The sequence below is a fragment of the Candoia aspera genome, chromosome 1 (genome assembly GCF_035149785.1).
Source record: "Candoia aspera isolate rCanAsp1 chromosome 1, rCanAsp1.hap2, whole genome shotgun sequence".
In the NCBI taxonomy this organism is placed as follows: domain Eukaryota; kingdom Metazoa; phylum Chordata; class Lepidosauria; order Squamata; family Boidae; genus Candoia; species Candoia aspera.
Window position 1 is genome coordinate 103,887,493 of NC_086153.1, and position 108,197 is coordinate 103,995,689.

Sequence of the window (108,197 nt, forward strand, 5' to 3'; positions counted from 1 at the left end):
TTCTCTACCACACCTTGGTTATTACAGAATAACTGTCCTTTCCTCAAGTAATGTTCAGGATATCTGTCTAGGTCTACATTAGGTGAAGAAGTAAGAGTATAAAAGAAAAAAATACAAGATATATTTAGTTTGGGGTGAATATTTTTACTGTGGAAATAGAACAGAGTTTTATTATGCAACCATTACGGAAGTATTGTAAAGCGAAATGTTCCATTTACCAGTGAAACTGATATACGAATTCTAAATTCCAATAATGGCTGCAGTCCGACGGTCGTTTTGCCAAGGGACAGCAAGATGACAAATGCATGGCATTTGACCCTTCCTAAGTTATATAAGGATTCTTGGTTACCATCCTACGTTAACTCCATGATGTATCCCGACTGAAAAAGCCATTTGTACAGGGACGCGTCGCTGCTTTGTTGTAGATATATTGAGCGCGCACACCCTCTCATAAAAAGTCGATCTGATTTGTCGCCCTGATTGGCAGGTTTCAGACAACCACCAGATCAGCGCACGCTCCAACAGCTGTACCGCCACCTGGCTAGCAGCCCTCGCCTAAGTCCCGCGCCACCGCAGAACAGCTGTCAGCGCAGAGCCTGCAGCAGGGGGAAGAAGCGGACGCTCGTTCCCCTTCCGCAGCACGAAGGCAAAGCCCCGCCCTCCCCGCGAGCCGCCCCTTCGCAGGCTGCGCTCCATTCATCTTTCTCTTCCCCGGCCAGGACAGTTAAAAAAGGGGGGCGGGGGAGGAAGAGAAGAAGCGCGCGCAGGAAACGTTGCCTTAGAAGGAGCTCAGCTCAGTCCGGTCTCACCCCCCGCTTCTGCTCATCACAGTTTCCCTCTAACGCCCTTCCAAGGCGCCCAAAGGACTCACCTTCCCTCTGAGCTAAGAGGCTCGACCTCTGAAATGGCGGCTAAATACGATCCCTTACCTTACCAGTCCAGTCCCTAACTATCCGCGACTGCGCTCTCCGTATAACTTTTCCCAGCCCCTGGAGTTCGAAAGCCGAGCTATCGATAGCACGCTTCCCTAAGCCAAGCGTGCGCGCGAGTGATTAAAGTCGTCCCGGAGCTAAGCTGCGATGCGGAGGAGAGACGCCAACCGTTCTCGCTCCCCAACCGCCCCCTCCTTTCATCCTCCAACTAAGGTGGCTGGCCCGTGACGTCATCATCATGGCAACAACAACTGCAGCCGGGAAGCTACTATTCAGGCGCTGTTCCGCGCCACCGACAAAGTGGGATTTGCTCACGGGCCGCGTGCGGTCCGCTTAGTTCTAAGGAGCCTTGTCTGGGTTGGTGCTCTTTCTCGGACAAGGGGGGGGGGGGAGAGTGGGAATCCGCGAGCGCGTGCGCGTCTCGCTCCCCTCCCAAGGACCGCCCGGCCGCTCGCTCGCCCCAGCGCGGGAGCGCGCGTGCGCGGAAAGAAGGCGGGGGCTGCGCTCGCGCTGCGGAGGGGTGCGCCGAGCCCCAGCCTCGGGGTGCGCCCAGCGGTCGCCCTCAGCGGCGCCTCTCTTCGTGGCGGCGAACATGTTCTCAGTGAGGGTCGTGACCGCCGATTACTACATGAGCAGCCCGCTGCCCGGCCTGGACCCCTGCCAGTCCTCCTTTAGGGAGGCCCCCATTAAGAAGGTGCCTGTGGTGAGAGTCTTCGGAGCCACCCCATCGGGTAAGGACGGGCGTCCGCTCCGGGCATGGCCGGGGCGAAGGGGGCTTTGTTGGCTGCTGGGATCCTGCCTTCCTTCTGCCCTTTCTTCTCGGGGGTAGCTCTGCTTTTCGGGACGGATGGACCAGGGTTGTCCGTCCTCCTCTCACTTCGCCTTCCGCCTCGCGACGTTGGCGCGCTGCAGCGGGAGTCTCCCCTACCTGCCGCCGCCGCCACCCCTGCGGCCGCTGCGGTTGAGGGAACTCGGCCGTGCCCGGGGCCCCGCCTGCGAGTCTCGGGGAAAGGAAAGGCAGCACACTGCACATCTGAGCATTGTGCCGGAGGTGGCTTGCGAGCCGCGCAGGGCGCGTTTCCCCTGATAGGGACTGCGCTGTGTGACCCTCACTTATGCAGCCGGGAGGTGGGTGGGGGATCTCGGCGTGTTTCTGTGTACTGTAGAGCCGAATCCGTCTGTAAGCGTTGTTGGAAGCGGGTGATCACCCTCCGCTCCCGCCCCCGCGTATTATAACCATAATGAAATGCAGCTGTATAAATACTGCTTTTGTCCTGGTGGCAGTGCTAAGCTATAACTCACCTTGGCTCTTTTCTTTTTTCCTTCTTTTCAAACATAACATTTGGAAGTGCAGTACAGTATAGTTTCTATAACTGATAAAGGAAGCTTTTAAGTGTGAATGTGTTTGAAAATGCGTTATTAATCCTACACAGGAAGGAGATTCTTAATCACTGACAAAACCCATCTTTAAATTGCTATCTTAAAAAGGTCATAAATTTATCAGGAATAGATTTGTCCACTCTAAGGATGATTCTGACACGCACAGAGGTTCTTTTAAAACATTTTGCTCATTTATAAATCCATATAAGACTCATATTATTTTGGTTAATATTCAGTTCTGCTTTTAGCAAACCAGGTTTAGCAAATGTCATGCAAACCTTTAAGAAACCCACACACGCACATATATATTTTTAATTACTGGTAGTCCAAATAACATGCATTGGAATATTCATGGCATAATGATAGATGGAAATTGTACAAAAAAGACACAGAAGAACTCAAAAAGACACTCAGCATAAATACAAAAAGTAACAGCATTGATAAACAGTGACAGATTTTCAATAGCATGTTGCCTTGTAAGTGGAGAATATTTGAATAGTATATAGTCCTCAGTGTATTTTTTTCATAATTCCTAACCTTACAAAATGATAATTCTGTGAAAGCAAGCTGGCATTTTTGTGTATAATCGTAATTTCTTACAAAGCATTTTTTTCCAGAGTGCTACAGTAAGTTCTAATATTTCCCTTTGGGTAATTACATTTGTCACAAATCCACTTAGCAATAGCAGCAAGTGTTGATTCCACGGCTGGTGATTGCTTACGTTTTGCTCGCCTAGTGCACAGAATGGGAGGTGGGGGGCAGGAGGACCAGAGGTCATTCTGCAAAATAACAACAGCCAGCATAAAGGCAGAGATAACATTGTCCATACAGTTCATGGACAGCTTTGGGGATGAAGAATTTTTCCCCCTTCTCTCACTCTTTTTTTAATATCATGGGGAAAAAGTATTTTAATGCTTTCTAGAAAAAAATAGTATAAAGGCAAAAGTACCCCTCCCTTTCAGTTCTCTGCAAAAGGTATAAATCTGTGTCATGTATGGAGTGGCCAGTAGCATAATTTTTGACAAGTAAGCCAAGATAAAATGATCGTTATCCTTATGGAGGTACTGTTTGTTGTTAAGTTATATTAGTAAGATTCTCAGTGTTTGGGGACGGGGGGGTTGTAATAAATTGCAGTCTGAAAAACAGTGGAATGTGAAACAAAGTGAAATAAATATAGTATCAAAAGCATTTAGATAAAATATACACAGAAAGTATTGTGGAATAAATTTTTAAATATCTTTCAGTGTAGTCCTATGCATGCTTACTTGCAGGAATGTTTAACTGTATTCAGCCAGATGTATGCCTAGGAATTTTTTTTTAAGTTTATAAGAACACAAAGGGCTTATACTGACAAGAATATGGTTTGCTTAAAACTGCACGCTGAAGGAATTTAGTAGATCATAGTTCCAAATAAATATATCTAAGGATTGTCATAAAGACAGTTACCTGGGCAGTATAATTTTCATGGGGGGGTATCACCCTGTATATGATGTGTAATCAGTATATCTCTTTTATATATTTTCACTGTTCAGGTGAATAGTTCAGGGAGTTGAAGTGGAGGAAATACTGATTTACAGTTTATGTGTTAGTATACATTTCAAATATTGTTAGTTCAGTAAGTACCATGGGGACCAAAAGAATTCTAACCAGATGCCTCCTAAGTTACCTGCCATATGTTATTAGTCCATATTTTTTCACTAACTAGCTTTCCAGCACATCCCCATGTTAATCACTATATGGCTAAAATGACTTATATGCATTCTAATTAATATGCTACTAATAATCCTGAGGCTTATGCGTTTCATTCATTGAAACTGATTTTATTTTATTTGGGCAGAAGAGAAAATGATCGATCAACCATGTTAATGGAAAATAATAAATGAAAACTGTATATGCTGACTTTGAGTAGTGCCTCTTTGTTGAATGTTACTCCCTGTTATCAATTCTTCAGTATGGTACTTAATCAAATAAAAACAGCATCAAATCATCATTTTTTAAAAGTTTACATAGTGGTCTTTAGAGACAGTCTATAAATGACCATTGAAATTACATTGCCTAGATGAGATTTAGCAATGATTTTTATATTTAAATGAAGGCCTAGAAATAAATTGGACCATATTTGAAAATTGAAAACTAGTTTACTGAGTTTTTACTGTGCCAGAAACTAGAATTGAGTTTGACTAAAACTAAGCCTTAGAAATAAATGTAACTCTTGCAGGTTTTTCTTCATTTTTTAAAAAATGTAGTTCAAATGTTATTGTATACTGTGTAGTGTTCTAACTATATTATAGTGCCTCTGGAAAATGTGGGGAGTTAGAACTTGAATTTCTATAAAAGTGTTTCTGGAACTTTAGAGGAGATAATCATCATGGTATACAGGAATAACCTGAACTTCTGGGGCCTTATCCTCACTATACTTGAGTACATTGAAAAAGGTGAAACAATAAATATTTGACATAGAGTTTCAAAGAAAAATTCAGTCCAACTTTGTAATTAGAACTTTTCTGGCAGCCTCCTCTCTTTGACCTACCCTTTGGTAGGAGAGCATTTACCTTGGCTAAATACAACATATTATCATCTGCACTCCTGGAAGACTGATTTAACAGCACTTTTCCCAGCCCCAAGCCTCAGTTTTTCCAAGGCAAGGGATGCTTTCAGGGGATCACTGACCCAGAAGAGGCTAACTTGTGTCTCCTGCCCCATGCAAAATGCCTCTGCTTCAACTGCCCCTGCCCCTTTGACTATTCCCCCTATCTCTGCCCTTTTGGCCACCCTGCACAGCGTGGCGGAGATGAAGACGCCACTGTATTCCGTCACTGCCCCCAGTAGATCTTCCTCCTTGTCCTCAGTGCTGTTGTCATCTTCCTCCTCCTCAGTGTTGCCACCCTTCCCCTCTGTACTGGACTCATGCTGGCCAGCCTCAAGCCCCATGGCATGGGGGCTCTGTTGGCGCCGATCTCAGAGGTGGCATTGAGGGGTGGGGCCAACTCACTTCTCCCCTGTGCAAACTGCCTCCACTTCAACTCACCTGACCTGCTGATCTCCCCCCCCCCCCATCTCTGCCCTTTTGGCCACCCTGCATAGCATGGCTGAGATAGATGTTTATTCTGCCACCACCTGCTCTTGCCTCCATGTCACCCCTTGCTGCTGCCTCTGAGCCTAGCACGAACACAGAACCCCCGCACTGTGGAGCCTGAGGCAGGCTGGCATCAGGGAGCCCAGTGGAAGGAAGGCAAGGTGACACTGAAGAGGAAGAAAACAGCAGTGCTAAGGACAGGGGGGAGGATCTGTTGGGGGTGGTGGCAGTAGAATACAGTGGTGTCCTCATCTCTGCCATGCTGTGCAGGGTGGCCAAAGGGTAGACTTGTGGGGGAGATAGACAGGTGGGAGTTGAAGTGGGCAGGGCAGGAAAATGTGACTGGGGGACACTGTGACAGTTGTAAATGCAGGCCAGTCGCCAATCACCCAAATTTCAATCGTGGCTGCGGGGGACACTGCAGTGGTTGTAAGTATGAGGACTGGTCATAAATCCATTTTTCAGCGCCATTGTAACTTTGAACGGTTGCTGAATGAATGGTTGTAACCTGAGGACTACCGGTACTTTACCATTTAAAACTGTAGCAATTGTTAAATCAGCATTTTAGTATCTTAGTAGCCTATTATATAGCAATATAGGATTGCATTCATTTAACAGTTAAGTATTTTTGCAAGTTTAGTTTTTATACTCCTTAGATCTATTCCTGTATTTCAGTCTTTTAACTCATTTTCTTTTAATTTGCAATTAGCTTAGCCACTTTTAATCTAATCCTTCCTTTTTTTATTTCTGTAACATTTGTCATGCAACTTAGTTCAGTTTTTGTCACCGACCATAACAAAGACTGTTGTTGTTTGAAGGAGATAGGGAATGTGTGTATTTTTGCTTTTGTTGCAACAATGAACTGTTACATAAGGTACCTGCTATAAAATATTGATAATTTCGTCTTCCACCAAAAAAAAAAATCTCCCATCCTCTTCCTTCCCAAGTTTTCTCATCACTAAATATTTTGCAGTCTTTTAAGGAAGATGATTATATTTTTGGAATTTTATCCTTCCCTTAAACATAACAGAGTGATCTGCTAATAGAAGTCAATAAGGTAAACGGCATATCCAGACCAGCCACACAAAAATAATATGAACAACAAAAGTGTTAAAGCTTGGAAAATTCACTTCAGTGTGTACTAGCCAGAACTGAGGTATTGTAAAAAGAATGTTCCAAAGTCAGGATACCACAATTGAAAATCATCTTTGTGATCTAAATGCATTTATGTGATCCTCTAACATGTTCTCAGTCTTTTAGTTCAATGTTCTCAGTTGAACATGAAGAAAACAAACCCAATTAGTGCTTTTGTAACTTTTAGAAATTTTGGGTTCAGAATTTCAAAAAATTGCTCAGATTGCAACTATTAGCCTGAATAGGGCAATCTATGCTAAGCAAACTAGTCTAATAGGCAGTGAGCAGAATAAGATTATTTTAACATGCAGTTTATTACTAATTCTTTTGGAGAAAACCTTTTAGACAGGGCTGTCAGTAGTGTAAAAGCATTCTTCTTCCAAATCCATGACATCTTCACAGATAGCATTTAAACAGAAGAGGGACAGTCATATGTCTGGGATATTGTAGATACTGTATTAAATTGAGATTTTCAGGAAAATAAATATTTTTGAGTCTAGCTTAACTCCTGGTGATTGTATCCCTGCACCTTTTTTGACAGTAATATACAAGTTGTCTGCCACTACTTCTTCCTGGGATTTTTTTTTTAATTTGACAGCTAAGAGTCTGGCATTCCAAGACAGCTCCCCATCCAAGCATTAGCCAAGGCCATCCCTGCCACATTCAGCCAGAGTCAGCAAGGAATTGTCATCTGCTGAGGCATGAATTCAAAAGCTACTCCATAAAGTTTTATATGGCTACTGTATCACTGTTAACAACAGTTTCAGGTTCTTATTTCATGTTCTCAGTCTTTGATTACATCATGCTAATTTCACTAAGATCTTTTCCATATTGTTCATCAGAGGTTCATCTTGTGTTTACTGTACTTCCTTTTCCTTCCTTTCTACTAGGCAGCTGTACCAGCCTTAGATCTTTTTTTTTTCTCAGTTCCTCATGGGAAAAATTGGATTATTTTCACTCTTTTTTTATAGGGCAAATGGACTATGATGCTTCTGTTTATTCATAGCATTACATCAGTGCTACTTCAGTAGAGTTCTAGTATTGTAGTAATTAAGCTGCCATAAATGAACAGAATAGTGTTATGGCCAGTTTTCAAGGTTGCTATTCCAGTATTTTTGTACCTACCCAGTGTTGGTATTCCATCAGAATTTTTCAAATAATGATACTGAAGCAGACCTATAAATGATGGAGAGAAGGTATTCTGGATTTGTCACTGGTAAAAAAAATGATTATATGCTGATGAGGTTGCACTAATCTTCATGAAGAAGGAACTTCTTTAGATGCCTCCTTCTAAATACATCATGATAGACTACCATGCAGACCCAGGATAAGCCTAGAAAGTAAAATAATTTCTGTTTTTTGTTTTGAAGAAAGTAAGTAGTAGCAGAGAGGAAAAAGCAGATTGTGGGAAAGTAGAAGACCAAGTTGTGATCTTTTCTTTATGATTTATCGCTACGGTAACTAAAAGGGATGTTCATTCTTTGCTAAAATGCAAGAAGTGCACTTCTGTTTTAGAGTTCTGTTAAACAGTTTTGAAGAGAATGGATACTGTCAATTAGGAGAGTGAGCTACAAAGACCAGAGGTGCAAAACCTGAGTTCATAGGACTGGATGTTGCCTCTGAAAGACTTAGGTGTGGTCTCCAAGTCCCTTTAAAAGTTGACCTCAACTTGCTCCCCTTATGTTTAATAATTTTTTGCTTCTGTCACATTAAATTAACAATTGCATTAATGGCATTTAATTTAGTTTTGGTCTTGATCCTACTTTTTTTTCTGTCCTCCTGGTTTTGGGCTGTATGGCCCCCTCCATGCCACTCCAAGGTACTTGGTTTTGGGACAAATGCAATCCTAGTGAAGACATATATCAGGGATAAGGTATAGAATTTGGCCCAGTGGGTGATTTCTGCTCCAGATGGGATAGGCCCCAAACCTAGCCTGTCCACCACTTCAGAAAAAACAGCGACATTTGCATGACCTCTGTTTCCCAATCAGGAATAGTCAACAAAAGTGCAGGATAGCCAATAAAAAGTAATCTTAACAAATACTCCAGTTGAGTACTTGCAAGAATGATTAACCTCACTTTTGGCCACTTTGTGGGAAGAGGAGTAGATGACTAAAACAATGACTTACTTGTAAATGTTAGAGATAACATCTGCAAGTGATGGAAAATATTGCTGAAGGAAACTGACTTTAAGTGGAGATAATACAGGAGTTTTGAGGAAAAGAATCTCTTGCTTGAGATTATTGACCAGGAAGTTCCACATCTCTGACATTCACAGTAAAGATTGTTGCAATTTGTACCACATAAAATACATATGCAGAGGTTACTGGGAGCTCTTTTAGTCTGAGTTACAAAAATATGTACTTATATGTTGAGAAAGGGAGAGAGAAAGATGAATATAGACATTGTATATTATTTTAAAATTGATTTCAGCTTTCTTAGAACCTGACTTTTCCCCTAGTAATATTAAAAAGCATCTACAATTAAAGGAAATGTATAAATTTTTAATAAAATGCTTAGGAATGCTATAGTTTTAATATTCTCAAGACATTTTTATATAACATCTTCCTTTCTGCATTACCTCACATTTCAAGTATCTGTTATTTTGAATGTTATCTAGATACAATGGAGTGGTAAAATAAAAAGAACAAGGAATTACACAGCATTCCCCAGCATGAGAAAGTGCTCCCCATATGTGTGGGTTTCACTTCCTAAAATTCCCTAAACAGCAATGGCCATTGCTGAATATACTGGAAGATGAAGTCCACACATCCAGTTGAGATGTAGGAACAAGCTGCTAAAATACTGGTGTACTTTATTGAGCTTTTTAATTTAAAGTTTAACAATATGTCCATGTGTTTGCAGTTGCCTTAATTTTGGGGAGAAAACGCTAATTTTTCTGTTTTTTCTTGAAGAGAATCAGAATTATTTCTAGATTTACTAACCTGTATCAAAGAGATAATAACAGAAATACTAATACCTTTTTCATAGCTATGTCTGTTATGTTTTTATTGTATGTATATAAAATACTTCACACATGTATATAGAAATGTATTAAGTTTGCAGCAAAGGTTTGTGCTGTGCAGCAATCCAGATTTGAAGGGCAGAATGTGATTCAGACTTCACACAAACATACATGTAGCATCCGTTGGGAACACTTTAAACCAAATGCATCTTTTTCCAGAAGGGCAGTTTTGCAAGCCCAGAAAGAGATGCAGATGTTTTAAGGTGTTTCTGACAGATGTTATAAGTGTGCCCATGCATATTCTGAATCATATTTTGCTCTTTGAATCCAAATCTCTACACACTTATAGCAGATGTTTGTTTTCCTTTGAGCCTATGATAAAGTAGTCAAAAAGTTGCTGGGATTGTTCTCAGCTGATTTCTTTCTCATCCTTGTATACCTATTTCTAAACCTATGTTTATTGTTAGATAGTATAAACACAGCACTTGAGGTTATGTTTACAGGTTTAGCATTCTTTCATAATAGAAAAAGAATATTTTTTCTCCCAAGTAACAGGTAGCAGAAGATTTTTGGATGTTTCAGTTTCTCCATATTGTTAATAGAAATGAACAAATAATTTATTATTCTATAATTTCTATGCTTTTGGCTTCATTTTATCTATCAGTAGAAAAGTGCCTGAATTAACAGCTAATGGCTGGACATGTCGAATATTAAAGCTCTAAACAGCCTTAGGCCAGATTACCTAAAGCAGAGTGAGGAACTTGTGAAACACTATTTGTGGCTGAATGTCCAGCAGCTGTATTCGTGAGGGATAGCCTTTCATTTATAACTATCCTGAGTTTAAAATCTTGTATGATAATCTTCTGCTTGTTTTATAAAGTATTTTGCATTTTGTAGTCTGAAATTTTGTGTGTCATTTCTAAGAATTGGGTGGGCGGCGGCATCATATTAATACAATAAACCCTCAACAGACCTCGGTTTAGGAGTCTTTGGGTACAGTGAATAATTTTTTGCCCTGATTCCACCTCCTTTGATGTTGTCATCTGAAGTCAGAAAGCACTGAAATTCAATCAAATAAATAAAATTAAAATGTATAGATATCCATTAAATAATGGGTTTTCCCATTAAATTAAAGTTTTGCTGCAAAATAAGCAAATAACAGAAATTGATAAGAATAATGTATATTTGGGTTTCCCCTGAATGGTTGATTAAATCTAAGTTTTACTGTCAGGAAGTAAAGATGGGCAAAACTTTGTGTCCTTGATTTTATCAAACTACAATCTATATTCCAAAGAAGCTATCTAGTATTATTTTGTCACTTTAATATCTTGCCTTACAATTAGAATCCTAAGTAGCTGTTTTAAATAGTTCAGATGGAATTACGAATCTAATGTTACATCACAAATTTCTTTATGTGATTAAGATACTTTTTTGAAAGTTATTGCAAATTTCATAATGTCAATTTTAATTTCCTTGCTTGGTTATATAAGTGCTTTAGAACAAAAGATTTAGAGATTCTTAGTGCATTATGGTTATGCATAAATGAAGTACTCTTGAATTGCACTCTAGAGGTAAATCAAAATTATCAGTATTTACTAGGAATTGTCTTCCATTTGGAATACAACTATAATTGTTGTTTGCTCAGGGGGAAAGAATGATCCCTTGATATTAAGAAAGAGACAACACAAGAAAATACAGTACTGTTTGGTTTAAAGTATCTTACCTTATGTATCTTAATATATAAATCTATTCAGATCTAATTTTCTCATTTTTAAAATATATACATGATAATCACATAGGTGTTTCACTTAAATTGAAAGTGATCTCTTTCAGGACAGAGAAGCTTATTATCAGTCATTTTATCCCCAGATTAGGCAAGAAGGCAAAAGTATAGCAGACAAAATACTTTCTATTGTAAATTGCAATAACTATTTTTCCCCAAACAGTATTGGCTATGTGACTACCACATATACTATACGGTAGTCCTTGCTTAACGATGGACTGGCAACTCCATTGCTAAGCGACCTAGTCATAAAGTGTGGTGTCACGTGACCATGCCAACTTGTTTGTTTGTTTAATTTCTATCCCTCCTTTATTATTTTTATGAATAACTCAAGGCAGCGAACATACCCTATACTCCTTCCTTCTCCTATTTTCCTTATTATCATGGTAGTTGCAGCAGTTCCAGTTGCTGCTGTTAAGCAAATTCTGAGCGGTCGTTAAGCATGATGTCACATGATCGCCATTTGCAACTTCCTGCCGGCTTCCCCATTGACTTCCCTTCTTGGAAGCCGGCTGTGAAGGTCGCAGTTGGCAGTCATGTGACTGCAGGATTCTGTGACTGTCATTCACAGAGGAACTGAGAGTTCCGAAGAGGATTAAGAGATGTCTAGAGCGCCACTGGAGGAAAGCAGCCAGGGAGGTGACATGTGGTTGGGTCCAAGCGATGGTTAATGCATCTTTGAGAGAGGGGGTGTTCCCAGCAGTCTTTAAGGAGACACTGGTGCACCCCCTTCTGAAAAAGCCATCACTCGACCCTACTGTTTCGGACAACTTTCGTCCAGTCTCTCGCCTCCCCTTTTTGGGGAAGGTGGTTGAGAAGGTGGTGGTGCTGCAGCTCCAGAGGCTTCTGGATGAAACAGATTATCTAGACCCCTTTTAGGTTTCAGGCCCGGATACAGAACCGAAATGGCATTGGTTGCTCTTACGGATGATCTCTGGCAGGAGCGGGATGGAGGCAGTGCATCCATCCTTGCTCTTCTTGACCTCTCAGCAGCTTTCTATACCATCGACCATGGTATCCTTTTGGGTCAGCTCAGGGAGTTGGGGGTGGACGGCATAGTTCTGCACTGGTTCACCTCCTTTCTCCAGGGCCGGTCCCAATTGGTGTTAATGGGGGAGGAGAGATCGGGCCCGCGGCCCCTCCTTTGTGGGGTGCCACACGGTTCAGTACTCTCTCCCCTTCTTTTTAACATCTACATGAAACTGCTGAGTGAGATCATCCCCATCTCCATGGGATGAGGTCTCATCAATGTGCTGATGATACTCAGCTATACATCTCCATCCCGGTGATGCTGTGACCCTCCTCTCCAAGTGCCTGGAGGCTGTGGGGGCCTGGATGGGGAACAACAGGCTTCAGCTGAACCCTGGTAAGACGGAATGGCTGTGGATGGCAGGCTCCTCAGTATCCGGGAATTTAGCATCTTTGGTTCTGGATGGGGTTGCACTTCCCCAGACAGACCTGGTAGAGAACTTGGGGGTCCTACTGGACTCACGACTCATGCTCAAAGAGCAGTGGCAGTTGTGGCCAGGAGGGCCTTTGCTAAACTTCATGCTGTGTGCCAGTTACGCCCTTTCCTGGACCAAGATGCCCTCCGAACAGTCACTCATGCCCTGGTCATCTCCCATATAGACTACTGCAATGCGCTCTACGTTGGGCTACCCCTGAAGAGTATCCAGAAGCTACAGCTGGTCCAAAATGCAGCCACGCAAGCAATTTTTGGTGCCCCTAGATTGGCACACATTATACCATTGCTTTGCGAGCTGCATTGGGTACCGGTCTGCTTCCGGGTGCAATTCAATTATTACCTTTAAAGCCCTTCATGGCATGGGGCCAGGGCAGCTGAGGGATCGCTCTTTGTATAGATGTTGCTTGCAGAACTAAAGCCCATTAGGTGCAGGAACTTTATAGTTCATTTTGTGCACAAAAACTGCATGGCAATGCCAACATGTATAGAATGTCCTTTTTTTCATAGAATATAATGCTCCTTCAAGCAGTAGTGGCCTTCCGAAAACCACTAAAAAATGGGATCTGCCACCTCGCTTGGGGCGGAAGGGGGAGTAAGCACCCAGGAGTGGACGTCCCAGCAAATTCACCCCAAGGTCAGACTGCAGTGCTCAGAGAAATTGCAAAAAATCCAGGAGCAAAACATCTCAGACTCTGCAGGCCTCAGTTAGCATGTTAGACTTCATTTTCAGTCCTTCCTCCCCTTTAAGGTGAGTGATCTTCCAAGAGGACACATGTGGCCCCTCTTCCTTTTTTGTAAGAATTTAATCTGATTTTCAGTTATTCTAGTCTGAGTTAATGCAATTTCAATAACGGGATATGGTTCAGTAAAACCTCAATTTCTGTTCAGTGGACTTTGGATGCAAGAGATAAAGTCTGACTTAGAAGTTCATCCCCAAATAGTGGAAAAGTCAGTTTGATGACGTGATCTGGACACTTCATACAAATCTATGTAACTTTTATAAAATTATGCAGATTGTATAATTATATAAATCACATTTTAAGTAAATTGTGTGAATTTGCATTTAATAAGCATCTGTGTTTAATGTTCATTATTTCTTCCCAGTTGGTCTGTTCAATTGAAATTTTATAGTGACAGGAAATTAGAACATAGTTTTTTACCTATGTTGCATACACAACAATAAAAAGAGTTTAGGCTGAAAAAAAAAAACAGAAAATCTTATTTTTTGCAAGCAGAGTAGATTAATGCAAAATTTAGACTTCTAATTTCTTTTCATATCACAATACTGATTTAAAGCTTCTGTGCTGATTACTTATAACAAATGGTTTTTCCATTTGGCATAAAAAGAGCATTATTCCTCTTGATAAATTTTTGCTGCCAAATTAAATATATTGACCTACTATGCTGATCTGTTCAGATGAATGACTGTATATTTTTTATTTTTAGAAATGTTTTAAAAATAAAGTTAAATTTTGTCTACTTTAATAATAATATAGTCAACATTTGTATATTTTATTGGGTGTGTGCGTGGGGGGGGGAGAGGTGCTGGTGGTTTGAGGGTTATTTTATCTGTTTACACTATTACCCAGAACCTATGGGAATAGGTGGCATGCAAGCATCATAAATAAAATACATTAAAACACACACACACACACACACACACATATACACTGTGTGTTTGTGTGTGTGTGTGTGTGTGTAGAGAGAGAGAAAGTGTGTTCTAGGAAACCGGCAGTTTAAACTATTTATTTATTTACTTTTATCCCGCCTTTCTTATTTTTATAAATAACTCAAGGCAGTAAACATACCTAACATTCCTTCCTCCTATTTTCCCCACAACAACAACCCTGTGAGGTGGGTTGAGCTGGGAGAGTGACTGGCTCTCATGTGGAAGCCTTAAAAAGAAAGGGACTGCTTAATAAATAGAGAGTTACTGTGCCTGTGTGAAGTCTTAAGCACTGGAATCATTTGCAAAGGGTAAACAGCTGCATTCTATAATGTACCATTAAATATATTTATCATGTAAATTGTACTTCCTTTTGGCATTTATTTGAAAGTGACGGCTTTCTGAACTCTTCAGAATTACTCTGAATAATTTGTTTCTTCTCCAGGTCAGAAGACTTGTCTCCATTTACATGGTATTTTCCCTTACTTGTATGTGCCATATGATGGGTATGGACATTTGCCAGATCATTATCTGCGTAGTTTGGCATTCAGCATTGACCGGGCACTCAATGTCACTTTAGGAAATCCATCTTCTTCTGTTCAGCATGTATTTAAGGTGTCACTAGTTTATGGAATGTAAGTATTCATTTATCTTTTAAACACTTTAAACCACAGTTAAATAATAAAATTACTTTTGAGAATCTTCAAGGGGTTAATATTTATTATTAGTATTTTATTCCCAAAACAGCCTCTCTCACTCTCCTCATAACATAACCTGATATCCTATTTACTGTATCTGTACCTGCCTTTTAATTTTCACAACGAACCAACCCGATATTTTTCTTTCTAACAAAAAGTTTGCTACAGAGGTTTTCAGTATAGGTTGGATTTTCAGCATCATTTAACATTTTAAAAAGCAGCATCTGAATAAACTATCATTATAATTACTTGTTCTTGCCCTTGTTTTTAAATGGAGGAATTTGGAGGTGGAGAGGGAGTGGGAAATGCAATAGCTGAAAGACTACAATTAAAGAACAGAGGAAAAATGGTGAACATCATTTCTGCATTTGTACACATACCAAATTTGAGCTTCTTGGATCATAGAAGAAAAGATGCAAACTAAGAAATACATCACTGCAAGATAGGTGGAAGTTTGAATGCATATCTCCCTTCTCTCTCTCTCTTTTTTTAATCCGTTCAATCATGTCCGATTCACAGAGACTGCCTGGACAAGTCCCTGCAGTTTTCTTGGCAAGGTTTTTCAGAACTGGTTTGCCATTGCCTGCTTCCTAGGGCTGAGAGAGAGAGTGCCTGGCCCAAGGTCACCCAGCTGGCTTTGTGCCTGAGTCAGGACTAGAAGTCACAGTCTCCCAGTTTCTAACCTGATGCCTTAACCACTACACCAGATTGGCTCTCCTGTTCTCTTACAACATGATAAATATTGAAGTAGTAATATGTGCATGCTTATAAGTGAAACTAACGTAGGACTTACTTCAGTTGATTCTGAAAAGATGTTTTGGAGTGCACACAGGCACAAATGTAGCTGCAGAGATCAGCCACACAATCCTGAGAAAAGATAGGTCTGCTTTCAAGAGTTGCAAACCAGTGCTATTTTCATGCTGTCATATGCTCCAAAGCATCTTTCCTGAATTATTTCTGAAGTGCCACACAGCCATAATATGTATTTAATAATTCAGCTGCTGTGTGATAGATATGCGCAAAACATTCCAGACTTGAAAGGCAGTTCCAAGATTTTTAACCTCACGGTAATGCACACATGTTCTGCAAGTTTGGCCTGATCTTGGAACAAGCACGTTGGTTTTGTTCCAAGATCACAACAAAACTGGGCTGCTTGAAGAGGTGTTTCAAATGTTCCAAGAGGCTCGAGTCCTGTCATCAGCATGGTTTTTAACCTTTTTCCAGCATTCCTAATAAAACAGGGCCTGATTCTACCCTTGATGCCTTGGGTCAAGACTAGAGAGGAAAGAAGTCACGGGACAGGTGTGAGGCTGAAGAAGCAGTTTTTTGTCATGTAGTTAGCTGTAGACTCTGTTTGCTGGGTCCTAGTCATCATCTTGCTTGGATTAGGCAGGGTGCTAAATTTGCATTCCAAATGGCTAATCCCAAACCTGAATTCTGGTAAAGACTGCTCTAAGCTTCCTGTCTCTTTATTGGATAGGTTTATTTTACTGATTGATTGATTATATTTATATGGCCGCCCATCTCACGTAGCATGACTCTGGGCAGCGTACAAAACAACCATAAAAGCAATTTTTAAAAGATTCAAAAAGTACAAAAAATAATATTATTATAAAAGGCTAAGAGAGAGCATCAGATTATAAACAATAAATTCACCTAATCAAACTATTGTTTACAGCTCCTCCCATCAAAAATGTTCACTATGAGTTGTGTTGTATTGTGTTCAGTGTGATTATGCAAATATAAACGTTGCTGCTATGCCCCATATGCATTATGGCAGTGTTGGTAATGATGCTGTTTAAATTTTCAGGTTGTAAGTCAAACCGCCCAGAGTCCCCCTTCTTGGGGGAGATGGGCGGTAATAGAACTTTGAAAAATAAATAAATAAAATAAAGTGCAAAGTTCACTTTGCTTTTGTTTGAGCTTTTAATGTGTGCAATTTGCATGTTCCTACTGATGCTAGCATTTTGCTAAATACAAAAACTGTTTTGCTTTTATTGAGTTTTGCCTTCAGGTTGCCAAATGTGCTGTGCATTAAGAAGAGAGAGAGGCTTCATGCCAATAGCCATAAAGTCTACATTTTGTTGTTGTTTATGCTTTGTGAATTATGTTGTGTATCGTTTTCTGCTGGGTTTCTAGAATTGATTGTTTAGAGACATGCTTAATTAATTGATTCTGTTGTTTCCTATGATAATTTTTAAAGTATTTTCTTTTTTTAAACAGTTCAACCCTTAATCATTCTTCTTAGGCAAATCATATGTAATAGGCAACATGAATTATCCCCTCTACCACTGCTACCCACTCTTGTAGCCCTAGGGTAAAAACAAGAGAGCAAGTGTTTTCTTTTGAGTTCTAATTGTTCCTTGCAGCAAAACATTTTAAATGTTTCAAGCTTTGTTCAGTCTGGAATATGGAGCACTCCAGACATTCTGAGTTTTCTTCTAACAGAATGTTCTGATTAAAGCTGTTTTGTCCTTTACTCAAAAAAACAAAGCAGCTTTTTCCATTTTGTGGACACTCCTTTTATGTGTTTTGATTTGTATCTTGACCCCTTCTCTCTTAGAGATTATGAGATGAAAACAGGATGGTTCAGCTCCTTTCTTGTGCATTTCTTGTGATACCAGGGTGTAAGAACGGCACAGTTGAAGAAAATTAAAGCCTCCTTGAAGTTGAGGCTCTCATTCCTGGTGATTTCATAAATAGATTTTCAGTTTTGCAATATTATAGAAATAGTTTGTCACTCCCTTCTTTCAGGATTTTCTTCAGCTTCCTGATGTAGCCAACAGTTCTTATATTCCTGCTTAGGTTCCAAGGTCAGTCAGGGGTTGGCACCTCTTAAGGCTGAGCAACTGAAAAAAAAATTGTGAAAAACCAATTTAAGGTGGGAATGAGTAGAACAAATATTCTTCATTTGTTTCAGCCAGGACATTATCGAAAGATCAGTGATGTGATTTTGCTTGGTGCTTCCTGCCTGTGTTAAAGGTAGCTGGTATTATAACCTTTTCCCTTCTACTTCGGTCCTCACGTCAGTGAAGCTATCTCATACCTCATATTGGAGGAATAAACTATGGTTCTTAACCTTTCCATGTAGCTTAATAGTGGTTCTAAAGTCGTACAGTAGTTATAGGTTACTTAACTCTTAAATGAAAGTGCACTATATACTTTCCACATTGTATCATTTCCATAGTTGGAGTAAAGGATACATTGTCTTTTTTGTCCCAGTTGTTGAACAGTTCAATTGGTTTAACTTTGGAAGCATGTTACTGAATTTATATATTTATGAAACAGCAGTATTTAAAACTAGAAAGATTTTTTTTTGTAGACATAGGGCAAGATAAACGTGGGTAGAAATTTCAAGTTGGGATTGTTCCAAATGTAGAAATTGCAGGACTGTCTTATTTATGGGGTTCCCATAATATGCTATATGATAATTTTGTTTCAATTGTTTTATTTGCATGTGAATATTCTTGGGAATTTGTAGATTTACTGTAAAAGTCTTAACTTATAATCAGGGATTCAAGTAAAAAAACTGTGGTTGCCAGTTCCCTACCCTACTATCAGAGCTACTGTGCAATTGCCCTTAGCTGCACAATAACCAGGTAAGTCTCCTGTCATCTGTATTTTTGGAAAGGCAGCAGAAAAGTGTGCTGATGTGGCAAAGTCATAGCCAACTAATCCATATTATCTCTCAAGCTTGGAGTTGGAAAGGGAACAGAGATCATTGTCTTAGGTGCTGGAATGATGTCTCCTCACCTGTGCAGCACTAAGAAAAGCTTTATTTCTGATCATCAGCTAGCTGCGCATGCTTGAGATTGAAAGATAATATACCAGCAGCCTGTCTTCTGAGAAATGGAGTAATAATTGATATTTCATTCTAAGCTACTTCATATATGACTTGCAATAAAGAAACCTCTCCTATAAGTAATATGTACAGGTGAATCCCAGTTCCAGAATGGGCTGTGATGGGCAGGGTTCCTGTTATTCTTCTGATGGTTATGTAAGGCACACATGGATCCACTTCATCAAAGTGACTATTTGGAGCAGGACAAACCAGGATATAATATACTGGATTTTTGTTTTCCAGGCCTTTCTATGGATATCATGAAAAAGAAAAGCAGTTTATGAAGATCTATCTTTACAATCCTGCTATGGTAAAAAGGTAACTATTTCTTTTATTAGTACTTTCATGGTGTATCATTTCTATACAGGTAGCCCTCGTTTAGCCTTGGACAGTGACCATTCACAGTTAGAGTGTTGATGAAAAAGTAACTTTGCAACCAATGCCCATATTTATTACCTTCACAGTGTCTCTCTCTCAGTCACATATTCAACATTACCGACAGTATATGTTATCCTGTGCTTGAGCCATTTCCCCCACCCCACCGCACCCCACCCCAGAGCAGAGAGATTGCCTAAACAAGCTATCTCTTCCTGTGCTGCTTTTCTCTGCAGTGTTAACTGCAAGCTAATAAGCTCAGCTCTATGGCTTTAATTAGTTGATTAGAACCCTTCAGATGGCTTGTACTGCTGTCTAAAACTGACCAGACTTTAATCAGTTTCACCCTGAAGGCTTTTGTTGGTTGTAAATGTGCACATTCCTTGGAAACTGAATCTTTTATTACTGTTTACTACCCTTGTATTTGTGAATGGTTGCTAACCGAGGTAGTCGTTAAACTAAGAGTGCTGCATGGTCTGTTTATTTATTTTCATTTATTTTTCAAATTTCTATTACTACCCATCTCTCCCAAAAGGGCGACTCTGGAGTCTCCCAAAAGGGGGGGGGGTTGATACAAGTCTCCAGAAGATTAATTCTGCTATATATTTCATAGTTTTTAAAATCTCTTTCCTTTATGGAGCAAGCTAGGATTAAAAAGAAAGAATGTAGGCAAAAAAGCTTGTAAAACATACTTATTGTATAGCGTGTCAATCATAGGGTGGAACAGTAGGTTATTTTTTCACAGTTTATAACAGATACAGATGTACTGTGGGCTATATATAGTCCAGATACCAAATTTTGTTGCCTCCATTTTACCTACCCTCACCCCCAGGCAGATGGCTTTTGCTAACATTCAGCAGCAAATCATGGGCAGGCTTAATTTGCTTAATAAAACATCTTAACCACCAAAAGGATAAACTCAGTGGAAAATTCTGCTTTCATTAATGTAGTAGCTTCATTGCTGTGCATCTTGCAACCCTTGGCCAGTGAAAAAATGATTTTAAGAAGTGCTATAATACTCAATGCTAGGTTATAACAATAACAGTAATCTGTGACTTATGATTAGGATGTAGACTATAGTGAAACTTGGCCTTATTTATTCTTTTCCCCCCTCCTAATCTTTGCCTCAAACACAAGGAAGGCATGTCTTCTTGTTTCTGCTTTTAATCAAACATGGCTTATTGCACTGAAACTTGGAAAAATTGTTAAGTCCTTGTAGTTAACTGAAAGAAACCTTGAATTCTGAATCTAACTTGATTAAACAAATCATAGTTAAAATTAGACACAGTTTAGGGTTTTAGATGTAATATTAACCTGCTAGTAGAAGATAAGTGAAGCCTGATCTCCAAGTTGTCACACATTTCCATAATGATAAACTAATTTATCATTGTATTGGAACGCAGCTTTTGTGAGCAAATAAGCTAAGGAAGTCAGCTAGGAAAATAATACAGGAAGAAATGAAAATGGCTTTGTGGAATTAGGAGGCTCTGAAAGAATTAGGAATTAAGAATAATATTTCATGACTTTTGGGAGGAACTGAATAGGAAGGTTCTATTTTTTCATATATGATTTGGTGAACTTGTATGATGATTGTAAAATAGTATTCATCCATAGATACAAGTATTTCTTAAGCATGTATCTGTGCTAAGTGTTCTCAAGTATTTGTTTCAAAAGTAATGAATATGATGCTTCTGAACAGAATTTGCCAAAAATGCTTTAACACTTGCATTATGTTGGTATTGTCTAGTGATAGTACTTATTTTCTTCGGCCTTTGCCTTCACATTATTAAGTTGTATCAGACAATATTATCATTAAATTGCCTTTGTTGAGACATATGATTTATTGATTTGACATTATCTTCATGTCAAATATATTAACTTCAATAAAGTTGTGTATCATTATGGCCAGTTTTTAAAAAAAGTGTGGGCAATGACTGGAAGGCAAAGAAGTTGTGAGATGGGGAACAGTAATTACATCTATTCATAAAATGGCAGGGTTTTTTTTCATATGTGATAAAATGGATTCATTCTGCCCTTTATTCATTTTTAAACTCTCTCCTTGTCTTATTGATGAAAGTAAATTTGTGGTATCAGAAATCCTGTATCATACTGTATCTAAGTGCCTCAAACACCATACACAGGGTATCTGGATAGGTTTTCAGTTTGTATTTATAGCACTTTTTCTTTTGTTTTGTTATTACAAATATGTTCAGATGCCTATGTTCATCTGTATTGTAACTAACTAATAACATTGATGGTAAACAAAAATGAAGAGGTTCAACCTAAATATAAAATTTCATTGTACCAGTTTCAAATCTTCAAAGTGGCTATTAAACCAAGAATAGAACATTCAGTCTCTGAGTTCTAGTCCTGCCTTAGGCATGAAAGCCGGCTGAGTGACCTTGGGCCAGTCACTCTCTCTCAGCCCAACTCACCTCACAGGGTTGTTGTTGTGGGGAAAATAGGAGGAGGAAGAAGTATGAGGTATGTTTGCCGCCTTGAGTTATTTATAAAAATAATAAAGGCGGGATAAAAAATAAATAAAATATCTTAAGCTGATGCTATTAAGACTATAGCAACTCAGAATCTTGAGATCTTTGTTAGAAAGCAATCTATCTTTTTGCAAACTAGTTAGTTCCATTTTCAGCAAGATTTAATTCTTTTTTTCAAATAATCACGTATGGTGCAAAATGAAAAGCATTATTAAATAGTTGAAAACTTTTACCTCTGAAAGAAATGTCTGAAATTTATCTAGTATACATATGTTTTGATACCAAGATTTTTCTCTCAGTGGACTAAAAGCCAATAGATACAAATAACATATATTTGCTAAATGATAATCTGATATCCCCTTGAGTTTTGCCCATAATTACATGTCTGGTTGTCACAGTCTAAGCCTGAGATCCCATCTGTGATAGGATATATCTGAAGCTCCCCAGAGTAGGCTGCAATTGGAACAGAATTTTAAGAACACAGTCTTCTGAAATTCGAAAAGCTTACATCTATGATCCATACAGTATTTGGGATTAAATTGAGGTAAGTAGACTTAGAAATAAAATATGAGTTGTTCTTGTTCTTTTCAGTTAAGCTAGCACTGGAAACTGCAAGTACAGCTTCAGTTGTATATTCAGTTCCCTTTTGCTTAAAACAAATATTTTGAACAGCTAGACATGCATATACGTTAAACGCATACATTTAGGTTGTGTTATCTTGTTTTGAGTATCTAAAATGTTACATGTATAGCTGTAATTCTTTGTAGAGATGCCGGAAAGCCTCTGTATCCAATTTATGTGCAATAATGATCCCATGTTTAACTATAGTTTCTTTTAAAATAAAGTTGAAATATTATTGATTTTTTTAAAATTTAATTATAGAGTATGCGAACTTCTACAAGGTGGAGCTATAATGAATAAAATTTATCAACCTCATGAAGCTCATATTCCCTACCTCCTTCAGCTCTTCATAGATTATAACTTATACGGAATGAACTTAATCAATCTGGCTGCAGTCAAGTTTAGAAAGATAAAGAAAAAAGGTATGGAAGTTATCTCAAAAATATTCAACTTTAGACAAACCAGTCTCTAGAATAAACAGTAAATTATGGATAGTAGTTTATAGAAAATGATGGTTCCTTTGTACTAATTGGCTAATAGTCCATATTATTTTTCATCATTAATATGCTGTATGCAGAACCTAAGAATCCCACTCTAGAATAAAAAGTTACAGCTAATGAGTAAAAAGTGTATATGTGTGGCTAGGTATTAACTTCTCCATGCTTTTTTGAACTTTCTGCTCATCTTGCTTCTCTGATGAATGACATATCAGCAGCAATTCCACATGGATATAAAATAGGCACCTGAGCCCATGAACTTAGTCATTGTGACTATTTAACCAGCCATGGTATACAATAGATGAATATAATAGATAAATACAATATATGAATCCAGTCCATGTGTACAATAGTTGTCCTTTCAAAGGAAAGGTAGAGAATTAATACTTTGGGTCATTTTCTTGGGATCTCATCACATATATCAGCCTTTCTCAACTTTTTGACCCTGGAGGAACCCTTGAAATATTTTTCAGGCCTTGGGGAACCCCTGCACATTCAGGCTCAAATAGGCCAGAAGTTACAAAATTATTATATTTGTTTCATGTGTAGGCCTGTATATATGCATTAACAGTGTTCTCAAACTGAAAATAAAGAAAAACTTACCTCTTTAATCTGAAGTTGCCTGAATTTGAAATATTTTTTTAAATAAATTGTGATCTCCCAGGGAATCCCTTGTGACCTCTTGCAGAACCCTAGGGTTCCATGGAACCCTGGTTGAGAAACTCTGATTTAGAAGGACTATATAGAAATTTATACAACACTGTCCTCTAATATGAGGAAAGAGTTAAGTCTTTCCTATAATTTCTTGTTTTATTTCCTCTTATTATTTTCTTCCTTTTGGGTCTGCAGTTTGCTTTTCTGTTACATGTATTTTAGGGTAGTTCTTCATCTGAGTGCCTATAATGACTAAAGCATTCTCTCATAGATGCTCCAGGTACAATAGTAAGCTTTCTCATACTATTCTATTCTCAGTATGTTTTGGGCTTAGACAACAGCCACATTTATTGTCAAGAGATTTCTCAAAATAATTTTTCTTTATGTCTCTAAGCATTGATGAAATGGGCATCTCATTCTACTGTCAGAAAGTAATACTCGGAAAAAATATTGAGAAGCTCTTAATAGGTCTCTGAAATTGACTGAAAAATGGATTTACAATCTGTTAGATCTTGCTTTAAAAGACATAAATATGTCCTCAAGTCATGCTGAACCTCTGGTGACTTCATGCATGTAATTTTCTTGGTAACATGAGAGAGGTGTTCTGCAGGTTCTGTAGTTTCCCAGTGTGCCATAATGGATATTACAGCTAGATTTAAGGCCTTGCAATTAAGATGTACATAATTCTAAGGGTGCTGAGGTGACGATGAAGGTGATTTCTTTGGAAGATAAATACTTTGCCTGAATATTGCCAACTTCTTAAAACCTATTTTCTGCCAGAACTTTCAAATAGGGTATATATAGGTTTGGGATTCAATCATAGCAGGGTTAGATAATTGCTTTGCTTTATGAAGAAATATATTAATTTTTCCAAAACACAGGAGATACACATATTTTTGAATTACGGGTAGTCCTTACTTAACTACCACAATTGGGACCAGCAACTCTGTCGGTAAGTGACATAGTCATCAAGAGAGATGTCATGTGACCGTACCAGATTTACGACGCCACTTCTGGTGCAGTCATTAAGCAGATCACCTCCAGTTGTTACGCGAGACATCATGTGACCATGACTTGCAGTTTTACTGCCGCCACCTCCATTGACTCTGCTTGTCAGAAGTTGGCTGTGAAGTGTGCAAATGTCGATCACATGACTGTGGGACACTACAACGGTTGTAAATGCCTGCTGGTTGCAAAGTGCCCAGATCTCAATCATGTGACCATAGGGATGCTGTGACAGTCATAAATGTGAGAACCGGTCGTAAAGTTACTTTTTGAGTGCCATCCTAACTTAGAGCAGTCACTAAACAGGGCAGTTGTTAAGTGAGGACTACCTGTACTAGCACATTTGCATATAAATATGCTAGTTGTTGGGTGTAGGAATAAGTTGCATAAAGCTTGTTCCTCTCTTGTAGGTCATCCTCATGTTTCTTCTTATGCTCATTCTGCCACAGTGATTATTCCCTTTGGGATCTTCTGTAACAACAGGAGGGCTGTTTTTCTGCTCTTATTTGGCTGTCAGTTGCTGCTTCTTTATAGAAGATAGGCATAATCGTGAATAAATATTATAACAGTCTTTTATGGTGGCCGCTATTTTATGCTGATAGGTATGTTGTTGCATATACTCTGTTCTGTAGACATTTTTTGTTAAGTAACAGAAGAACTCAAAAGCAGCTGCTAGCATGTGTCCAAAACCATGGAAGTTGAGAATCCATGACAAACTTTGTCTGAAAGTATGAGATACTTCACTAGATTTAACTTTTGCACTTCCAATGTTCTCTCAAAAGAGTTTTGGATAAAGTTACATTCAGCAAACAAAATGTGGATGGGGATTATCTCAAGCTCTACTTAATTTCATGCTTATTTTATTATTGGGTTTTGCATGTAAATGATCTGTATTAAAGTATTTGTTGAATAACAAGTCTTTCAGATTTGTAGTATATAAAGGATTCAAGTAAAATGAATATTTTCCAGTACTAGATATTGACTGTGTTTTATTTATAGGTGATGCATTTGAAGAAATTGGAAGTTGCAGAGATAATTGGTCAAGATCTTCTGCTACCAAACCCCTTCGATGGGAAGATAATCAGATTCCTAGGTTGGCATACCTGAAGACATACTTGTTTTAGCTAGTATTCCAATCCATGGGATATATTTCAAACATATATCAGTATTAAATGGAACTGCAGGTTTACTTAGTTTAATCAGATTAAACTTTTAGTTTGACTAATTAATTGGGTGCAAACCTAAATCAGTGGGCTACAGTCAAAGTTTTCCCTTTAATTTTGAATTTATTTAGTTGTATATATTAGGATAGAGATACCCTTCTGAAAACATGCTAGCACCCATGTATTCTTTCTTACTTTCAGAATGTGTTAATAGGAGAATGGTGCTGGCCATTGAGAATCTCTTAAATAATTGATATTATTTTGAAATGTTATGACATCAATCCAGCTATGTAACTGAAATATATGTCTGTCTCTAATATTTATAGCCAGTCTACACACACACACATTTTTAATAGTCTCCAAATGTTTGAAATTGCAACTTTAGTTCTTGACTCTCAGCCATGTTAGCAGGGATTTGGAGAAGTGTGATCCATAACATTTGAAGAGTTGTTGTTTATTCGTTTAGGCGCTTCCGACTCTTCGTGGCTTCGTGGACCAGCCCACGCCACAGCTTCCTGTCGGTCATCAACACCCCCAGCTCCCCCAGGGACAAGTCCATCACCTCTAGAATATCATCAATCCATCTTGCCTTGGTCGGCCCCTCTTCCTTTTGCCCTCCACTCTCCCTAGCATCAGCATCGTCTCCAGGGTGTCCTGTCTTCTCATTATGTGGCCAAAGTATTTCAGTTTTGCCTTTAATATGATTCCCTCAAGTGAGCAGTCTGGCTTTATTTCCTGGAGTATGGACTGGTTTGATCTTCTTGCAGTCCAAGGCACTCTCAGAATTTTCCTCCAACACCACAGTTCCAAAGCATCTATCTTCCTTCTCTCAGCCTTCCTTATGGTCCAGCTCTTGCAGCCATATGTTACTACAGGGAACACCATTGCTTTAACTATGCGGACCTTTGTTGTCAGTGTGATGTCTCTGCTCTTAACTATTTTATTGAGATTTGTCATTGCTCTTCTCCCAAGGATTAAGCGTCTTCTGCTTTCCTGACTGCAGTCAGCATCCGCAGTAATCTTCGCACCTAGAAATACAAAGTCTTTCACTGCTTCTACATTCTCTCCCTCTATTTGCCAGTTATCAATCAAGCTGGTTGCCATAATCTTGGCTTTTTTGAGGTTTAGCTGCAAGCCAGCTTTTGCACTTTCTTCTTTCACCATCATAAGGCTCCTCAGTTCCTCTTTGCTTTCAGCCATCAAAGTGGTATCATCTGCATATCTGAGATTGTTAATGTTTCTTCCAGCGATTTTAACTCCAGCCTTGGATTCCTCAAGGCCAGCTTGTCGCATGATGTGTTGTGCGTACAAGTTGAATAGGTAGGGTGAGAGTATACAGCCCTGCCGTACTCCTTTCCCAATCTTAAACTAGTCCGTTGTTCCGTGGTCTGTTCTTACTGTTGCTACTTGGTCGTTATACAGATTGTTCAGGAGGCAGACAAGATGACTTGGTATCCCCATACCACTAAGAACTTGCCACAATTTGTTATGGTCCACACAGTCAAAGGCTTTAGAATAGTCAATAAAACAGAAATAGATGTTTTTCTGAAACTCCCTGGCTCTTTCCGTTACCCAGCGGATATTGGCAATTTGGCCCCTAGTTCCTCTGCCTCTTCTAAACCCAGCTTGTACATCTAGCAATTCTCACTCCATGAATTGCTGAAGTCTACCTTGCAGGATCTTGAGCATTACCTTACTGGCATGTGAAATGAGTGCCACTGTTCGATAGTCTGAACATTCTTTAGTGTTTCCCTTTTTTGGTATGGGAATATAAGTTGATTTTTTTCCAATCTGATGGCCATTCTTGTGTTTTCCAAATTTGCTGGCATGTAGCATGCATGTAGCATGCAAAGGGGACGCGGTGGCGCTGCGGGTTAAACCGCTGAGCTGTCGATCGGAAGGTCGGCGGTTCGAAACCGCGCGGCGGGGTGAGCTCCCGTTGCTCGTCCCAGCTTCTGCACACCAAGCAGTTCGAAAACATGCAAATGTGAGTAGATTAATTGGTACCGCTTCGGCGGGAAGGTAACGGCGTTCCGTGAGTCATGCTGGCCACATGACCCGGAAGTGTCCTATGGACAACGCCGGCTCCAAGGCTTTGAAACGGAGATGAGCACCGCCCCCTAGAGTCGGACACGACTGGACTTTACGTCAAGGGAAACCTTTACCTTTACCTAGCATGCATTACCTTGACAGCATCATCTTGCAAGATTTTGAACAGTTCAGCTGGGATGCCGTCGTCTCCTGCTGCCTTGTTATTAGCAATGCTTGTTAAGGCCCATTCAACCTCACTCTTCAGGATGTCTGGCTCTAGCTCACTGACCACAACGTCAAAGCTATCCCCGATATTGTTATCCTTCCTATACAGGTCTTCTGTATATTCTTGCCACCTTTTCTTGATCTCTTCTTCTTCTGTTAGGTCCTTGCCATCTTTGTTTTTGATCATACCCATTTTTGCCTGGAATTTACCTCCGATGTTTCTAATTTTCTGGAAGAGGTCTCTTGTCCTTCCTATTCTATTGTCTTCTTCCACTTCCGCGCATTGCTTGTTTAAAAATAATTCCTTATCTCTTCTGGCTAACCTCTGGAATTTTGCATTTAATTGGGCATATCTCCCCCTATCACTGTTGCCTTTTGCTTTCCTTCTTTCTTGGGCTACTTCTAGTGTCTCAGCAGACAGCCATTTTGCCGTCTTGGTTTTCTCTTTCTTTGGGATGTATTTTGTTGCCGCCTCCTGAACAATGTTGCAAACTTCTGTCCAGAGTTCTTCCGGGACCCTATCTACTAAGTCCAGTCCCTTAAATCGATTCTTCACCTCCACTGTATATTTCTTAGGAATATTAGTGAGCTCATATCTAGCTGATCTGTGGGTCTTCCCTAATCTCTTTAGTCTGATCCTAAATTGTGCAAGAAGAAGTTCGTGATCTGAACTACAGTCAGCTCCAGGTCTTGTTTTTACCGACTGTATAGATGTGTGCCACCTTTGGCTGCAAAGGATGTAGTCAATCTGATTTCGGTGTTGTCCATCTGGTGAAGTCCATGTATAAAGCCGTCTCTTAGGTTGTTGGAAGATAGTGTTTGTGATGCAGAGTGAGTTGTCTTGGCAAAATTCTATCAGCCTATGTCCTGCTTCGTTTTGTTCTCCCAGGCCATGCTTACCTGTAATTCCAGGTGTCATTTGACTGCCCACCTTAGCATTCCAGTCTCCCGTGATGAAAATAACATCTGTTTTAGGCGTGTTGTCCAGTAGGTGCTGCAGATCCTCATAGAACTGCTCTACCTCAGCTTCTTCAGCATCTGTGGTTGGGGCGTATATTTGGATCACTGTGATGTTAGATGGCTTGCCCTGAATTCGAATTGAGATCATTCTATCATTTTTTGGATTGTATCCAAGCACTGCTTTAGCCACTTGACTATTAATTATGAAGGCTACTCCATTTCTTCTGTGGTCCTCTTGTCCACAGTAGTAGATCTGGTGGTCATTTGATGTGAAGTGGCCCATTCCAGTTCACTGACGCCCAAAATGTCTATCTTTAATCTTGACATCTCACCAATAACCACATCCAATTTGCCCTGGTTCATAGATCTTACGTTCCAGGTTCTAAGGTGTGTTGATCCTTAGAACATCGAATTTGCCGTTCACCACCAGCACCGTCGGCCGCTAGCCGTCCTTTCGGCTTTGAGCTAGCTGCGTCATCACGTCTGGGGCTAGTTGAACTCATCCTCTGTTCCTCCCCAGTAGCATTTTGACCATCTTCCGACCTGGGGGTCTCATCTTCCGATGGTATACCGACATATCTCTGGTTGTACTGATCCATTTAGTTTTCACGGCAAGAGTACTGGGGTGGGTTGCCATTACCTTCCCCAGGGATCGCATTTAGTCTGACCTCTCTGTCATGACCTTCCCGTCTTGGGTGGCCCTTCACGGTTTAGCTCATGGCATCATTGAGGTGCTCAAGCTCCAGCACCACGACAAGGTAACTATCCTTTGCTGAAGATTTGAAGAGTACCTACGTTGTAAATATAGAAATTGAAAAATACATTGAAAAATCCGTTCTCTAATCTTGTTCTTAGATTCCATTGACATGATTGTCACATAATGTTAGTGTAGTTTCTTGTATATCTTGCCCCCCAGGGCTTACAAATTGCTCTAGCCCCTGCTTTTCTTTGTGTTGTTATGCAAGATTGGGAGATGTTCACTTTTAGCACTGCTGGAATAGGAAGGAAATTATTATCTAGTGCTTCTCATTCTTTCATTTAACGGAAGTTAAAACCATTGTGAATTTGTGATTTTCCATTTGTGATTTTCTGTATTTTGATATAAAATTTTACATGTAATTTTTTCCTTATGTTTAAATATAATAATGTTTTAGAAAATACAATATATTAATATACTCTTTTCAACTTTAATTTAACTGCAGCTCTTTGATATTGGAAGGTATTGAACCACAGAGTACCTGTGAATTGGAAGTGGATGCAGTAGCTGCCGATATTTTAAATAGATTGGATATTGATGGTAAAGTATTTTTCTTTGTGTGATCACATAGCATATTTGCAGGTTTGTTGTTTGTACAGCTCAGTGTATGATTTCTTTATTTAAAACATTTGAGTTCCATTAAGCAGTAATGTATTTTATTAGAAAAGGTTAAATAACTTGTTAGAGAACCGGTGGGAAAGGTATTAGGCTGCATCCAGGTCAAGTCCACCTTCAGCCATTAAAGATCACAAAGTCATAGTGGATGACTTTGGGCCAGTGTCTTGAGCTTCTGGGTGAAAGGCAGAATATAAGTTGATAAATATGAGGGAGGGCAGGTTTTTGTCATACTGCTATTTAGGAAAACCTCTTGTGAAATTATGTTTTAGTGAGCTTGACACTGCCATTGATTCTGCTGCATCTTTTACTGTTCCAGCCCAGATTGGTCAGAACCCAGGGTTACAAGCAATATGGGAGGATGAGAAACAGCGGCGTAGAGTGAACAAAAAGTCATCTCAAATTAGTCCTCCTAACTCACAAGGTAGAGTTGGACCAAAGTGTTTAGTTTTGAGTGGATGCTGCCTTCTTGAGCACCTAAATGAAAGGCGGGATATAAACCTATAATATAATATCATGATATCATATGATATCATATAATATAATATGTTTTTGAATTTCTTCCCTCTATACCTGTATATGTTCTCATTGTGTTATATTTCATTTTATTTTAATCTTCATTGCCATTTTCTATTACCAGTGTAGCCTTAGGTCCAAGAAGCAAAGACAGTGAAGAAAAAGCATGTTAAATTTTTCTTTAACTTGCTCAAAGTTAGAACAATATATTATGAGTGCAGTGCCATAATTTGCAAAGTGTTGCATCTAAGAAATGATAACTTGAGGAAAGTGCATGTTTTTTAGCAAGAATTACTCTGAAGCTCCTAGCTAAAACTTGTGTAATTTGAACATATTTTGCTTCACTTCTTCACTTTTATATTACCTTCCTCAAAGAGTTCAAAATCTTGCACCATTTTGCGTCAGTATTATTGCTCCTGACAACCAGTTTAGTGTAACGGTTAAGGCCTCAGGCTAGAATCAGGGGACTGTGAGTTCTAGTTCCACCTAAGGCACAAAGACAGCTGGGTGACTTCGGGCCAGTCACTCTCTCTCAGCCCTAGGAAAAGTAATGGCAAACTACTTCTGAAGATCTTACCAAGAAAACTGCAGGGACTAGTCCAGTAACCACCAGGAGTCAACACTGACTTGAAGGCACAAATTGCCAAATGATTGATCCTAATACTTTTTTTTCTTTTTCTTCATGGACCAATATAACTCTTTCATTTTATCTGAAGTTGGGCTCACCTTTAATATATAGTGCTTTTATAGTAAGCTGGAAACAGCTGTAGTATAAAGTAACTTTCTGCTAGTGGTAAAGGTGTATTGAGATCTAACCCTATATAATATTTCTTGTTTTGTGGATATGTCAGAGAAGTTCTATTTTTTTTTCTGTTAATCCAGACCCCTTTTTTAGATGGGTATAGCAATTTACAAATGATATATTGCTTGATCTTCAGTTAAAAATAGTGGGGAAGAATTCTTAAGGGGAGAGGGTATTTATATAGTGACTCTGAATTCCTTACATGTTTTTATGAAAAAAAAGATCGTGGATTTGTGGCCACAACAGAAAGTGAAAGAATATTTCAGAAGAGACTTAAAGAAATCCTCAAAGAAAGTGATTTTTCTGTGTAAGTATTAATTTATATGTTAATATTTATCTCTTTACCTCTGGATTCAACAATCATCTTAAAAATCTTTTTTCCCCCCCCATTACTTAGGACATCTGGCTCAATCGACAGCAATAATGAATCACAAGAATTCCCTGCTGAGTTGACATTGCATTCTGAGATACCTAAAGTTTCATGTTCACCAGCAAATATGATAGAAGTACACAGTGATAAGGAGCTGCACAAAGGTTAGTGTTATTAGTGCAGCAGTTGTTTTTCTTCATTATATGACTTGGTCCTATTAGAACTTTATTCAGGACAGAAGAAGGTACTGAAATGAACACAAGGAATGAACTCTTCCTCTAAACAGACTGATTATCATTCCCATCTTTATTTTATTTTCATCCTTTATAAACAATTTGTTGATATTCTTTATGTGATTATTCATGAACATCTATAATCCTATTTAATGCTAATAAGATTTTTGTCTTTTTGATTATTGGTAAGTATCATTATGACTATTTAACTTGGAATTACAGTGAACTTTTAAGACAATGTATATACATGGCATGCTATAAATATTTTAACTGATGTAGTGACTTGTGTTCTTAGGAATATCAGTAATGTGAAAGAAATTAAGATGGGAAACTTTAACAGATTCTGGGATGGTTTGTATGTAAGATATATTGACAAATTGCTATCTGCTGAAGAAAGGAACAAATACACATTTAGGGATATATATATATATATATATATATATATATATAGCAAACATAATACCTATATTTGTATATAATATGTTCATGTATATACAAAAAGAACAAATCTTTATGGATCACTTTATTAAAATGGGGTATTTTAATAAGTACATGTTTTGAATCACAAACATAATAAAATAATGTTCCCAATATATTATATTTTTGGAAAATGTAACTTGCACATTTTAGTAAGTTGATAAACTTGTTATATTTATAAGAAAAAATGTTGATAGCTTACTCAGAATCCTTGTTCATTTTTTTAGAGGAGTCTGAAAGCAAATGTAAAGAGGATGCACTTATAAACGAAGAAGCCATTTTGAATATCATGGAAAATAGTCAATATTTCCAACCCTTATCTCAGAGATTTAATAATACTCCTGTGTTTAGTAAGTATAATCCACAAAGCTTTTCTAAGTAAGGATTAAGAATATTTAGGTATAGATATTACAGTGTTTTAATTACTTTGGTTATAATTAATTTGTGTGGCTTTATTATATTAATCACCTTGATTGTCTTGCTTGTTTGAAAGGCCAGGAAATCAGATAAATAAAAAATACAACTATTAGTGTGCTCCAGTTTTATTACTTATATCCATTGCATTTGGTTTGTTGGTTTGTTTTTTACACACCCATCACGTTATACACATACCTAAAGCATGGAAAAAGAGTAAGAATTATTAAGCAAAAGAAATTAAAGGCAGGAGGTAAGAGAAAAGGAAATCTATTTTTCACAACACTATGCGTCTCTATTCCTGTCTGTCCTTGCAACTTATTGCTTCTATCCCCCCTTACACATATTTACATGCTCCTATTCTTTAGACTTCTCATCAGTCCATCCAACCATGACTCTTTTTGTCTTCTCTTTCTTCTCCATCCATTCACTCTTCACTGATATATATTTGGTTTGTTTGTGTATGTGTGATTTGATCCTCTTTCGTTTTCTCTATGCTGGTGGTCTCCAAACTTATTTTATTATCAGTAAAATATTTTTGAGTATGTACCCTTAATACGTTTACTTGATTATAAATTGCATACATGTATTACTACATTAATGTATTATTTACATTATAAAATATACCCCAAAATAGAAATAGAAAAAGAGGAGAGAAATATATATAGATATTCTAATAATTCCTTCCCGCGTACAGTACCAATGGTTCATTTTGAACCCCCCATTTTGGAAATCACTTCTTTATATGACCAACAAAGTTACTTCATGCTGGTCACACTCTTTGAATTCACACAACATTTGTTCATCAACTATTCATTCATCAGCCAATCTCTTGTTGTTTCATCACAGACATTTCTTAAATAACCCATTCTCCCTGTATTTTACTTCTGATATATCCAACTCTCACATAACAAAGTGACGGAAGCATACTTTATCCGCTCTCATTTTTGCTTTCAAATTCGTTCCTCACAGTAAACCACATACCTAAGATTTTACCAGCATTTGTATATCTTAAAATTTCTCCATCCATTTTCTCATCTTTAATAAACAGTATGTTAAGGAACACAAATTCATCAACTTGATCTAATTTGTTGTCATTTATGTATAACTTCCAATGAGTCCATTTTCCCTGCCAAACATATATTTTGATACATAAAATTTCAGGCTTATACTTCTCATGGCATTGCATAATCTAACATTCGCTGCACATCATATGGATTGTCAGTGAACAACATGGCATTTTGTTTGTACAGAATATACCTTCCCAGTCAGTGCATCTTGACTCATCACAAGCTTTCCTTACATATTTATCCATAAATAGATTAAGCCAAGGATTCTTAGCCTTACCATTTTTCAACATTCTCACAGGATTTTCATCCACTTTTTTCCTGGACCCTGACATTTACAGCATTTGTTTCAATGCCACTCTTCAAGATATCACTATTGTTTCATTGGAAGTTGCTGAAATACTTCTTCCCCCATTCTTTCCCTTCAGTTTCCTCCCAAATAATTTCATCATTTTCATTCACTCTGCTTAAGGCTCTTTGTTTAGCCTTTTTCATCATTTCATGCACTCTGCTGAAGGCTCTTCGTTTAGCCTTTTTCATCATTTCATGCACTCTGCTGAAGGCTCTTTGTTTAGCCCTTTTCCCCCACTTCCAGTATTATTTTTATTTCCATCCATTTCATATTTTTCTTTCTCTCACCCTTTACCATTCCTTGTTCTCTTTGATAGTATTCTTTGAAGCTATCTTTTTTTTTTTTGTACATTATACAATATATTCCTCTTATCGTCCTTTTTCAACATTCTTTTATATGCATTTTCCTCATCCGTAGCATTATTCTCTTCATCTTCCATTTTCATATTTCCATTTAATATAATGTGTTAATTGTCATGTAAGTGGTACTCTGTAACATATTTTTAATGCTGATCCAAGTAGTCTCTACATCTTTTTCTTTATGTCCATTTTTCATTTATTCTGTTGGGAGTTTATTTTGTATATTTATCATACAGGTCATTCTTCTTTCACTTTAATTTCCTTCATTTATCTTCTTCCATGTCCATTTTCCCCCAAAGATCCGTTAGTAGCAATTACAGATATGGCTGGCCCACATTAAATAACTCTCTTCATCCTGGTATTCTTCGCTAATTCTCTCAATCCTTCATAACATATAATGCTTTAGATTCTTTTCTTTGAATAGACATGCTGAAACCAAATATTTGAAACAAATGGGCCTTTTTCTAAAAAGTACTTGCTAAATTACTTTTCTCCGTTTTCTTGTCTGGTTCCCATCAATCCATTCATGTCACCTAACTTATTTTCTTCCAAATTGCATTCATTCAGAAGGTTGCATAGTTTTTCCCCAAACTCATAGCTATTTCTTCCATTATCACCATTCATTCGTGCTCAACATGGAACTTGCAAACCAACATAATGTTGCCCATATCCCACCATTTAGGAAACACATGTCAGGATACATGAGAGAAATGATAATAAAAAATAAAAATCTTGGGTATTTTTGTTTATGTCATTGAGATCAGAAGGTTGTTAGGGCTGTGTGTGTGTGTGTGTGTAAATATATATATATAGACTGTGCTTTATTTTTGTTTTTCCTGTAGTGAATGATAGTGCTGATCAAGCCATGATACATCTTTTAGCTGGGTTGGAAGATGATGGATATGAGATTGTACAACAAAATACATTATCACAGCATTATTCTTCAGGAAACTATAGAAATCTCCAGAACAGTGATGATGAAGAAAATGAGCCACAGATTGAAAAAGAAGAAATGGAGCTCAGTTTGTTAATGTCCCAGCAATGGGATAGCAGCTCAAATGATGTCAGTGCAAAAAGAAGGTATATTCTTTTTTGTATAGCTGTGTATCTGATAAAAGTATTGATCAACCTGTAATGAAGTTCCCATACTACCAAAGAAAATCTATATAATTATCCATGATCTAACATAATATCAAGAAAATATTTGTAGGACAAGGAATAAGGAGAAATGTAAAGCCAGGTAACTGAATACGCAGATAGATACAACTTTAACCAAGGGAATCTAGAATCCCTAATTAAGTATGCCCAGATTATACTGGTTTTCTCTAAATATTATTTAGCCCTAATTACCATATTTTTGAAAGCCATAGGAAGGATGGAAGGGATTTTGATAGAGGAGAGATCAGGCATATCTATGGGGTGAAGAAATAAGAGCTATACAGTGCTTCAGAATTGATTCAGAAGAGGTGCTTCAGAAGCACATGTAGCACCTTTTGCAACTCACTAAAACAGCTACAGTTAAATTGTGTTTCTGGAACCTGGCAAGGTTGTTTAATGAATCACAGGCAAATGCTCATGCTGCTGCATGTTACAAAGCACCTCCTCTGAATTAAATCCAAAGCATTGTACAAATCCGTGAACCATGCATTGAATTCTCTTAATTCTTAATGTTTTATTTTCCTGAGTATGGAATAATGTCATTTCAAACTATATGATTTAGTGATCCTTCCTTTTTCAAAATATTCAGCTTTTAGCTGTCTAAAATTATGATGCAGTTTTCAGAGCCATAGAAATGACTGCACTTGGCTTTGCTTTAAATATTTCCCTGTTCCATAAACTCAGTAGTGTGTTATATGTTCATTATTGCTTCTTTGCCTTGATTTTGTAATACCATTGATAGTAGAATAAACTTCACTAAACTATCCCATGATGACCCCATAATATTGAAAAGCAACATGTCCCCCCCATATATCTTAAATCTCAAAACACTTATTTTGACTACTATGGCAACAGAGCAATATAGACACAGTTTAAGTCATTATAAGACAGCATCCTATGTTCTTTGTGTAGATCAAGGTTAGGATTTGACAACAGGAAAAGCATGATTATATGGTCTGAAGTCAAATTCTAAAAGAGTTCCTTCGGCTCAGAGACATACAAAGAAGTCATTCTAGAAGACAATAGCCAAACCAGTTCAAACCCTCACATGAGTTCTGAAGAGTTTAAAACAAAAGAGCAAAGAGAAAGTTTATTTGGCAGTCAGGGTTAAAAGTTAAGGAGAACTAGTCACATACTAGCAACAAATATCACTTCTAGTTTTCAGGTGCTCTTAAGCAGAGAACTGTATGCAAAGGCTGCACTTAACCGTATCCTTTTTAAGCCTCTGCTCATCAAGCCTGAACTGTCTGCAAAGTCATCCAAGCATGATGGACTGTCTCGAATAAACCCTTATTTCCAGAGCTCTCTTCCTTCCAAATGAGTGCTTTAGAACTTCACCATCTTTTGATGCTCAGTCTGGTGTTGCACTTGTTCCCTTGGGCTGGGTAGTTGAGAGTGTAGGTCAGAGTCTTGAGCAGAAGGTTAAGGCTGTGACAATTGTTCTGGCTCATGTCTTGTACTAGTGCTCAATTAGTGGAAGAGGGTTCCATAGGATCACCTAATCTCAGATGAGGAAATAACATTTACTGTCCTAACAGTCAGAAATCACATTGAGACGAGGAGTAGGTCTCTAGTGTTTATTACTGCTACATTAAACAGAATCCTAACAAACTGAAGAAGCGTGGGAAAAACCCAGACATATAAACCCCAAAAGCTAAGGCGGGTCTGATCTGTGTCTCTTTGAATGGCTGCTTTATTCCTCAGTACTACGCATGTGTTTTCCAACCTGGATTGAGGCCCTCTCCTGCTCGCCATCAGTACTCATGACATCACCCTCCCCTCCAGATTCACATTCCATTTCAGCCCCCTCCCTTCCAGACGTTTGATAAGAGTCCATGTCTGCTTCTAAGCTCCCATGGGAACTGGGCAACGATGGAAAGTCTTCAAAGGAAAACTCCTCCAAGGACGTATCAGTGCTGTTCTCCAGGTCTGATAACGCTTCTGGCCCAGGTGGCTGCTGCTGGAAAATAGCTAGATAATTAGAAGAGTCGTCCCCCCTCCCCCCTGGGAAATGCAAGCCCGAGGTGGAAGGCTGTGGTTCCCCCCCCCCCCCCCCTGTAACTGGTGTCAAGGCTTCAGGCGGGGGTGGAAAGTGCAAACCTCCTCCTGTCTCTGGCCTCAGAGCCTCTGGCGGGGGTGGAGGTTGCCAACTTACGAACTCCTCTGCTTGGGATTCCTCTGCTTGCTCAGCCAAGTGAGGAATCTCTGGTAGAGTGCGAGGCTTGGGTTTGTGAGGGAAAAGCTGATGGAATCGATGAACCAGCATTGGTGCATGTACATCTCTGGCATTCTCCCACATGTGCTCTTCCTCAGGGTACCCTTTCCAGTGTATGAAATATTGGATGCCCCTTCCCCTCCTCCTAGAGTCCAGAATTTCCTCGACTTCGTATTCCTCCTCCCCCTCCACAATTACTGGGGGTGGGGGGGGGCAGTTCCAATCGTAAGGCACTTGGGGGAGGGTCCTTGGCTAGCAAGGCTCTGTGAAAGACTGGATGGATTTTCATGGATGCTGGCAGCTTTAAGCGATAAGTCACTGGATTTATCTGCTGTACCACAGTGAAAGGGCCCACAAACTTAGAGTCCAACTTCTTGGAGGGTCTGGTAGAGGTCAAAAACTTGGTAGAGAGCCACACTTTGTCTCCTACCGCAATCGCTGGCCCCTCTTGTCTGTGAGCATCTGCAGCTCTCTTGTAAGCACTCTTTGCTCTGTTCAGCTGCTCCTTTAACAACTCCTGTGCGGCTTGTTGCTCTTTAAGGAAATCAGCCGGCTGGAACAGCTCCCTGCTGGGAGGATGTGGGCAACACCCGAGGGTTAACCCCCTAGAGTGCTTGGAAAGGAGACATCTTGGTAGAGGATTGCACAGAGTTGTTATAAGTAAATTCTGCCATGGGGAGCAGGGCTGGCCAATTGTCTTGCTGATAAGTGGTGTAACACCTGAGATACTGCTGTAACCATTGGTTAATTTTCTCAGCTTGCTCGTTACTAGCCGGATGATGCGATGATGATAGGTGGATCTGGACCCCTAATGACTGGGAAAGTGCCCTCCAGAACCTGGAAGTGAACTGAGGGCCTCTGTCACTCACCAAGTGATTTACCATGCCTCTATACCGAAAAACATGGTCCATGAACAACTGCGCTGTGGCTTGCGCAGATGGGAGTCCTTTGCAAGGAATAAAATGTGCCATTTTAGTGAAAAGGTCCACCACCACTAGTATGGAAGTCAGCCCCTGGGCCATGGGTAAATCAGTGATGAAATCCATGGAGATTGTATCCCAAGGCTGACTGGGGGTGGGTAGGGGTTGCAAGAGTCCTGTGGGCTTCCCTGGGAGAGGCTTGGCTCGTCTACAGGTATGACAAGAAGCCACGTAGCCCTTTATGTCTGCAGTCATCTTAGGCCACCAGTAGTCTCTCAGAGCTCTATGGAGAGTTTTGAAAACACCTCCGTGGCCTGCCGTTTGATGGTCATGGCAAAGTCTCGGTACTTCTTCCCTCAATGAGGGGGGAATGTATAATCCCCTGCTATGCCAGAGGATTTCTGCCTCCACATTGAATGGCGAGGCAGTGTCTTGCGGGTCCCTCTGGAGGTCATCCATTCTGGCCCTGGCATATGGGTCATGTTGCTGCTGAGCTCTGACTCTTGTAAACAGGTCCTCTGCTTGTCTGCCTGCTGCTAAAATCTCTGTTTGGTTCCCCCTCATAGACTGATCAAAGTTGTGAGGTTTTAATATAGTAGCCTGTACCTCCTGGTGAGTGGCGGGGGTTGCCTGAATGGATTGAGAGAAGGCATCTACCAAGCAGTTTTGCGCCCCGGGAACATAAGAAATAACAAAATTGAAACAGGAGAAAAACTGGCTCCATCTGATTTGGCGTGGGGTGAGGGATCTGGTGTTTTATAGAAGCTGTAAATTCTTGTGATCGGTGCAAACTTTCACAGGAAAGGCTGCACCTTCTAGCCAGTGCCTCCACTCTTGGAATGCTGCTTTAATTGCTAGCAACTCCTTGTTAAAAACATCATAGTTTCTCTCTGCTGGTGAGAGTAGGCGTGAAAAATAGGCACAAGGAAGCAATGTATTCTCGGTTTTGTTTGTATATTGCAATAACACCGCCCCAATGGCAATATCTGAAGCATCTGAATACATTATGAATTGCTTTGTGGGATCAGGGTGTTTTAACAGCGGCTGGGATGCAAAGAGTTGCTTGAATTCTTGGAAGGCTGCTTGCTCCCTCTCCCCCCAAATGAATTTTGATCCTTTCTTCAAAAGCTGTGTGAGGGGTCTAGCCCTGTCACTAAAGTTTTTTATGAACCGCCTGTAGAAATTGCAAAATCCTAGGAACCTTTGTACATCTTTAACATTTTGCAGGGGTTGCCAAGAGAGAATTGCCTGGACCTTAGAAGGATCCATGGATATGCCTTCTGTTGATATTTTATAGCCCAGGAAATGTAATTCAGTTAAATCGAAAGCACACTTCTCTAGCTTGGCGAACAACTTGTTCTCTCTCAATCTTTGTAAGACATTACGTACATGGGTTACATGAGTTGTAGCATCGTCAGAGAATATGTCATCTAGATAAATGACTAGATACTTATCTAGTAAATCAGAGAAAATTTGATTCATAAATCGGGAAAATATGGCTCCTGCATTAGACAAGCCAAAGGGCAAAACAAGGTACTCAAATTTACCAAACCTGATATCGAAGGCAGTCAGATATTCATGCCCCTCTTTCATCCGGATCAGATTGTACGCGATCCAGCAGATCAGATATTAGCGGGAGGGGATAATTTTCTTTTATCATGAGTTTATTGAGGGAACTGAAATCGTGGACCACTCTCATGGGTGCCTCCTGGTTTGCCGGTGCCAACGGGTCAGGCTTCTTTGGTACGAAGAAGGTAGGAGCAGACGCTGGGGAAGTAGATGGTTGGATGAACCCCTTTTGGAGATTAGAATCCAAGTAATCCTTTAAGGTGGCTAGTTCCTTGGGGGACATGGGATATTGTTTCCTTGCTGGAATCTTGGCTCCTGGTATCAACTCAATGGTGCAATCACAGTCCCTATGGGGGGGTAGTGCTGTGGCCTCTTGTTCGCTGAAAACGTCTGCAAAATCTGCATACTTGGCTGGCAACTGGGACCCCCCCCCCTTCTTCCATGGCTTCATTGGTTGCTGGAGAGAGGAGAGGGGCTTGAATCTTGTGGTGCTGGCATTCCTTAGCTGGGAAGGAGATTGCTCTCATAGTCCAGTTCAACAATAGGTTGTGGATCTTCAGCCAAGGTGTGCCCAGGACTACAGGCACATTAAGTGATACCGTAACATAAAGTTGGATCCACTCAGTGTGGTCTCCCGTTGTTAGTTGCAAAGGTTCTGTGAACCTTCTAATCGGCCCTGCCTTGAGGGGCTGGCCGTCAATGGTCTCCACTTCTATAGGACGTGGCAATTCTATGGTCGGGATGTTGAAGTCTTGTACTCTCTGTACATCAATAAAATTGGTGGAAGCTCTGGAATCCACGAGGGCCTCTAGCTTGACCTTGTGCTCTGGGTTTATGTGCATTATGACTGGTAAGTAGTAAAAGGATTGCCTGGAATCCTCAGAATGAGCCCTTCTTAATTGATTGATGGTCTCCCTGCTGAGCTCTGTGGAGGGAGACCGACGGAGTTTCCCTGGTTGGAAGTAGAGGCGGAGGTGGCTCTTGTTTCAGCTGCTTGCCCTGGGGCTCTTACGGAATTTGCTTGGCTTCTCGTTGGGCAAGCTCTCACCATGTGCCCCTGGACTCCGCAGTAGAAACAGAGGGCTCTCTCTCTCCTTCTCTGTCTCTCAGCCTCGTAAATAAGCTTCCTGCTCGCCCCGATCTGCATCGGCTCCTCTGGTCCTGAGTAAGAAAATGCTGCGGAGAGAGCTGGAAATCCTGGAAGCGCCCTGAGGCCCCTGCCTCTCCCCGGCTGCATCTGTCTGAGCTCTTCTAGCCTGGCATCTATGACCACAGACAACTGATATAAAGCTTCTAGGGTAGCTGGTGTTCCCTGGCGCACTAATTCATTTTTAATTTCTTCATCCAGCCCCTGTTTGAATTGGTCTTTCAAGGCACTCTCATTCCAGTCCAGATCTCCTGCTAACAGCTTGAAATCAGCAATGTAGATTCCCACTCTCTTGTTGCCTTGCTTGAGCTTCCGAATTTCCCGGCTGGCAGTGACCTCTCTGATCAGATCATCAAAGTGTGCTTGGAACCCTGCCAGAAAATTTTGGTAGTTGAGAATTGGGTCGTTGTTCTCCACCATGGGAATAGCCCATTTGGCTGCTGGGCCCTTTAGCAGACTTAAAATGAAGGTGACTCTGGTTCTGTCTGTGGGAAACTCTGCCAGTCTGCTGTCGAAAAACGTGCACTGTGTGAGAAAAGTTCTCAACTGACCTGCTTCTCCTCCAAACTTCTCTGGTAGACTGCCCTGGGATCTCAAGACTACTGGTGGAGCTGCTGCTGCTGGCACCGGTTGTGGGTTAACTGGAGCTGGTTGTTGTAACTGCTGTAGTGTGGCTGCTTGTAATGTGTTGATCTGGAGATCTACCTGTTGTTGGTGTTGTTGCAGGGCTGCTGCCAATTGTTGGATGGCTTGCCGAATTTCCTGGTTTTCCGAAGACATTTTCCCAAATGTCTCTCTTTTATTTTTCTTTGTTCCTCCCTCTTTCAGTGGGAGTAGGAGTTTGTTAGGATTGATGTCCTAACAGTCAGGAATCACGCTGAGACGAGGAATAGGTCTCTAGTGTTTATTACTGCTATGTAAGACAGAAAATCCTAACAAACTGAAGAAGCGTGGGAAAAACCCAAACAGATAATGTCATGAGTAAGGATGGCGAGCAGGGGGCTCCCATCCAGACTGTTAAGCGCATGCGTAGCACTGAGGAATTGGTCAGCCATTCAAAGAGACACAGATCGGGACCGCCTTAACCTTTGGGGTTTATATGTCTGGGTTTTTCCCATGCTTCTTCAGTTTGTTAGGATTCCTGTTATGTACTAGCAATAAACATTAGAGACCAGTTCCTTGTCTCAGCGTGTTTCCTGGCTGTTAGGACAGATAAACTCCAAAAGTTAAGGTGGGTCTGATCTGTGTCTCTTTGAATGGCTGCTTTATTCCTCAGTACTACGCATGCGTTTTCCCCCCTGGATAGAGGCCCCCTCCTGCTCGCCATCAGTACTCATGACACAGTGCTTCTGTATTTTGTACTGTTCTATGTTAACAGACTTCAAGGACAGCCCATTTATAACATGTAATCTAGGTTTGAAATTATCAGACCTTAACTGAAGCAAGGCTATTTCTATCTGTGTAGGGCCTTAGTGGCCACACCAACCCAAGCAGGTAAAGATGCTTCTCATCTCAGAGAACACTTGTGCCTCTAATGACAAAGATAGTTTTAGAAGCACACTCAAGCTGTGAACCTGATCCTTTGAGTGGATTGCACCCTCTTCCAGAATAGATTGACTGCTACTCATATCCAGATTATGAACACTAATGGTATTTTTGGTTTGTCATGATTGAGCTTCAGTGGTTGGAACTCATTTAGTCATTACCAGAGCCAGACACTGATTAAGCATTTCCACTGCCTCACTGGATCTGATGAAAAAGAAAGATAGGGCATGCTTTACTCTGAATTTCTGAATGATCTCACTCAGCAGTTTCATAGAGATGTTGAATAAGGGGAGGTATTGGGTAGAATCTTATGAAGCTGCATAGTATAAATGTCACAGGGTAGAGTAGAAATCTTTCAACATATCTTTCTGGGGACACACATCCAGACATCACAGCCGCTGTCATGTTCTACAAACATGTAAGTTAGACAGCATCTACCAAATTGCTCTACCAACATGTAACTTAGACAGCATCTCCATAGGCTGCCATGATAAATTGTATCAAAGGTCACAGAGAAGAATCAACTCTGCCTATCTGTGTTTCAGCAAAAGGATGTGCAAGAGAGTTTCTGTCCAATCCAGACTTAAACCCTAGCTGAAATGTATCTAGAAATTTAGTTTGATCCATATGTGTTTTAGCCATTTCAACTCAATAACTTTGCCCAGGAATGGGATATTAACCACAGACCTATAATTATTCAGATTGTCCAGTTACTTTATTTTTCAGGAATGGTCTCTTTTTTAATGAGGCTGGGACCATGCCTTATTGAATTATTCCCTTCCTACTAGATATAATAAACAATGAGGGGATAAAGTTGAGCAAAGTGGTGGCTGATCTCAACTAAACAGCTTATCCACATGTTCATTGAGAGGAAACAGTGGTAAAAGAGAATAATCCTGCTTCACCATCACTCCCATGAAGTGGGCTCAATTATGAACATTTACTAGTGTTTTACTGGTTTTCTGCCATCTGCATTATAATTAGACGCCAGTTAGCTTGATTTTCCTCAGCTAGATTGAAAAAATTCAGAGTAGGGGGAGATGTTCTGAAGTAATCATATCAACTATCTGTATTCCATAGACTGACCCAGGAAAATAATCCAGAGCCCTCTGTGATTCATTAGCCTCTGGAGTCAAAGCAATCTAACAATTCTCTGCCCTTAAAGAGAAAAAGTTGTTACAGTCTTAAATCTTAGCAGGAAGTGAACTGACTACAACAAGGGAGTACAGTAGATGTAAAATACCCCACTGTCAGACTCATCCTCCTGTAAAATGAATTATACAGATTGATTTGTCTTATTTTCTTTCCAAGATGCAATGTGTCATAACAATTGAACTACTGGATTATAGCCAGAAGCTTTTAGATGTGTAAAATACGTTGCATTTCTTGTAGGTCAGTGGGCAGAAGTAGAAATCAAAGTTCAGGTGAAGATGATAGTTCTTCTGAAGAAGATATGGACTGGAATGATAACATGCTCCTAGCAAGCCTTTCTATACCTCAGTTAGATGGAACTGCAGATGAAAACAGTGGTAAGAATACTTAAAAGAATTTTGCAATTATATTTTTCTATAAAATAATAGTTCTTCATTGTGATCTCTTAGTCACATGCATGGGTTATATGCTTGTGCTTTCTAGAGCTTGGAGAAACATTTGGTAGGAATCTTGCCCCACACATATCACAAAGCTAAGTTCAGCTGTTGAGTTTGTTTTCAACCACCATAGTAATAACATTCCATCATTAAGCTTTTCATTCTTACCAGCTTTTTTTTTTTGTTATTATATTATTTATTTTATTTTCAGTGTTACTTATCTTTTCAACTTTCCAGTCTCATTAGAGTTGTTTGCTTGGATTCCTGTCCTCCTATCATGGGCATTTAGCTTTTTGATCCTTAAAACTTCATTTTGCAAATGCTAGCATTGCAGGGATGAACTTTCTCCTTCAGATGGGCATAAACTATTTCTTTTTCTTTGGCAAAGCCCATGAAATAAACTCTGTGAACTGCCATACTTTTACAAAGCAGGGTTATCATTACTATTCCTACTGCTTAGAGCCACTGCCACTTTTGGAGTAAATTTGAAAGGCTGCAGACATCAAAGTTGTTATAACTCTCTCTCCAAAGCCTCCAACCATGTTCAAGAACTTGCCAGGCAGACCAAAATCCCCTCCGTCAACAGAGGACCTTAAGGTCTTTGCTGTACCACTGTCAGCTCTGGGGAATTACCCAGCATGGGCTCAGAACCTTCTGAGATGCCCACTCTACCCAGTTGTAGTCATGACAGAAAGAGGAGGAAAAAAATAATAAAAGCCTATTTGCTGTATCAGATCTGACTGTGGCATTTTCTAGTTTTCTGTACAATGGCATTTTCCAAATCAACTTACGTTGATTTCACCATTTCATACTGCCTGATCCTCACCACTTCTTTCTCAGGCTTTGGAATGGTTCTTGGAAAGAGAGATTTGGGATAGATCCCTGCTGAGATGAACATCCTTAGATCACCATCAGATTCAGGGGTATGCTCAGAGCAGAGTCCTCTGTCTTGAGGATAGAGAGACCCTGGTTGATCATCATTGCCCACTCTGTGGGGATTATCTTTTTTCAAATGTTTTGGTTCTTTGCTATTCTGTTCTAATAGAAGAAGAATTCCAGTAGGATCAGGGGTAGATGGACCATCCCTATGAAAGGGAGTTTGAGTATTAGGTGACTTCACCTCTATTTGGGCTTTTCCAGGACCTACCCCTTCAGTGCTGCCTTACCTTTGGTTCTTCCTCTGGGATCAGACTGATTGGGGTGCCTTCATTGATAAGGCTGGGTTGTACATATGAGCTAAAAGGATTGCCTGGGCCAAAGGGCTGGAGGTGACAGGATGGGAGGGAGGGCATTTGTAAATCCACTTTCAACTCAGTCTTGATCTTGTCAGGTAAAATGTGTTCCTCTTCCATAACATCTTTTAGACACAGTGTCTCCATAGAAGCAGATGTCTCTGTTGACACTATTAATACTAATTTCTGGGTCCATTTTTCAAAAATATCCTTCAATATGTCCAATGTTAGAATATTGTGTTTCATTCTGTAATTGTAAGTCAAGTTTATGTGTTCTTCTTTAATTGTAATCTTTAGTTCCCTCTAGTGTCCAATTTTTAAAATCTTATTTTTTATTCAAAAGTAAAGCATTTTCCCATGGGAAGGATTCTTTATAATTAATTCCAAAATCTTATTTCAAGTTTATCTAGACCCTTAGTCTGTTTGTAACTTTCTAAAACCAAAATTTTAATCACTCTTTTGCAAAATTGTTCCCCCCCCCCCAATTTTTTTTTAAGTTCTGAAACTTGTAGTTAAAACTTACTTTCGCTAAGGATTGAAGAGAACTCATCTGGTGCTGTCAGACTTGTTGATCCAAAGGTATCTAATAGCTGAAAAACAGTTAATAAGCAATTTCCAAAAGTGATTAGAAAAGGACATATGCAAACTTAGTGTCCTTTCAAAGGTGCCAACTGCAGTTTGAGCAAGATGGCTATTCCCTCATCTCCCAAAACTCTAAGCCCAGTGGAGATCGCTGTCTTGTGGTGTCCTCGTGAAGAGCAGCTGTCTGGAGCACTTGTGGGCAATCTCATGTGCTCTCCTTGTCTGGAGAAGTTTCAAAGAGTCGGTGTACTCGCCGGCTCTTCATTCTGCTTTTTTGCAGAATGTCTTCAGTCCGCCATTTCTTCCTCTGGAAGTCCAGAACCTTTTCCCGTTCTCAGTACATAATCTCAACATCCTTTGAGCTCATGGCTAACATTCTGATTCACTTTTTTGCAGGAGAAGTAGGCTTTTTGGTTGCTGTAATGTTAGGCTAGAGAACTATGTGAGTTACAAAGAGTACATCCTCTCCTCATTTTTCATGGTAACAAAGTAATTCAGATATTTCTTTCCTTCCAAATTACTTTTTTGCTTTTCTGATCCTTCCACTTCATTGGAAACATTGCTTCATTCAGTAAATGTTCATTGTGCTTTTCATTTTTATTTCAGCTCTGCATCACCATTCTGCTGGGACCACAGTTTATTCCTGACCTTCTAATAGGATTGGGGTTTCACCTTAGCACTCCTCCAAATAGTCACAAATATCAAAATTTGTTATGAGCTGGCCAGTATCAACATTTTTTCCCATCTCTATCCTATTTTACACATGTATTTTATATATTTTTTCTTTATATTGAATTACTAAATTGCAAAATCATAGCATGAATATATTTCTGGATATCCTCCAGTTTTACTTAACTGTGCTGAAATAGGCTTATAAGGTTATACCAATTGATTACATAGGCTATAGAGGTAGCTAAGAAGATGTTTCAGACTCTCCAATTATGAATTAGTAGGCATATTGAAATTCTTACAACATAATGAAAATCACTACAAAGGAATCTTGAGACAATATTTTCTCCCCCCCCCTTTTTATTATATTGTTATAAATATTTATATTATTTCAGTACAATGATGTTTATACAATGTCAATTGGAGATTATTATTCTGTTATTTAGAATGCATCAAAGTATTTGTTATATGATAAACTTTCAATCTTAAGCTGATTACTTAGTATTAAAGACTCCATTGTATTGTTACTGTATGTGTGTGTATGTATGTATATATGTGTGTGTGTGTGTGTGTGTGTGTGTGTATAAAAACACATTGAGACAATATTTTCAAGTGGTGCACCAGAAAAAAAAGTGGCCAAAATTTAACAGTCTCACGAGCTTTCAGCAATCTTGCCATAAATATTGTGGAATTCTGTGAATGTTATCTAAGATGTCCCTCATGCCACATTATTAGTCCCATCGTAAAGGTCTTAAATTGCTTAATGCTCTTAGATTCCTTTAATTATATTCTTTTATCACCAATAACTATTATTTGGCCAAACAACATCTTTAAAATTGATGATATTTTAAAGAATATAGCCTCAGGGAGAAAATAGTAAAAAAAATATCTGTTCTGTTCTAGACAATCCTTTGAACAATGAAGGTTCTCGAACCCACACCTCTGCAATTGCAACAAGCAAAACGTCTGTAAAGACTACAATTTTTCATAAAGATGCTGCTACTCTGGAACCCCCATCATCTGCTAAAATAACCTTTCAGTGTAAACACACAAGTGCCCTTTCTTCCCATGTTTTGAATACTGATGACTTAGAAGGTCTTACTCAACCAAGCATGATAGATATGAGACCTGACTTATCAATCCATTCTCTTTCAAAAGAAAGTACGTACAACATGAAATACCCAGCATCCTTCAACAATATCCTCCATTCTGAAAAGCCACATCAGGAAAGTAATAAAAGTGAAAAAGGCCCTGTTTTGTGTGAAACAGCTTATGAAGACATCTCCTCTGTAAGCAGACTCATGCCTAGCAGAAAGTATACTGGAATTAGAAAGGCTACAAAGGATGTATCTCAGCATATGAATCACCAAATTAGTGAAAATATTCTAATAAAAAAGTCTATAGATTTAGTTTATTCCAAAAATAAAACATCTTCTGAAATAAATAAAAAAGCAAATGCTACCAATATAAATAGCCTTTTCCCAGCACCAGAAAACTGTGAAACTATGTCTTGCTCAGAGGGTAATCAGACTGTTACTCGTTCTTCTGAAAACAGCACTGATGGAAATAGCCTTAATAACTTTAAAATTAGATATGAAGAATTTCAGGAACACAAGGCTGAAAAAACAAATGTAAATCAACAAGCAGCACACTACATGTTCTTTCCTAGTGTAGTTCTTTCTAATTGTCTCAATCAGCCACAGAAGTTGGGCCCTGTGACATATAAGCTGCAACAAGGCAAAAAACAGTCTAAATTAAAACGAAATAAAAAGAAAATGGTTCTTAGCAATCAACGAACTGCAAGTACCAGGGATGCTTCATCCATGAAAGAAAGCTGGTACATTCAAGACAATGCCAGTAGCAATATTCCTGATAGAGACATTTTGTTACCAAATGATACCCAAGTTCATCATGTGGCTTTTGAAAACAAAATGTTGACAGACACCAAGAACTGTGCTGATTGTCATTTTGAAGATTTTGCTCAAGAATCTGAGCAAACGTTTGGGTTGTGTGGAAATAAATACACACTCAGAGCTAAACGTAAAATAAATTATGAAACTGAAGACAGTGAATCTAGTTTTGGCATGCATAATTCAAAAATCACCCTACCTCATTCTGTAGAAAATGATGAAAATGTAGATGATTCTAAAAAATGTAGAAAACGAAGGCGACTTTCTAAAAAATTGCCACCTGTTATTATAAAATATATTATTATTAATAGGTTCAGAGGGCGGAAAAATATGCTTGTTAAGCTAGGAAAAATAGATTCTAGTGAGGAACAAGTCTTACTTACTGAAGATAAAATGAATCTATATAAGAAGCTTGCACCTTTGAAGGACTTCTGGCCAAAAGTTCCTGATTCACCTGCAACCAAATATCCTATTTATCCATTAGCGCCAAAGAAAAGTCACAAAAGAAAAGCAAAATGCAAGTCTGCCAAGAAAAGGCTGGGTGGGAAACCACAAAATATAAAAAGTAAAAATATTAAAAGAACCCTGTATTTCAGAAAAAGAACTCATGCCTTTCTTTCCCCTCCTCTGCCATCATACAGCGCTGACGCTGAAGATTGTGACTTGAACTATAGTGATGTTATGTCTAAATTAGGTTTTCTGTCAGAAAGAAGTGCAAGTCCAGTTAATGTATCCCCACCCCGCTGCTGGTCTCCCACTGATCCGAATGCAGAAGAAATTGAGAATAATCTAGAAAAAGAAACATTAGTGTTTAAAAATACTAACACATTCAGCAGTAAAACTGTTAATCCCTATGTGGGGAAACGCATTCAGTCAAAAACTCAGGTTAAGAAATGTAAAAAGCAATTTGCTAATGCTACTGTAAGAAACAACAGAAAAAGCAATCAGTCTAATAAACCTAGAAATGATCTGAAGAAAAAGCAGAGATCAAAACGGAAACAAAAAATAGAAAAAGTGTCAACACTGATGACAATTGCAGATGGTCAAAATAGTATTCCTTCTGCAGCAGAACTTAAACTTTTGCTGAACCCCTGGGATTTATCTGAGAATGTTCCCAGCTTGGGAAATTCACAGTTACTTTATACCCAGAAAGAGACCCCACCAACTGCCTGTTCTACAGGACATCCATCATCAGCACAGCTTTCAGTAACAGCTAATGCCCAAGTAAACCCATTGATTTATTTCCATTCATTGTTGGAAAATGAAAAGCCTACAGGGCACCAAGGTTCCAGCTTGACAGAGGATCTTCATCCAGGCATCGCTTCTATGATGTCTGGAAGGGAAAAAGCCAAAATAAATTTCCAAAGATCTAACAGTCAGAGTGGTATATTTAGGACGAAAGAATCCTCAATTCAAAATAACGTATATGACCAGTGTAACTGTATATCTCAGGTAGCACTGAATGCGCATAGTTCTAAGGATGCACCTAAAAAGACAGAGGAAGTTACAAATTTACAAAACAAACTTCTATCCTCTGTGGGAAAGGTAAATGAAAACTGTATTTCTTCTGATATGATCAATATTGATCAGATTCATCCTGGTAACTTCTTGCATTGTAAAGATAATCAGCAGCAAATAGTTTATCTATCAGAAGCAGCAAAGCATGCTGACCACATTTCTTCTTTTTTAAAAACTTCTGAGGAAAGCCATGGATCTTTTCAGTTACCAAAAAAATGCTTTGTAGCTTCTTTAAGAAGTCCAGTTAAAAAATTAGAATGGGAACAGAAACAGAGGGGTTTTATTTTGGATGTGTCACATTTTAACCCTGAAAAAAATGCAAAACAAAAGGGATTGTCAGAAACAATCTCTCAAGCCCAAACAGATTCTCAGTGTAAGGGCAAGGGTCTGGTAACTCCTTCAGCATTCAGTGAAGGGCATTCTGGCTTAGCAGTTTTAAAAGAATTACTCCAAAAGAGACAACAGAAAATGCATATGAACAATATTCATGAACAAGCATCAGTTAAATCTCAGTTGAACAGAGATGCTTCCTTCCTTCTTGATCCAAACAAACCAGTTAAAAAAACTGGTTCTGTGGCATCCCCAAGAAAACCTCGTATTCCCAGGGATAAAAAATCTAAAGAAAAAACAGTCAAGCTTTTAAAAGATTCTACAAAACAACTAAGTAATAAGACCGGCCATGTTACACCTGTTGATAGCCCCATTTTATATTCAGACCCGGGTTTGGAAAGTTGTTACTCACTTGAAGATAGTCTGTCACCTGATCATAATTACAATTTTGATATTAATGCCATAGGGCAGACTGGTTTTTGTAGTTTGTATTCTGCAAGTCAATTTGTCCCAGCAGATCAAAATTTACCACAGAAGTTTCTGAGTGATGCAGCTCAGGACCATTATCCAGGTCAAACAGCAGAAACTGAACTTTTAAATCATAATAAAATATCTAAGGAAGAAAATATGTATAATTCAGACCCTACGTCTTGGTTAAGATCTGGCCCACTTAGTCCACAGCTTTTTGATAAAAGATGTCTAGAAAACAATGAAAATCTCCACAATCAGTGGAAAAATGTTATTCCAGCTGTGTCTCAACCTGGTTCACCGGCAGATGAGCGACAGGCAGAAATGTGCCATAAAGAACTTCAGTTGGACAGAAATATTGTGAAGAAAGCAATTTTTCTTAATCTTTCATCTCCAAATGGTGATTGGAATCAAAATCCCTTTAGGAAGGAAGTCATTTCTGAACCTGGGCAATCACTTGACTCGGTTAGTATTTCTTTTTCTTCTATTTTATCTTCACCGGATGGTGAACTTATGGATGCTGCTTCTGAAGATTTAGAGTTGTATATATCAAGAAACAATGAGGGATTAACACCAACTCCAGACAGTTCACCTAGATCTACAAATTCTCCATCACAGTCAAAAAATGGGAGTTCTACACCTCGTGCTGCTCATATCCTTAAACCTCTCATGTCACCCCCAAGTCGTGAAGAAATCATGTCAACTTTATTAGATCATGATCTGGCAGAAACAATTTATCAAGAACCTTTTTGCAGCAACCCCTCTGATGTACCTGAAAAGCCAAGGTAATGTGGTTATATAGATGGTCAATAGAGATTTCTGTAGTCATATTTCTCTTTTTTGTATCAATAAAGACTTTGAAATTTTCACATAATTAAAAAATTGGATACAACTTTAATATAGCCTTCCTTTCTGGGTTTATAAGTGAAGGCCAGAGCTAGATGGAATCACAATTAAGTTTGAGCTATAAAAGTAAGATATCCTGATTCGCTTTAGTAATGATTGGGTATTACTGGGAAGTATTTAAATGAAACCAGATATATTACTGTTCTACTAAAATGTTCTTGGATATCAACAGAGTTAAATGTTAATAATTATTAACTTTAACTTAATTATTTGTATTTAATATGTTAGTCCCCAAGGAAATTTTGACTAAGTTTATTCTTTTGCTTATGGTGATTTAACTACATTTTATTATTTGCTTGTATATTTGTATATTTTATTTTACTTGTATATTTTATTTTATTATATACAGTAGTTTTGTACTGAAGATATACTTTTTCCTGGTGAATCAGATTCTCTATTCCTCTTCACCCTCTGTTCTTTCCAAATCTGATCTGGAGGCAGAAGACCCTCTAGAATAGATTTGAGGGATGCAGTAGAGGATAGGGAAGTTTCCATTATACAGGTAAATGTATACTTGCATGATATTAGATGGAGGAAAATAGTAAAGACAGATAAGACTATTAGAAAAATACATTAATTCTGTTTATGGGAAAAATAATTAAAATAATTATTTTCACAGAGAAATTGGAGGAAGAGTACTTACGGTAGAAACTAGACTTCCAAATGATCTACTTGAATTTGAAGGAGATTTCTCATTGGAGGGACTACAACTCTGGAAGACTGCATTTTTGGCAATGGCACAAAGTCCTAGGCCAGGCTCTCCCCTTCGAAATAGCCAATTCTCTACTGACAAGATACAAAGGAATACCCATAAAATTAATGACAAAAAGATAGTGATCATGCCTTGCAAATGTGCACCAAGCTACCAACAAATTCAGACATGGCTTCAAGCCAAAGAAGATTATGAATATTTTAAAAAAAGAGCTGTCATCACATCAACTGATATAGAAAATATTGATCAGAGTTTGAACAACATGTCTTTGCCTAAAAATCTATGTCATCAAACAGTCAAGGTTGCTGTGAATTCTGACATACCAAGCAAACCTGCTGTACAATCAGAAGACCTGTGCTTTTCATCTTCAAATCCTACATCACCTCCAACTATGGAAAACTCTGGTATAAATATTTCTGAATTGAGTAAGACTACAGTTAAAGAAAGGATAGTGCCACTTGCCACTGCAGTAATAGAGATGGACAAAAAAGAGGAAGATTATATCAATTATAGTTCTCCTGATTCACCAGTACTTCCTCCTTGGCAACAAGATGCATCCACAGATTCTAAACAATCTAATTTAGAAGACTCAGAGAGCATATTGTCTTCTGTAGAAGAAAATAAATCTGTCACAGAGAAAGAACAGAAATCTGTCAAAAAGGAAAGCAAAATACCATTCTCTGTCTCCCCATTGAGCAAAGAACCGAATGGCAATCCTGAAACTATTTGCTTTCATAGTACACCTATCAGGGAGCATTTATCTCAAGGAATACCAGAAGCACTTGGTTGTACTCCATTATCAGGTAAGCTTATGAATAGTGAAATGCAGCTTTTAAAAATAAATGCAGTTATTATTTATGTGTGTGTTCTATTAAATTTATTATTACTGCCCACTCCAAAAGACCTGAGTGTCTTACAGTATCCATATATACAATTAAAACAGTTAGAGGCTTGAAACAAAAAGTGGCAGCCCAGACTAAAAACAACCAAAACAATAAAAACATGATGGATTCCACAGACACACTAACCCCAGACCTCGCCTTAAGGGCCTGGAACCCCAGGAGAGTGAGCACCATACATATCTCTGGGGGATGCTGTTTCAGAGGACAGGGGCAGCAACAGAGAAGGCACACTTCCTCAGTCCCACAAGATGACGATGTTTAATTGAGGAGATCTGGGGCATACCCATTCTACCTGAACATACCAGACAGGCAGAAAGTATTAAAGATAGGCAGTCCCTCAGAAAATGAGCCCCTATGCCACGAAGGGCTTTATAGGTAACAATCAACACTTTGAATTTCACCCAGAAGCCAACTGGTAGCCAATGCAGCTAGTGTAGCAGTGATGATACATGGACATAACAAGAGGTGCCTGTTACTGTTCACACCATTGCATTTTGAAAGAGCTGTAGTTTTCAGATTGTCTTCAAGGGCAGCCCCATGTACAGCGCATTGCAAAATTCCAGTCATGAGGTGACCAGGGCATGGGTAACCATCTGAAGGGCCTCCTAATCAAGGAAGGGGCACAACTGGCACACAAGATGAACCTATGCAAAGGCCCTCCTGACCTCAACTGCCATCTGCTCATCAAGCAGTAGGTGCAAGTCCAAGAGGACCCAGGAATTTCATACTAGTCTCGAATCAGAACATGCAACCCCATCCAAGATCAACAGTGAAAACGTCCCCAACTTGGGGACCAAACAGCTACAGCCACTCAGTCTTGTCAGGATTGAGCCAAAGTCTGTTTCTCCCCATCCAGAACTAAACAGCATCCAGATACTAATTTAGTATACCAACAACTTCATCTGTGCAGCCCGGGGTTGGGGTGCAGAACTGGGTATCATTAGGCTACTGATGATACCAAACCCCAAACTGATGGATAATCTCATCCAAAGTTTCGTGTAGATGTTACACAGGAGGGGGGAGAATGTTGACCCTGAGGTACCTGTAATAGTATGTGGGAATGATCTTGGGAGGCAAGAGGAAGAGCTGCAGCCTGACAATCATCATGGGAAAGGTATCTCAGCCCACAGAAGCAAAATGGGTGTGGGAAGTGTTTCAGAAGGGACCTTCCCTAATTTTCTGGAAAGTAAAAGAATAGGGAAGAAATGCTTTCAGACTTGCAAGATTCTGTTACTGTAACCTTACAATAGAACTGGTGTTAGTACTCATGCTGATGCTTCTTGTCTGGACTACCTTGAAGGGCTGACATCAATCTTACAAGTCTCCTCCTCTCTTCCTAAGAGAGGCAGAAGATCCCACTTGGAGTTTTAGAAATGGCCTCTGATCCCCAGGGGTCACCTCTTTCCCCTGAGCATCTAGCTACTGGGTTGCTGCAACACCAGTAGCAAGTGGATATACAAGTAATCAGTTTACAGAATGCCGTGATACAGCTAACACAACAGCTGGGACAGAATTTGCCTCAACCCACAGCAGTATAGCAACCTATGGCTTTTCCTCCAATCTTTCAAGGTCACTCCCACATACCATTATAGTATCCCACAAGTGAGGGATCATGAACATGATCTCTCACCTCCTGTCAATAGCAGCTGGAAACAACCATTGAGGAAGGGGGCGAACTGCTGCTGCTGTAGCTGCCATCTGACCACCTCCACAAAGGGAAGATTGGAAACTGGATGATAATTATCCAGAATGGAGGGGTCCAGCAATGGCCTCTTGAGAAGGCAGCATACCACCACATTCTTCAAGGCTAGTGGGACCACCCTATCCTTCAAAAAGACAATATTAAATCTGGATTTAAACATATTGGACAATCATTTAATACTAATTTAAAATAGTCATGCTGTTCAAATATATGAAGACACTAGTATCTTAAATATGACCAAGCAAATGAACAGTTTTTGCATCTGAAATATTTCTACCTAATTTGAGTAAGATCAAAATAAAATGTGATCAGATGCCATTCCATGATTCAGTATTGGGGTTAACATTTACTTGTTTCATGTGAGTACAACATCTATTGTGTCTGGAGAATACTCTATTTTTCCTCACTGTCTGAAGTTGCCAGTGATTAAACCAGAAGCTCTCTGAATGCAAAGCATGTGCTCTGCAACTTCTTAATTAAAATAAACATTTAAAGATTTTGCACATAATTTAGTCCATTGTAATATTCCTGACAAGAAACTGCACAGTTGTACCATGAGTCGAGGTTGATTCAAGGTTGTTTTTTCATAATTATGGTCTTAAGGTTTACTTGTTTTGTTGGTGTATATGCTCATTATATTTTAAGCTGCTTGGAGCTGTATAACTGAAATGGCATAGAAGCTTTTATAATATAAATTAATATTCTTCCCTCAGTCACAGGACAAGATATTCAGAAATTGAGTTCAAAACGAGGAAGAAATGCTGATGCACTTCGTAAAGTGCTTTTAACAACACAAATAAAGGTGAGAAGACGGAATGAAACTATATTAACTTAGGTTTTGATTTTGTCTGCTGCAATTCAGTTCTATTTTAAGATCATCCTGATTGACTGAATTCTAGATTAACCTTGTGGAAGTTTATATGAAAGGGTGGGCCGAAATTATCCTGAGTAGAATAAAATAAATACCTTTGAATACTGAAAATTGCTTTGCAATGATTTGTAAAATAACTTTCTGGGATACATCATGCCAGAAAATCACTTTTGGATTCACTTCTACTGACTTAATACAAAACTTGTTGGTAGCTCTTACACATAAAAGTATGCATTTCTTATGAAAATGCATTTAAAGGTTATGCTCATGGTGAAGAATTTTGAATACTTTTTTGGAACCTGAACTTTCCATAGTTTTAAAGATCACGTTTGGCATCATGAGCTTGATCTTTTTGATTGAAGGTTGTGTTAATAAAAATTAGCAACAACATAGGAACCAATTTCTGTGGTATAGGTTGCAATATATGTGGCTGTGACATACCTGTAAACGCTAGCACTGGTGCTATTACTGGGTGCAGTCAGTATTAGCCATGCAGATGTTCCCAGACTTTTGTAATCAGCTAGGAATTAGTGCAGCGATGTGGAAGAGGAAAGGCTACAACAAGCTTCTCCTACCCATGTGGTGGTTTCAGAGATAACGTTCCAGCTTTAAGTCTCGCGTTCACAAAAAGAGGCTCCCACTGTAGTTATGAAAGAAGCATTAGCAATATAACAATAGACAGTTAATATGCCTTTCTACCTGGAATGTGATCTGCGTACTTATTTATACACACCAGTTGAATGATTGTGAACAAGATTGTGAGAGTTAAATTACTTAAATTATTAAAGATTAACCTTAATTATTAAAAGTTCTGTTATTTTGTTTAACAGAATCAGTTCACTACTATAAATACCCAAAAGAAAGAAACTTCTCAGATTGAAGGACCATCTTTGAACAATTCTTACGGTTTTAAAATAAGTGTACAGAATCTTCAAGAAGCAAAGACTTTACATGAGGTAACTTAATTTTTTATAGACAATACTTTATATACTCAAATATCCATTTCGCAGATCATTTTTAAACTTTTGAAAATAAAAGTACTTAAGATTGGTGGATATTAATAGGCAACCTCGCTCAGTAATTTATTTATTGCACTAAATTGCATGATTGTATCCTGTTCCAGAGACAGATACTGATTCCTGAAGTAGTTCACATTAATCAGCAAATTAATAGACTCATGCTTGATTGCTTTATATAATGCTTTTTCTTGTAGTGTATTTTTTTTTCAAATTATTTTAAGAAGAGCTAATAATGTAAACTTTTCTGTGTAGGTACAGTATCTTACACTGCTAAGTATAGAATTGCATGCTCGAACAAGAAGAGATTTGGAGGCAGATCCTGAATTTGATCCTATCTGTGCTTTATTCTACTGCATCTCATCTGACACACCATTGCCAGATACTGAGAAAATGGAAATCACTGGTGCTATAGTGATCGATAAAGACAGAGCAAGGACTATCTCAAGCCAAGGTCCTTATTTCACTTTGTTTTCTTTAGAATTAATGTCAATATTCTGAATGTATTGTATTCAGGTGTTAATAAACATTAAGGTAGAAATGAGGTTTTGAAGAATGTTTGCTAGTGTTTAAATTCATGTCATCTCATTGTAGAATCATGCGACTTGTAGTAGATGGTTTCCACCTTATATCTTTTTATGAACATTTGCAAGGGCTGTAATGCTTAACACCTAACTAAGTGTATATTAAACAGTGTTTAATATCTCATAGCATGCTCCTGCAGAAGTCCTGAAGATATAAAGAGGAAAGCATATTATCCTAGATGGCAGTCCTCAAAACCCTTGTGCTGAACTAGTCCTTTTTAATGTTCTGGGACTGTTCGTGAAATGCAGTTTCGGTAATCTGTCTTAATTGGTTTGAGTAAAGATAGAACATGAATTATGTTAAATGTTGCATAAGGGTTGTTGTGTGGTTTTCTCTGATCTTTGTAGGGTCTACAGAGGGCCCTTATTGTATTGTACCTTTTTGGCTTTGTTTAGACCAGTGATACTCAACCTGTGGCTCTAGAGCCGGATGCTCTTGAGGCCCTACAGGCGGCTCTCGCAGTGTAGGCATCTGATCGGCGCTCCACTCTATCAGGCAGCGCGGGGAGCACTGACCAAAGGACCGGCAGTGTGGGAGTCACTGAAGTACCTCCTCCCATAGGAGGAAAGCGAAGGAGCTGCTGGGATCCCCCCCTCAGGTAAGAATAGAAATCACTCCAGCCCAGCAGCCATGGGAGAGAATGGGGAAGCCTCCCTTTTTTTCCCAGCAACCAATAAGAAAAAAAGATCACAGCAGTGGGAAAACAATGATATGCCATGAAATGTTTCAGTATATACTGTGGGTGGTGACAAGCACCGCTAAAGATTACACAGCATCATGAAGCAAAGGTTGCAATGTTCATATGTGATGTTATGCTCTGCAACAGTTAATGGTGAAGTGGCTCTCCAGCTGTTAAAGGTTGAGTACCACTGGTTTAGGCTAGTGAAAAATAATATTTAGACTTAATTACAAGAATAAAGTAGTAAACTCTTAGGTTATATTCAACAACTTTATGCTGTCTGTTATGAATAACATAATGTAGTACTGTAACAAAACATACATCTTTCATCCACTTTTATTTCTGGATATTAAGTAATTCCTCTTCTTACCTTCAGCATTCTTTGGTAGCATTTTTCTTTAAAAGATTTACTTTTAAAGCACTAGATTGTTTTTACTAAATTATGTCTTTCTAGAGGCTGCCTTGAGAAACTGAAAAGAGAATATATGGATTGAATTTAACCATGTTACATTAAATTTAGCACATTTTCTGTAGAAACAGAGGTTGGACTTAATGTTTCAGAGTTACTAGTATTGAATATTAGCATTTTTTCCTGAAAATATTTGATTTATTTAAGATATTACTGGCTGACAAAGTAAAATCTCATTTGTGATTATTCTACCATAAGATCTTTACATTCTAAAAGCACATTGACTAATGTTGGAGCATTATATCAAAAAGTCATGGTCAGATTGAAATAGGAACATCTGTGAAGTGCTTCAGCTTGATTTTGGCCATGTATGTGTTGTGTGGCTGTTACTTTAAAAAAACAATTTACATGGAACTGCTAGAACTAATAAATGTTATTAATTGTTTTGATGTGAATATCAATTGGTTTTTAACAGTTTCAACACTGAATAGTGTTCCCTTTTCCCTGTGGGCAGGCTTTAGGGGATGTAGTAGTAGCCTGAAAAGCCATGTTCCACAATGCTAACTGGTCTTTCCTACTCTCAGTTGATTCATAGTCCTGCACTGTCCCCAAAGAGAGGCTTTACATTGAAATATTCAGTGGCCACTTCCTGCCCAGAACCCTTCCCATCAGTTTGTTTCCTGCTTATATGAAGAATACCTGGATTAAAAGATAGACAGTGATCTTCTGTATGAGAGAGAGCAGGGTACTCTTTGCATGGAGAGTTTAGTGCTTGGACACCAAGGCAGTCTTGTCAGTGAAGTGTACTGTATTGATTAATATTCTCCCTCTTTGCCATGTGTAAGACCAGCAGCATTTACTTGGTGCATATTGCTGCAGATTAATTTAGTATGACTTTCTTCCTCTGAATCGGGCATATTAATAATGTAGAATAGCAAAGATGGCTAGCAGGAATTCAAATCTAAAGAATGACGTTAGTATCATTTTAATGAATAACGCAACAGTCACTTTTTCTAGTATAGGTTAATAAAATTGTGCATATAACATGATTTATTGTGATTTGTTTGTGAAAAGTCATAGCAATTGAACCTTAGAAAAATCAGAGTGGAATAGTGTTCTCAAAAATTCAAAAATATGTGCATGCTTTTCAGTATAACTGAATCAGATACAAAATTGCCATGAACTTGTTCATGCTTTGTCTGCAGCAGGTGGAGGAGGGGTGGGGGTGGACATGAATGCTATTTCTATTGCACACTGTCAAAACTGAAATCATCAGTTTTTTCTTAAGAAATAAATACATTTTAATTTGCTTTTCAGGTAATAGAGAACATGCCCCTTTGCTTGCAAGATCTGGTATCTCAGGGTTGGAAGTCACGTATACTACTGATGAGAGAGCACTTTTCCAGGAGGTAGTGAATATTGTTAAAAGGTAGTGCATCTGTGTTCTGTTTCTGTTTTCAGCCTGTAAATTTCTAATTAAGTTTGTTCAACTTCTGGTCTCCCTTCTCTTTCTTATGTCTCCATATTTTAACAGTTCTATTTTTATAAAAGTTTGCTTTGGGTTCTCATAACAGATATATTTATCTTCTAACGTATATTTATTCAGATCTCTAAACCAGAACTCACATCAGTACTACTGAAGTTGTAATGTCCCTAAGATGCATGTGAAATCTAGAAAACTCGTACTGTCTTACAATGCAACTTTTTAAAAAATCTTCCAATAGGTAGGAAAAGGGATTTTTTTATGACAACTTCCTAGCAAAACTCATTGCTCCTAGTGATACAGGCAAAAATAAATAGGCATGAAAACTTGGCTTTTTTTACCTATGTCCTCCAAAGGGAAACTTCTCCTTTTCCAAATTTGGAAAATGGCTTGTTGTATCATTTCCAAGTTCCTTACATGCTTTTATAGCATCCTCTGATCATGCACTTACAGAACTTCAGATGTGTCTTTCTTCAGGTCAACTGCCAAAGCTTTGAAGTCTTAATGTTGTCAAGAAAGCTAAACTTTGAAACATCTGGCTGGAATACATTCTCAAGGAAAATGTGTACTAGGCAGAGTACATTTGCAATTCTCTCTCTCTCCAACTAGAAAACTTCTGATGAGAATGGCATTGACCAAATCCAGGAAACCAGAATACTAGAGTTGCTGAAAGCAACCAGCAAAGGGTGGGTCCTGACGAAGCAGCGGATTCCTGTTCAGAGAAGACAAAATTACAGGTAAGGAAATTAATTTTATCTTTCTCTTTTTTGGGAATCCGCTGCTCCGTCTGACTTACGAAACAACTTGGAAATAGCAAACCAGTTCTGTTCTTTTAATTTTTTAAAATCTTCCACCATTTTGGAAGCATAGGGGAAATATCACTTGTCTGCATAAAACAAAAATCCTTCCAAACAATTAGAACATTACAATTTTTCTTTATCTCTGAAGATCAACAAATGAAGACTTGACCACTGAAGGCTTCACTGAATGAAGAAAGCACACTGATTTCTATATAGTGAAAAAGGCAAACCAAACATCTGGGTTGTTACCTGGTAAACACCTCTTGAAATGCGTGTCAGCTTCTAGTGGCTATACAGTGACTGGAGTATGATGTGTACTTTCAGATATTTTTGATAGAATATTTTTACTGTGAGAGGGATAAAAGTTACAGCCCCTCTAAAATAAAGTTGATGCAAGACTTTCAGTCAGTGTTTTCACTTAGCAAAATAATAGAGACATTTGCTCTTTGTTGAAACCTATGGAACTTTATTTCAAATAAAGAGGTCCCGGATTTGAGTATAAAACCACTTTTGACATTTTTACTACTTTTCTTCCCCATCCCATTATTATTGGCTGTGGCATTACTTTCATTAAATGTTATATTAGACAAAGCAGTCTTCAAAATAGTTTTTGTTGCTAATCATTATAAATTATCATTATTGCTAATTCAGTTTTGTTGGATTTAGTGGAAATTAGAGAAATCTTCTGAATAAGACAAAAACACTAGTTAGGAAATGTTAATTTTCACTTCCTAGTTCCAGTCAGCTTCATATAAAGTTTATGGTATATTGTTTCCCAGGTAAAATTAATAACAATTTGGGAATGTATGGTTTACATTTAAACCATCTGTAGTTTGCCATTACAAAATGAAAGCTCGGTAATCCTTGAGTTTGTATGTTTTCTGTCCTTTGAAACCACTTCATGACTTACCTATTAAGTGTGGCTTATGTTGTTTCAACCTAACAACTATAGTTCATATTAATTATGGTTAATGGAAGCAAGCTATTTTTAAAATGTGGTTTACAAAACTTTCCTGTTTCCTTTTGTTGTTAAGAGTAAATATGATTTATTGTTTGGGTGACACGTTAAATTGGTATTAGTGGAAATGAAAATTTCTGATATCTTTATAGCTTTACTAGAAGAACAGAGAAGAAGGGAGAAATGATCAAACTTTCACTATAACCTTATAATTCTAAAATAGAGTTTAATAACCTTTGGTGGCTAGGGGCTGCATGTGGCAGAAAAAAAATAGTTGAATAAATGCTGATTTTCGTATATATTCAGTGTAATTGACTATGATTTTTATTGGTTGGTTATCTGTAATAACTGAGGAATACAAAACGAAAGTACAGAAATAGTCAAATGGTAACTGGAATGACTAGTGCAAGAAATGTCTTTATGGACTGAGTCTCAGACACGTGTATATGTGCCAAACAAACTTTCCTGGTTATAGACGATGAAATATATTAGTATATTTTTACTCACAGAAGTTATTCACTTAAACTGCAATGGGTTTATCCATGAAGGTTTCTGGGCTCTAAACTGACTTCCTGTGAACTCTATCAGCAAGTAGAACTGAAAATGGAATGAAAAAAACCTAATAGTTGGAGCTACTAATATTATTGCATTAAGATTACTCAAATACTAACCAGTATGACTCGTGACCTTTTTAATTTGAAGATATTGAAGTAATACTAGCAACAAATATGTACCATTTCTGTAATCAAGCAAGTTTCATATCTTAATGGATCTTAATGTCCATTAAAATTTAATAAATGCTTTGTTTATTTATTTTATTTTATTTTATTTTATTTATTTATTACTCATATTTAGCCACCGCCCATCTCCCCCAGAAGAGGGACTCTGGGCAGTGTACAATAAAATTCCACATAAAACATAAACATTAAAATCACATACAACAATTATAATAAAACCCAATAAATAAATAAAATCCAAGAGAAATGTAAAATCCAGGCTGGTGGGAGGGACACTAGGGTGCGAGCCATCCCCAAGAATGGTTATTCACTTTCCCGCCCCAGGCGAGATGGCAAAACCAGGTCTTCAGGGCCTTCTGGAAGGTCAGGAGAGAAGGGGCCTGCCTCACCTCCGGGGGCAAGATATTCCAGAGAGCGGGGGCTACCACAGAGAAGGCCCGCTTCCTGGACCCCGCCAGATGAAATTCTCTTATGGATGGGGTCCGTAACATGCCCTCTCTGGATGATCGGGTGGGGCGGGCCGATGTAACGGGAATGAGACGGTCCCTCGGGTAACCTTTGTTTGCCTTATTAGGATATTGAACTTATTCAGTAAATCCACCAACATATTTATACAGATAAGATTTCCAGATATTACAGTTGGACAAAATAGTATAACATAATAATTTAGATTTGATACAAACTTCTTCTGATCTGTAGCTTACCTAGTCAAGCTTTGGCAAAGTTTGCAAACTGAACATACTTGTCAGTCTGTCATATATCTCAGTACTATTTGCTGTGACAGACAAGGGCTCATCAATATCTCAGGAACCTTTGTATCATTTGCTACAACATAATTGGAGGGCCAAACTGGTGTAATAGTTAAGGTGTTGACTAGCATCAAGGAGTCCCAGGTTCACATCCACTCTCAGCCATGGAAGCTCACTGGATGATTTGAGACCAGTGGGAAAAATTGTAAGAGGGAATTTAAGAAGACTGCCTTAAACTCCTGGAAGAAACACATGCTATAAATCTAAATATTTGTCATATTTATTCAACTGAAAATACTGGATTTGAATTTGGGAAGTGTGCACAGAAATATTATCTGTACCAACAAAATGTCAAGTTGGTAGTATCCACTATAAATATTAAGGCATTAATAGATGCCATCCTTTTAACCATGGAAGACGTTGTCATGGATTTTTATGACTACACTGAAGAAAAATTGATGATAAAGAGTTCATACTGTTTTTAAAATTTCAGTAGTTACAAAACAGAACTAGAATTAAAGTAACTGAAATTTTTAAAAAGACTGCGGACCCAATTGTTGCTGCTAATTCAAGTTCCCCCATTATTTCTGTGTATCAGCTAGACAGATAAAAGATCAGAGAGATGCATTTGAATGAGATGGGTTAGTCTGCTGAGAAGACCCAGAAGAAGAATCAGTAACAGTAAGGTCTCTACTTCTGCCTACCAAAGAAACCCCTCCCCCACACAAAACAGAAGACATAACTAAAGACACACACAAAACTATTTTATAAAAGGTGTTATAATTTCAAGCATCCAGGGATTTTTTTTTGACAATACCCCTCTGAAGTAGTTCATCCTAATTTTTTTCTAGAAAAAGAGCCTTCAAAAACTTGTTGCACTAAAAAATTTCTTGACATTCTATGGTACATAGTGCACATAATGTATTCCCACTGAGCTAGTTAATCTCTTTAGCCTAGTTTTCCATGTAGAGAAAATATTTTGTAAGAAGAAGCATTCAGTCATGTGTGAATCCCCAAGCAGAAGCCTTGACATGCTACAGTTCAGACACAGAATTACTGTCTTGGTCAGAATGAAATTATTATTCTGAATATAAATATTCATCATTTTCTGCACAAGGGTAAGCAAAATAGTTTTGGATGTGTACACATTTATTTCAGCCAATGTTTCTGTTAAATAGGTTCTTGATTATGTATTTTTAACTGGTAGTTAATTAGCACTGGAACAGTCACCTATCATCTGGGTCAACAATTTTTGCTATCTGAATGGAACATCACAGATTTCTAGGTATGCAAAGCTTGCTCAGAATTGATAGAAATGTGCATCTTATTTGAACTGAGATCATTAGCGATCCTGCCAGCATTCATCTGAATACATTACTTATGAGAACTAAAGCTTTCAGACTATCGTTTTTTGGTTTTTTGATCAAGGCAAAGAGTTTACTAATTAGAAACCAAATTGTCATACATCTAGTTTGTCATGGCTAACATAGGCTCAAATAGTAACTCCATGCTACTTGGCCTTTTTACTTTTAGCTGAAGGAGGTGCAAAAGAAGCTTAAGTGATGTAGGGATCTATTGTTGTAAAGAAAAGCAAGTAAAATTTTCACTGAGCAATTAAAAAAAAATCACTGCAAATATCAACTGTCAGCTTCAGTTCTCCACCTGTGAAATGGAAATAATTGTGACATGGGATCCAGTTGCTGTGGAAACAAGTTTGTAGAATGCTAACTACACATTAAAAGTGATGTTTAGAAGCCATAAAATTACTCTATTTTACATATTTTATAGCAGAACCTAAAATAAACAGGCATTTAACATTTCTGATCTGTAAAACTAGTTTCCTGGAATTAGAAACTGTCATAGTAAATTTTCAAAAATAATCATAAGAGTAATAAAATAGGAATCCTTTTTAGATCAAGATATACATTAGTTTATTGAAATCTACTATGAAATTAATTCAGGGATAAAGCAGTTTACTTCTTTCCCTTTAAGTATAAATTAATCCATTTATTTTGTTTTTAAAAAAAGATCCAGCACTCTCCAGCTCCATAATGCTTCTAGTAATGAGGACTGTGCTCCTTTTAGAACTCAAAAAATACACAGATAGTAACTCCAGGTTCCAAATTCGTCATCTTCACTTCAATCCCACTTGTCGTCAATCCAGTTATTTGACAAATAGTGACAAGAGAATTTGTGTTAGTGTTAATCCAGAAAAGCATCAATACATAGTACTCAAGATCAGTTTTGTGTACAACTTTCACACAGTGCTACATAGGGAATCCAACTTCTTTACCAAATAACTATATGTACAGTGCATTCGGAAAGTATTCAGACCCCCTTGTTTCAATTTTGTTATGTTGCAGCCTGATACTACAATCATTCAAATTCATTTTTTTTCTCTTTAATCTACACTCAGTACCCCATAATGACAAAGTGAAAACAGAATTTTAGAAATGTCTATGTCATGAGTAAGGATGGCGAGCAGGGGGCTCCCATCCAGGCTGTAAAGCGCATGCGTAGTACTGAGGAATTAGGTAGCCATTCAAAGAGACACAGATCAGGCCTGCCTTAGCCTTTGGGGTTTATATGTCTGGGTTTTTCCCACGCTTCTTCAGTTTGTTAGGATTTTCTGTCATGTAGCAGTAATAAAACACTAGAGACCTATTCTTGTCTCAGCGTGGTTCCTGGCTGTTAGGATAGTCTATAAAAGTATTAAAAAGGAAAAACTGAAATATCACATGTACGTAAGTATTCAGACCCTTTGTAGCAACACTTGAAATTTAGCTCAGGTGCCTCCCATTTCTCTTGATCGTTGCTAAGCTGTTTCTACACCTTGATTGGAGTCCACCTGTGGTAAATTAAATTGATTGGACATGATTTGGAAAGGCACACACCTCTCTATAGAAGGCCTGACAGCTGACAATGCATAGTGTATCAGAGCACAAGCCATGAGGTCAGAGGAACTGCCTGCAGAGCTCAGAGACAGGATTATTGCAAGGCACAGATCTGGGGAAGGCTACAGAAAAAATTCTGCTGCACTGAAGGTTCCCAAGAGCACAGTGGCCTCCATAATTCTCAAATGGAAGAAGTTTGGCACAACCAGGACTCTTCCAAGAGTTGGTTGCCCGGCCAAACTGAGCAATTGGGAGAGAAGAGCCTTAGTAAGAGAGGTGACCAAGAACCCGATGATCACTCTGTCTGAGCTCCAGAGATCCTGTGTGGAGATGGGACAGAGTTCCAGAAGGACAACCATCACTGCAGCCCTCCACCGATCTGGGCTTTATGGCAGAGTGGCTAGACGGAAGCCCCTCCTGAGTGCAAAACTCATGAAAGCCCGCTTGGAGTTTGCAAAAAAGCACCTGAGGGACTCTCAGACCGTGAGGAACAAGATTCTCTGGTCTGATGAAACCAAGATTGAACTGTTTGGCCTCAATTCTAAACATTATGTCTGGAAGACACCAGGCACCGCTCATCACCTGCCCAATACCATCCCAACAGTGAAGCACGGTGGTGGCAGCATCATGCCGTGCGGGTGTTTTTCAGCAGCAGGGACTGGGAGACTGGTCAGGGTTGAGGGAAAGCTGAATGGAGCGAAGTACAGAGATATCCTCAATGAAAACCTGTTCCACAGCACTCAGGACCTCAGACTGGGCCAAAGGTTCACCTTCCAGCATGACAACGATCCTAAGCACACAGCCAAGACAACACAGGAATGGCTTAGGGACAACTCTGTGAATGTCCTAGAGTGGCCCAGCCAGAGCCCTGACTTGAACCCTACTGAACATCTCTGGAGAGACCTGAAAATGGCTGTCCACTGATGGTCCCCATCCAACCTGACTGAGCTTGAGAAGATTTGCAAAGAAGAATGGCAGAAAATCCCCTAATCCAGGTGTGCAAAGCTTGTCGCGTCATACCGAAAAAGACTCAAGGCTGCAATTGCTGCCAAAGGTTCTTCAACAAAGTACTGAGTAAAGAGTCTGAATACTTACGTACATGTGATGTTTCAGTTTTTCCCTTTTAGTAAACTTACAGACATTTCTAAAATTCTGTTTTCACTTTGTCATTATGGGGCACTGAGTGTAGATTAATGAGAAAAAAAGTGAATTTGAACGATTATAGTATCAGGCTGCAACATAAAATTGAAAAAAGTGAAAGTGGTCTGAATACTTTCTGAATGCACTGTAGTTCATTTAGTGGCATTTACAGCTTTACTTTATTCACTCGACATTTAAAATACCTGGTTATATGAAGACAATATCTTTCTCTTTTTAGGTATGATCCAGATATTTTGTTAGGCTATGAAGTCCAAATGCATTCTTGGGGATACCTCTTACAGAGAGCTGCTGCTTTGGATGTTGATTTATGCCAGATGATCTCTCGTATTCCAGGTGTGTTAGCTGTGAGTCTTCTGTCCCATTTTTTGAAATGACCATTTGCTGGGTGTGTTTCTTGTATTCTGCCTCTCTAGCAAGCTGTTAAATACAGTAACCAATGTAACAGAAATTTGACTTACTAAGATTTGTGGCTTTAGATAGCTGCATCCATCTTCTATTTCTGGCCCTTATTTCTGGTAAGGGACAGAAATAGAAGACGTAATTATCAAACGAGAGTAAGAAGCATATGAAATCAAGTATGAGTAAGTTATGGACACCTCATTACTCCATACTTATTTTGCAACCTGATATTTGGCAACACACTTTTCCAACTCTCCCCATTTTACTTCAATCCCTGTTTAAATTATCTTCCCCATCCCCCAAAGGTCATACTGAAAATGCCTACTTGAGGCTGAATAATAATACAACTCCTGACTGAAAAACTGACATTGGTTTAGGGAGAGATATCCTAACTAGAATTGATCCAGAAGAGTCTAAAGAAGCATGGGGTGAAAGCAAAAGCTTGCTTAGTTGAGACTATATAACCACTCTGTGTTATTGGTTTATATAGCTAAATAAGATAGGTATTGGGAATTATGTACAGTATATACTTATGATATAATGAATTGTTGTAGGCACAAATTTATTATTCACATTTCTATCACTGCCCATCTCCCCCTAAAAGGAGATAATAACCTCATTTTGGAAGTTTTCTTCATTTATTCACTTTTCAATCTTGAATTTCATTTTTTTAAAATTTATTTATTTAATTTTTATCCCGCCATTATTATTTTTATAAATTAGGTGACAAACATACTTAATACTCCTTCCTCCTTTTTTCCCCACAACAACAACTCGGTGAGCTGAGAGAGAGTGACTGGCCCAAGGTCACCCAGCCGGCTTTCATGCCTAAGGTGGGACTAGAACTCACAGACTCCTGGTTTCTAGCCCATTGCCTTAACCACTAGACCAAACTGGCTTTTATTAACTCCTTATAGCACAGTTGCTCAAAAGCCCATCTTGGAAAGCCTTGCCATAGCTTTTTGCCTCATTTTGTTCTTTTTGCTTTTAGTGATCCTTCTAAATGTGTTTATTTCACTTCTAAATAATTGGCAAACAGATACAAAATATAAATGCCAAAGAGGGATAGGCAATCAGATTTTCGTTACCTGTGAACACAAGCCAAAGGTACATATGCATTGTTAGGCCATAAATTCAGATCTGCATGTCTGTTTCCTAAAGTGTTATGCTTCTTCTCCTGGCTTAGTAGGCTAAGAAAGAAAAAAAGAATTGTATTTGTGTCCTTGAGTTGAATTGTAGTATACAACCTGCCAGAATGATTTATCACCACTATTGTAAACTTAGATTAAGCATGAATGCTTTGTTCTGATAAATGCACCTGTAGGATTTGTTATAAAATTTATTTTTTCTCATTTTTTTATTTTAGATGATAAGAAAGAGAACAGATTTGCTTCAGATCTAGATGAATATGGAGCAGATACAATGAGTGAAATAAACATTGTTGGAAGAGTTATATTAAATATCTGGAGAATTATGAGAAATGAGGTAACATCTGGCAAAATTATTAAATTTGGAGAAGGGTAATAAAATTATTAGGAGTATATTAACTCAAATTGTTATAAAATAATACTTCCAAACAGCTTATTCTGAAATAAACTACTTCTCATCTTATTTTCAGAACTGAAAGAAATACATCTTATGGAGTTTTCTTCTCTATCAAGGCAGCTTAGTTGCTTCTAAACAAAAGAAATACAAAATCTTGAAATATCTTGATAATTGTATTCTTCCACTGTTTTGCTAAACAACTGTTGTAAAGTTCTATCCAAAGCACACAAAGAACTGAATTTCTTTGACTGTGCCTTTGCTAACTTCAGAATGCCACAGAGAATCAGATTACATGGGGTCAATTGTTGCATTGTGGAGGAAGGGAGGAAATAATAAAGGTTAGGGAGAAGAAGTGGTACTAGATAGCTACTACTGGATAATTCAGTAGCATACTTTGTTTAATCTTTTTGCAGTACTCTGTTTAAAGACCAGCTGCCTACTAACCTAGAGTTATTTCACTCGAAATATATTAATTAAACCTTTCTGTGTGTTAGTGCCAACCTAAGTCATTCTCTTATATTGTAAGTCACTCTTCTCCAACCTTGTGTGTCTCTGATGTGTTGAGTATAATACTTTATTCCTTCAAAGATGTTGAAGGATGAATCAGCCATAAATAGACGCATAGAGATAAACCACATTTACATGGCATTCAAAAGAGATAATAAAAGACCTATGAAGGAAAAAGATTACAACACATCCCCTCCAGCAGCCCACATGCAAATAAGCAGGGATCAGCACCTGACAGTCATGCAGAAAACAGTATTCTAATCAAGGAGCCACCAATGATGAAACCACACCCCCACCAAAACAGGCAGAGCAAGCTACTTCATATGAACAGGGAGCAAACCCCACACTCGCTCGCACTGATGGTGTTACCTAGTTGGGTAATGAAATGTCTGCAAGCAAACCATCAAGCTCAGAGAGCACCAAGAACTCCATCAGTTCAATCCTGAACTAGATATTCTCTTCCATTGAATATAAACTCCCAGAATACCCTATTGGTGGCCTATAGAAAACTAGCAATAAAAGTATTTCTAAATATTTTGTCTTTTAGAATCAACTGTGTTTCTGTAATCATGCTATAATTAGTTTTACAGGCTAATTGTTTTTCCTGTTTTAGTGTGTTATTTAGAATTTTGTAATGATTAGGTAGTAAGTGTTACTCACTCTGCTAACTGTTGTAATGTGGCCTTAATACCTGACCATGGTGGAGGCAGGTGGCTGCACTGGTTGGCTTCTTAGGAGGACAAGGCCTCTATGCAAACCAAAATAGAAGTAACCAGAGACAGATATAAATACAGAACCAGTTTGCCCTGAAGCACATTCATTGCTGATTTTTATCCCATCTGGCTTGTCTTCAATGCTCATTAGAATGCTATAATAGCTATTGGTTGATAGGGCTGGGAAAGAATTTTTACCTGCATTCCTATTAGTTTAGTGGTGCAAAGCCTGTCAAAATTCAAGGTCACTGTGAGAGTGCAAGGTGTGTCTCTGTACCATAAAAGGCTTGATCTTGTCTTCCCTTAACATTTTCCCAGCATAGGCTGAGATTTTGGTCAGTATTTGGGTTGTTTGAAATCTGAATCCTTGCCCTGTGCTGTACCAAGTACCTTGTAAGCTGAAACCATTAAAAGTTGTAGCAATTTTCAACCTATTCTCTGTGTAATTGTTCTACTGAATTCTCTCCCATGCCCTGGATATAAATTATAGAAAAATATAATCATCCAAATTTTCTATTTTTTAGGTGGCTTTGACCAACTATACATTTGAAAATGTGAGCTTTCATATACTTCATCAGCGTTTCCCACTCTTTACTTCTCGTGTTCTGTCTGATTGGTTTGACAACAAGGCAGACATCTATCGGTAATTGTAATGAGCATTTTAAAATAAGTTGCCTGGTACAAAAAGTAATCTATTATACATGTTTGAAAGGAAATTATAATTGTAGTACCAATCTGAAATTGAAAGTCAACTTGGGTCAACATTACAGATCAGCCTCCATATTCAGCTTCCTTATCTCATCAGGCACATTTTATGATTGATCAAAATGCTTGCTGCCTTCCACTGATCTTTTTCTCCTCTGTTGGAGTTGTGAAGAGGAGAACAGAAGGTTACACTTGCATTCTAGATTAACTGCTGCTTAGAATGTCACTCTGGACCCTAAACTATACTTAACTGTGGTTTGTGTAGGAAAGATACTTCATGATTGGTGGAGTCAAACTGCCTCATATTAACAAATGACTCCCTTAAATTTGTCAGATTCAATTGACATAACAAGCCACAGTTTTTAAAAATATAAAGAAGTGGGCCTTTTCAGCTTGTTGCAAGTATGAGGTTTGCTGCTGCTTGTTCTCAGTGTTTTAGCATCATATTACAAGTCTCTTCACTGAATAGAAAGGTGTCATGCTATCTAGAAGTAAATTGGCTAAACAAATTGTTTTTATAGCTATAACACAATGAATTAGGAATAAGCTTAGTAAACCACTCTACTTTTACATTTAAAATGCAATTCCTATGGAGTTAGCTCAAATGCATGTAAAACCTATATCCATATGAATTAACAGGGCAATGCTATTGTAAGCAAATAGAATTATTTAATACGTTTTTCAGATTGTCTCAGTGCAGCTTCACAAGACAATATGTATTCTGAGGCAATAGGAGGTAATCAGTAACAAAGACATTTTATTAACTGTCTCAAGGATCACAGTGTACCTTCTGCAGCTTTCTGCTAGTTTGCCACAGAAAAAGGTGGCAGCCCCCATGTTCCTCACAACCCTTGTTTTTTACTCTTCCACAGAGACCTACGTTGGGACACTTAGGTATCACCAGCTGATCCCAATAAACTACCTCCTTTGTGAAGTCTAGCAGTACCTCATAAAGAAAATGTTACATAGTTTTATTTCCATAAATAACTGAAAGCACAAATCAAATTTCCAACCAACAAACTTTCTACCACATTAATATCAGTATACCAGAATCAAGGGACACAAAGGAAATCATAGCTACAATCTTCCCTGCAACACTAATCATCAAATAAGGCTTACTTTTCCCCCTTCATCTCAAGGTTCAGCATAGGTTGATAGTATACCAGGTAGAGGACAAGCAAAAAAGGCTATGACGTATAAGGCCCCCACATCAAAGAGCGGTATACCATATCGTAGATGGGAGAGACGAGAAGTTAAATTTCCGTATTCGTATTAGCCCTTGAGAAGGATATAGTTGCCTGGTTTAGGACTGACATACCTGAATAAATGTATAAGGTTTAAACCTTTGTGTGATCTAATTTCCAGTGAGTACGATCAAAACCATATAGTATGAATAGATCTGAAATACGTATATCTTCATATTCATCATATAGGAGTTTTGTTCATTTTTGTTTCAATGAGTAGTATTGTATTGCTTACAGTTCTTAGAATTCTTAGCAAATTCTAGGACATTTTTTCAAAATATTCTTTTGCAATTAAGTTTTGAAGGTTTTACCTATTAATGCTTTTATTTTAAAGGTGGAAAATAGTTGATTATTACACTAGTCGTGTTCGTGGGAATATACAGCTATTAGAACAAGTGGACTTGATTGGCAGAACAAGTGAAATGGCAAGGCTGTTTGGAATTCAGTTCTTGCATGTCTTGACAAGAGGATCACAGGTAACCTTTAATCTTTTAGAAAAATGAACTTACCCTTTTTAATTTGGGGAGCATTATAGAAAATTAAGGAAACAGTTACTTTGTTACAGACAAGATATAGATTGCTTCAGTCAATCGTTTATATTGGTTCCAGGTCTGTCCTGCCTCTGTGAGAAGAGAGTTAGTATTTTCTTTGGTAGATCTAGCCAGAAATACTTTCAGTTCCTGAATTAGTTGTGTTTCATCAGCAATGCCTTATCTCTGGCAGTTGCTGCTGCTCTCAGAATTGCTGTTCTTTAGTAGATAGGGCATTCCAAACAAAATTCTCTATTTTTTTTTTTTTTTTGCCTTTTGAAAAGTAAATATTATGGGATATGGCTTTTGCTTCCTGATTAATCCCTTATACCAACCAGCAATACTGGGATCTCCACGTTACAGCTTTAATTACTACTATTCATGAATGAATTGCTCTGGAGTTGTTGGAATTTTTTTCATTAGCACTACTGCATATTAAGATATCAAATAGATACTCACTTCAGCATAATGTTGAAAAAATATACATGAAATTTCTAGGTTGAATTGCGAATTACTGTTTTTGTTTTATTTAGTATCGTGTGGAATCTATGATGTTACGTATTGCCAAGCCAATGAATTACATTGCTGTGACACCCAGCGTCCAGCAGCGAGCTCACATGAGGGCTCCTCAGTGCATTCCTTTAATAATGGAGCCAGAATCCCGTTTCTACAGTAATGCTGTCCTTGTGCTAGATTTTCAGTCTTTATACCCGTCCATAGTGATAGCATACAATTACTGCTTTTCCACATGCTTAGGACATGTTGAAAACTTGGGGAAGTAAGTATTAACCATATAAATCTCTTTGCATGTTTGAACTACTAATATAATAAATTTATAGCACTCTTTCTCAGATTATATAAGTGTCTATAGAATTCTAGGGTACTTAGATTTCCTCTCTTAAAAAACTGTCTTGCCTGCAAAGAGACAGTATATACTCAAGCTTTAAAATGCAACAGAATTAATTAATATAATTGGCAATCTGGAGAGAGTATTTGCTTACACAAAAAGAAAGAAAAATCCCTGATGACTGCAGAATCAGATCTATCATATTTTGTTAATTGTATTAATTTATGACATCATTTATATAAATAGCTCCTAACAATGAATTATGGTTCATGCTTGACATAAAATAATGAGAATTACAAAGTACTTTTTCTTTTGATCTAAAAAGTAATTAGTAATCTAAATTTATTGAGAGAAATAAGTTAGGCCAGTGGGGAGTTTTCAGCAACAGAATAGAAACTGGTATTAATTCCCTAGAGAAATTTATTAGGACAACACTATATTCTGTCACTGTCCTATTTTCCCAAACTTTTAACTAACAGCATAGCTTTTATGATCAGTTGGCTTTATTTTGTAGTGCTATTTTTGTGGTGCTGGTTGTTCTTTTAGTCTGTTGTAAGAAGTTCTGTATTTTTGCTCAATGGAAAAGGGGGGCAAAAACTTATTCATAATTAATTGAAAGTTGACAAAAAAGATTGTAAGGTAGAGAAGGAAAAGATGATAGGCAAAGAAGTGAGTGAGTAAGTGTAGAGGTTGCAAGCAGGAAAAGCTGGATCATGAGAGAGACTGAGAACGATGGGCCATTCAGGGCCATTCATTTTTCTTTATCTCTTAGATATGATGAATTTAAATTTGGATGCACATCTCTGCGAGTATCTCCTGATCTCCTGTATCAGCTTCGACATGATGTCACAATCTCACCCAGTGGAATAGCTTTTGTTAAGGTAGTTGATTTTACTTAGAACAATAATGTTGTCTTTATAGAAGCGACTGTTTTGCTTATATTCTATCTTCAGTCGTAAATAAATTCAGTTGTATACTCTTAATAGTTATGGGAAATAAAATATAGAATTTTAGAGAAAATAGTAAGTATTAATAAACAGTATTGACATTAACTTTAAAAATTAGTCCATCTTTCAGCAGCCAGTGGTTCAAAAGTGTAGCGAACAGCCCTGTCTATGGGGGCATCCAGGTTTGCCTTGCTTCAGAATGATGTGACACCCAAAGAAGAGGTTCATCCCTGGTCAGGCCTTAGAAAGGAAGACCAGGGAGAGGATTCTCTCTAATTCTGATTCTGATTCTCACCTGATTCATGAAGAATTTTTTTAAAATTTAAAGTAAGAACTTGAGTTTTTAACCAGAAATTGAACAGAGAATTGAAAAAGGAGTAAGGCAAAATTCTCCAGTTTCGACTTTGTTGGATCCTTATCCTGTTGTTAGCCACAAGTAAACCTACTACCTCCCGTAAGAAAAGTAGAGAAGTAACAGGTAGAGAAGAGCTTTAGTGAAATGAAAGGACTGCTTAAGGTCTGGCTAGATTAAAAATGGCTGCCATGTGAGGCTATCTTGTTCTCAAAGAGCGAGTTAACCTGATAAGAAATTGAGTAGAAAGCAGATGTTGCATTTGAACCCCCAAATACCAACCGCAAAATTCAGTCCAAAAGGCACAATAAAGTACTCATTTCACAAACAGGAAAAAATTAATATTTAGATATTAGCTCATTCACCCATATTGAATTGCAAGTAGCATATCCCTATCCCAAGGAAAAAAATGGAAATAACATATCATTTCCACTGCTGTTCTACTCACATGGGGTCCTAAGCTATCCTAAAGAAAGAGGGTGGAGAAGCTGTGTTCCCAGTGTATGTGTAAATGTCAGAAAACCTGGGTAGAAATCATGAAGGGTGTCAAGTTGAAGTATTAGAGACATTAGAGGACTCTATGTTGGTGATCCAGTGTGTTTTTAAACATTATCAGATTGGTAATACTGTCTATGTAATAGGATGAAATGTCCTATCTTGGATATAAAAAACTTCTTAAATGCAAATAAGGAGAATGTTAAAATTGTGATTCAGAGCGCATGGAGGCACTTTTTGAACACTTACTAGCAACTTCTTAAAAAAAACTTCCAAGAAATTTGATTTAAGGAGGTGTTGACTGGTGCTATATGCACCCCTGGGCATGCTCTGGATCACCTTTTCCCCTTCGTGTCACTACACAATCTAATCATTCATGCTTCTTTCAAAAGTTTATCCTAGATTTATATAGCTGAAGTGAGTAAAAAGACTCTCATTCATCTGACTAACAATTCTACACCAGTTTACTTACCCTTCAGCCAGTAACTCCATGTTGCTCCATGTGAAGGGGTCACTCAATGATTAATGGGTAACATGGCCACACTCTTACTGATATTAGTCAGGGTTTACCTCAGTTTGCCCCAACATCTCACTAAGAAAAAGACAGTGTTCACATGAGGAATAACAGTGCTATTACTATCAAGCTTTCAATTATTAATGCTTGTGTTTTGTGACAGCCTTCTGTAAGAAAGGGTGTACTGCCAAGAATGCTGGAAGAAATTTTGAAGACTAGAATAATGGTGAAGCAGTCAATGAAAGCTTACAGGCTTGACAAAACTATCACTCGAATGCTTGAGGCACGTCAGCTTGGCCTTAAACTTATAGCAAATGTCACTTTTGGTTATACTGCTGCTAATTTTTCTGGAAGGATGCCATGTATTGAAGTAAGTAATTGAAAACAAATATTAGCATATTTACAATAACGGAGAGCCAGTTTGCTGTAGTAGTTACGACAGTGGAAACCCATCAGCTGTACTTCTGCACGAAGCCAGCTGGGTGACCTTGGGCCAGTCACTCTCTCTCAGCCCTAGGAAGGAGGCAGTGGCAAGCCACTTCTGAAAAACTCTGCCAAGAAAACTGCAGGGACTTGTCCAGGCAGTCACCAGGAGTCAAAAACTGACTCAAAGGAACACACACACACAAAAACAGTAACAGAACACAGTACAAGGAAAAAGACTTAGTTTACTAACTGTAGTACAGGAATACTGATTTAGTTCAGAGAATTCTAAAGAGTTAAAGATTGTGTAAGAAGCATCTAATCTCCTGTTACAAACCTTTCCAGCCATTCAGATCTGCAGCAGAGGTGTTATGAAGATGTAACTTTTTCTTTATTTGGCACACAGGAGACGATTTTTCACTTTGTTGTCAAAAGAGCAATTAAAACTGCTTGGGCAGTACTGTTTGAGACTTGGGTTCAGGGAGTGCTGATTGATGGAAATAAGGGAAGGGGGCCTTTTGTCTATGTAATTTCTGGCTCCAAGGAATAAGAACATATATTTTGCCTATGTTTGTTGAATGCAACAGTGCAGAAAGCTGCTTTGGATATATCTAACAGATTTGTTTCAATCATCCATCTTTATTTTTACATTACTGATATTCTGCTATTTTTTGAAAAATTAGGATTTTACAGGGTATGTAGAACAAATCACAACTTTATAAACAGTAGTGACAGTATTGTAAAAGGAATGAAAAATGCATGATTAGATGAGAGAAAATATTCTAAGATTTTGGTAATGTGTCTATTTTTTTAATCTCCAGATTGCTGATAGCATTGTTCACAAAGCCAGAGAGACCTTGGAACGAGCAATAAAATTAGTGAATGATACAAAGAAATGGGGAGCACGGGTTGTATATGGGGACACAGACAGGTAATTAAGACTGGTTTTTGGTGAAGAGGCTTGCCAGCCAGTAATGTGATCAGCTGTTTTCCCTTCTTTTAACCACAAATCATACAAGTACATATAAGAACTTTTGGATCTGTATAAGAATTTAGTTCAAAGAATACAAAAGAAAGTTGGTGAAATTTCTTCTACAGAAATGGGCAAAATTAGAAATAAAGGACTAAAGTAAGTGGAAGCATTCTGAATATCCAGGACTGCAATTTGTTCAAAACTGCCTGTATTCCTTTTGCCAAGTTAAAAGCACTTACGTTTTATCTAGAATAAGTTTCAGTTTGCTAGACCATATCTAGTTCATCACTGTACTAATGTCAGACAGGTAAAAGCTGTATCTTTTTATTATCTTATTATTTACCTATATATGTTCTGTATTCAGTTCCAAGAAATTAAAGCTGTTACTGTGCTGCTTAAACAATTCCAAGAGAAAATTAAATAGCCAATTCCTGGTTTTAATTCTCTTATTTCAGCATGTTTGTACTACTGAAAGGAGCTACAAAGGAACAGTCATTTAAAATTGGACAAGAAATTGCTGAAGCAGTAACAGCTACCAATCCCAAACCAGTAAAATTGAAGTTTGAAAAGGTAAGAGAAAAAAAATAATTTTGCACTCAGAATAGTTTTACAATTCAGTTTGTCAAATAATATTTCAAGGCACTCTAATTTTCTAACAATTTTTATTGTTCTTGTGTGATTTAGTAATATGCTTTCAAGAGGCTGACAAAATGTATAATTTCTGTAAAAATTAATTTGTAATGAATTAATACATATAAATGAGATAGCAAAGTAAACTGTAGTTTGTCACTCCTCCACAGTCTTGTTGCTACCTATAATGTGCTATATCGATAGACTTTCAGTTGTATTTCAACCTGAAATTCCTTTTCTGTACCCCAATCTGCAACATAGCATCAAGTTTCCAATTTCATCTTTTAATGCAAGTAACAAGTATTAGACTAAATTAGGAGCCTAAAAGAGCTGTGCAAACATGTGAAAGAGGTGTTTTATCACATGCATTAGCCCAAATTGACCTCTATCTAACTGTGATAGCAATCTTTTGTGGGGCTTGTACAGCTGCTTTGAAAGCTTTCCCTGGTTGTCTTCACAGACAACACTTCTGTTGAAACCTCCAGTGAAGAAAGTGGCTGTGCATGGGCAGGAATGGAGAGAAAGTTGGGGATACCAAGTAGTCACATGAACATGGAAAACATGTTGCTGCCCCAGTATCTAATAATCCAAAGATTATGTTGTAGACTTTATTACATATTTAGGATACATGGTCACCCACACATGCATACATGCAGATCAGCAATGCAGTATATATCGTATCACTATACCATGGATTCCACCCAGCACTTCAGAAGAGAAAAAGATAAGCATACTTGATAGTTTCTCTTCCCCTCATGATATAGAACAATTGTGCAAGGCAGTCAGTATTATCATTTCTACTTAATGTAAACATCTGCAGCTGAAATACAGCAGCTAGTTCATTTCTCTTCACTTAGATGCAATTCTGGCCCCGTCTTCTCAGAGCACAGTGCTTACTCCATTAATACAGTTTATGCTCTAGTGCGTCGTATTTCTCTCTCGCCTCTGTATCATGTAAACACCCACATGGAAGTAGAAGATACACAAGAGTCACAGAATGAGAAAATACAAGAAAGAGACAAAGAGACAGTAGCACAGCTACACGCACCCTTTCTCACAGTACATGTGGTTTCAGATAGAGATAGGAAAGCAGCTTCAGCTGAGGCTTTCTGTGCTGTTCATGATCATGGCAGCTAATCTCAGGACCTTGCAGAATTCTGTGAGCTGCAGCAGCTACCCTACAAAAGATCCATTCTACTTGCTCTAAGGTGCAATACAGGTAGTCCTCATTTAGTGACCACAATGGGGAGTGGCAACTCAGTTGTTAAGCAAAGCAGTTGCTAAGTGAAACTGACTGTGCTTATGGTCTTTCTTCAGCTTTCCGTCACTTTACACACCTGCAAAGGTTGTAAATGCGAGGATTGGTCATAAAGTTACTTTTTCATCACCATTGTAACTGCAGTTATGAGGACTACCTATAGATACAATCCAGTTTGAGAGACCATATGTCTTTGGAAAATGGACTACAAGCATAAATAAAACGTGTGGTTGGCAGTTTCCAGCTTCACAAAAGATAGAGCAGTTTGCACAAAACAAACTTCTAGTATTAACAGTTTCCTGATAAGCTGCAGGTTAGGTGGCAATTCACTAGCTGAAGATTTCTAAATTAAATACTCCATAGAGAGCAGAAGAGGTCTTTCAACAAGTAGTTATTTTTATATATTTTTGCCATACATAATTTTTAGAAAAAAATCTTCTGAAGAAAGCTTCCCAAAATCCCTGTACATAAAGCTCATGGAATCATTAGAAGGAGCCCTTTAGGCTATCATATCATAATCAATCCCTAGCTATCAGTGCAGGAATCCATATTGAGACATGCCTGACAGAAAACAAATGATCATTTCTCAAAACTAACCATTACCAATTCCCTTAATCTCCTCTTACAAGATTTCATTTCCAACCTGCTGAATATCCTTATTCCCCTTCTCTGCACCTAATCTAATTTCTCCAAATCTTTCTTAAAATGTGGTGCCCTGAACTCAAGGTAGGATCTGATCAATTCAGAATATACCAGAACGGTGACTTCCCACGACTTGCAAACTCTACGTCTGTTGATGCCTGAAATGGCATTTTCCTTTTCAGCAGCTGCGTCACACTGCTGACTCATTTGCTGTTAGGATCTACTATGGTTCCAAGTTCTTGTTTTTTTTTTTCCAGAAGTATGATTATGAATCCAGTAGTAGTATCTCCACTTTGCACCCATGCTTTTGATTATTTTAAACCCTCTCCTTTTTCTTATTCCTCTTCTCTGAATATGTTATCCCTTGAAGCAAAGCAATATGTGTATTTGATTTGATTTTGGAAGTAAGGGGCCATGTTGCTTTGTTCAGCAGGTTCAAGAGATGTTTTACTTGAAGAATTATTGAAGTAAAGCACCTTTTTGAAACTTTGCATGATCCTATTAACTGTCCTACTCAGTTTTATTTCATCTGCAGATTTGATAAGTATTCACTCTACCTGTTCTATTAAGTCATTAATTAAAATGTTGAAGAATCCGGGCTCAGGGCCAAATCTGTGACACCTCATTTGATACCTTGCTCCTGTTTGAGGACAAAACTTGTTGAGCATTCTTTGAATGCAGTTTTCAAACCATCTATTTATCCAACTGACAAATAAGCCATGAAGGTCGTTCTTAACTAGCTTGCTGCTAAAATGTCATGGGGCACTTTCTCCAATGCTTTGCTGAATTCCTTTGTGATCATGGTTCATCTTGTATTTTCTGGGGAAACTGCACATAAACGTTGAATGCAGATATTGTGCTTTTGAGTTTACTTTAATGCTGTAACAAATGCAAGAGAATAATTTGTTAAGGTTAACCCATAACATAACTGAAATGTTTGCACCTAACCTGCTAGTAAAAGAAAGATGGACATTTAGAAAGGGTTGGGATGTTACCATCACAAATTCTATTCTACTAAAGAAAAATTAAATTATTTATTGAGTTCAGTGATCTAAAGGTAAGTGAACTTAAACATATTTTATTTTAAACTGAGGATTCCTTTCAACTTTTACATACCAGCAGCTCCTCAACATATATCTGAAGTTGTTTTTGAAGTTCCTGTGAGTTTTGAAAACAGTCTGCCAGCTAGTGCAGCAACTAATTTTGCAAATAGATAGAATTCTAAGTCTGTCACATATGGACATCATCATTCAGAGTCTAAATAAAATGTTTTGCTGGAAGATTGCATCTAAGCCTATTTATGAAATGTGTATAGTTTTAGGAACATTCTGAGGATTTTCTACAATTTTTCAATTTCTAATATTTCTCTATTACAGGTTTATTTGCCATGTATATTGCAAACCAAAAAGAGATATGTTGGTTATATGTATGAAACTTTGGATCAGAAAGATCCAGTGTTCGATGCAAAAGGCATAGAAACTGTTAGAAGAGATTCTTGTCCTGCTGTTTCCAAGGTACAATACGCAAGCATTTTTTGTTACAAAGTCTATTCTTTAGTTGACTACAGAACCATTGTAAAAGGAGGGATGACTTACTTGTGAATTGCCCAGAGCATTTTAACTATCAGATGATACACAAGTGCAGTAATGTTGCAAATGCCACCATCATTTCCAAGTACCTTTTAAAGTTTTGAAGGGACAACTGAAAACATGCTTTCTTTTCCAGATACTTGAGCGTTCCATTAAGCTACTATTTGAAACACGTGATATAAGTCATATCAAGCAATATGTGCAGAATCAATGCATGAAATTATTAGAAGGGAAGGCTAGCATGCAAGACTTCATCTTTGCAAAGGAGTACCGAGGATGTTCTGCATATAGACCTGGAGCTTGTGTACCAGCTCTAGAAATCACCAGGTAGTGACAATACGTAATGGCATGTTAATATTTCATTTGATATTAAATCATTTCTATTGTGAGTAGGAACAAATACTAGGATATCTTCCAGGAACATTGAAAGGTTTCATTTTATTAAAATACATAACTTCTATTTTATTAAAAAGTAGAACTTTTCTATAGATTGACATTTTTACCATCAGCCGGGTCTAAATTCATCACCTTCTTCCACATCTTTTCCTTGGAGCCAAAAAGGAAAACTAAAATCTGTCATTAACTGCAGGGAGTCAGAAGAAACCAAAAGTGAGACAATACATCAAAATGAAATGTTACTGGCAATAATCATAATTTATTACTTTGTTCTTACTAAGCTAGTAATAAAGTTTTTTAAAAGGTTATGGAAGAGCAATCAATGGCTGCTGAGTGTAAGAGTCAATGCCATAGTTTGGGCTATATGCCTCCAAATACCAATTGCAGGAGAACAGTAATAAGGGATTGGTATTATTGATCCATTTCCTGCTTGCAAGTAACCCAGTGGCCTCTTGCTTGGCCACTGTGAGAAACAAATTGCTGGACTAAGAAAACTCTTGAAACAAGAAATCTATTCTTACGTTCTTATTGGATGTTAGGTCTTGCCTTGCATTTTATAGTTGAAGATAAAGCATGCAATAAGAAGATACAATGAAAGAGTTTATATTAATTTTCCAGAGACCAAAAACCAAGAGGGGAGAGAGAGTAAAATAATGGTATACTTTTCTGTACACCATTTATAGTTCTTTCATTTGTATATTTTGTGTGGTACTAATTGGCAGAATTGATGTAAAGGAATTGCAAGAAATAAATATAAACTGTCAGGAGATAAAATGAGTGTATTAAAATTTCCTCTCTTTAATTTCTGGGTTGTTGTAACTTTCACATGCAGGAAATGGATTTTGAGATCTAACGTTATATCTCCCAACAGAAAGATGCTTGCTTATGACCGGCGGTCTGAACCACGAGTTGGCGAAAGAGTTCCATATGTCATTGTATATGGCATGCCAGGGTTGCCTCTCATACAGTTGGTTAGACGGCCCATTGAGGTTCTGCAAGACCCAAATCTGCGACTGAATGCTGCCTACTACATAACCAAGCAGATTCTTCCTCCTCTGGCTAGGATCTTATCTCTTATTGGCATAGATGTTTTCAGTTGGTATAATGAGTTACCAAGGGTAAGTAAATGAAGTAGTAAATATAATGCATGATTGCAGCAGTGGAAGTGAAAAAATGAGGGTATTTTTGTACAATATTTAAAATATACAAATTAAAAAATGTAACAAATCATTTTCAGTTTGAATTCAAGATTTAAGGGTGGCACAATTTGATTAGAAATTATTCAACACTAGCTGTATTGAAAAAGCATCAAATTGCCAGCAGCTGCTTCATTTTTTTTTGGAAAAATGGGTAGATGGGTAGAGATGATGGACCTTTAGAGAGCACCACCGCCCTCAAAGCTTCAGATTCCATCACAATAAATTTTTGAAACACTCTTTCTGTGGCTCATTGAAGACACAGATAGCAGGAACATACAAGCATAGTACCAGATTGTCCAACAAATGGCCTGTAGTGAAGATACACTACTAATGCAGTGTCCTACTGCTAACTTTAAAATAACAACTTTTAAGAACTGCTTAAAAAGTAAATCTTACTAAAGAATCCATTGTTCTCAAACCATTTATTTTTCAGAGCTGATAAGTTTATTGAAATGGCTCATTGGCAAGTTAGTCTTTTTGGGGACTGACATATTATGTGCTGCTTGTGCACTTCTTTTTTTAGTCCGAGAAGTAGAAGAGCGTTAGGTATGTGTATGTTACAACTACTGTGTATATAACATACTACCATGTAAATAAATAGTGTAGGCAAAAGTATGAGAACAAACATACAGTCCTGTCCCAGACCTGCTTACAAAGTGCATACCCTTTAGTGTCCCCCCACTTCCCAACAAGCCTTCCTGCACAAATTCTAGCAGAAGAGTGAAACCACAAACTGAACAGCATTCTCCCAAATGCTCTGGTACACAAAGTTGCAGAGGTGATAAAACTGATTGGCCAGCTTCTTAGGTTGATATTAGAGAGATTGTTATAATACTGGGGGGGAAGCTACAACAATGCTTGAAACTCTGCAAAGCCAGAAAATCCACTGGATCTCTAAATCACACTTAAATCTCTCTGAAGCAATTTGGAGGTACCCGTTTTGATTTGACAGCTTGGAGATTCCACTGGCTCTCCCTCAAATCAAACCATACCTTCAAAACTGCCCAGCTCAAGCTTTCAAGGGTAGAATAAATTGGTTGATCTTTACTAACAGTTCTTGATATGTTTTAAGGAACATGGAATGCAAGACATAACAAATTGAATTGAGAAAGTATAAATCAAGATAAAGTGATACTGGCAGAGGGAAAGCTACTGTACGTATGTATCCTACTAAATATATTTTGCTTTTTTGTTGTGCAATAGATCCAGAAAGTGTCCACAATGTCTCGCACTGAGCAAGAATGCCGAAAAGGGACAATTTCCCAGTATTTCACCACCCTACATTGCCCTGTATGTGATGAATTGACTCAGCATGGAATCTGCAGTAAATGTAGGAGCCAACCACAACATGTTATTGTAATGCTAAATCAGGAAATCAGAGAGTTGGAGCGTAAACATGAACAAATAATCAAGGTGGGGATAAAACTGGTAGAGAGAATAATAGTGTCTTTAGCTTTTAGTAACCACGCATTACTTGAAACAAATAATTTATGAATTTTCACAAAAGGAGTTCTGAAAGATTGAGCAGACACTCAGAAAAACTGTTCTATGCTAATTCCAACTATTACACAATTTTAGTTAATGCATGTAGTAGGGAGGCTGGAACTCTTAAAAAAGTATTTTAAATACTTTCTAAGAGAATAAGAAGAAAGAATAACTGCGTACATTTTTATGTGGAAGGTGTGAGAGCTTTGTTCAGTGTCTTTACTCAAAGTGAATTTTATGGATAAGAATTTTTTAAACATTTCACATATTTCTGGCTTGTACTGTGGTATCTATAGCAAACCATGATAATGCCAAAATAACAACATGCAAAATGGTGATGTCACTCAAGTGATGACATTATGAAACTGTGTCCCAATGTCTGATGGATACGTAAATCATAGCATTTGAGTGATGTCAGCCCCCACCCCTACCCCGAGGATGCTCATTGTTTAGGTTTATGAGAAAGTATGTAGAGATCATTGTGCTCTTCATGGACTTTATTATTAGAGAAGCTGCTTTTTTTTCTCTTTATTTGCTCTTAATTTCTATCCAGAGAGCATTTAAACAAGCAAGAGGCATTGTGCATTCAGTCAGAAGCTGGGATATGCTGATCAGTCTAAATGTGGTCTATATCAATGTTGTATGTATTGCCTTACTCCATTCTGTTAGATTTTATTATTTTTGCTCTAAGAGGGGGAAGCTTAGAAGGATTCTAAATGAAATAAAACTAGTTTTCTGTGATCTAAAAAAAACTGAAAGGAAATCCATAATAGTTCCGTGCGTCTTACTTTAATACACATTTCAAACACTCAACTACCAATCATAGTGAATACTTTTTAAAAATCATGTTTTTCCAAAAACATGTGCTTTGCATTTATCTTACCCAAGTATATTTTTCTGTACAGAATATTAGAGCACACAGACCTGGACCCTAGAGGATGTCTGTGCACTGCTCCTGGCTATGCTTAATCAGGTCCGTAGTAGTAGATTACAACTTGTCATTCCAAAGGAAAACAATGGCAGATTTTTCCATTCAGGAAAGCTTATTTTTCCCAATTCTCTCTCTCATTGCAGCATCCTATGTAGTTATAGAGGCTCCAAGGCTGAAGGTTAGACTGGATAGAAAAAAAATCCCAGAAGACTGTTGCCAAGAAAACAATATGTTGATGTAGTCATTAGGATTTAAGCTCAGCTCAGGGAAGACTTTATCTTTTAAGATGAAAAACGGTTTGATTTATCCAGTAAGGATGGATCACTTCATAGTCCTCCGGATACTGACTAGCATTTTAGGCATACACTATTTGTCAGTAAAGAAAGTTATATAAATATTTTGGAAAATATAGACTTAACAAATGGTTGATTCCCATGGAAGTTTTGTCTTAATTCAAAGTATTGACATTCATCCAATGGACGATATGTTCTGTTTACCATTATGCACCTATTGCAGTCTTCAACATTATATTCCATTCTAATTTTCAAGGTCCACAGATCCCCAGGGTTTGTGGTAGACCAGAAGCTAGACATGAGTTGGTAAAGGATTTGGTGGAAATCGTGTGCTCTCACTTGCACATGAAATCAGAACACCACGAGTCAACCCTTAGAGCAGTAATAGGCAGTGTAGTTGACCCCGTGCCATCATGCAAAACTTTAAAAGCTCTTTCCAAAATCAAGAACTAGAATTTTGAAAGATTGGGCAATTTTGTGGATTATCAGCATTTTTTAACATGTTTCCTTAATTATTTTTGACGATCACATTACTATTTGACCTGCTCTATGACCATTTGGAATGCTCTTGAGCCAATGGCCATCTTAGTTTTCCCAGAAAATTTAAATGTATTCTTTTCTATCCAGCTTTGTGCGTAATTACTTTGAATAGAAATAGCCATAAACTGTCTTGTGCTGATTATGTGTTTGTTCCAGTTAAATGTATTTTGCACTAATTGATTATATATTCCTCTAGATATGCAAGAATTGTACAAGTTGCTTTGATCGACAGATACCATGTGTTTCATTGAACTGTCCAGTGCTTTTCAAAGTCTCCAGAGTGAGCCGAGAATTATCTAAGGCACCATATCTTCGTCAACTACTTGATCAGTTTTAGATTGCCTATATCACAGGATTCCAGGTGCTATTTTTGTTTTCAGTGTTTACCACTCTAAAACTGTCATGCATGGTCCTTCAATTTCATCTTGTCCAGGATTTTCATAACTTGTTGACTTGTTCTAAAAATAATGAATGTTTGTCCTGAGTAAATTAAAAATACATTTGTTAATCTGTTAATAACTCATTTTAATTATGTCATTCTTTTGCCTTTTTAACATTGTTTTATAATACAAATGTTGAAATAACTGTGTTAACATCTTGTAAACCCATTTCAGAATAAAAATTTACTTCCCTGTGGATTTCTGTAGTAATACTGAAAACCTTTGGGAAACTGCTATTGTGTTTTATTGAACTGTCAGTATCAGGATGTGTTACTTACTGATATCTCATCAACTTTAAATTTTGACTGCAGAATATTTTGTAAATACACTTTTTTACTTTTCAAATAACTGACTAAAATAATGTGCAATGAATTTTATACAATTTTAAAGTTGATTGGGATATTTCTTCATTTTGCTTGATTCCAAGTAGATTTGTTGTTTTGATGAAATGCAAACAGTAGTAAGTGTAGCATTTTTGAAACATTTTCTAAAATCACTGTCTTGCTTTGGCTATTAATTGGGGCATTGTGAGGAACTGTGCAAAGACATTTTTGTTATAAAACTGTGGGACTGTTGCAATACTTTAAATAAAAAAATCCATTTTTTGCTTTTGTATAGACATTTCTATTGCTTCTAAATATGCTTAAATATTTCATTATGTACTGTACAGTTAAAATTTATTTGCCATCATAAGAAAATGCGTATTTAGAATATTTGTATAACTGTATAAAATAAGAAATTATGTGGTCACAGTACATTTTTTTAATTGGAAATCATTTTGTTTTTAAAAATTAATGGAACCATAGTAAATTTAATAAAATCAAATAAATGTGCATTTTTAAATCTCACTGTAGTTGAACTGGAATGTCTTAAACAATGTTACTAAAGCCACAGGAATCAAGGTTCTCTTTAAAGAATAGCAGTTGCTCAGTGTTGCTATACATAAAGCCAATAATGAATGTATAAAATAACGTAAAGAGTGTTTGCTCTTCTTCTGAATTTTACTGAAGAACTTACTGAAAGAATATGGCCCTTGAAAATATATGAGTTGGCAAATGCTATAGCATACCGATCTTTCAGAAGAGAACGGGCACAGAAATAGCTAGAGTATCCAAGCAACTAAAGTGAGGATAAAATCTCATGAGCTGCACCATGGAATTCTGTCAATACTTGTGTTTATATGATTGTGAAAAATAATATCGCGTTTTCAACATGTTGAAAACTGAATATTCTCTGTTCTGTAACAAAACTATAGAAGTCCCAAAACTAAGGCAGTCCAAATGTCTTAGGAAATAAATAGCTCCCAGGGTTTGTTTTTTTTAAAGGCCAAGAGGATTGAGACACCCTATACCTCAGGAAGCAATATATTTCAGTTTGTGGGGGCAGCCACAGAGAATAAACATCATGCCCTAAACTTCTAGGAAAGAGGATATGAGGGTCCCCACCTCATGATATTAGGGCTTGATGCTTATTGTATGGGCTTGGTCAGGAAAGACAGTCGAATCCATGTAGAACTTTAAAGGTAATGACCGGTACTTTGAATTGGATCAGGAAGCAACCAGCAGCCAGTGCAGCAACTATAGCACTGTTGTCAGACTGCTAAATTGGGTCCTACCAGTAAGCAGACAGGTTTCCATATTATGGACCAATTACAACTTCAGAGTTGTTGCCTAAAGCAGCCCCATGTACCTGTGTTAGACCTGATGTGATGAATGGCTGAGTCACTTTTGTCAAGGCCTCCCAATAGAAAAAGGCTTGAAATGGTGCATCAGCGAAAACTGGTCGTGGTCTCCACCTGATGGTCTCCACCTCCTTTAGTCTAGTGATGATGCCTTACCCCAAACCAGCAGCTTCATCTAAATGTTAACAGGGAAGAGAGCTGAGCTCTGTGAAGGAACCACAGATACAACCATTCATCCCTCTTGCACAAGTGGAAGAAAGTCAAATCCATGCTTCGTTCATAAGTGTTGTAGCAAGGAAGAGTATTATTAAAAAGCAATTGCTAGTGGCAGACAGGAACACATGGCTTCCCCTTTTGGTAAAGTCCTCTGCGGTCAAAACATTCAGTGCCATATACTGAATGTACCAACTGAAACTTCTGCAGGGTTCAAGCAAACCATTAACACTTTTTATTATCAGTATAGAAATCAGTTTCTACTGCCTTCTCTTGTCCTTGTAAATTACTCATTCATCATGCACTAACTGCTCAATTATCACTTGCATAGTCTTTCTCAGGGGCATCCTATTATCGTTGTGAAGAGGTCAAACACAGTAGACACTTTATAAATGGAACAAAAATCAAAATGGCTCCAGCATTGCCCAGTTCAGTATTCTTCTACAACACCAACCGGAACTGTCCACTTAGGAGCAGAACTACTGCTAAACTGCCTACAATCTCTAACCCTTGCAAGCAGTCCCCAAAAGATACCATCATCAGTGGTATCAAATATTCAGAGAAGCCTTACAGGACCTGGGACATTCCCTTCATCTTGGTTCCAACAAAGGTGTCCTGATTACCAGGAAACACACTGAGACAATGACTTGGTCTCTAATATTTATTAGTAGTACTTAACAAGAATCCTAACAAACTGAGGAAGCGTGGGAAAAACCCAGCCATATAAACCCCAAGGGTTAAGGCGGTCCCGATCTGTGTCTCTTTGAATGGCTGAACAGTTCCTCAGTGCTACGCATGCGCTTGACAGTCTGGGTGGGAGCCCCCTGCTCGCCATCCTTACTCATGACAAAAGGTCATGGAACATAGCAACCGAAGCCATTTTCTATGTTAATTTCTCAAGTGATAAAAGGAACTTCAGTTTTTAGAATTACCAAATTCTGCAAGACAGAGACTGTTTTAGCCAACGATCTTTAGCCTTCAGGGCCATCAAAGTCAGGCCAACCCCTCCAGCAACTGTATGAAGAAACGCTGCCACCTCAACTTGGCTCTAGTGATTATCCATAGGTTTTTCAAGTATGTATGTCATCTTGAACTTGTCCATTTACCTTATCTATTTTTCCCTATTTCCTCCAATTTTGCCAAATACACCTTTTTTCCTACCCCCAACATCTGCTCATACTTTATGCCCAGAATATGAGTTTCTGCTTGCTGATCATTGCCTCAAGGCTTACTTCCAGGACCTACTGCTTGCTCCTTCTGGCATATTATGGTTCTATTAACCATCTCCAAAGCCATAAATCATAGAAGGGGTTCTTCTTTTCCTCACACTACAGCCCATAAGTTAAATCCAGACCACCACCTATATTTACACAGCCCATGAGCTAAGAATGGACGGGCAGGTGACACAGGCCTATCAGTGGCCTCCTCCCTGATAGGCCAGAGCTGTACAATGGCTGCCATGCTCCTTGGCCTGCAGACCTGCCAGCCATGCCCCCAGAAGCAGAGGAGGGGCAGGAACTGGCTCTTTACAGAAAGATTGCTGACCCCCAATCTACACAATCAAAAGCCTTCTTGCATTCAATAAAGCAAAAGTAATTGTCTTCTGAATTTTTAAAAGTTATTTGTACTTATTTACAGTATTTGTAGACCAGACACTCACCTAGGGTCAACAACATGGTGAAATAACAATATGTTTAGAACTAGATTATGGAATACAAGGAGATTACATACCATGTCCCTAGCATGACATCATGACAGAAAATTTCCTGTGGAGGAGAGACTTTTAGCAGGCTATGTTTAAACTGGGTGGGCAGAATCAATTTTGGAAAGATGTAACCCTGCCATTTTAGCTGCCAGCCATCAGCTTCACTTGCAAGCTTCTCTCCAAGCTGCTTTTCCCCAGAATCTTCTTGGTGTTTAAAGATTCCACCTCTCATGGTGATACTGATAGCAGCCCACCTGCAGCTCCACCTTCTGTGACACCATTCCTAGGAGAATCTAAACTAACCCTACTCTCAGCTCCCTATCAGCAAAGTAACTGCAAACAATTTTGTCTGTGTGTTTGCATGGATGCAGAAAGCACCAGCAAGAGGCTATGACAAAGAGCAGGCTTATCACAATCCATGTATTTACATCAACACCTTCTAGTCTCTACATCAATGTCGTGTCCATATTAGTTGACACAGAATGGCTAATACATTAAAACTTTGGAAGAACACAAAATTAAATAGTTCAATCGGTATTTCATCAGTGCTTTCCGATTTGACAGCTTGCCTCTTGTAGTTCACCTTCTCTTGGAATTAGTTCCTTTATATCTTTTCCCTCTACAAGTATTTATCACTTTAGAAACCCATTGGTAAAGAGTATCAGTATAATTTTTCTATTGCTCATCCTCATTTGCCTGAAGAATCTCTTCCATGCTTACTCATGAGTAGTCCTATCTTAGCTGTATTTTTGTCTTCTTAAAACCAATTCTTTTCCCCCTTTTTCAAAACGCTCATCTATTTCATGAAATATTTTTCCTTCTTAATAGGATGTTTAAAGTCTGTTGAGTTTCACATCTTTGTTGTTGCCCAAGGCTTTCATCCTCTGGCTTTCCCTGGCTATGTTAGCTTATCCTGAAAGCCAATTGGATCCTTTTTGAAATTTGGGGATTTTTTTTCACTCCATATGAAACTTTCTAATGAAAAAATCTAATACAGCATATTTGCTCTTGATTCCCTAATAAACAGGTCTATTATTATTATTATTATTATTAAAGAAAAAAATCACATTTTCCAATTCCCCAGTAAATAAACTCCCTATTTTATTTTTATTACAAAATTATCTTAACATTGGGAACACACAAGAAAAAAAACCACAATCATATCCAAGCAATAATTTTAACACTTAAGGCAAATAACATACTGCAGAATACAACAAGGTATCAAAAGGTACAAGTCAAAGTGTAGGGCTGATTCATATTTTTTTATACTGCTAACTCCAACATGCACACATCCAAAAAGATGTGATATACATACACTGTTGGGAGACATGATACCCCCAGTGAATACCAAGACTTACATCCAACAATCCGTAAGAAGACTTCCACTCGCTATCAGGTTCTCTTGATCTTCCCCCATTTAGATCTGCACCCAAAGTGCCTTCAGAACAACTTTGGTTGTGTTTATTGGTGTACAGAGGAGGGAGACTCCAAACTCTCAGAAGTGACCATTCTACATGTAAATTAATATAACTGGAGACAATCCAGTTCAAAAGCTGCAGCAGTCGTCATAGTTCATTATCAAGTAGGAGTAAGAATCCTTAAAATGATCCGAGCCATCAACACAACTCAATCACCATTTACTACAGAAATATTAACATTACTGCATTTTAATCATATCTTGAACCACTGTTGCACTTAAAAGCATCTAATTCTGGTAGTTAAAATATTACCAGCAAGTATAATTTGATCAAGAGTTTTAAAAAATGATTAAAATTTTAATCTGCAACATTATTTCTCCAATGCTAGTCACAGTAAGGCTTTTTTGAATAGAAAGCACTGGTACTGTCCTTTAGAGATAATTAGCACTCTGGTTTTTGATAACACACACAGACAATATTTAATTTTTAAGAAACTAATTCTTTAATTAGCCTCCCCAGCCTGACTGCCTCTAGATGTTATGGTTTTAAATTCCCATCATCTTTGTCCAACACAACCAAGGGTACTGCAGATTAGGAATTATGAATGTTGTAGTCAAACACATCTAGAAGGCCCAAGTTGGAAAAGGTGGCTTCAGTGCACATCACCTCTTGACAGATTTAGAATTTTCAATTACAGTTGTATTCAATGCATCTTAAGAATTTCCTGCAAGTTAATTTTTTTAAAGATACCATCGGTTTTTTACTGATTTATATACTTTATAATAGAATATCTCTGAGGGATATTTTCTTAAATAGTTTTTATTTTAAAACTGACTTATCCAAAGATGTTACATGAACAAATCAAGTACCAAAGTATGCCATGTAAACATAAGGTCACTTAATAGTGCAGCTGCAGTGACAACAGGCACACCACTTGATTTTAAATTATAATTCCATACCTGAAAATGCAGGTGGAAAGAAACAATCCAGTTTGCATTTTGAACTGATCACATTTCTGAGGCACAGATTCACCTTCCCTACCCATTAAAGTCTGCAGCGGACAGCAACTTTTATTTTAGAAACCCCAAAGCAGGCCATGGGATGCTCTTTCTCTTGGGATTGCACGTGACCTCCCTCCTGCCTTGCAAGTCATGACCTGAGATTATACTTCATCTTTGCTAAGCTTGATGAGCATTCTTAAACTCCAACTTGTTCAATTCACAGAGTTAACTATTATATCAATACAAACCCAATTTTTTTCAACAAATATTTCTATTATACAAAGTGCTTCTAAGAAAAATTTTAAAATACATATTTCTCAATTTAACCACGACTGTGGTCATGTAATTATTTTTTAAAAATCATTCTTTTTGTTAAATAGGATAGAATACATCTATATTTAGGATGCAGTCTAAACACATGGAACTGTGACTTAGAAATGCAGGTCTGCAAGGATTGATTTTCCAAATTTATCCTGTTTCCAGAGATGACAACAATGAATTGAAGGTTCTTATTCTTCAGCCTCCTGTAGCACAGTGTCACAGACTGTAGCACAGGATGTTATAAACATCCTGTGAGCAAACAGTATGAGCAGAACACATAAGCTCTCTTTATTCGTTCTAATTACAGTTTTCACTTTCCTGAAGAAACATTGAAATAAGAAATTTAGGAAACATTCTACTTTGTCTTTCAGTCACTCTCATGGTTAAAAAAATGGGCTCCATTCCTCTTTAGTAGCTGCCACTTTCCTCATACTTTAAAGTAAAATGGCTTAGAGTTCAGCAAACTTTCCACCACTATTGAAATAATGTATGATCTTAAAGTTGAAATCCTGGTTTCCTGAAATCTTTCTGCACTAAAATAAGACAACTTAATCATTCTTACTTGAACTCCTTTGTTTTGGGGATCTGATGGCAAGCACAGGGGAAGAATTAAATGACAAATTCCCTGAAGGAGGATGGCTGGAGATGGCGGCAGTAAAGTCTCCTTGGATCTTCTTAGAGGTCTCTATGACCGAGTTCTGTAGTGTGTCATTCATCTCAATTACTTCAAATTCTACTTCATTCCATTCTCTGACTTCATTATCCTCATCATCATCTTCAGGATAAGTGTTGGACAATAACGCTTCTTGAACTTCCCTGTCTCCAGCATCCTTCAACTTGGCATCATAGGACGATGTCGCTAATTTATACATCACAGGGAACAGCACTGCTGTCATGACAGCTGCTCCCAATGCAGCATACATGAGCACGGGGAGAGTGGGAAAATATCCTTGAAGGAAGCCAACCACTGCAGGAATACACATTTCTCCCAGAGCTGCACCCATTACAAACACTGCTGCCGATTTCCCTTGAACAGTAGTATACTGCTCTATCCAGGAAATACCACTAGGAAAGATAGTAGCCATCGATGCGCCGTACACCGCGGAAGCAACCCACAGAGCAATTGAATATGTGTTGAAGAGGACCAAGAAAAGTGATGACACAGTGGAGCCTATGATACTCATCAAGATCATAGGTCCAGGATAAGAACAGGTAGCAAAGCAGATTGCCAATCCTCTGCAAGCTGCAAATGTTCCCCAGAAGAGAGAGTTCAACCCTGCTGCTTCTGTTTCTTTCATAACAGCATAGGTTTTTGCATAAGTAAAAATGTAGGAGCCATAGGTTACCTCCGCTCCTACATACCAAAAAAAAAACACAGAAAGAAGAATTATGAGAGCATGGTGATATTTTGCGATTTGGTATTTCTGCATGGAAACATTCTTTGCTCTGCCTCGAACAGGAATGCTCCTCAAATATAAAGTAAAGAAAGACAGTGCAACAAGTAAGAGGTAAGTGCCAATTACAGCATAAGACCACACAAAATTCAAGTTTAAATGAAGCTTCGGCAACAATGTAGTATCAGGAGGAGAAATCACAGTTGACTGATTATCAATATTGCCACCTAGATGTATCTGCAATCCAACAGTAGTACCAAGTGCCATCTTCGCCAGGATGGGAGCCACAAAAGCACCGAGGGCAAAACTGAAATGCAAGGCCTGTATGTGTGGACCAGCTTCTGCTCGCCATGTGTCCAAAGCAAGAACATTTCCACCTGAATGGTAAAGAAAATATACAGGGTCAAATTTTCATATTAAGAGTTTTAGAGTTACATGACATCTTCACTATACACATGCCATTCTCTTCATACTCCAATTTTTATCTTTTCAAGGTAGATACTACACTTTTGCAATTGTTTTCCCTAAGCAATCTTCTCCCTCACTCTCCTATTCCTTTATCATTCCAGGTCATTCCTTTTTCAACTGTTGGGAAAGTTACCACAAAGTCAACAAATCCATATACCAAGGACAGGGAATAATGTGATCCTCCAGATATTGCTGGACTCCAATTTCCATCAGATCAAATTAATGTGGACAGGAGTGATGTGAACTGGAATCTCTAGAGGCCAAAGCTGTCTGTTGTTAAGATATACCAGGACTGGGGAGATCCAAATTCAGTCTATCCTCAGCCATGGAAGTTCACTGGATGACTTGCAGCCAGTTATTCTTTCACAGTCCAACCTACTTCCCAGGACTGCTGTGGAGAAAAACTGAAGGAGGGAGCTGCTGGAGGAAAAGCAGAAAAGTCTAACGAAAAATAATAAAATAAGTTCCCCAAAAACTACCAATCACCTGATCCTCTCCTATTCTTATAGAAGGGCCATCTCTTCTATATGTTCTCTTAATTTTTTTATTTCTTTAAATTACCTTATCTTATGGCTACAGTTTCCTATACATTATATTTCAACGAAACACAACTTTGGAAGTGGCCATTTAGAACATCAATTCCAACTCCTTGCTAAATGCAATAATCCAGATTAAAGCATTGTGTCCATCTGAACACACCCAGTGAAGGGAAGCCCACCACTTTTCTGGGTAATTGGTTCCACTATTCCACTAAGTGTTCTTATAGCTCAAGAAATTATTTCCAACTTTCGTTCAAATTTTCCTTGCTGTAACTTAAACACATTATTTTGTATCCTGAACTCTAGAATGCTAGAAAACAGGGCTTGATCTTCCAAATACCTATTCTTCTGGTATTTGAAGAGTATTATCATATCCTCCCTCAGACTTTTGAAGGATAAACATTCTTAATTTCTTCAAACTCATCTCTCAATATATTTATTTCTCTAAATCCTTAAAGTACAGTGTTCAGAACTGGACACAATATACAAGCTGGGAGTCATGCGATGTAGATTAAAGTGGAACTATTGTTCTCCATGTTTCTAAGCTATACTTCTGTTCATTCAATATCCACTTATAGATTTAGCAGGGTCAAACCAACTTAATAACTAGACTACCAGAGAACTATAGGACTGTATGTTATCTGGCAAGCCAATTCCATGCTGTTGTCAAGAAAACTGCATGAAGGTATCCAGGTAGTTATCAGGAGTTGCACTCAAGTCAAGAGCACCTTTATCTCATTTGCAGCCACATCACATTTTTGAGTCACACTCATGCTTCGTAACTCCCATCCTATACCCTATACATTTTATCTCTGTTGTCTTAGGTGAAGAACACTGGATTTTCTTGGTTTAAATTTGTTTTGTTAAATTCAGCCCATTTTGGTAACTATCAAGACTGTTCGTTTCTGCCTTCTAGAATATAAACTTTTCCACCCAAGTTCAGCCACGTAGTCACTTTAATCTCCCTTCCCCACCATCATCACTATAGTTGACCAGTATTGGTTGACTTGCTTCAGACATTAGACTTCTACAATTTTACTTTCCTTTACTGTCTTGAAGGTCTGTTCTTGGCCCCTAACTATGCCTCCTTAACATATTGCTCATGACTTTCTCAGTATATGCTGACACTGTAACAGGAGTAATATTTTCTATCAAACCTTCCTTTCCTTCAGGTTGGACATCTGTCCATCAACTCTGGTAAATAGGCTCCCAAGCACTGAAAATCTGTAGAGAGTAAGGAAGATGATCTTGATATGCAGATCTGTGTCAAAGCCATCTTCCTTACTCTCAAGGCAATCTTTTGACTTTCTCCTTTGCTCTCTTGTTCAGTCCTAGTCTGAATTACCTTTCCATGACTCTGCCACAGAACTATAGCATTTCTCTTGATCCCCTCAGCAAATCAATGGTCTCCTGTAACCTCTAACCAGAACATTGATGAAGAACTTCAATCACTAATAATTGAAAGTTGGATTTATCACATAGTTGAACTATATATTCAGTCCACAGAATACCCCAAAACAACTTTGCCACATCAGCTGGGCGTGACAGCACCCATGTAGACAAAATTCTCTATAATATATCTTGTTCCTTTCAATGAATGCATCCCATCTGCATGTGCATAAATGTGAAGAAATCTTTCTATATACAAATCAATTATCTCAGGACTAAAGTACATACAATTCTCAGTCTCTAAATTTTTATACACCTCCCACCCAAAAAAGAGCACATAAACAGGAAAAGGAAAATATAACCAAGTGGTCAAATTTAGTTTGGCCTTTAGTCAAGTAAGGAAATTTGCAGGTTCAAATGCTTTATGCACATGAGACACATTTAGCAATATATTAGGAACACATAAATTATATAAAGTAGTGCAACACAGTCCTATTGAATGATCCCTACATGATAGAAGGAAAACATTGACCGTGTATGTAATAAGGGTTCTTTTTTTTTTACCTGTATCCAGGACTCCCATTGCAAAACCAATGACAGACATCACGGCTGTTAACAAGAGGGCTTTCTTACACCATGGAATACTATATAGACCTATTGCTGTACCCAGCATAGATAAGCCTATAAACAGAAATAATTAAAAACTTATTTCAAATAGAACATTTTAAGAATTAAAATTGCTCATATTTCATTTTAAATCCAGTAAATTCAAAGCCAGTAAAATTTTGATTTGTATTTACAATTATTACTGAATCATGAAGAAATGCAGCTTATTTAACGTAGCAGTCTTATACCAAATGCAGGCATGTTTTAGGCTGCAGTTGTACGCATATATAACTTGGAATAACTCCCACTGAACTCTATGGGGCTCTCCTCTAAATAGTATATTTTGGGTTGCCTTATTAATTTCCAGAAAGATGCTCAAGGTCTAGAAAGCATTGCTTCAATAGTTTAGAAATATAGCAGCATAGAAAACAATTCACTTGCTCAAACTGAAAATTGTTTATCATCCTTCCCCAAACTTTGACCTCTTCAGAATTCTCAGAGTTTATTGGAATTCTGTCCATTCCTGAAGGCTCTAAGTGGCTAACAATCACAAACTTCATAAAATAACCCCTCCAACAACAAAAATAAACCCACCCAAAATGAATAAAAAATCCCAACAACATCACAAGAGATGAAGCAAGGCATATGAAGTCATGTGTCCACCACTACATCCAAATTCATAACATGCTTTCCCCCTAGGTTACATGGAAAAGCCAGGTTTTATCTGCTCTCCCAAAACCCAAGAGGGAAGAGGCTGACCAGTCCTCCACAGGGAGGGACTTGCAAAGCATAAGAGCAGCAACTGCAAATGCTCATTTCCTAGGTCACATCAAATGGCATTCTTGAAGAGAATGAAGGGAGATTACCCTATCTGACCTGACTGGATGGGCAGATGAACATGGGAGAAGGTGGTCCCTCAGATAACCAAGTCTGGAGCCATGAAAGCCTTAAAGGTGACAACTAGCACCTTGAACTGCATCCAGAAGCAAACTGGTAACCAATGCAACACCCAAAGCAGTGGGGAGACCCAGGTATAATGGGAAATACTCACCACTGACCAGCCTACCATGTTTTATACTAGCTGTCATTTCCAAATGCTTCTCAAGGGCAGCCTCACGTAGAGTGTGTTACAGAAATCGAAAAAAGGAGGTGACCAAGGCACGAGTGATTGTGAGCAGGGCTTCCTGACTCAGGAATGGTGCACAAAATGGAGCTCAAGAAAAGCCAGTTCCAAATGCAATTGAAGGGCACTAGCCTGGGGAAGGAAACCTCACAGAATATAAGAGCTTAGACCAGGGGTTCTCAACTTTGGCAACTTTAAGATGTATGGACTTCAACTCCCAGAATTCCCTAGTCAGCATGGGAATTCTGGGAGTTGAAGTCCACACATCTTAAAAATTGCCAAGGTTGAGAAACCCTGACTTAGACTGAAAGTTTGGTGGCATTTGTATGCAACACATCTTTATATGTAATGTATTTAAAAGTCCTAAAAACCAGTATGTCACAAAAGCATTCTGTAAGCTATATTAAATTAAACATCAATAGAGTCTGAAACCAAGGCAAAAGGATTGAGAACACTCAAGTAAGTGCACAAAAAACAGCCTGAAGCAATACTCTAACTAATGCAAATAAGGAAGCTATCAATATAAATGTACTTCCTTGACTCTCCCATGTTAAAGAGGGAATGGCTTACTTTTCTAGTAGACGAGGCTACTGAAGAGGAAGTATCAAAATACCTCAGTTCTCTGTGCTCCTTATTTTCACATAAATTGCTTTTGGGTCACAGCCTAAAGTCACTGGCCTAAGACCATAAGAGTTCAGTCTGGACACTTCTCCAAAGAATATAGCATTAGATATTACAAGTGATGTACACGTTCTGTTTTGTTGAGGGTTTCCACTGCAGAAAATGGGATGCAGTAGACATTTGACTAAACACAGCTAAAACCCAGGTTAAAAATAGACTGATATATTGGTTGGTAAGACAGCAGCCAGAGTACAATGTCTAATTCTGGCACTACATTTCAGGAAGAGCACCAACTGGGGCACGTGCAGAAGAGAGCCACCAAGAAAACAGAGGGCCTGCAAGAACTTATGAGGTGGTGGACTCTACTCTCCTGGAGGCTGGGATGCTCTGTTTAAGAGCAGATTTCTGCAGAGAGCTGAACTATCAATCCCAAGGTTGCTTCCAACACTTTTGTTCATCCCATAATGGACACACATTTGGACTAAGTTCGAACATCATCAGGAAGAGAAGGGAAAGAACAGATACAACTACTATTCTATTTCTGATCAGCTGGTAGGAGGATTTTCAACTTGTATATCACACTGCTTTTGTCCAATTCTAGTTATTGTGTAACACAGGACATCTGCAAACACAATTACTAACTCACTTAGGGATAGGTATGCAACACCTATTTTGCAAGGGCAACGATCTATATTATTCATATTGATTTTTTTCTACTTACCCAAAAGAAACTGGGAGTTCATGCAGTCAAAAAGGATTCCACCAATTAGAGAACCACTAAAGTATCCCACTGAACGTCCCACAAAGATATATGAAATTTGACTGATGTTTTTGTTCACATTTGCAGCCAGGTCTTGAAAGGTGGGCCCTAGAATAGCAATAGCCATCCCCTAGAAAGAGAGAAAAACAATCAACAGGAAATCAAAAATAGCTGCTGCTCTTAATAAAGCTTTGCACAATTGTTCAAACAATTCAGTAGTTAACTTACAACCTTTAGAATCCTCAGCATGCCTATTTGGAAGTAAGGCTGACTGAAGTTAATGGACTGTATCTACCTGCACTGTCCTGGGCAGTGCACCATAGAATAACAGCCCTCTTCCACAATTACCAACAGGATGCTTCTATGAAGTCTACAGACAAGACCTGGCAACAGTAGTCCCATTGTGGCTCCCAGCAACTGAGATTGCTTGTTGTTGGGGTTTGGTGGTGTTTGTGTGTGTGTGTGTGTTTTGGTGCTTTCAAGTCAGTCTTGACTTCTGGCAACTGCCTAAACAAGTCCCTGCAGTTTTCCTGGCAAGGTTTTTTGGAAACGGGTTGCCATTGGTTTTGTCACCCAGCTGGTTTTGGGCCTAAGGCGGGACTAGAACTTGCAGTCTCCTGGTTTCTAGCCCGTTGCCTTAACCCCTAAACCAGACTGGCTCTCCCATTGTTCTTTTAGAGTATCATATATCCATCATGACTAGGAACCATAATAACCCTATTTAGGTGTCACAAAAAAGGGGCTGAATGAATCCATCACACAAGTTGTACGGATAAATCCAAAGGTGCACCTGATGACTTCTTATTGTGCATCCACACTTACAAGGATAGTTGTACTGAAGTGGACTTTGTGTGCATAAGCATTAGATCATTCACAAACTCAAATGCTGCACCATCCTAGTTGAATCTCCCTTGAAGATCTCCCCGAATAGTAATTTCTTTCTCAGACACTCTTAGATCTCCTTAGAGTAGATTCTTTCTCAGATCATCAACCATCAAACTATTCAGCAGGGGACCCACACAACAGCCCTCAAGGATGCCTTCTGAAAACAGGGGTCAACATGGAAATAGGCAAAGTGTCAAGTACCTAGCACTGGCAAAAGGCACTCCATGCCAGAAAAACCAATTATCTGGCTCAAGTTATCCATTTGGTTCAGTAAGCACCTCCATACTTAACTATTCCCTTTATCATTCAAGGGGAATGCGACCCTATCCAAAATAGATTAACCATCACTATCAAATCAAATCACTTTATTTTGTTCATTCACCAGCACCACTGTCCAAAACGATCTGCTAACAGAACCTTCATCTTACCTAAGCTAAGCTTCAGTTTACTGACTTTTATTTAGTCCTTTGCTGAATGCAAGTATCTTATGTTACAGTTTTCAGTGTCTCATTAATAAAGGACCCAAATATCATCCCTCTGTCTGCAGCATCTCAGTCCAAGTCTTTAGTTTATTTCACCTAGTGGTTTCATGAAGAACAGAACATGATCTACTCATTAACAAAAGGGAGTATTTTACTTTTTTTTTTTTAGTTAGAGGCTAACATGCTGGTTCAAGGTCAGGGTTACCCAACTTCAAGATGAGCACAGCATTCACAAAGTGCTTCTGAGCCAGATACTGTCCCTTATCCCAACCTAGGTGGCTGTTGCAAAAATAAAACAGGAAGACCTGCCAGGCATGCCCCTTTAAACTCCCAGAGCGAGGGTGGGATGTAAACATGCAACCTAATGTAGTGGTTGTCATTATCATCACCATTACACTGAGAGTACTGTGTGTTAGGCTTGAACAAAAGGCTGAGCGTCTGCATTTGCCCCTATTCCAGCAGGACGGCGTTTCCTTCTTAAGGAAGCCAGACCCTTGTCAGAGCTCTCCTCTCACCAGCGGGGCAGCCCAATCGGTCTGGTGTCGCGGGTCTACTTCCATACACCTGCCGACTGCCGCTCTTTCAAGGGCGCGAGAGGGGAGCGCCCACCCTGGACTTCTTTCGCTCGCAGGAAGGTGCGGGCTGGGGCATAAGGACAGGGCGCCCGCAGGGCAGCGGGTCGCGGCAGGGAGACGCCAGCTGTCCCCCTGCGCGCTGGCTCGCTCGCTCGCCTGACTTTCTCGCCCCCTTACCAAGCCCAGGAAAGCGGCACAAAGAGCAGCCGAAATGCACCATTTCAGTGCCCGCCGGGAAGCCGCCACCGCCACTGCTACCGCCTGCTTTCCCGCGCCAAGGCCGCCTCCTGCCCGGCTTCTTCGGCCGCTGCCATCAGCCACCTTTACAACCGGCTGAAGGGCAAGCCGCGCCGGGCTTCGAAGCGGCTCCTTCAAGGGCGACTCTCCGGCGGCCGGTTTTTCCGCAGCGGCGTCCCCGAGGGCTGCTCCTGCTCCTGCGTCTCGCGCTCCATCTTCTTCCAGCCGGGCAAAGCGGACCTGCTTCTTCGCGCCCCCCGCCATGTCTACATCCAAGAGCCGTCGCTGCAGAGCCGCGCGGGCAACACGTGACCGCCTAATTCCGGAGCCGGCGACATCTTGGCCAGGGAAAAGTACCTCTCCTAAGACTACAATTCCCAGAAAGCAGCGGAAACAATTTGTTCCACCTTGTGGAGGCTGCCGCGACGAAACGCGTCCCTTCTGTTTTCACGCCGAGGTTGGGTAATGCTCCCATTGGCTAAATTCAAGCGAATTGTTTTGCGACCCCGGTTATTGACATGACCGATGCTCACTGAAACGAAGGGGTCGTGCCCTGACAGACGTTTAAGGTTAGGTCCTCCTGCCCTTTTACTGGAAATTTTGAGAGCTATGTTTGCCAAACCAGGAAAGAGAGGGAGTCGAGCGAGACCTGGGACGAATAGGATTGCTTTGTGGTCTCCTTTGTTTCTTCACTGTGGAGGAGCTGATATTGTACCTACGTGTCATTAGGAAACGACAAAAAAAATGTGTAAAACATAAGGTAGGGTTGATTGCCTGTGCAAAACCATGTCCATTCAGAAATAAAATACCGCAAACAAAAGGACAAGTGAATGCAATTGATGACTCAGGAAAGAGCATTGCCCACAAACCCCATATTGGACGCGGGGGAGTTGTTGGGTGAGTGGTTTATAGAAAAGTCCGCTGCTGTTAACAGTCGGCTAAAATTGATTTAGACAAACATATCCTAAAGATTGCGTCAAGGTTGCTTCTCCTGGGATGCCGTTCCAATGCAACTCCCTGTGCGCCATTGCTGCGGCCTCTCTTTCAATGAACAGGCATCCTTCCTTTTAAGCTTCCAACAAAAACAAGCAAGGATTTCGGTCTTGGCTGTTGCCCAGAATGTCAGGGTAGCCGTTCTCTGCAAACAATCACTTCACGTGTAAGGGATAAAAAAAAAAGTGTCTAAAGACAGGAGGGGAAGGTGCGTCGCGCGTGAGGAGGAGGGCCATCGGAAGCGAATAAAGAGGCGGATATCGCGGCGGCTCACCTTCGAGAGCTCTCCGTGGGACAAAGGTCGGCAAGGCTTTCGGGACAGTGAGAATAGAGTCTTAATTGCCGCTTGTTAGTGAAGGGTGCCAGCAATGCAACCGAGGCCTCAAATAAGAACATGCTGCGAAAACAAGATATTTTACTCCAGGCAGATGTAGCTGTCTTCTAGGCATCATCTGCCTTGCTTTGCCTTGCCTTGCCTTGCCTTGGGCACCTGCAACAGGACTCAGTCCTGTTCATTGTTCCAGGCAGCTGAGGCAAGCTGAGGTGCACCTAGCACCACATCTGATCCATAGAGCACTTTGAGAACTTTGTTTGAACTGGCCACTGCACAGAAAAATATAGTTATTTTTATAGTTATTAGAAAGAAAAATAGAATTTGGCTCTTGTATTAAAACCTCATGTCCAGAAAGGTTTTGCCTGCAGTAGACATTGACTGATAATTAATTGGTGTGATATCCTTGTGATTACAGCTTGGGTACATAACTTTGCAGCTTTGCCTATCTGGTGGAAAGTGGAACCTTTTACATGCATAGGATTGGGCTACAAGGTTGCAGTCAGTAAGTTCTAAGTTATAACAAGTGAGTATTTTTCAAAAGCAGAGTGTCTGCAGAGGCTGATGGAAAACCTTTGTCCTTCCTTCTGTCTGTTGGCTAGCTAACTCATCCCACATCCTTTTTTTCCTGGTGCAGTCAGTTGCAGCTGCCTTCAGGAAAAGAGGCCTTGCTGAGATTAACTACTCCATTCCTCCTTCACTGAGGAAAAGGTTGGTCCCCTTTTCCAGAATAAACATCACAACTTCAATAAGAATCAGTCTTTATTACACACAGCAAATCAAAGAATAAGAAGAAAGTTGGAACAAAAATAGGTGAAAGAAGTAATTTTCAGTCGCTTTTGTGAAGGGACATTTGTTCCATTAATCCAGGGTTTCCCACCACAAACACACACACAAAGGCACAACCACCCAGATCACTGTCTTTAAAATAAGGCAAAACCCCAAATGAAGCTTATACCACATCTAATTTTAATAATCCTAATCAGTGATTTCCCCCTCATGCCCTGCTATCCTGCCTCATCGTGGCAGGGAGTTTCTACATGGGATGAGTGAAGAATTCTGGGAGTATACAACAGGAGTATGTACTCTCAGCAGTATCATCAAAGCATGAAGATAATCCCAGCTGCTCAACTAAAGCAAGCAGGCAATATGTTGGGCAGCAGCAATATAAGAAGATGCTGGAGGTGAATTATCACTTCAGTGACAACAGCAAAAGCGTAATTTCATAATGCATGGGAGAAGGCAATGGTAAATCACAAATTTTGAATATAACCCTTTAATTACAGTTATCCAATTTTACACTCCAACTACTAATGCAGAAGTTGATGAGTTTTATGATTATGTTCAATCTGAAATTGACAAAACATGCAAGATGAGCTGCTTCCAAGTTGGAAACAGTAAGAAGGAAAAAAGTAATTGGATGAGTGGCCTAGAAAACTGAAACGAAGGAGGAGAATAATCTATCAATTTCTGCCAATCCAAGTATTTCCTCATTGTGGCCTTCCAACAACCAAGACACCTACATACAGTACATGAGCATAACCAGATAGAGTTCACAGAAATCAAACTATGTTATTGGTACAAGGAGATGGAAGAACTGTTATATTAGGAAAGGCATGGCCAGGGGGTAACTGGAACAGATCACAAACTGCTGATACACATGATCCAAGTCAAGCTAAAGTGGAAGAACAAAGCTACCCAGTCTCCACAATATGACCTTGAGTATATGCTCACCACTTTCAAGGAGAGGATCAGGAATCACTTTGTTAGGGAACTAGAGAGACTATGCAACAAAATCAAAGAAGTTGTTAAGGATGAAAAGAGACTGCCAAAGACCAAGGAACACAAGAAACCAAACTGTATGTCAGAACAAACAGTGGAAATCGCCCAGAAGAGAAGCAAAAGTCAAGAAAGACAAAGCTCTTGGGAAGGAACTTAGCAAAGAATTTCTGAGAGCTGTTAGAAGAGACAAAAAGTGGTTATTACAACATCTTTAAAGACATCAAAAATGGAAACAAGATACAGAAAAACAAGGAATGTTTTCCAAACTGGCTTTTTCTGGTAATGGGGCAGAAGGAGTGAAATAAGGTTGCATCCTCTCTCCTAATGTATTCAACCTATGTGCTGAATACATATATATTGAGGGAGACTGAACTGGAACAATGTGAGCACAAATTTAAAATTGGGTGATGATGACACTGCTGATGACACTGATAGCAGAAAATGCAAACTATCCAGAAGTTCTAGTAGTGAAAATCAAGGAGCACAGTGAAAAGATGGAACTAAGATTAAAGAAAACCGAACTGAGAGTATATTGGTAACCTTCCTTAGAACTGACAGTGAAGATGTTAACATAGTGAATAGCTTCTGCTCTTTAGGATCAACTACCAACAACAAAGGAACTAGCAATCAAGAAATATGCTGAGATTAGCACTACATAGGATAGCAATAAAGGCCTTGGAAAAGATATTCAGATGCCATGATGTGTTTAAACCTGATCACAAAGATCACAGAATCATGCAGGCAATAGTTTTCCCCATGACACTCTGGTAGTACAAGTTGAAATGTCAAGAAACTGGATAAAAAGAGTATTGATGGTTTTGAACTTTGGTGTTGGAGAAGACTCCTGAGAATACCATGGATTGCCAGAAAACAAACAAATGGATCATAGAACAAATCAATTAAGGCACAAATGATTAGGCTCAAAACATCATATCAAATGATGGTGATTTTATGATGTTGAGGTTTTAAGGTGAATTTTATTGTAAACCACCCAGAGTCCCCCTTTTAGGGGGAGATGGGCGGTGATAGAAATGTGAATAATAAATAAATAAATAAATATAATGGACACATCATGCGAAGACCCTGCTCCCTTGAGAATTCCACAGTGCCAGAACAGATTGAAGGAAAGAGAAAGATGACCAGTAGCCGGGTGAAAGGATTTTATTAGAGCAGTGATGGGTACATTGGGAGATCTGAACAGCTAGGGTGGGGACTTCACACTGACTCGATCATACATTATCATTGATCTAATTTGCTGGCTCCCAATCAAGATTGCTAGGAGTTGGGGCTTTTTATTTCTAGATTTCAACAGCCATGGAAAAGTTCCCACTCACCCTGAGAGGGACAAAGGCAAAAATGCTCCCCTCAGTTAAGAGCCCGCCCAATCAGCTCTTTGGCATTTGATTTTCCCAGATAGTTTGCCCAGTACCTGGACTGGCAAGTCAGCTTTTTTTTCGCAAACGTCTTCAGCTTCTGAAGCCCTAGAAATGGAATCTTCTTCTTCTCTGCACAGAGTAAACTGCATGTGGAGATGCAATTCATTTTCTGTGCTATTGGTGATAATTATTCCATGTGTATACATCCAGCTGCTAAGATCTGCTCTGCTAATAGGACTAATGCAGACCACACAATAGGCAGGATTGTCTCCTTAAAGCCGTGCATGGTTCAAGGCCAGGATATCTGCAGGGACACCCAATAAGGTCAAGTAGCACAGGGTCCTTCCATGTCCTTTTGCT

General features: G+C 38.5%; 2 protein-coding genes across 3 annotated transcripts; one reads left to right on the top strand and one right to left on the bottom strand.

Annotated features, from left to right (window-relative positions):
- Window positions 1-1,439: 1,439 nt before the first annotated feature.
- On the top strand, window positions 1,440-88,785 carry REV3L (REV3 like, DNA directed polymerase zeta catalytic subunit). 2 transcript variants are annotated; one of them, XM_063311088.1, is made up of 33 exons: window positions 1,440-1,663; window positions 14,846-15,035; window positions 19,183-19,257; window positions 22,689-22,849; window positions 25,583-25,676; window positions 30,165-30,259; window positions 30,654-30,758; window positions 31,875-31,959; window positions 32,050-32,186; window positions 32,960-33,082; window positions 35,767-36,004; window positions 44,871-45,007; window positions 48,454-52,561; window positions 53,302-54,197; window positions 56,712-56,800; window positions 57,700-57,825; window positions 58,141-58,339; window positions 60,876-60,967; window positions 61,651-61,778; window positions 68,558-68,673; window positions 70,106-70,224; window positions 72,029-72,147; window positions 73,788-73,929; window positions 74,517-74,761; window positions 75,603-75,711; window positions 77,302-77,508; window positions 78,383-78,492; window positions 78,990-79,104; window positions 82,441-82,578; window positions 82,790-82,980; window positions 83,921-84,167; window positions 85,452-85,661; window positions 87,694-88,785. In XM_063311088.1, the coding sequence occupies exons 1-33, from the start codon at window positions 1,525-1,527 to the stop codon at window positions 87,832-87,834; spliced, it is 9,426 nt and encodes a 3,141-aa protein (XP_063167158.1). In that variant the 5' UTR covers window positions 1,440-1,524; the 3' UTR covers window positions 87,835-88,785. The 2 variants fall into 2 exon arrangements, with proteins under 2 accessions (XP_063167158.1, XP_063167167.1); XM_063311097.1 differs by lacking the exon at window positions 61,651-61,778 and having other exon boundaries at window positions 60,876-60,987.
- Window positions 88,786-92,620: 3,835 nt separating this feature from the next.
- Window positions 92,621-103,702, bottom strand: MFSD4B (major facilitator superfamily domain containing 4B). Its single transcript, XM_063311108.1, has 4 exons — window positions 103,296-103,702; window positions 101,138-101,306; window positions 98,631-98,747; window positions 92,621-96,047 (listed from the first exon to the last, which is right to left on the bottom strand). The coding sequence occupies exons 1-4, from the start codon at window positions 103,617-103,619 to the stop codon at window positions 94,825-94,827; spliced, it is 1,833 nt and encodes a 610-aa protein (XP_063167178.1). The 5' UTR covers window positions 103,620-103,702; the 3' UTR covers window positions 92,621-94,824.
- Window positions 103,703-108,197: the final 4,495 nt, after the last annotated feature.

Bases quoted from the DNA above. Each gene is read 5' to 3' on its own strand.
- REV3L (XM_063311088.1), top strand. From the start codon at position 1,525: ATGTTCTCAGTGAGGGTCGTGACCGCCGATTACTACATGAGCAGCCCG. The intron at 61,779-68,557 runs GTAAGGAAATTA...TTCTCTTTTTAG, and splicing joins CAGAGAAGACAAAATTACAG to GTATGATCCAGATATTTTGT. The intron at 77,509-78,382 runs GTAAGTAATTGA...TTTAATCTCCAG, and splicing joins GAAGGATGCCATGTATTGAA to ATTGCTGATAGCATTGTTCA.
- MFSD4B (XM_063311108.1), bottom strand. From the start codon at position 103,619: ATGGCGGGGGGCGCGAAGAAGCAGGTCCGCTTTGCCCGGCTGGAAGAA. The intron at 98,748-101,137 runs GTAAGTAGAAAA...TTCTGTTTATAG, and splicing joins GAACTCCCAGTTTCTTTTGG to GCTTATCTATGCTGGGTACA. The intron at 96,048-98,630 runs GTAAAAAAAAAA...TTTACCATTCAG, and splicing joins AATGGGAGTCCTGGATACAG to GTGGAAATGTTCTTGCTTTG.